General features: G+C 49.9%; 2 protein-coding genes across 4 annotated transcripts; one reads left to right on the plus strand and one right to left on the minus strand.

Moving 5' to 3' along the window:
- Window positions 1–2,956: 2,956 nt before the first annotated feature.
- Window positions 2,957–37,332, minus strand: LOC133360276 (probable methyltransferase-like protein 25). 2 transcript variants are annotated; one of them, XM_061578912.1, is made up of 12 exons: window positions 36,626–37,332; window positions 18,536–18,652; window positions 16,617–16,732; window positions 15,048–15,347; window positions 13,554–13,707; window positions 12,987–13,084; window positions 11,417–11,446; window positions 8,794–8,867; window positions 6,792–6,885; window positions 6,245–6,319; window positions 5,269–5,340; window positions 2,957–3,085 (listed from the first exon to the last, which is right to left on the minus strand). In XM_061578912.1, exons 1-12 carry the CDS (start codon window positions 36,915–36,917, stop codon window positions 2,969–2,971), a joined length of 1,539 nt encoding a protein of 512 aa, XP_061434896.1. In that variant the 5' UTR covers window positions 36,918–37,332; the 3' UTR covers window positions 2,957–2,968. The 2 variants fall into 2 exon arrangements, with proteins under 2 accessions (XP_061434896.1, XP_061434895.1); XM_061578911.1 differs by lacking the exon at window positions 2,957–3,085 and having other exon boundaries at window positions 5,043–5,340.
- On the plus strand, window positions 36,751–97,588 carry LOC133360278 (transcription factor Spi-B-like). Of its 2 annotated transcripts, XM_061578914.1 has the most exons (9): window positions 89,898–89,927; window positions 89,973–90,052; window positions 91,761–91,847; window positions 92,160–92,196; window positions 92,813–92,834; window positions 93,754–93,823; window positions 94,503–94,585; window positions 95,377–95,665; window positions 96,041–97,588. In XM_061578914.1, exons 3-9 carry the CDS (start codon window positions 91,793–91,795, stop codon window positions 96,337–96,339), a joined length of 855 nt encoding a protein of 284 aa, XP_061434898.1. In that variant the 5' UTR covers window positions 89,898–89,927; window positions 89,973–90,052; window positions 91,761–91,792; the 3' UTR covers window positions 96,340–97,588. The 2 variants fall into 2 exon arrangements, with proteins under 2 accessions (XP_061434897.1, XP_061434898.1); XM_061578913.1 differs by lacking the exons at window positions 89,898–89,927; window positions 89,973–90,052 and adding an exon at window positions 36,751–36,904.
- The last annotated feature ends 46,591 nt before the right edge of the window (window positions 97,589–144,179 follow it).

A 144,179-nucleotide genomic window follows, 5' to 3' on the forward strand; every position in this document is an offset into this window, starting at 1 on the left:
CGGGTAAAGCCGCGTTGAGCTGTGTAGCTCGTTATCGGAAGCGACCTGGTCACACATGATAGCTCAGCGAAGTGGCTTATCACGTGGACATTAAGAGCGGCAGCCAAACACTCTAAACGTGTGGTGATGTTTATTCAAAATGTGGAGGAAAATACCGGAGGACCCGGGGAAAAATCCACACGACCCTGGGGAGAGAGAGACGCAGACTCCAAATACACAGCAGCAGCAGGCATCAGGGTCGGGATCGACCCCCACGACCTCCTGTATACCAGGCGAGGTAGTCAACATCTCCTAGCCATCGTGATGATGATAAAGAGAGACGCAAACTCCAAATACTCAGCAGGTGTCAGGGTCGGGATCCAACCCACGACCTCCTGTATACCAGGCGAGGTAGTTAACATCTCCTAGCCACCGTGATGATGATAAAGAAAGACGCAAACCCCAAATACACAGCAGGCATCAGGGTCGGGATTCAACCCACGACCTCCTGTATACCAGGCGAGGTAGTTAACATCTCCTAGCCACCGTGATGATGATAAAGACGCAAACCCCAAATATACAGCAGGCGTCAGGGTCGGGATCGACCCCACGACCTCCTGTATACCAGGCGAGGTAGTTAACATCTCCTAGTCACCGTTGCGGCCATACTTCACCACGCGGTGGGATTACCACACTTTACCCCACCACACGGATCACTGCTGGGTGGGTGGACAGTTGTAGGGGTGGTGGGCGGGATGGGGTGGCGGACACAGATGCACTCTGAGATTTCCAGCACAAAAGGAAAACAAAGTAGGTTAAAAATAGATTAATATTATATTTATTCTTTAAGCAGTAGTTTAAAATTACAAAAAAAGAATTCTACACAGAACTGTAACGTAGACACGGAGATAACTTCATAACTATTGTTCTCAGTGTCGGGTGAGTGGGTAGGTGAGTAGGTGGGTGGGTGAGTAGGTGGGTGAGTAGGTGGGTGAGTGAGTGGGTGGGTGAGTGGATGGGGAAACAGGTGAGTGGGTAGGTGAGTGGGTGGGTATTAGGTGGGTGGGTAGGCGAGCAATTAGGTGGGTGGTTGGGTAGGTGAGTGAGTGGGTGAGTGAGTGGGTGGGTGAGTGTGTGGATGAGCGAGTAGGTGAGTGACTGGGTGGGTGGGAGAGTGGGTGAGTAGTTGGGTGGGTATGTGAGTGAGTAGGTGGGCCAGTGAGTAGATGAGTGACTAGATGGGTGAGCGAGTAGGTGAGTGAATTGGATGGGTGAGTGGGTAGGTGAGTGGGTGGGTGAGTGGATGAGTGGGTGAGTGGATGGGTGGGTGAGCAAGGAGGTGAGTGAATGGGTGGGTGGGAGAGTGGGTGAGTAGTTGGGTGGGTATGTGAGTGAGTAGGTGGGCCAGTGAGTAGATGAGTGACTAGATGGGTGAGCGAGTAGGTGAGTGAATTGGATGGGTGAGTGGGTGGGTGAGTGGATGGGTGGGTGAGCAAGGAGGTGAGTGAATGGGTGGGTGGGAAAGTGGGTGAGTAGTTGGGTGGGTATATGAGTGAGTAGGTGGGTGAGTAGATGAGTGGCTAGATGGGTGAGCGAGTAAGTGAGTGAATTGGATGGGTGAGTGGGTGGGTGGGTGAGTAGATGGGTGGGTGAGCAAGTAGGTGAGTGAATGGGTGGGTGAGTGGGTGAGTAGTTGGGTGAGTAGTTGGGTGGGTATGTGAGTGAGTAGGTGGGTGAGTAGGTGGGTGAGTAGATGAGTGGCTAGATGGGTGAGCGAGTAGGTGAGTGACTTGGAGGGGGGGGTGGGTGGGTGGGTGAGTGAGTGAGTAGGCGAGTGAATGGGTGAGTGGGTGAGTGAGCTGGTAGGCGAGTGAATGGGTGGGTGAGTGGGTGGGTGGGTGGGTGGGTGAGTGAGTGGGTGGGTGAGTGAGTGAGTGGGTGAGTGAGTGAGCAAGTAGGCGAGTGAGTAGGTGGGTGAGTGAGTGGGTGGGTGGGTGAGTGAGTGAGCTGGTAGGCGAGTGAATGGGTGGGTGAATGGGTGAGTGAACGGGTGAGTGGGTGAGTGAGCTGGTAGGCGAGTGAACGAGTGATTTTGAAAGCTGTCCTTGTGCCCCACAGGGCCATCTGCCAGCGTCGGGGGTGGGGGGGGGGTCCCCCTCGATCGTCACAGTGAGTGGCAGCAGTGAGACGCTTCGTGGAGGTGCCCGTGATAGTGAAGATGGTGATGACGGTGGTGACCATGGTGGTAGTGATGATGGTGGTAGTGATGATGGTGGTAGTGATGATGGTGGTAGTGATGATGGTGGTAGTGATGATGGTGGTAGTGATGATGGTGGTAGTGATGATGGTGGTAGTGATGATGGTGGTAGTGATGATGGTGTTGGTGATGATGGTGATGACAGTGTTGACCATGGTGGTAGTGATGATGGTGGTAGTGATGATGGTGGTAGTGATGATGGTGGTAGTGATGATGGTGGTAGTGATGATGGTGGTAGTGATGATGGTGGTAGTGATGATGGTGGTAGTGATGATGGTGGTAGTGATGATGGTGGTAGTGATGATGGTGGTAGTGATGATGGTGGTAGTGATGATGGTGGTAGTGATGATGGTGGTAGTGATGATGGTGGTAGTGATGATGGTGGTAGTGATGATGGTGGTAGTGATGATGGTGGTAGTGATGATGGTGGTAGTGATGATGGTGGTAGTGATGATGGTGGTAGTGATGATGATGTTGGTGATGATGGTGATGATGGTGGTGACCATGGTGGTAGTGATGATGGTGGTGATGGTGGTGGTGGTGGTGATGATGGTGGTGATGATGGTGGTGATGATGTTGGTGATGATGGTGGTGGTGATGATGTTGGTAATGATGATGTGATGTTGGTGATGATGGTGATGACAGTGTTGACCATGGTGGTAGTGATGATGGTGGTAGTGATGATGGTGGTGACGAGGGCGATGATGGCAGGGTGGTGATGATGATGTTGTCTCAGGGCGACGAGGAGGCGAGGATGTCGGGTTGGGCCGTCTTGCTTGCGACGAGAGCGAAGCACCGGGGGGACACCAAGGGGTGGAACAGCCGCACGATGCCCACGTGGGCAACCCCCTGTTCAACGTTGAGGATCGACGTCACGGGCGGGCACGACCGCTCCCCTTATCTACCACACACTACACTATACACTACACTATACACTACACTATACACTACACTATACACTACACTATACACTACTATACACTACACTATACACTACACTATATACTACACTACTAAACACTACACTATACACTACACTATACACTACACAATACACTGCACTATACACTACACTATACACTACACTATACACTACACTATACACTACACTATACACTACACTATACACTACACTATACACTACACTATACACTACACACTACACTACACACTACACTATACACTACACTATACACTACACACTACACTATACTATACACTACACCACACACTACACTACACTATACACTACACACTACACTACACACTACACTATACACTACATTATACACTACACTATACACTACACTATATACTACACTATACACTACACTACACACTACTATACACTACACTATACACTACACTATACACTACACTACACACTACACTATACACTACACTATACACTACACTATACACTACACTACACTATACACTACACACCAGTGGTTCTTAACCTGGGGTGCACGCTGCATCCCCTGGAGATGCGAGATGCCCTTCTAGGGGGGGGGGGGTTGCGAGACGTGGCCAGGTTTTTTTTAGAAGCTAAATCACCGAAACACAAATTAAGCCTCGGGGCATGTGAAGTCACAACTTACTTCGTCTCATCAACCCCCTGGTCTGTTTATAAACATTCTACAAAAACACATTGTACGACTGAGACTGAGGTTACGGTGAAGATTAAGAACCACTGCTCTCCACGATAGACTCTTGGTTGTCGGCATGCGCGGATCATCCGACTTGTGGATTCACCGGGCGCGCTGAGATTTTGACACGAAACTCTCTGCTACCTTTCGGTAAAAGTCACGGAGGTATAAAATAAGAATAAATCACGACGTTTCTATTGCAACACCGGCGGCGATGATCGCTTGTGTTGCAATGGAAACGTTGTGATTTATTTTAATTTTCCGACTTGCAGATTAACCGGGCGCGCTGAGATTTTGACACTTTACCGACAGAACCAGACAGTATGGATTCCTGCAGTCACGAAAGCTTCAAATCGAGATTTTGACACGAGCTAACAACCCGGGGATTTTCCCTTCAGCCAAAAATTAATCATCTAATAACAGTGATGCATTGCTGTTCTTCGAAATGTTCACGACAGGTCACATGCTGAAACCGAACAACGAATATGTGTGCTCCGGTTACATCCAAAATCCGCGCGATCGCCCCTACAGTACAGCCATTGCAATATCTCTACAAACATTGGGGCGGGGTTTTGATTGATCTCTGGCTCTGCTGGTAAAGTGTTTGTATTGTTGCCACTGAGCACGCCCATCATCATCTGTTGGTCGAAGATCGTTCAGTATTCGTTCTGAATCGACTACATTTTCTTAACACGTGGGAGGCTTTCGCGACCAATATCATCCATAAGAGGTTCTTTGGGTTAGATCGCGTAAATAAATAAATGTGTCGTAAAACCACCACCACCCGACACAGCCAACTAGTAAGGGTTGTCATGTAAACAGAACGTGGCCAATTCGTCACTAGTACAGCACTAGTATGTAGTGTAGTGTATAGTGTAGCGTGTAGTGTAGTGTATAGTGTAGCGTATAGTGTAGTGTATAGTGTACTGTATAGTAGTGCATAGTGTAGTGTATAGTGTAGTGTATAGTGTAGTGTATAGTAGTGTATAGTGTAGTGTATAGTGTAGTGTATAGTAGTGTATAGTGTAGTGTATAGTGTAGTGTATAGTGTAGTGTATAGTAGTGTAGTGTATAGTGTAGTGTATAGTAGTGCATAGTGGAGTGCATAGTGGAGTGTATAGTGTAGTGTATAGTGTAGTGTATAGTAGTGTGTAGTGTATAGTCTAGTGTATAGTGTAGTGTGTAGTACTGTATAGTGTAGTGTATAGTGTATTATACTAGTACAGCACACAGGTGTGTTGGAGAACCAAGCCACAACATTTACAATCTGAGTACGACGTTTCGCCAGTAATTACAACCAGCTTCATCAGGCGACGGCCAGATTTGTGGAGAAGTCTTACTGTTTCGTTCCTTACAAATTAACAAAGAGTTGAATGTGTTTACCTGTTCTTGTAGATAGCACAAGCGATCCGTTAAAATGAGAGCTTCCACACAGGGAGCGAGGGCGGCTTTCATCTGGATGCACGGAGACAGAAACACGCACACAGAGACACGGACACGCACACAGAGACATGGACACGCACACAGAGACACGCGCACAGAGACACGTGCACAGAGACACGCACACACAGAGACACACACACACAGAGACACACACACAGAAACACACACACAGAGACACGGACACGCACACAGAGACATGGACACGCACACAGAGACACGCGCACAGAGACACGTGCACAGAGACACGCACACACAGAGACACACACACACAGAGACACACACACAGAAACACACACACAGAGACACGGACACAGAGACACGGACACAGAGACACGCACACAGAGACACGCACACAGAGACACACACACAGAGACACACACACACAGAGACACACACACACAGAGACACACACACACAGAGACACGGACACGCACACAGAGACATGGACACGCACACAGAGACACGCGCACAGAGACACGTGCACAGAGACACGCGCACAGAGACACGGACACGCAGACAGAGACACGCGCACAGAGACACGCGCACAGAGACACCACACAGAGACACCACACAGAGACACGGACACACGCACACAAAGACACGGACACGCACACAGAGACACGGACACAGAGACACGGACACAGAGACACGCACACAGAGACACGCACACAGAGACACGCACACAGACACACACACACAGAGACACGGACACGCACACAGAGACACGCACACAGAGACACGGACACGCACACAGAGACACGAACACGCAAGACAGAGACACGCACACAGAGACACGGACACGCACACAGAGACACGCAGACAGAGACACGGACACGCACACAGAGACCAGAGGCTTGAGCTGATTTCGAGAGAGAGATCAGAATACAGAATGTCACTTGTAAAATAAGTAGTTTACCTGATTGAAAGCTTCAAGTTCGACCTTTCTGTCGATGTAACGGTCATGGTAGCTCTGGATTTCAGAATCTGTGAGCTGTATAGGAACACACACGAGCAAAGAATCACGGAGCATCTATGGTGGCGTGAAACTACAGACATAGATCAGGACTGCATCGATAGATGGCTTCAGCCCAGTCACAAATCTCTGCACACCAAAATCATATTCAATTCAATTCTGCACTTAACCCTTTCCTGTTCCGATGACGTACATGGAGACACGGGCACAGAGACACGCACACAGATATACCGACACGTACACAGACACGCACACACAGACACGCACACACAGACACGCACACACAGACACACACACACAGACACGTGGAAACCCTCCGTTCTCTAACGGAGGGTTTGCAATTGCTCTGCGAGATTTATTTGTCTTTAAACACACGGAGGCGTTAACCTACGGTGGGGTTAACCTCCAGAAAACTGCAGCGGCGTTAATCTTTGCAGGATGCCACACGGTTAACAGGTACGCGGGGGGACAACGCATCGGAGAGTTTCACCTTGGCGTGATCAAGCCCCATCTTTTCCAGGACTCTTCGGCAGTAATCGACAAAGCTCCGGCTCTTCGAGAACACCTTTCCCACGTGCTCGTCGCTGAGAAACAACAACAACAACAAAACACCGAACAACGGTGCTCAGATCATGGCGAGTAATGAGATGTGGAGTATTTCCTGGCAAACACAGTAGCACTTCGGAGATCGAACGCACCAGAACTCGAACAAATCGGTGTTCGAACGATATTTTCGAACATTTTTTGCTCCGGAAACCGAACGAAATTCGGAGGTTGAACGGGCAATCGCGACTTGAAAGAACCTGTACGGCTGAGACGCGTATGGCCCAGCAGCGTGCATGACGCTTGCCCAGACAAAGGTTTTACCGTGTGAGAGGCAGAAACAAACCTCTTTAGATAAGTTTTTAGTCAGAGAGAGCTCAAGTGACTCACAGTTACTGGCAGAAAAGAGGCACAAAAGAGAAAGAACCCCAGAAGGGCAGTTACCCGACGTTATTGTGGAAAGGGATCCCCTTCCAAACAACGACACCACCACCTCCTCCTCCTCACCACCTTCCACTGAAGCCATCAACTCTCCTTACTACAGGTAAAGTGAAGTTCAATGTTCATTCATTTCATTTATTCCATATATTTATTCATTCATTCCATTTATTTATTGTGTTTCTTGTTTTTTTGTATGATTTTATGCATGTGATTACTGTAATATTCGTGTAAAATGCTTCATACTGAGAGATTTCTTGTGTCTGGAACCAATTAATGTCATTTACATTAATTCTTATGGGGGAAATTAATTTGGTGTTCAAACAAATCGGTGTTCGAATGGCCTTCTGGAACGAATTAAGTTCGACCTCCGGGGTACCACTGTGTGGTATCGCTGTGCCATTGCCAGCCCTACGTGATATTAAAACTATAAACTATTTTTTATGTTACCAGGTGAGGCCCACTGCGCTAGAAAGCTCTTTTTCAGAAGTGACCTGCCCATCACAAATTATAGCTCAACGAAGTGGCTCATCATCAAGTGGAAATGTGCAGCAGCCAAATACTCGAAATGCATGATTCTAAATGTGGAGGGAAAAACCAGAGGACCCAGAAAAAAATCTACACGACCACAGGGAGAGAGACACGCAAACTCCAAATATACAACAGGCATCAGGGTCGACCTCCTGTGTACCAGGCGAGGTAGTTAACATCCGTGGTATTGCCGTGGTATTGCCAGCCTGTCCTACGTGATACTGTTATTGCTAACCCTACGTGATACCGCTGTGGTATTGCCAGCCCTACGTGATAGAGGAAGTCCACCGGGTAGACGGAGCGACGAAATCGTAGGATCTGAGAGGTGGTGGTGCCTAGGGGGAGGCCTTCATCCAGCAGTGGGTAGATCAAGGCGGGTGATGATTGTGTTCACAGTGTGTGAATGTGTAAGTGGTAGTGTAGCGGTTAGCGCGCTGCGCTACGAACCCGGCGACCCGAGTTCGATTCCCGCTCACGGCCAATAACACCGGTGATAAATATCTGAACTGGTCTTGGGCCTGCCCTAGGTCGACTCAGCCTAAAACGAGTACCTGGCACGGTGTGGGGTAAACATCGCCACACTGGGGAAACAAAGGTGGCCGGCCGTGGTGCTGCCGTGTTAAGGCTATAAGGGGGATCTTTGTTTTTGGGCTGGTTAACCACCCCCCTGTGCTCCGTGCCTATCATAGGTTCTCGCTACACTAACAGCACTTGCCCCAACAGCCTGTTAAGGCTATACGGGGGGAGGGGGGATCTTTGTCCCTTTGGCTTTGTGTTAAGCTCTTTAGGTAAATATCCACCAATCTGAGAGACAGAGGGAGACACCTGGCGGGCGATTTCTTCACGTGCAGAGTTTCCTGATCCCACCCAGGGAGGGACAAGACAGCCAGCGTCAGGGGCTCGAACCCGCACGCCCTGCAGCTGCGCAGGAGAAGGAGACAGCCGTGCACAACCATTGAGCCGCATCTCACGCTCAATACCTGGAGCCGGAGTCGTAATGGTCTCGGATGAGTACTTGCAGCACGGCCCAGAAAAACAGCGAATCTGTAGGGAGCTTAATACAGACAAAGACAAAGATCCCCCGTATAGCCTAAACAGATTGTTGGAGCAAGTGTTGTTCGAGAGTAGCACCTATGAAGGCTGGCACGGCGCACGAGGGGGTGGGTGGCCAGCACCACGCCCGGCCGCCTTTGTCTCCCCAGTGGCGATGTTTGCACACCGCACCAGGTACTCATTTGAGGCCGAGTCGATCTCGGACCGGTTCAGATAATCGTCACCGATGTTGTTGGCCGTGAGCGAGGATGGAACTCAGGTCGCCGGGGTTCGTAGCGCAGCGTAGCGCGAACCGCTACACTGCCGCTCTCCACTGTCCACACCACAGTCACACAAACGCACTGACACATACACACAAACGCACTGACACACACACACAAACGCACTGACACACACAACGCACTGACACACACACACACAACGCACTGACACACACACACAAACGCACTGACACACACACACACACACAAACGCACTGACACACACACAACGGTGACACGCAGTACAATGCCAGGCTTGATCTATCCACTGCTGGACAGACTCCCCAAGCGGCAAGGGGCAGCAGCAACGAGCGGCGATCCGGCGTAAAAACAAACACCCCAAAGCTCTGCAGTGCTCTACGCATTCAGATGCTTTCAGACAATCAGTCATTAGTATGCAACCTGGATTTGAAGCTTTCGTGACTGCAGGGATCCATACTCTTTGGTTCTTTCGGTAAAGTCACGTAAGTATAAAATAAAATAAATCACGACGTTTCGGGCGCAAACGCAAGCAATCATCATCAGATGGGACAACCACAGCAAGAAATAATTGCTGAAGTTCGCCAACCTGATTTAATTTATTTTATTTGATACCTATGTGACTTTACCGAAAGAACCAGAGTACGCATTAGTATGCATGCATGTTGAACTTCTCTCGCACCGTACGTAGCCAACCGTGTTAATTGGGTGGATGGAGGCGAGACGAGTGGCGTCATTTAAGGAGGTAGAATGGAACCGGCGAGCTTTGGATTTCCAGCCCCAGTTGTGCTTTTTGCGACCGATATCGTCCACGGTAAAGGTTTATTTTTTTTCTCTCTCGTTGGGTTCGAGATCGCTGTAAATTCTGAAAGCAGCTGTCGTTAAACCCGCCACCGCCACTTGACGCGGCCGGTTCGTCGCAGTTTTGGCAACGACAACAACAACGAGAACAACAACAAAATCACCCGATGAAGCCGGTTGCAATCAGCGGTGGAACGTCACGGTGATCAAGTTGTGAAAGTCATCGTTGGTTCACACTCCCGGCCCGTTCTCCCATCATAGTGCGGCGTTTTCAGAACTCCAATTGTATCCAGTATAAAACACGATGACGAGTGTGTGTATTGTGTTATAACGCGGATGGGACGCGGATATCACGCGGATTGAAGCAAGCGGAACTAGGATCGTGTGGTTTTATGTTAATAAACACACAACAACAAATGTTTTTATAATCTTGATTTGAAGCTTTCGTGACTGCAGGAATCCATACTCTTTGGTTCTTTCGGTAAAGTCACGTTCGAAACGTCGTGATCTATTATTATATTATTTTTCTACCAACGTGTTTGTATAATGTTAATAAACACACGGGGGGGGGGGGGTTGATGAAACGAAGTAAGTTGTATCTTAACGTTTCCCATCGCTTAATTTGTGTTTTCAATGATTTACTGTTGTAGTGTATAGTGCAGTGTATAGTAGTGTAGTGTATAGTGTAGCATCATCATCATTATCACGCAAGGCATTGTGGGATGCTGCTGGATGATGCTTCTAGACGCTACTACACCACGCACCTCGGCCTTTGTTCAGGCCCTGCGTTACGCATCCCACGCCATCATCACGGACTCTGCTTTACCCTACATTATATATTATTTGTTATAACGTGCTTTTTCCATCATGTGGTGTTCTTCAGGAAGGCAACTACTACGACCCCGGCCGCGTTACAGGAGGACACGACCGTATTTATAAAGAAGGTGTTTTTGTTTGGGTTAGAGATCGCGTGAATATAAACGTTGCGTCGTCAAACTCACTGCCACCCGACACGGCCGAGCAGAGTGAGGGTTTGCCACGTCAACAGAACGTGCCAGCTGGCGACGACTTTGCCGCACGCTGGCTTGTGTGTCGGGAGAGTAACCCCACAATACCGTTTGATTGCATGCAAATTCAGCTTATCAGATGTTGACTAACCGTTTCACTTCGATCGCGATTTGCGTTGTGTAAACACCGCGTGCGTTACGATGTGACAACGGTACTGCGATCTAACCACAAACAAAAAACCTTTACGATGAACCAATCGCGCTGTCGACCGTTACACCGCCACCACCACCGCCACCAGCACCACCACCGCCTCCACCACCACCAACACCACCAACACCGCCTCCACCACCACCGCCTCCACCACCACCACCACCGCCACCGCCACCACCGCCATCGCCACCACCACCACCGCCACCACCACCACCGCCACTACCACCGCCCACTGTGGGCGGCAGCTTCCCACTCGCGTGACCCACGTTGAGAGAGGCGCTCGCACACTCACCCCTTTGCCATGCCTCGCTCGTTCCCGAGACTGCGGGAGACACGGGGGGGAGAACGTTCACTTAGATGGGCGTGGGAGCAACATTCACTCGTGTGTAGGTACGTGTGTATGTGTAGTGACACATCTCAGTCAGTCGACCCGTGGCACCTGGGTCTGCCCCGTGACCTCCTGCCGGCGGGCTTTCGCCACACTTCACGTGGCCTCAGGGTGCACACGGCCTGGCACAAGCGTCGTGGTGACGTCACCGCTACTTAGTGGCGAATGGCGGTTGTTGTTGTAGTGACACAGCGCCGACTGCTGTCCAGCAGCGGCAACTGCGGTGGGCAGTCAGCGCACTCACGCCGCCGAGCGCGTACACGGCTGTGAGTGCCGGCAGGGCGGAGGAACTGGGGCAAGGGTCACGGAAGACCTCATCGGGAGGCCCCTGGAACTCGCTCGTGGGTTCGAGAAGGGAGGCGTGGCCAGGGCGGAGCCAGGGCGGAGCCAGGCCACGCCGAGTAGAATAAAAGCAGCGGAGAGCTCTGGGCTGCCGGTTCTGGGAGTGGACTCGTCTCGTCGTCGCTGTCGTCTTCGCCGCCTTCGTCGCTGACGCCTTCGCCCAATAATTACGTGGCCGGACTGTCGTTGGCTGTCTCGGTCGACGCCGTCGGTGCAACGCGGTCAGGGTCGTGTCTGGGCCGGGCTGTATGGCAACGTGGCTGAGAAGGGAGGCCGGAGTTGGTGTAACGGAAATAGAGAGAAGGTGCCTCCTGCAACTACCTCGTGTCCTCGTGTGTGCGCTACACACACACACAGCGACGAGGAGCACACTACACATGTATCAGAAGTGACCTGGCCATATGCAGGAGGTCATGGGTTAGATCCCGAGCCCGACGCCTGCTGTATATTTGGAGTCTGCGCGTGTCTCTCTCTCCGTGATCGCGTGGATTTTTCTCCGGGTCCTCCGCTTTTTCCCTCCACATTTAGAATCGACGTGCATTTAGAGTATTTGGCTACTGCTATAAATGTCCACATCATGATTATCCACTTCGTTGAGCTATCATTTGTGGCCAGATCACCTGGTCAAATAGATATTTTTTACGCATATGTGTAGTGGGGAGCGGTAGAACCTCGCTACGAACTCGGCAACCCTGGTTCGATTCCCGCTCACCTATCCCCACCAAGCTGTGTGGCTCTTTCTCAGAAGTGACCTGGCCACAAATGATAGCTCAACGAAGTGGCTTACCATCATCATCACGTGGCAATGTATAGCAGCCAGACACTCTAAACGTGTGACATTGATTCTAAATGTGGGGGGAAAAAACTGGAGAACCCGGAGAAAAATCCACGCGATCACGAAGAGTGAGAGAGAGACACACAAACTCCAAATACACAGCAGGCGTCAGGGTCGGGATCGAACCCACGACCTCCTGTATACCAGGCGAGGTAGATAACATCTCCTAGCCACCGTGATGCCCATGCTCAGTTTGAGCCCTGGGACTGGATGTCTCTGTGAAGGGGTTCATAATGGCCATGCCGCTCAGAGGCAGCGAGAGAGAGACAAAGAGAGAGAAGTCGGTGCTGCCCTTACCAAACATGCCGTCATGCGGGCATTCCTTCCCAGCATGCACTGCATTGAGGACAGCTTCTGGCTCATAGGAAATCCTGGCAAGGAGGACAGATTCTCACCTGCAGAAATGACAAAAAATAATGAAGCGTCACTTTCAACCGTGCTTCACCACGCTGACAGAATACGTGAATCTACAGATTACCGGTAACATAACACACAGAGCAAAACAATAAAAATGAAGATCCCTCGTGTAACTGTCAACAGATTGTTTGGTCTATGTGCATGTATGTACATGTGTCCCTGCGCTGTATGTGTGTCCTTGTGCCCTTTGTGTGTGCGTGTACGGGTGTGTGTGTGCATATGGGCATGTGTGCGTAAGTACGTGGGTCCCCTCGCTGGGTGTGTGTACGTAAGCACGTGTGTGTGTACATAAGCACGTGTGTGTGCATATGTGTACGTGTCCCCCTTGCTCTGTGTGTGTGCGTACGCACGCGTGTGTGCGTGCCTATGTACGTGTTTGTGCGTACGTATGTGTGTGCGCATGCCGACATATGCGTATGCGTGCGTGCCTACGCGGTGCGTGCGTACCCGCGTCTCCTTGCTCTGTGAGGCGGTGGTAGCAGCAGCTGACGAGGCAGAGGGCGCGGGCATGCGGAGAGGAGCAGAAGAGACGAACCGCGGTGGAGGAGAGGTCGCCACACGCGTGCAGGCCGGCCAGCAGCACGCCCTCACTCACGCACACCTACAAGAACAACGGCGAAGGTCCCCCATGTAGCCTTCACAGACTGTTGGGGGCTAGTGCTGTTAGCAAGCACCGATGAAGGCTGGCACGGCACACGAGGAGGTGGGTGGCCAGCACCACACCTGGCGGTCTTTGTCTCGCCCAGTGGCGATGTTTACTGCACACCGCAACAGGTACTAATTTTGAGGCTGAGTCGACCTGGGGGAGGTCCAGGACCGGTTCCGATAATCGTCACTGGTGTTGGTGGCCATGAGCGGGAATCGAACTCGGGTCGCCAAGTTTGTAGCGCAGACCACTACACTAACGCTCCAACAACAACCGCCATTCGCCACTAAGTGGCGGTGACGTCACCACGACGCTTGTGCCAGGCTATGTGCACCTTGAGGCCACGTGAAGTGTCTAACGCCCGCTGGCAGGAGGTCTCGGGGCAGACCTAGGTGCCACGGGTCGACTGACTGAGATGACCAAGATGACTGGCTGATGCACCACCTGTGCCCCCTACTGTGCCAACTTGCTGTGCTTTAGCCACCCGGCGCTCCACTCGTTGTTGTGAGCGTCGCTCCTCCGCCCTCTGCTGTTGTTGGAGGGCGACTGCCTCCAACTGCCCAGTAGCGTCCTTCACGAGCCTCCTCCACAAAGGCCGATCTTGACACCGCTGGTACCGGTCATCGGCAAGTCCACTCAGCTCCACGTCCTCCTGTACCACATCACTCCATCTCTTCTCTAGCCCGTGCCGCGCCCATTTAGCCCCCTCGATCCGGCCGAACAAAAGCTGTTTAGGCATGCGGTGGCTGGACATGCGGGCTACATGACCCAGCCAACGCAGCCTTGCCTGCCGGAGGAGCTCCCCACACCTAAATGCTCTAAACGCGCGATGCTGATTCTAAATGCGGAGGGGAAAAACCGGAGGACGCGGAGAAAAAATCACGTGACCACAGGGAGAAAGAGAGAGACACCGCAAACTTCAAATATACAACAGGTGTCAGGGTCGGGATTGAACCCACGCCGTCCTCCGTACCATCCTCACAGCGGCTGTTGGCTCGGCCATCCTACAAAGACAGACTCCGCATCGCGCGCTTTCAGATGCGCTTCTGCGGCCATCTTGAACGCTCTTTCTTCCGATACTAGGAAGCCACCGGGAGCTATTCTGCAGTTGTAAATCATCATCGAGTTTCTTTAGAACTGCTTTTTGCGCTTAGTTTATTGTCCTTCCCCCGCACCTCCGATGAGCAGGGTCGGCTCCGTATGGCGGTGCGAAAGAAGTTCAAGGTACATCCACACGCCCAGGCGTGGTAGTTAACAACTCGCCACTGTGGCACCCCACGCTCTCGTCGGCTCACCCCGGAGTCGGCCAGCACCACCTGGAGGTCGGTGCCGGGGGTCACGTGAGCGTTCACCGTCGCGTGACCTCCCGCCTCGCCAGGGCGTGCACTCTGCGGGACGGCCGACGTCTCGCCCGGCCTCCCCGCCGCCCGGCCTCCGCCCCCTCCCCTTCCGCGCCGTCTGTCCAGCAGCCTCCCCTCCCGCCGCTCGGCTCCCCGCGTCACCGTGGGACTCGAGTCCAGGCCGGCGACGCGGAACGAGTAGCGCCAGGCCAGCTCCGAGCCCAGGTACGACTTGCCCGAGCCCAGTTCCACCACCTGGGGACACGGGCGAGGACGTGCGCACGTGCGCACGCGCAGAACGGGGCGCGGGTTAAAACCACAGGCCGCCGGGGGCCACACTGGCGTCTCCCGAGTTGCCCGCGGCTCTTTAATAAAACTACTCAAACTTAGTTATTTTATCAGGTAAAGGCAGGGGTTGGCTTTATTCAGCTCTTTTTTCCCAGAAACAAACATGGCCACAATTTAGATCTGAAGTTTTCGTGACTGCAATGATCCATACTCTTTGGTTCTTTCGGTAAAGTCACGTAGGTAGAAAATTAAATAAATTCACGACGTTTCTGGCGCAACACAAGTACCCGTCAGCAGGTGGAAACAACCCCAGCAATAAACAAATTGCTGAAATGGGCAAAAGGAGGCTGCTTGTGACACGCGGCTATATACACGTAAGGGGGGGGGGGGAGCCAGGGAGGAGAGATAGAGAGGGTGGGGGTGTGGGGTAGGGGGAGTGGCGAAGTGCAAGCTGCAACACAATGCCGGGTCTGGGAAGTGAGCAGGACTGGAGGGTAGGAGGCTGAAGAAACTGGCGATGCGGATTGTTACATCGAGGAAACGAAACGGCATGTGTCGGACCGTATTCGCGAGCACAAGGCAGATCTGAAACACGGCAGGACTAATACCTCCGCCGTGGCTGACCACTGTTAATGTAATAAAGGTCGTTGAAGGGACTTCTGGAATCCGGTCTTTATTCGTCTTTCATTACAACACTCCTTCACGCTGCTGACAGACAGCGTGAGAGGGATAGAGAGACACGCGCAGCCACGTGGCAGCCTGGACCACGTGGCAGCCTGGACCACGTGGCAGCCTGGACCACGTGGCAGCCTGGACCATGTGGCAGCCTGGACCACGTGGCAGCCTGGACCCCCACTCGCGCGTGGCCTCACCCTCCGTTCGTTCCAGTTCTGACCACGTGTTGTTCGTCTCCACCCCTATTTAATACCCGGGTCACGTGGTTCCTTTCCACCAATCCTGGTTAGCCTCTATGGAATCTTCCAGACTCCACCGTAGGCTCCCGGGACCACGCCCCTGACTCGTCTCCCCATTGGCTGTGGCCAAAGCCAGCAGAACCAATCCTCTGCTTACAGATGTCCCATTCCCATGACGTCATTGCCACGCCCCTAGGCTTCCCCCCATTGGCTATGGACCAGGACCAGCAGAGCCAATCATCATGACGAGTTGTGATCCGTCAACGACCCGGATATATCCTCACATTAAATCAACAAAGAAATTGTGTCCCGTAGCTCTCACCTGGTGGAGTCCGCAGCTCTGGGCGAGGCTCGCCACGGCCCCCGCCATCGTCTGCACCTCGTGGCATTTCTTGGGACTCATGATGCAGTTCCTGAGGTCCAGTGCGGGAGCCAAATCTGCAGCAGACGCAAAGACATAAAGATCGACCTCCCCCCACCACCACACTCCGCCAACCGTAGAGCCTTAACAGACTGTCAGGGAAAGTGCTGTTAGTAGCGAGTAGCAGCAGCGCCGTCTGTGGAGGTGGGCACGTTCAGCGTGGTTATAATGCGGCTGCTATAGATTGTTAACCTGAACACCGTCACATCTTATTACACCCGTCTTGGCTCTCCCTGCAGTGGCTTTCAGTCTCACATAGAATCCAGTTTGAATTCCTCTTTCACACGCTTTTATTTAACTCACTCCATCTGTTGTCGTATCCTCAAAAATCTTCTAACTCAATTTTTACCCACTTCCCAATGTGCTATCGACTGCAAACTTGGTATAGGTATGTCATACTGATGACAATACTATATTCTATCATTGAAAATTGAAAATATATATTTTAAAACAATCTTTTTTACGGCTCTAACTGTCCACGTTTACGGCTCTAATTGTCGACGCCCAACTCACGTTGCCTGTAAATCACCACGTGGTCCCTTACGTCACGGCAAGCAACGGGGAGCCACACCGAGGGACAGAGGATGTGGAAGGGGGGGAGGGGCGATGGGGGAAGGGGGCAGGGGGAGGGGCAGCTCGGACAGTACATTTCATTAAAGCGTGTTTAAAAAAAAAAGTATTTTTAAATATTTTATTATTAACTCAACAAAGCGGTGGACCATCTTGATGCCCCAGCCTACATCATTGACAAGCCGCACCCATACGTCCCCCTCAAGGCCCATAAGATGTGGGGGCTGCAGATCTTCTCTCTGCATCCCCAGGTCGAGGCGTCTTCGCTTTGTGAGTGACCGATGATGTTTCTCCGCGTAGCCCCCAGGCTATGGAACGCTCTTCCACGAGACATCAGAGGGATCCTAGATTTGAAGTTTTCGTGACTGCAAGGATTCATACTCTTTAGTTTTTTCGGTAAAGTCACGTAGATAAAATGTTTTAATAAATTAAAAGACGTTTCGGGCGCAACACACACTTGTGTTACCGAAAAAGACCAAAAAACCAAAGAGTATCAGAGGGATCGCTCTGAAAATCATTTTTTTTGTATGCATCCTAAAACGTATTTATACACGCTTACGCTTGTTAAACAGTGAGTTCATTTAGTAAATGGATTCTTAAGATGCATTTATAATAAAATTATTTTTATGCTGAGTGTCTGCTGCTGCTGCTGTGTCCTGTACAGCGCTCTGAGATCCTTGATGAAAAGCCGCGATATACGTGGAATCACAGGGACTCCTCTACTTACAAACATTCGACTCATGAACTTTCAGAGATACGAACAATCCTGTCCGTATGTCCAGTTGCCTGTTCGGACCGACAGTCGTAAGTTCAACCGCCGCGCAATAGATGGCGTTGGTGGCATCTACATCTGCAGAACGTGAATAACCGGTGGCATCTACATCTACAGGAAATTATATAACTTTTAAAGCCATTCCCCCGTGTTTAGTCCACATGCCGTACGTGCTTGGAATCGTCAGGAGTAAAGTTGTACTTACGCACAAATCGACTTACGAACAGAACAGACCTCTGGAACCAAACTCGTTCATAAGTAGATGAGCCCCTGTATTGCTATTACGGGTGTGCTGAACGAGTAATGAATTGGCATGTTTTGTTTAGGTGACAAACCTTATCAAATGGCCGTGGCGGGTTTAACGACACATTGCATATTTATGCGATCTAACCCGAAAAGCCTCTATTATGGATAATTTTGGTCGCGAACGCTTACGTGTTAAATCTTTGTGTCTGTGAGTGTAAACGCAATCGTCCACCTTGAATGCTGGGCTTGAGTGAAGTGCACAGCCCGAGGCCATCCAGCGTGTGCCTCTCCACCTCCCTCACAAACACACCCACCTCCGTCAGCCTCCCCCCGCTCGTGAACGTGGCACCTGTGAGCACACACGCAACACGTACGTCGTCACCAGCCATGGTCATTCCACTGCTGGATGAAGGCGACCCCAAGCCCTCTCCACCACCACCACCGCCATCATCAGCCATGGTTAATCAAACGCTGGATGAAGGCCTTCTCAAGCCTTCTCCACCATCATCATCATCAGCCTTAGTCAATTCACTGCTGAAGGCGACCCCAAGCCTTCTCCACCACAACCACCACCACCATCAGCCATGGTCAATCCACTGCTGGATGAAGGCCTCCTCCCTGCGATGTAACGATCCACGCCAGACCGCCCACCCGCTCCGCACCTGTTGCGTCACAGTGCATCGTAGGTTCGATCCCAACCCTTGATGCCTGCCGCTGTATATTTGTAGTTTGCGTGTCTCTCTCCCACACTCCCCGTGGTCGCGTGGGTTTTTATTATCCGGCTGTTTCCCCTCCACATTTACAAAGGCGCATTGAAATTATTTAGAATATTTTGCTGTGGTAAATTTTGACGTGATAATCCACTTTGTTAAGCTATCAATTGTGGCCAGGTCGCTTCTGAAAAATAATACCTCAGTGGGCTTTACCTGGTAAGATAAATAATTGTTTAGTTTCATTTGTGTAATTTAAGTGTTTTGCACTCCAATTGTGTTTGTGTCGTGTTTATTTCTGTAACGTTTGTACCCCGTGCCTCTGCTGGACATCTGTGAAAAAGAGCTTTACATCTAATCGGATTCCTCCGGTATAAATATATACTCCAATTCTGATCTAGATGCATTTTGTAGATCCTAATGATGTTTCAGATTAAACGTCACTCACAAGGGCGGAATTTAAATCATCCTTCGTCTCGTTTCATGCCCCCTCCCACTCGCTCCACTCTCAATCTCTCCTCACCGTCCCCCTCTCCTCGTGCACAATCCACCGTTTCCGCACCTTTTCCCATCTTGCCCTGGAACAGACTTCCCCTCCGCATGAAGCAAGAAGCACATCCTTCCTTGTCGAGTTGCCGCGCCTGCCCTCGAGACCCACACAGCCTATTCTCCCTGGCCCATCCTTCCCTCCATCCCTAGGTACCCCCGTACTTCCCGTACCCACTAAACCTCCCTCTCCCCATACCCCCTGTTGTATACTAACCCTTCTTCCAAAATTGAGATTAATAATATTTGATGATATTTTTATATATTATCTTTTTACTTGTTTTTTTAATGAAGGAAACACACCAAAGCGCAGCAAACTGCAAAACACCAGGTGTTGTTAAGTAATGAACTGGAGGAGGGCTAGGATGGCAGAATTTGCAACCTTGCTTCAAGGAAAGATAAGGCCTGATGAACGGGTACATGTCACCCGTGCAGGCGGCAGAGACAGTGGGAGTGTCAGCCAGACATAGTTAAGGCAAAAAGCCCAACCATCCTGCATGGTTTTAAAGTAACGTCAAAACTCGAAATTCAACAACAGAGTAGGCTAAATTATCGATCCTCGCGCTCGCTCAAATTGGAGACCAGGCTGCGAGCTACATCAATGAACCATTGCCCATTTGCTAATCCAATACTGAATGTTAATATTACTGAAGTCAAAACGAATTCTATGACCTCAGCACATGGGCAAATAATAGGGCAGTGTCGACTCAAAGGCAATGGAAGAAAACAGAGGCGCCTTTGTCTAAATCACAACCACAGAAAGCCAGGAATCATCACTGATTGTGTGTTTAGGGATTCCGAGCTAGTTAGAACACGTGCACACAGGGGGGAGGTAGAAGTACGCCTTGTCCTCCTGCAGCTGAGGGAACAAAGATAAACCCAAAAAGGCCAAGGAATAAGTGGGTCAGCTCAAGGCTGTGTGCACAGGGGAGGGAACTGATTTAAACAACCCTGCACGTCTGAACGTGAGGGGGCCTTGGACCTGAAATTAAGAATAACACTCCCAGAGCAGAAGGTTGGATGGCCACAGTGAGACGAGAATAAGAGTGTTGTATATCTCTCAAGGAGGCAGACCCAGCTGAACAACAAGGCTGCGGGGGTCACCAGAAGTTCGCGTTCGCCTAGTTAAGACAAAAAGCTCAATTATTCTGTATTGCTATTAAAGTAACGTTAAAGTCGGAATTTAACAACAGGGTAGGCTAAAGTTTGATATTCACACCCACTCCAATTAAACCAGGTCACAAGTTACGCCTACTGAACCATCACCATCATTAAGTCAATACGAAATGTTATTTCCATACTTTAATACTTTCTATACAACTCGACCCGAAGCATATGCATGAAAAGACAAAAGTAAAACTTATGAAAAGCCAGGATAACGGGATGAATCACCACCAGGTCGAATATAAATACATAATAAAAAACGATGTTAAACCCAGGGTCGGAGAGAAAGGGAGATCCCGGCCGTCTTTGTATTCCCGCAGCGCGGGATAGGAGTGTGTATACGCTCGGGGAAACACCTCCACTTGAGTCAAGCACCACGATGGGAAACGACAGACCTTAGGTTACATACAGAATCATAACTGTGAAATAGTAAGGGACAAATGTTAACTTTAAACTTTTTAACCATTTCTTTGTGCGCCGGGTCGGAGAGAGTGTTGCCCCTCCCTCCAGGTTGTGCAACACGAACAAAGACGCCTATGAGACGATTTGTAACGTCTGTGTTTTGGGTTCATGAAGAAGGCCAGACAAGAGATAATATTGCACCCAGACAGAGAGACGACCTCGAGGCAATTTGTAACATCTGATTGTTTGCTCGTGGGTTTATGGAGGGAGTGTGACAACGGAATATACCGTGGGTGATGCACACAAGGACATACGGACGTACGGACACACACATGGACACACCTGCCTACGGACAAATCCTGACACAGCAAAAATCGAAAGAAGCCCCGCCTTGTGGGCGGGATCCAGGGGGATTTTTCGGCATAAAGGAAAGGATCCTGAGCATTGGAAACTAGTGCGACCAGCGGGTCGACTCAGGAGCGAGTGCGACCAGCGGGTCGACTCAGGAGCGAGCTCGACCGGGAGGGTCGGCTCAGGAGCGAGCTGCGACCAGCGGGTCGGCTCGACTCATCTTCAGCTCGTCTGGGACTCAGCCGAGTTCGATCGGCTTACCAAAGCCGGCTCTCGGGGCTCGACTCAAGCGGCTCCCCATCTCCTCTGCAGGCGGGCAAGACCCGCTTGACAGCTCAACCCGGCCTGCGTGGGTCAACCTCTGCCGAGTCGGAGGTCTCTGCTGCCGCCGGAGTGGTGAGGGTCGCGGTTTGGCGACGAGGCTCCGTGCACACCCTGGTCGACGACCCAACACTGCACGCTGCGAGCGAGTTGTGGGCGCCACCTACCGACCGGGTTCCGAACTGCGACAGCGTATCAACGGGCATCCGAACCAGTTCACCACGGTGACAGGGGAGCGACTGATACGTATGACGCGCACCGCCCCCTCACCACACGACCACCAGGCGTCTGTTTGACATAAAGAATCGACTCCGAACACTGACTATTCAAGACAACTCTTACCACTCAAACACACTCGAACCCATAAGCCATCCGTGGCTGGGAAGGCATCACAACGAGACCGAGTGATGGCCATCCGTCGTTTATAAGAGTATTCGTAATTTTTATCTTTAATATTTAGTGGGCTGTACTCTTAATCGCATAAATTCCCAACAGATCCATCAATACGAACTGATTCTTGGCACCTCCTTCCGCCGAGCCACGCTCACGTGGGGAGTGGTGGCCCACCGGATCCTTATCAGGTGATCTGGTCCCCAATTAGTAAACTTGGTATAAGATAACGATCTTCGGAAAAGGAGCACCGTCGCAGGCCCTTACTCCGAGCCGTTCTGTTGTCAGATAACCTGCCGATGTATCTGTTGAGATTGGTGCCTTTAAGAATAATAACTGTTTTTGATTGTGTTTTTTTATCGCCGTATAATCTTTCAAGTATCTTTCAGTCATAATCGCCGCACGTACTCGCATCCTCTACAAAATATTCAACTGTCCCGTGACCCAAGGTGCTAACAACGTGATAAGGGTTGCGTATGATCAATAAGGAGTGCGGTACTGCGTGAACAATATTGAGTATAATCATTCATTAACGTTAAGGTTTTCTTAGCATAGTATTTGCATATTTTAACGACTCTCTCTCTCACTAACAACCATCGCGTTATGCGGGATCCATGTGCCGTTGTCAAAGTGAAATCAGACAATCGTTGATGATACTGTATTGATGCCGTGTTGACGTTCCGGGATTGAGGGTTCGCATACTATATCATAGTTAAGGTTGAATTAGTAATAAATTGATCAATACAGAAGTGGTTGTGTGATTCTTTCCTGAAATCTATGCATAAGATCTGCTTCTGCGTTGAGATCTGAACTTGGTGACCTTAATAAACACACTAATACATACTCAGTAAATGTTAAAGCAATAACGGGGTGAACCGGGGACCTAAAATATAACCACGAATATACACTCTGGGAATGTTAAAGCGAGAATGAGACGAACCTAGACAACGATGCCGAGTTAATCTAAGTTAATCTTGCATACTTACACCACACCTGCATAACTGCATACGATTAATTGCCTTATTCCGATCGATAACCCACCCTCGTCACCGAGGCGGGGTCTGGTTATCATAACGACTTGCATTATCATAATTACACCCACTCGCATAATTAATACGATTACCTCTCGAATTGGCATAATTAAAATGTGCATAATTACATAAATTAACATATTTCCGGATAATTACACATTTGGCCAAATTTCATTTAATTATTATTATTTTCACTGAATATTCATAACCCACATATACAACATAATAATTTCACCCACGCATGCATACAACATAACAAATTTAGTATAACCAACATATACAACATAATGGGTGGCGTCGTCCGGGATCTCTCGCAGACAGTTTATGCATGAATTCAGGAACGAATCACTGTTGTGTTAATCAAAGTGTTGTGAACTAACGTTGCCTTGTGATTGTAAACGGGGGTATACAAACAAAACGCGCTCTGAAGGGAAATACCAGAGTAGCAGAGTATAACAAAGACAGCTGGGCTGAGATTATTTGCTCGAGTTGAACTGACGCATCCTGTGATACAATTGTTTATATGTGCTCTGAAGGGGAATTCTAGAGTAACTCACGACGCACATGAGATGTTAGAATTAAGATACACTCTTAAGTCTATTAACCACACTACATAATAGAGATGGCACAGGATCCACAACATTCTGAGTTTGACACACCAACGCATAACACTGATACAGAGTGGACCTCTGAGGAGGAGATGGAATCTATGGAAAAACAATATCGGGAATTTGTGTTAAAACGTACTGGACGGACTGCTAGCCAGCAGACGGAGCAGAGAGATATATGGGAGGGGAGCCATACAGAAGATGTTAAGGCCCATAGAAGGAAACTACTTAAGGACGTGATGAAATGTGGCAAAGCCAAACGTGACGTAAAAATTGCAGAAATAGCGAGGGTAGACTCGTATCTCCTCGCACAGACAGACAGAGAAAGATTATGGAATGAGGAAAATTTGAAAGGGAGAGACAAGAGAAACTGTCCGTAATGGTGCAGGTAGAGCGTCTGCACGCCCTCGTGAGAGAGAAAGAATCCGCACTAAATGCACCAGTGAAACACCCAGACGTTGATACACAGAACACATACGGGAGTAACAATTTACCACACTCCGAGCCACGTGGACGTAGCCCAGGGCCAGATCTCACAATGAGTATGGCTACTATGCAAAGCAATTTTGATAAAGTAACACCCTCGCAAATCGAGGAGAGAGAAGAGGAAATAATAATACAAACGGGAAAACATGAGGCCGACCACCCCAACGTTAGAGAGAGACAAATAATTAACCCTAAGTCATCAGGATACACTGTAATGATAGAGCGGAAAAGGGCGGAGCTGGTGCAAGACGGGAAACATGACATAAACAGCACACCAGGCAGACGCACGCTACGCAAGTATGGGCGACATGATGCAGATGACAAAGACAGCTCACCAGAGAAACGCACCTCGCACAAACACGACCAACACGACACGGGTAACAGGAGCTCACCAGAGAGACGCACATCACACAAGCATGAGCCATGGGATAAGCAGAAATCACCGAGCCAAGTTGACCCACGTAACAGGTGCAAAAGGCACTACAAAAGTTATGTTAAGCAGAGCCACCGTGATGGTGACGGCTCATCTGACACTGACTCCTCTGACGATGACCAACACGACATGGGTAACAGAGAGAGCTCACCAGAGGGACGCATGACATGTAAAAATCACCCACGCAAAACCACCCGCACCACAGATGACAGAGACAGGAATCCCGATAACCATGAAGCACGAGACAAACATAAATACAACACCTCACCTAGCAGGCACCACACACGTAGTAGGCAGCATGAAGGTCAAGGACAAAAACACTCACCACATAGACACCGCTCAAGGAGATCACGCACACCAACCCACAAGCACGAATCACAAGACCCACATAAGGAAAACAAGAGACACAAGCAACGGGACAGATACGAATCCTCGGACAGAGGGAGATCACGACACAGACACGGGACACATGACAACAGTGATAGTGGAGACAAGGGTAGCTCAAGGGAGCACTCCTCAGGAACCGACACCACTGATGACGAACAACACACTTTTAACAGTAAGACACTAAAACTAATGGACAAAGCACTCGTGAGAATTCCCTATTTCGATCCACATAACAAGAACAGGGATATACACACTCACATAGCTACAGTAGAACAGGAGGCTAAGATCCGGGGTCTGGGTAAATCAGCAGAAAAGGCATGTTTATTATCAAGGAGCCTACATGAACCCGCCAGACCATGGGTAGCCTCCCTGCCAAATAGGGTGAAGAGTGACTTTAAACAATTGAGCCGAGCAGTAGTTAAGAGATTTGGGGAATACTCCACACTATCCGAAGGATTGAACGCGGCAAAGTTGATGACCCAGCGTGTAGACGAAGACCCACGAGATTATCTCCTACGCCTTAAGAAAGCATATTACGCAGGGGACGTGGACAATGCCCAGGGAGATAAGACAGTCTTAAAAGTGATGTTCTTCCAATCATTGAGACCTGAAATAGTGAGAATAGTAGGAATGATGTTGGACCCCGAGACTGCCTCCCTACGCCAGATTGAAAGCAAGGCCCACACGGCCTGGGTGAACGGACGGAAAACCACTGGCATAGCCAAAACCCACATCGTCACCAGAGATAAAGAATGCCTCGATCTGGAGGGAAGCGAATCTCCAAGGAATAATATTAGCGTCACACGGGGTGGACATGAATTCCCCCAGGAGAGGGCGCCTAACCCAATAGAATCAACACCCGTCCACAACACGCTGAATAACGTTCCACGTGGGGGGAGGAACGAGGCCAGAGGAACCTGGCACCCACAGCCGCCACCACCATGGAATGCAGAAGAGGGCGGAGGCTGGAATTATGGAGGAGGAAGAGCGAGTGACGGGCCATACCTACCCCGCGGAGGCCGACGCCCACCAAACCAGTCACCATATCGTCCCCCACTGCCGCCTCCACTAGCGATAGAGCATAGACCACCGTTAGCTAACAGGAATCGATATGCTCACCACATTAGGATGGAAAAAGAGTTCCTAGGGAGTATGAAGACTCCCATGCAAGTAGCGAAGGGAAGAATACCAACTGTACCCACACAGGAGGAGGACACACCCAGCGCAAAGGTAGCCCAAGTGAACGTAGGGAAGACAAGAAGCCTCAAAGCAATCACCGAAGTGGTACCAGAGGGAAAAGGGTACCATCTGGGGGAATTGATTCCCGTAGGACCAGTCGGACGAGTCCACGTGGAAGTAATACTGCAAGACACCCTGACCAGCCAGGGCCTTTGTGATACTGGAGCAGAAATATCCATGATATCCAGAGAATTATTTGACGAACTCCAGACTGCCCTCCAGAGGAAGAATGAAACACTACAAATGATGCCAAGTAAACTTACCTACTCAGGATGTGAAGGGACCCACATGCGACCATTGGGCAAAGTTATGACGAAGTTGACGTTCAACAAAATCAACATGAACCATCCCCTATATGTCGTACGGAACCCCGGAAAAGAGCTGATCATTGGGATAGAACTACTGAATCGCCTGAAACCCATTATGAACCTTGAATCCCGACAAATTTGGGCACAGTCAATGCCGGAGCAACAAAGTGACTCAGAAGATGAAGACGTTATGAGAGACTCCACGGGAATCCAAGTGATAACACAAGAGCTCGACGACCTATCAACGACAATCAGGAACGAAGACGAGCTCCCAGCAGGAATTCGAATCACTCAGCTAATGACTAACAGACTGAGAGAAGACCGAAAGGAAGCCGACTTAGAGTCAGTATCACCAAATGACCGTCCCCTCATGGAGTATATACCGCCCCCTGGAGGCCAAACCGACGAACTGCAAACTGATGAAGGAGAACACAAGGGCAAGAGCGTATTACCCTCGGATGAAGCCAAGGCAACTCAACCGATAGTAACGCAAAAGGAACTTTCAACCGAGCCGCCCGAAACCACGAAGGCCTTGGACCCAGACCCAGGACAAGGAGTCTCCATAATAGAAGAACAAATCGAACAACAAATTGAAGCAGCAGACGCCCTCGAGAACGACACTCAACGAAATGAGCTTCGTCAACTGCTCCACAAATACCACTTCCTGTTCTCAGAAGACCCCTATGATTGCGGCAAAACCGGCCTACACGTGGTATCTATTCCCACACTGGAAGGAGCGCCAGCGGTATATGTGAAACAATACAAGATTCCACTGGCTGCCTACGAATCAATCCAAGAAACCTTGGAGAACCTACTCAAGAAGAATATAATTCGAGAATGCAACTCAACCTACAACTCACCGATTTGGCCTGTATTGAAACCCACAGGCAAGTGGCGACTCACCATCGACTATAGGCAACTCAACAAAACGGTTCCCCTATCTCGATGGCCAATGGCAGAAATCGACCAGAATCTCAACCAAATAAAAGGCGCAAAAATTCTCACCACCATGGATCTATCAAATGGCTTCTGGACCATGCCCGTGAAAGAAGCGGATCAATACAAGTTGGCATTTACATTCAATGGAATACAGTATACTTGGAACCGATGTCCATTTGGATACTCAAATTCACCTGCGGACTTTAACATATTCCTACACAAGGCAATGGACGACGCAAAAGAGCGAGGTACCATCGTCTATGTCGACGATATACTGGTCAAGGACTCCTCATGGGAAGAACACCTCGAGAGCCTCCAGCATACCCTCGAGCAGTTAAAGGAAGCAGGCGCAAAGATTTCAATACAAAAAGGACAGTGGGCACGCAAAAGGGTGGACTACCTCGGGCTCCAGGTCGGCACTGAGGGAATGTTACCCCAAACCAAAAGACTTGAAGCCCTCCTCGCACTCAAATCGCCCACCACAGTCACGACCCTTCGGAGCTTCTTAGGGATTTGCAACTACCTTCGACAGTTCGTGGACGACTACGCAGGAATCGTTCGACCCTTAGTCAAACTACTGCAAAAAGACGAACCATGGGAGTGGGGACAGGAACAGGAAGCCGCAGAAAAAGAATTAAAACGACAGATCACAGAGGCATCCTGCCTAGCATACCCAGAGAAAGGGAAAGAATACTACCTGGAGACCGCATACTCAGATCATAGTATCAGCTCGGTACTGTACCAGAGACAGGAAGCAGAGAAACGAGTTATTGCCTATGCCAGCAAAGCCCTCCGGGGAGTGGAGATGAAGTTCTCCGAGTGTGAGAAGGCGATATTTGGAAACATCTGGGCCATACAACATTTTCGGAACTTGTTGAACGGAGAGAGGATCATCCTGGAAACGAATCATGAATCCTTGGCATACCTCAACAGTAAGAAGATTCGAGAGGGCCGCGTAACCAGCAGCCGAATAGCCAGCTGGGCACTGACACTCCAAGGCCTACCAATCACAGTGAAATACGCAAAAAACAAGAAAAGTCCAATGGCCCAAGGTCTTGCCGATTTACATGATTGTACCTTTGACAGCATAGAAGCAGAGGACGAAAAGATACCTCCGGAGGACAACAGGTACCTGCCCTTCAGGAAGGAGACATGTGCCGACCTACCAGTGGTATACATCGATGGATGCTCCAAGATGAAGGAGAACAAGCTTCACGCGGGGTCAGGAGTCATTTGGGAAACTGGCCCACTCACAGGGATTCAAGAGGGATTTCAGCTGGGACCAAAGTCAAACCAGTATGCAGAGTTGGTCGGGGTACACATCGCTGTCCAAATGGCATCCGATAACCAAATACGGACCATGGTGGTGTGCACTGATTCCAACTACGTACAGCACAGCTTCCTGCACCACCTACCCATATGGAAAAAAAACGAGATGAAGAACCATAGGAATAAACCAATTCACCATCGAGAACTATTCGAGGCCATAGATAAGATGGTTCAGAACAAGGATATGAAGATATTTTGGAAGAAAGTCAAAGGGCACTCCAAGATACCTGGTCAAGAGAAAACTGGGAACGACCAAGCAGATGCCATAGCAAAAGTGGGAAGCCTGGAAGGCACCCCGTGGAAGCTAGAAGACCAAACCGACAGAGACGGGCAACAAGAGGACGAAACACTAAAGACATTCCGAGGCCACAAGTTTGAGATAAGCAGCACTCTGTCCAACTTGTTGAACAGTAAAGAATTCCATATGGTGAAATTATCCCTCAGCGAATCAGAGATTAACATAACAGATCTTACTTGGGCGACCGAAGAGGCTGGATATCAGCGAAATCAACAGATGGGGATGGGAATCACAGGGGCAACAGGGATGATCATACTAGTCCTGGCTATTCTAACCTTAACATACCATGTGGCCAAAATGAATGTCGAACTTAAAAGACTAATCGCAGGCACAAGCCACCTACCATTCAAGCCCAGGAACAGGGATAGAGCCAAGGCCTGATGATGCCACCCAAGAATAACCGTAGAAACTATCTTTTTAACGATATCTCCTATAACACGTAGTCAATAGAATAATTTTTCCCTCCCTTATCGTTTTACCTTCCTTTAGAATTTTTTTTTTCTTTTTCTTTTTTCCTCTCTCTTGTCACATATAACCATGTTAAGTTGTGACACGTACGCGCGCGTTGTAAGGAATAGCAGCAAAACTTGAGGACAATCGATGGTTCATGATGGAAGAAGGGTATACATATTTTTTTTAAAAATAACCCGTGGCCATTTGACCACTGGTCATTTTTAAAAGGGCGGAATGTTGTATACTAACCCTTCTTCCAAAATTGAGATTAATAATATTTGATGATATTTTTATATATTATCTTTTTACTTGTTTTTTTTAATGAAGGAAACACACCAAAGCGCAGCAAACTGCAAAACACCAGGTGTTGTTAAGTAATGAACTGGAGGAGGGCTAGGATGGCAGAATTTGCAACCTTGCTTCAAGGAAAGATAAGGCCTGATGAACGGGTACATGTCACCCGTGCAGGCGGCAGAGACAGTGGGAGTGTCAGCCAGACATAGTTAAGGCAAAAAGCCCAACCATCCTGCATGGTTTTAAAGTAACGTCAAAACTCGAAATTCAACAACAGAGTAGGCTAAATTATCGATCCTCGCGCTCGCTCAAATTGGAGACCAGGCTGCGAGCTACATCAATGAACCATTGCCCATTTGCTAATCCAATACTGAATGTTAATATTACTGAAGTCAAAACGAATTCTATGACCTCAGCACATGGGCAAATAATAGGGCAGTGTCGACTCAAAGGCAATGGAAGAAAACAGAGGCGCCTTTGTCTAAATCACAACCACAGAAAGCCAGGAATCATCACTGATTGTGTGTTTAGGGATTCCGAGCTAGTTAGAACACGTGCACACAGGGGGGAGGTAGAAGTACGCCTTGTCCTCCTGCAGCTGAGGGAACAAAGATAAACCCAAAAAGGCCAAGGAATAAGTGGGTCAGCTCAAGGCTGTGTGCACAGGGGAGGGAACTGATTTAAACAACCCTGCACGTCTGAACGTGAGGGGGCCTTGGACCTGAAATTAAGAATAACACTCCCAGAGCAGAAGGTTGGATGGCCACAGTGAGACGAGAATAAGAGTGTTGTATATCTCTCAAGGAGGCAGACCCAGCTGAACAACAAGGCTGCGGGGGTCACCAGAAGTTCGCGTTCGCCTAGTTAAGACAAAAAGCTCAATTATTCTGTATTGCTATTAAAGTAACGTTAAAGTCGGAATTTAACAACAGGGTAGGCTAAAGTTTGATATTCACACCCACTCCAATTAAACCAGGTCACAAGTTACGCCTACTGAACCATCACCATCATTAAGTCAATACGAAATGTTATTTCCATACTTTAATACTTTCTATACAACTCGACCCGAAGCATATGCATGAAAAGACAAAAGTAAAACTTATGAAAAGCCAGGATAACGGGATGAATCACCACCAGGTCGAATATAAATACATAATAAAAAACGATGTTAAACCCAGGGTCGGAGAGAAAGGGAGATCCCGGCCGTCTTTGTATTCCCGCAGCGCGGGATAGGAGTGTGTATACGCTCGGGGAAACACCTCCACTTGAGTCAAGCACCACGATGGGAAACGACAGACCTTAGGTTACATACAGAATCATAACTGTGAAATAGTAAGGGACAAATGTTAACTTAAAACTTTTTAACCATTTATTTGTGCGCCGGGTCGGAGAGAGTGTTGCCCCTCCCTCCAGGTTGTGCAACACGAACAAAGACGCCTATGAGACGATTTGTAACGTCTGTGTTTTGGGTTCATGAAGAAGGCCAGACAAGAGATAATATTGCACCCAGACAGAGAGACGACCTCGAGGCAATTTGTAACATCTGATTGTTTGCTCGTGGGTTTATGGAGGGAGTGTGACAACGGAATATACCGTGGGTGATGCACACAAGGACATACGGACGTACGGACACACACATGGACACACCTGCCTACGGACAAATCCTGACACAGCAAAAATCGAAAGAAGCCCCGCCTTGTGGGCGGGATCCAGGGGGATTTTTCGGCATAAAGGAAAGGATCCTGAGCATTGGAAACTAGTGCGACCAGCGGGTCGACTCAGGAGCGAGTGCGACCAGCGGGTCGACTCAGGAGCGAGCTCGACCGGGAGGGTCGGCTCAGGAGCGAGCTGCGACCAGCGGGTCGGCTCGACTCATCTTCAGCTCGTCTGGGACTCAGCCGAGTTCGATCGGCTTACCAAAGCCGGCTCTCGGGGCTCGACTCAAGCGGCTCCCCATCTCCTCTGCAGGCGGGCAAGACCCGCTTGACAGCTCAACCCGGCCTGCGTGGGTCAACCTCTGCCGAGTCGGAGGTCTCTGCTGCCGCCGGAGTGGTGAGGGTCGCGGTTTGGCGACGAGGCTCCGTGCACACCCTGGTCGACGACCCAACACTGCACGCTGCGAGCGAGTTGTGGGCGCCACCTACCGACCGGGTTCCGAACTGCGACAGCGTATCAACGGGCATCCGAACCAGTTCACCACGGTGACAGGGGAGCGACTGATACGTATGACGCGCACCGCCCCCTCACCACACGACCACCAGGCGTCTGTTTGACATAAAGAATCGACTCCGAACACTGACTATTCAAGACAACTCTTACCACTCAAACACACTCGAACCCATAAGCCATCCGTGGCTGGGAAGGCATCACAACGAGACCGAGTGATGGCCATCCGTCGTTTATAAGAGTATTCGTAATTTTTATCTTTAATATTTAGTGGGCTGTACTCTTAATCGCATAAATTCCCAACAGATCCATCAATACGAACTGATTCTTGGCACCTCCTTCCGCCGAGCCACGCTCACGTGGGGAGTGGTGGCCCACCGGATCCTTATCAGGTGATCTGGTCCCCAATTAGTAAACTTGGTATAAGATAACGATCTTCGGAAAAGGAGCACCGTCGCAGGCCCTTACTCCGAGCCGTTCTGTTGTCAGATAACCTGCCGATGTATCTGTTGAGATTGGTGCCTTTAAGAATAATAACTGTTTTTGATTGTGTTTTTTTATCGCCGTATAATCTTTCAAGTATCTTTCAGTCATAATCGCCGCACGTACTCGCATCCTCTACAAAATATTCAACTGTCCCGTGACCCAAGGTGCTAACAACGTGATAAGGGTTGCGTATGATCAATAAGGAGTGCGGTACTGCGTGAACAATATTGAGTATAATCATTCATTAACGTTAAGGTTTTCTTAGCATAGTATTTGCATATTTTAACGACTCTCTCTCTCACTAACAACCATCGCGTTATGCGGGATCCATGTGCCGTTGTCAAAGTGAAATCAGACAATCGTTGATGATACTGTATTGATGCCGTGTTGACGTTCCGGGATTGAGGGTTCGCATACTATATCATAGTTAAGGTTGAATTAGTAATAAATTGATCAATACAGAAGTGGTTGTGTGATTCTTTCCTGAAATCTATGCATAAGATCTGCTTCTGCGTTGAGATCTGAACTTGGTGACCTTAATAAACACACTAATACATACTCAGTAAATGTTAAAGCAATAACGGGGTGAACCGGGGACCTAAAATATAACCACGAATATACACTCTGGGAATGTTAAAGCGAGAATGAGACGAACCTAGACAACGATGCCGAGTTAATCTAAGTTAATCTTGCATACTTACACCACACCTGCATAACTGCATACGATTAATTGCCTTATTCCGATCGATAACCCACCCTCGTCACCGAGGCGGGGTCTGGTTATCATAACGACTTGCATTATCATAATTACACCCACTCGCATAATTAATACGATTACCTCTCGAATTGGCATAATTAAAATGTGCATAATTACATAAATTAACATATTTCCGGATAATTACACATTTGGCCAAATTTCATTTAATTATTATTATTTTCACTGAATATTCATAACCCACATATACAACATAATAATTTCACCCACACACGCATACAACATAACAAATTTAGTATAACCAACATATACAACACCCCCCCATCCCTATTCACCGTATCATTTTTAGCTCCCCTAATTGTACCACTCGTGTAAAGCGCCTTGGCTTAAAAGAGCTGTATAAATACATGTTCGCAAGTAAGTTATTACGTAATAATAAAATATTTAACTTGTCGTGGCTGCCGCTGTTGGATAGGTCACGTGATGGGGTCGCGCGTAATTCAATAGCGACCAGCAAATGGAGTTGACATACAAAAGGGAATATATAAAAGGGAAATTTGTGAATGTGTGTGTCTGTTCGAAATGTTTAGCGTACTTCCCAACATGCAACAAACTTTAAATTTGGCATGTGGGTAGCTTTCAGACTGTACACAATGCAAAAAGTATAAAAATAGACTTTTGTATTTTGGGGGGGGTGGGGGGTGCAATAATGGATATATTTTGCACGGCAAGTGAGCGGTGACGTCACATCTGTGATGTCACCCGCATGCGGCAGCGTCACGCGGTGAGCCTGCTGACGTCACGCGGTGTGCCTGCTGACGTCACACACCCCCCCACCCTCCACGTAGGACGTGTATTAATCCAAGACAAGAATCCAAGTCTCGGGCGAAGCCGGGTAGTAAAGCTCGTCTTCAATTAAACTCAACCCATATGCGTGAAATTTAAACGGGTCATTAAATCCATTTGCATGTTTAAAACCCACTGAGAAATTAAGAATGTTTTTAATTTATGAAGTGACCGATGCTTGGATCTTGCCAAGCAATCGGTGGCCTGGGTCACGTGACGTACTATTTACCGTACAGTAGATGTAGTTCACTTATTCGATTGCACTCAACACGCAAGCGTGAAGTCGAAATGAAACATCAAATCAATCTGTCATTAAAAAAAAATTAACAAATAAAAACATTTCCGGACCGGTAGTTGGATTGGAAACCCGTGGGTGGTGAGTGGCCGGGTCACGTGACGCAACAGCGCACACGTGACTGCCGTAGAGTGAATGGAGTACTGGTAGGAACCTTCTGGTTACACCAGCCCACAGGGGATTATTGTGTCCATCCGTCGTGCAGGGAGGGGCTGGGTGGGGAGGGAGGGGCTGGGTGAGGAGGGGAGGGGCTGGGTGGGGAGGGTGGGGCTGGGTGGTGGGTGGGAGGGGTGGGGCTGGGTGGGGAGGGGCTGGTCACCCCGTGGTGCCCTTATAAAACTCAACGTTTAACCTACTCACGCCGGCTTGTGCCCGCCCTCACAGTCGGGCATATTTGCGGAATACACCACGCCGCCGTTGACCCTGCAGGCCATTGACCGAGCAACCCAACGTTCCTACCAGCTCCCTCTGCAGGATTGTGTTTAACATCTAAAATTAAAACGCAAACCACACGCGGGAAATTAAAACGAAACCTCAAATAATCAGTTGTTTTGTGTTTATTATAAAGGGCCGTCCATAAATGACGTCACGCGATTTTGGCCGATTTTGTACCCCCCCCTCCCCCCCTCGTCACACGGCGTCACAAAAAGTGAGACCCCCCCCCCACAAATGACGTCACAAAGCTCTGCCCCCCCCCAAACCATTTTTCCATTTTGAAAATAAAACATGCTTCAAATAAAATTTCGATTTAAAGACTTTACCGAAAGAACCAAGAGGATGCTTCAAATTACTTTAAACTAAAACTGTTGCCATTGTAGTGCGTATTTAATGTGGCGCTGCACTCTGATGTTGTAGGAGAAAACATTTATTAAAAAGGAGGCGTTGGAAAGTTGAAATTTAGCATGAAACTCAATTGAAAATATTCAACGTCTAAAACTGCAGATGTTCAGAATATTATATTGAAATTCTCTTATAATTAGAAAATATTAAAAGTAATTATAACTCTTCTTGGTTCTTTCGGTAAAGTCACGTAGAAGGGAAGTAATAAAATAATAAAAATAAAACATAATAAAACAATTCTCACAATTCTCAGTGAGAATTGTTTTATTATGTTTTATTTTTATTATTTTATTACTTCCCTTCTACGTGACTTTACCGAAAGAACCAAGAAGATGAATCCCTGCAGTCACGAAAGCTTTAAATCGAAAAGTAATTATAACTATTAAGAAAATACTTGAAACTTTGTAGTAGAACGAAGCAAAATGGAGAGTGCAATTACGACAATCACATTCATTTAGAGAATGAAAAGCCCTGGTAGAATCATAATGTTAAATAACAATCATTGAACAATTCACAACATTTATGCTTCTCTATTCTCCCATGGAGAAGCAAAATGCTCCTTCAAAGCATAAATAAAAGGTGACCTTAGTAAATTTAAATTACCAAATAGTTAATAATGAAAATTAGTGTTGTTTGAACAATTATACCTAATTAATATTTATTTAAAGTTGCGCTTTTTGATGTGACGTCACATTTCTCAAACCCCCCCTCCCCCCCTCGTCACACATCGTCACAAATGTCTGACCCCCCCCCCCCCGGTGCGTGACGTCATTTAGGGACGGCCCCAAAACAACCCCCAGGACAAATAATAAATAAATAACTTTACTGACGTGACGCACCAGCGCACATTTAAATACCGTACCATAAGTGTGGATAACACGTTCAATTAAACTCAACCCATATGAGTGAACTTTGAATCAAAAATGAAACATTTATCTGCATTGTTTTTTTTTAAACGCACTGATAAATTAATACATTTAAAAAAATAATATTTTGTTTTTATTAAACAATAATATTTAATAATAATATTTAGTTTTTATTCACGAACCGGTGGTTGGATTTGAACGCGTAGTGGTGTGTGGCCGCGTCACGTGACATGACAGGTCACATTTAAATGCCGCACAGCAAATGTAGTTAACGCCTCCACTTAAACCCAAACCCACACGCGTGAAATTTCAACGACGAAACAAACGTCTGCAGTTTTTGTTGTTCTTGTTGTTGTGCTCAACCTTTACCGATCAATTAATACTTTTTTTTTAAAATAAATAAAAATATTAAAACTCACCGGCGGCGGTTGGATTTGAACCTGCGGCTGCGTGGTCGGCGTCGCCCGGCCGCGATTGGCGGGTGAGCGCGTCACGTGACGTGACGTCACCCAGCAGGGCCCCGAGAACTCGAGCGGGAGACGTGTCCCCCCCGTGCGCCCCGGGCCCCCCGGGCCCCTCGTCCCCCCCTGTCACCACGCGGCTCCACGTCGCGTCGGCGTAGAAGCGCGCCGAACTCTCCCCCAGCACGAACATGGAGGCGCGGACGAAGCGCCACGCGGCCTCCGCCTTCTCCGCCAGTAAGTCGGGCATGGCTCGGTGTGTGTGGTGGGTGTCTGTGGCGCAGTGCGACTCGGGACTCGAATTAATTCTCGTACTAACTGGTGCTGTGTGTCGCAGTTAGACTCGGAGTCGAATGAATGCTCTTACTAGCTGGTGCTGTGTGTCGCAGTTAGACTCGGAGTCGACTGAGTGCCTGGTGTCTCGTGTGTGTGTGTAAACATTAGCAGTGGGGAGAGACAAAGACGGCCGGGCGTGGTGTTAGCCACCCGCAATGTCGGCACTTCGCGTGTGCTGCTACTCGCTACCGCTAACACTTTGCCCCTCCCTATTCTGGGTGGGGATGGGAGAATCTTTGTGTTTGACGTCGCGAGTTTAAAATAATAAAATGTTTAAATTTTACCTCAGAGCCACCGACTCGCAATGGCGGGTCGGAGGGGGGGGGGCGTTGACGTGGAATCGATTCTTGCGATTGTTTACCGCTTATCGATTCGCGGCAATCGATTCCTCCCATCGGGTTTTTTGCGGTGGAGTCGGTAAATGGTAAAGTTGCGACGTCGATTCGATTCCTCTTTGGGTTGACCGCGACGGTGGAATCGACGCCGATTAAGGGGGAATCGATACAACTTTATTTCTTAGCGGCATTTAACTAATCTTGATTTGAAGCTTAATTGGAGACTGCAGCAATCCAGACTCTTTGGTTCTTTCGGTGAAGCCACGTAGACAGACGATAGATCGCAACACAAGCAGCCGTCATCAGGTGATGACACCACTGGGGCTCCGCAAGCCTCTCTCCTCAGCGTGCCTGGCAAGGCGATTAATTCTAGATTTGAAGCTTTCGTGACTGCAAGGATTCATATTCTTAGGTTTTTTCGGTAAAGTCACGGAGGTAAAACATTAAAATTAATAAAATAAAAATCACAACGTTTCGGAGGCAACACAAGCTTCCGTCTTCAGGTGGAACCGTCACAGCCTCCGAAACGTCGTGATTTTTATTTTATTTTACTTTTATTAATTTTAATGTTTTACCTACGTGACTTTACCGAAAAAAAAACCTCAGAATATGGCAAAGCGATGTTGAATAATCATTGCCAGGACCTTTCCCGGCAGACAAAGATCCCCCGTGTAGCCTTAACAGGCTGTAGGGGCAAGTGCTGTTAGCGAGCAGCACCTATGAAGGCCGGCACGGCACACGAGGGGTGGGTGGCAAGCACCATGCCCGGCCGCCTTTGTCTCCCCAAGTGGCGATGTTTACTGCACACCGCACCAGGTAGTCATTTGAGGCTGAATCGACTGGGATAACCCTGCAGCAGCAGCAACATCGCTCCCTACTGACAAAAATTGGTAGGCACATCCTTTTATTACAGTGCAATGGTACCCCGGAGATCGAACTCAATTCGTTCCAGAAGGCCATTCGAACACCGATTTGTTCGAACACCGAATTAATTTTCCCCATAAGAATTAATGTAAATGACAGTATTTGGTTCCAGACACAAGAAATCTCTCATTATAAAGCATTTTTACACGAAGTTTACAGTCATTACATGCATAAAATCATACAAAAAAACAAGAAACACAATAAATGTAATAAATGAATAAATATATGGAATAAATGAAATAAATGAACATTGAACTTCACTTTACCTGTAGTAAGGAGAGTTGATGGCTTGAGTGGAAGGTGGTGAGGTGGAGGAGGAGGTGGTAAAACCTTTGTCTGGGCAAGCGTCATGCACGCTGGCCATACGCGTCTCAGCCGTACAGGTTCTTTCAAGTGGCGATTTCCCGTTCGACCTCCGAATTTCGTTCGGTTTCCGGGGCAAAAAATGTTCGGAAATATCGTTCGAACACCGACTTGTTCGAGTTCTGGTGCGTTCGATCTCCGAGGTTCTACTGTGTTTGTTATTTCAGCAGGTAAATTTGTCCTTAACCCACCGCCACCCGACACAGCCAGTTTAAACCTGAAAGTTGTTTTTTATTTTAACAAGTGAGGCACCACTGAGCTGTATAGCTCGTTTTTAGAAGCGGCCTGACTCTCACAAATGATAGCGCAATGAAGTGGCTTACCTTCATGTGGAAATTTATAGCAGCCAAATATTACAAAACGTTGATTCTAAATGTGGAGAGAGAAAAAAATCCACGTGACCACGGGGAGAGAAACACGCAAACTTCAAATATGCAGCAGGCGTCAGGGTCGGGATCGAACTCACGACCTCCTGCGTACCAGGCGAGAGAGTTAACATCTCCCCACCGCGGCGCCCCGTGCATTACCAAAGCATTTTTGTTTGCAGGTTTAACCACAAGTATGTGCAGTTAAAGAAGACTTTAAAGCCTTGTAATAGCCACATTACCCTCCGACTGCAATATACAGGAACCTAAAAAACTTCTACAGGACCTCCTCTACTTACGAACAGGTGATGTTCCAGAGGTCTATTCATCAGTTGATTTGTTTGTAAGTCCAACTTTACTCCTTTCGATTCTAAACGTGTTGTACGGCGCGTACACTAAACACGGGGAATGGCCTCCAAAGTTGTGCAATCTCCTGTAGGTGTAGATGCTACTGGGTCATGTTCTTCAGATGTAGATGCCACTGGTTCTTCATGTTCTGCAGATGTAGATGCCACTGGTTCTTCATGTTCTGCAGATGTAGATGCCACTGGTTCTTCATGTTCTGCAGATGTCGATGCCACTGATTCTTCATGTTCTGCAGATGTAGATGCCACTGATTCATCATGTTTTGCAGATGTAGATGCCACTGGTTCTTCATGTTCTGCAGATGTAGATGCCACTGGTTCTTCATGTTTTACAGATGTAGATGCCACTGGTTCTTCATGTTCTGCAGATGTAGATGCCACTGGTTCTTCATGTTCTGCAGATGTAGATGCCACTGGTTCTTCACGTTCTGCAGCTGTAGATGCCACTGGTTCTTCATGTTCTGCAGATGTAGATGCCACTTGTTCTTCATGTTCTGCAGATGTAGATGCCACTGGTTCTTCATGTTTTACAGATGTAGATGCCACTGGTTCTTCATGTTCTGCAGATGTAGATGCCACTGGTTCTTCATGTTTTGCAGATGTAGATGCCACTTGTTCTTCATGTTATGCAGATGTAGATGCCAATATGTTTTACATGTTCTGCAGATGTAGATGCCACTGGTTCTTCATGTTCTGCAGATGTAGATTCCATCGATTCTTCATGTTCTGCAGATGCAGATGCCACTGATTCTTCATGTTCTGCAGATGTAGATGCCACTGGTTCTTCGTGTTTTGCAGATGTAGATGCCACTGGTTCTTCATGTTTTGCAGATGTAGATGCCACTTGTTCTTCATGTTCTGCAGATGTAAATGCCACCGATTCTTCATGTTCTGCAGATGTAGATGCCACTGATTCTTCATGTCCTGCAGATGTAAATGCCGCTGATTCTTCATGTTCTGTAGATGTAGAAGCCACTGGTTCTCCATGTTTCTGTAGATGTAGATACCACTGGTTCTTCACGTTCTGCAGATGTAGATGGCACTGCCACCATCTATTGCGCGTCCGTTGAACTAACGACTCTCGGTCCGGACAGGCAACTGGACATATGGACAGGTTTTTTCGTATCTTCGAAAATTCGGGGAGGGGGTGGATTTCCAAAAACGTCAGATAATCACGAAACAAGAATGATTTAAAATTGATTATTTTTACACATTCGTGCATACCATTATGTTTTTAGGTGTTGTGTGTACAGTTTTTTCGTGTTTTAAATGTGTTTACTATTGAAATTGGTTTAAATAAACATACAAATAATAAAAAAATTAATATCCTGTAAAAAGTGACTTAGTTTATTTAGTAAATTATTTTAAAAATGTGTTTTATAATATGTTCATGCCGAGCGTCTCCTACTATCCTGTACAGCGCTTTGAGATCCTTGATGAAAAGCGCTATGAGTGTAATTATTAGTACCGTACTTACCACTCTAATCTCGAAGACTGCATCATGGGGTGATGTACGTAGCACCACCCATGATGTGTTTGACGATCGCCGGACTGGGTCACAGCCTTCGGAGCGGTTTTGCCGGTTTCGCCGGATCGGCCCGGGACCACCGGATAATGTTGGAAGCATCCGGATAATTGCGCGCCCGGATAATCAATGATTGTGTATATAGATATTTTTCAGAAACGATCTGTGTATCACAAATGATAGCCCCAATTAAATGGCTTATTGGAAATGTATAGCAGCAGCCAAGCACCTTCAACGCGTGGTGATGTTGATTTTAAATGTAGAGGGGGATAAAACCGGAGGACCTGGAAAAAAATCTACGTGACCACGGGGACAGAGAGAGATGCAAACTCCAATATGCAGCAGGCATCGGGGTTGGGATTGAACCGACGACCTCCTGTACACCAGGTGGGGTAGTTAACATATCCTAGCCCACCCTGATGATGATGATGAGAGAGTGATACGCAAACACCAGGCATACAGCAGCAGGCATCGCCAGTGTTGGGATCGAACTCACGATCTCCTGTACATCAGGCGGGGTAGTTAACACTGTGATGATGTCAAACCCCCAATGAATTTTAAATGTGTGGCGGCCCCTTCACATACGGATTATGTCTTATCGGCGACAGTGCCCCACTCCCTTGCCCCATTGGAAAATGAGTGAAGAACCACTGGAATGTTCTGAACAAACAATAACACCGTTTAGCAGGCAGCAGGTGGCGTTATAGCCACGTAAAATCTCTTGGACGCAGCCACGGAAAGTGGCCTTTGTAACCACGGACGCAGCAAAAAATCGAAGTTTTCACGATACGAATATTATCGCCATTTCACTTTTCCCAGTAACTTTGTAATAGCATTTCACGTTATCTATGCGACTTATGTAATTCATTTATCGTGAAAAAATGGAAATCTTATATTCAGTGACTCGCTGACCTATTTTCTCTCTTTTCCACCGCTACCGTGTTTGTATTTTGGGGTATTTTGCTTTTATCACTTTCTGAACCCGTGCCACATTTAAAATGTGAGTGTATTTGGCGTTTCGCCGGTGATCACAACCACCACAAGCAGCAGCTTCATCAGGCGATTTGCCGTAATCACCAGCGGCACGTCGCAGTACTCATTGTAAATCAGAATCAGAATATTTGTTCATACTGGAGGAGAAATCCGATGAGCTATGAAGCTCATTTTTACCACAGATGTCCAGTAATGGGGCCACAGGGTAAGAACGTTCCAACAACAAACGGTACACAAACACGATAGTAGTGAAAAGTACGAGATAGGTAAACTAATTTGGATTTACTCTCCAACACAATCGGTGTGCTGTTGAAGTAATAGACCATTGGCAAGTTTTGTTCGCGTGACAAACCTCACCAATTGGCCTGCTTCGGGTGGTGGCGGGTTTAACAACACGACGTTTATATTCACGCGACCTCTAACTCCAATAACCTTCATTACGAACAATACGTGTCTCGAAAGCCTACGTGTTACATTGATAGGTGGGTAAAGAGAGACAGCCAGACCTAGGGTTTGAATCTCAGGTTCTCAGTGGTGCTGACTAAGGGGGAGCCTGACACGGCCATGATCAACATCCCCAGAGAGAGGGGCAGATACACCCAGGGCTAGAACCCAGGCATATTAAAACTAAACTACAGTGGTACCCCAAAGATCGAACTTAATTCGTTCCAGAAGGCCATTCGAACACCAATTTGTTCGAGCACCGAATGAATTTTCCCCATAAGAATTAATGTAAATGACATTAATTGGTTCCAGACGCAAGAAATTTCTCATTATAAGTATTTTTACACGAAGTTTACAGTAATTACATGCATAAAATTATACAAAAAACAAACACAATAAATGGAATAAACGAAAAATATATGGAATAAATTAAATAAATGAACATTGAACTTCACTTTACCTGTAGTAAGGAGAGTTGATGGCTTGAGTGGAAGGTGGTGAGGTGGAGGAGGAGGTGGTAAACCTTTGTCTGGGCAAGCATCATGCACGCTGGCCATACGCGTCTCAGCCGTACAGGTTCTTTCAAGTCGCGATTGGCCGTTCGACCTCCGAATTTCGTTCGGTTTCCGGGGAAAAAAATGTTCGGAAATATCGTTCGAACACCGATTTGCTTGAGTTCTGGTGCGTTCGATCTCCGAGGTTTTACTGTATTAAACTCGTTTCATGTCACCAGGTTAGGCCCCACTGAGCCTATGTAGCTCTTTTTCTGAAGCCACCCTGGATATCACAAATGATAGCTGAGCAAAGTCGCTTATCACGTGGAAAATAATAGCAGCAGCCAATACTCTATAAACACGTGACATTGATTCTCAATGTGGAGGATGAAAAACTGGAGGAGCCGAAGAAAAATCCACCTGACCACAGGGAGAGAAAGACGCAAACTCCAAATATGCAGCAGGCGTCAGGGTTGGGATCGAACTCACGACCTCCTGCGTACCAGGCGAGAGAATTAACATCTCTCCATCACGGTGCCCCATGCATTACCAAAGCATATTTCTGTTTGCATGTTTGACCTCGAGTATGTGTGGTTAAAGTTCAATGGAAGTAGCTTATCATTATGTGGAGATTTATAGCAGCCAAATAATCTAAACAATGCACGTTCTTAGAGAATGGACCCGCGGAAGCGGATATCCCAGAAATATTTCTGACTGAAATTCCATTGCAGGACCTTGGCGCAGCGCGCTTTCCGCACTCCACCCTCTCCCTGCACTCCGAGAGGTCGGTTCGTATGGTGGCGACCAAACCGATACTTTAATTCTCAATGGTTGGAATTTATCCAAATTATGTAAAAAAATACCATTGAACTGAAGTAATTACAAGTGTGGAGGGGAAAAACTGGAGGTCCTTGGAGCAAAATCTACGCGACCACTGGGAGAGAGAGAGAGATACTCAAACTCCAAATATACAGCAGGCGTCAGGGTCGGGATGGCACCCATGACCTCCTTTATACCAGGCGAGATGGTTAACATCTCATCACTATCAGACGTTCCATCACAGGTTGCCAAAACCCATAATTAAAACCCAGCATCTCAGCAGCAGGTAACTCAATGGCTGACACAGGCATTATGAACCTCTCCAGAGAGGCACAGGAAGACACTCAGCTCGGATGTACTTAAAAAATGTGACAATTGGTTAAAGTATTGATGCTCATTATTCATACAGTAAAACTTCCCTTAAAGACCACCCATGTTAACGACTAATCGCCTCCATAGAGCCCAATGTGTTCGGGATCACACCCACGACCTCCTGAACGCCAGTCGAGGGAGTTAACATCTCCTAGCCACCGTGGCGCTCCTGAAGTGGATTGGTGACACTGACACGGCCTTTATGAACTCACTGGGAGACGTTTAGCCTGCGGCGGTGGGGCTAAGAGCCTGCACTTTAAGACATTGATGTTTTATTGCCCCTCCGACGGAGTGTTATACGCGTAGGAGTAGTTAAGGGGATTTCGTGACGACTATTATCCACGAGGGTTTGTTCGGGGGTGCCTGTGGCACCCCCTCACAACCATTTACGGCCTTCGGCCAGGAAGATCATGAAAAAAATGGCACACGAACGACGCATTGACACAAGCACCCGATGCTCCGTTTTGAAGTTTTAAAATGAAACATCTTTGAATTGTGTTATGTTTTGAATTAGATAATTTTATTTCTTCATTAAAAGCTTATATCATTTTACATCTGGAAGACTAGATTGAAAAGGACATTTCGTGTGAATTTTCTCTCGTCGTTAAGTAGATGGCCTTGCTGGGGGTTCGGTTCGATGCGGACTTTCACCTGTTTGGGATTGCGGGATCGAGATCAGGTGACACAGCTGCTGGCCGTGCTAGAAGACCGCCGTCTACAGATCGATTCCAACGTAATCGAACGTCTGTCCCTGCGCCTCCATCGTTCATGCAGGGGGCGCTGCAAACCTTCATGACGGAAAGTGCAGCGTTCATCGAGGTTTTTTTGTTGAGATGATATAACGTCGATATATATAACTGTGTCGTTAAACCGCCCACCATCACCCGATACAGCCAATCAGTGAGGGTTAGTCGTGTGAACCAAACACTTGGCCAGTTAGGCGAAAGCCGACGTGTTAAACCAATTAGTTACTAGTTCAGCACTAACCGGTTGTGTGGTCGGAGAGTAGACCCACTGCAAATTTACAATTATAGCGTAGTGTATAGTAGTGTATAGTGTAGTGTATAGTAGTGTACTAGCTTTACTACCCGGCTTCGCCCAGGAACTTGGATTCACCACGCCCGGCCGCCTTTGTCTCCCCAGTGACGATGTTCACACACCACACCAGTTACTCGTTTGAGGCTGAGTCGACCTAGGGGAGGCCCAGGTCCGGTTCAAATAATCGTCACCGGTGGTGGCCGTGAGTGGGAATCGAACTCGGGTCGCCGGGTTCGTAGCGTGGCGCGCTAACCACGACACTACAATGCGTTACGCTTCCGTTGTAGGATTTGTGTGAGGCACGCCGATCCGCTGTAGGGTTTTAGTGAGGCGCGCCGATCCGTTGTAGGGTTTGTGTGAGGCGTGCCGATCTGTTGTAGGGTTTTAGTGAGGCGCGCCGATCCGTTGTAGTGTATAGTAGTGTAGTGTATAGTAGTGTATAGTGTAGTATATAGTGTAGTATACTAGTACAGTGCTAACCGGTTGTGTGGTTGTAGAGGAGACCCACTACAACATTTACAATTATAGTGTAGTGTATAGTGTATTGTATAGTAGTGTATAGTGTAGTATACTAGTATAGTGCTAACGAGTTGTGTGGTTGGAGAGTAAACTCACAACTGCATTTACAATTTGAGTATCCGTGACGTTTCGCCGGTCATTACAGCAGCAAACAACAACGAACCTCATCTGGCGACAGCCCAGAATTGTGCAGAAATCCTCCTGTTTCAGATTTGTGGATTTCTCCACAACTCTGTCGCAGCATCATCAGTCGCCCGATGATGCTGCTGGTTGTCGTCCTAAACGCGCCCGTCGTGACACTCGCACGAACCCGGCTCTGGCAGAGCCCCCAAGAACCAGGTTAGCGGAGAGAGAGAGAGGGATATTTGGTGGTGCTGTTTCTGCAGCTGCTGTGTTGGTATGTGTGTGTTGAACTTATATTCTTGGTTCATTCGGTAAAGTCACGTAAAAGGGAAATAATAAAATAAAAAAATATATAAAATAATAATATTCTCACGACGTTTCGACTGCAACACAAGCAATCATCATCAGGTGTGAAATCCACAGCAAATTTTTTTTTTTATTGCTGTGGATTTCACACCTGATGATTGCTTGTGTTGCAGTCGAAACGTCGTGAGAATTGTATTCTTTTATATTTTTATTATTTTATTATTTCCCTTCTACGTGACTTTACCGAATGAACCAAGAATATGAATCCCTGCAGTCACGAAATCTTTAAATCAAAATGTGTTGAACTTATTTGCACCATACGTAGCCAACCGTTCTAAAGCATGGAGCTGCGGGGGAAGGACAACAAGCTAAACAATGTGTGTACGTACTTCGAAGTTCTTTTGCACTGTACGTAGCCAACCTTATCGGAGGTGCGTGGGGGGGGAGGGAGGACAAAAAACTATCACAACAACAAGCTAAACAACTTGTGTATGTACTTTAAACTTCTTGCGCACCGTACGTCGCCATTCGTGCTCGTCAGAGGTGCGGGGGGTGGACAACAAACCAAACGGATATAAAACGGGCAAAACATTTGTCAATTGCCCTTCGTAAAGGCGTCCTTTGAAGAAGGGCAACTGCCTTAAATGTCACCTATTGTGATATTTTTTTTCCTTTTAAAGGCCGCAACACTTGACCCTGTCATTATGAACCCCACTGAGAATAAGCGCGAGATGGCCCAGACAGACCTTGGGCAAAAACCCACACATCTGAAAAGACACGGGGCCATTGTGACCCACGCCTCCCACCACCCGGAAAGACCCAGGCACAGGGCATCAACACAGGATCTCAGTTCATGATGCAGGGACTCCTCTACTTACGAACGTTCGACTTATGAACTTTCAGAGATATGACCAAACCTAACCGTATGTCCAGTTGCCTGTTCGGACCGATAGTCGTAAGTTCAACTTACGCACATTAGATGGCGGTGGTGGCATCTACATCTGCAGAACGTGAAGAACCACTGGCATCTACATCTGCAGAACATGAACTAGTGGCATCTACATCTGCAGAACATGAAGAACCAGTGGCATCTACATCTGCAGAACATGAATTAATGGCATCTACATCTGCAGAACATGAAAAATCAGTGGCATCTACATCTGCAGGACATGAAGCATCAGTGGCATCTACATCTGCAGAACATGAAGAACCAGTGGCATCTACATCTGCAGAACATGAAGAACCACTGGCATCTACATCTGCAGAACATGAACTAGTGGCATCTACATCTGCAGAACATGAAGAACCAGTGGCATCTACATCTGCAGAACATGAATTAATGGCATCTACATCTGCAGAACATGAAGAACCAGTGGCATCTACATCTGCAGAACATGAAGAACTACTGGCATCTACATCTGCAGAACATGAACTAGTGGCATCTACATCTGCAGAACATGAAGCAACAGTGGCATCTACATCTGCAGAACGTGAATTAGTGGCATCTACATCTGCAGAACATGAATTAATGGCATCTACATCTGCTGGACATGAACAATCAGTGGCATCTACATCTGCAGAACCTGAAGAACCAGTGCAATCTACATCTACAAAACGTAAAGAATCGGTGGCATCTACATGTGCAGAACATGAACCAGTGGCATCTACATCTGCGGAACATGAACCAGTGGCATCTCCATCTGCAGGATATTATACAACTTTTAAAGCCATTCCCCGTGTTTAGTTCATGCGCCGTGCAACACGTTAGGAATCGACGGGAGTAAAGTTGGACTTACGAACACATCTACTTATGAACAGACCTCTGTAAGTAACTTGTTCGTAAGTAGAGGAGTTCCTGTAGAGGTTTTTTTGGGTTAGATCGCGTAAATATAAATGTGTCATGAACCCGCCACCACCCGACACAGCGAATCCGTAAGGGATTGTCACGTGAGCCAAGCGTGCCAGTTAGTTACTAGTGCAGCACTAACCGGTTGTGTGGTTTGAGAATAAACCCACTACAACATTTACCTTTTATTACTAGTTCAGCACTAACCAGTCGAGTGGTTAGAGAGTAAACCCACTACAACATTTACCACTCGTTACTAGTCCAGCACTAACCAGTTGTGTGGTTAGAGAGTAAACCCACTACAACATTTCCCATTCATTACTAGTTCAACACTAACCAGTCGAGTGGTTAGAGAGTAAACCCACTACAACATTTACCATTCGTTACTAGTTCAGCACTAACCAGTCGAGTGGTTAGAGAGTAAACCTACTACAACATTTACCACTCGTTACTAGTTCAGCACTAACCAGTTGTGTGGTTAGAGAGTAAACCCACTACAACATTTCCCATTCGTTACTAGTCCAGCACTAACCAGTTGTGTGGTTTGAGAGTAAACCCACTACAACATTTACCATTCGTTACAAGTTGAGCACTAACTGATCGTGTGGTTTGAGAGTAAACCCACTGCAACATTTATCATTTTTTACTAGTTCAGCGCTAACCAGTTGTGTGGTTGGAGAGTAAACCCACTGCGACATTTACACATTCGAGTAGCTGCCACGTTTCGCTGGTTATTACTACAACAGCAACAACCGTGCGAAACAACAAAAAGAAGACGAAGACTGACTGCGTATCCGTTAAAACCTTGCCGTCCCCAAATGAGCGCATGTGCGGGGCATTTGACCGAGTTACCTGGTGCTGCCGGCACATACAGCCTCAAATTGCGCAACACTGCGTGCGTGCGTCCGTGCTTGCGTGGGTGGGTGGGTGTCCATAACGGTGACCACACCATTACCGTTTTATTTTTGCGTCAATAAACATTAACGGTGAATGGGTCAACGGCTGAGTTGCCACTCGGCTGGCGGTGGCCGTGAGCGGGAATTGAACTCGGGGTCTCTGCAGCGCTTCGAGGCGCAGTGCGGCGGCGCTGACCGGTGCGCCACCGCTCCCCCATCTCTATCCCTACCCAACACGTACGCTCGCGCAAGACGCCCAAACCGGGCCAGGAGTGTTTTTTTAAAAATTATACGTGGATCGTGAATTCAATCAGATGCCATAAAACAAAGTGTAAGTCCCACCAACTAAAACTAAGACATCTGGAACTCCGCATTACGTTTCTTGGGAAAATTGTTTGAGATTTGGGGTGGCTCTAAGAGAGATTCCTAATGGGCCCTGTCCAGTGACGGGACTTGGGTCGAGGTTAAACATTGTTGAGACGTGGGGGTGTGACTCAGAGAGAGATTCCTAATGGGCCCTGGTCAGTGACGGGACTTGGGTAAAGGCTAAACATTGTTGAGACGTGGTGGTGCGGCTCAGAGAGAGATTCCTAATGGGCCCTGGTCAGTGACGGGACTTGGGTAAAGGCTAAACATTGTTGAGACGTGGGGGTGCGGCTCAGAGAGAGATTCCTAATGGGCCCTGGTCAGTGACGGGACTTGGGTAAAGGCTAAACATTGTTGAGACGTGGTGGTGCGGCTCAGAGAGAGATTCCTAATGGGCCCTGGTCAGTGACGGGACTTGGGTAAAGGCTAAACATTGTTGAGACGTGGGGGTGCGGCTCAGAGAGAGATTCCTAATGGGCCCTGGTCAGTGACGGGACTTGGGTCGAGGTTAAACATTGTTGAGACGTGGTGGTGTGACTCGGAGAGAGATTCCTAATGGGCCCTGGTCAGTGACGGGACTTGGGTAAAGGCTAAACATCGTTGAGACGTGGTGGTGTGGCTCAGAGAGAGATTCCTAATGGGCCCTGGTCAGTGACGGGACTTGGGTAAAGGCTAAACATCGTTGAGACGTGGGGGTGCGACTCAGAGAGAGATTCCTAATGGGCCCTGATCAGTGACGGGACTTGATGGTGAAGACTAAAATCGGCCCCAGGCGTTCGTGTAAACGCACAGCCGGGCCCAAAAACTTGGCCACGGGATCTAATTTGGTGGCTTCCCCATTTGGGGCTGGGTCAAGAAAAAAACACAAATGGGATCGCAGGTGACGAAGAATCTACCGATAGCGTAAATAAGCAATGAAGCGTTGTACACATTGGAGGTACAGTCGATCATTGGATTATCCGGGTTCCAAAATTATCCGGCGGTCCCGGAACCGATTCGGTGAAACCGCTCCAAAGGCGGTCACCTAATCTGGCAATCGGCACCACCGTGTTTGCATGTGACGAAACAAAGTGGCTACGCTCAAGTTCAGTGTTTAATATTATATACACTACATTATACACTGCATGCAACTTAAACAATGAAAATACTGCACGTACGTACATCACCCACATGATGCAGAGTCTTCGAGATTGGACTGGTAAGTACGGAACGGTGAATACGGCAACTTTTTAAAAGTAGGATATTTATTCTTGTCTACTTGTACGTTTATACCAATTTCACAGAGTAAAATTTAAATCACTACATAAACATACATGCAGCACCTTAAAACGTAATGTTATACAAGAATGTGCAAAAATAAGGTATAGTAAATAATGATTTAGTGATTATCTGGCGTTTTTGAAAATCCAGCGCCCCCCCTCCGCCTGAAGGCGCTGGATAATCATCGATTATAATCGATGATTATCGGTTATCAATCGATAATATTGGATAATATCCTGAAATTACATTTCAATTAACTTTTCCCCCCCCCACTCTGATCCCATTTGCAATTCCCCCACACACCGGGCGTTTACCCTGCGGACTGCTGCCCCTACGGGCAGTCCAGAGCCTGGCCATGTGAGAGATTACCCAAACGCTGGGTTCGAGCCCTGGATCTGGGTGTCTGGAGAGGGTTGTGATGGCGTAGTGGTTAGCGCCGCTGCGCTACGAACCCGGCGACCTCGAGTTCAATTCCAACGCCCAGTAATGGTTAACTGAACCGGTCGTGAGCCTCCCCTAGCTCGACTCAGCCTCAAATGAGTACCTGGTGCAGTGTGTTAACATCGCCACTCGGGAGACAAAGGCGGTCAGGCGTGGTGTTTGGCCACCCAGCCCTTGTGTGCTGTGCCGGCCTTCATAGGCGCTACTGGCTAACAGCACTTGCCCTAACAGTCTGTTAAAGGCGATACGGCGGATCGTTGTCTTTGCATGTCTCTCTCTTATGGGGGAGCGGTGGTGTAGCGGTTAGCGCGCGCTGCGCTACGAATCTAGCAATCCGAGTTCAATTCCTGCTCAGGGCCAACACCCAGTGACGGATATCTGTACTGGTCATGGGCCTACTCAAATGAGTACCTGGTGTGGTGGCCGGATGGATGCTGGCCACCCGCCCCCTCGTGTGCCGTGCCATCCTTCATAGGCTTATAGACCCGCGTGTATGTATCCATTTTGATTTGAAGCTTTCGTGACTGCAGGAATCCATACTCTGGTTCTTTCGGTAAAGTCACGTAGGTATAAAATAAAATAAACCACGACGTTTCGGGCGCAACACAAGCGTCCATCATCAGGTGGGAAAGCTTGTTTTGCTGTGGTTGTCCCACCTGATGATGGACGCTTGTGCTGCGCCCGAAGCGTCGTGATTTATTTTAGTTTATACCTACGTGACTTTACCGAAAGAACCAAAGAGTTTGTATCCATTAAGTAGCACCATGGTGGCCAGATGTTAATTCTCGCTTAAAATACAGCAGATCGGGGGTTTGATCATAACCTTGAATGCCGACATAAATTTGGAGTTTGCACGTTCTCCCCGTGGGCGTGTGGATTTTTCTCCGGGTCCTCCGTTTCTTCCCTCCACATTTTAGAATAAGTAATATTTAAAAAACATTTTTTTACACGCGCTTTTATGAATTGTACTAGTAATGGAAGAACTCTACGACTCTAGGAAGTGGCCCCAAAGCTTGCCATAACGTAAGGGGCCGTGGTGATTGACAGCCAACGTCAGTTGACCTTGGACAATTAGACCCAAGCAGAAACATAACATATAAACATTTTTAAAAAGATATCTATTTTAATTTTTTATGATAGAATATAGTATTGTCATCAGTATGACATAAGTATACCAAGTTTGCAGTCGATACCACATTGGGAGGTGGGTTACAATTGAGTTACAAGATTTGAGGATACAACAACTACAACAACAGACAGTGAGTTAAATGAAAGTATGTAATTAACACGCGTTAGGGTAAGTTGGCTGCTACTATAAATATCCACGTGATAAACCACTTAGTTGAGCGATAATTTCTGACCAGGATACTCCTGAAAAAGAGCTACATCGCTCAGTGGGCCTTACCTGGTAAAGTCATAGTTTTTAGTTTTAACCAGGAGATTAAATAAACCCATAGACCTGCACAGAAACCTATAGACACACATAGAGACCCATAGACTTACACAGAAACCTATAGACGTACATAGAGACCCATAAACTGACAGATAGACCCATTGACTTACACAGGGACACATAGACTAACACAGAGACCCAGTAGACTTATACAGAAACCTATATACCTACATAGAGACCCATAGACTTACACAGAAACAAATATATGCACATAGAGACCCATAGACTTATACATAGACCCATAATAGACTTACACAGAGCCCCATATACTTACACAGCGATACCCAATAGACTTACACACAGAGTACCTATAGATTTACGTAGACATCCATAGTCGTGCGCAGAGACCAATCGCCTTGCATAGAGACCCCCATATATACACCTATAGCAGTTGTCTTTTTAACCTTTATTGCAGCCTTGTGGCACCCCATTGGTTAATAATATAAATGCCCAACTTCATCTGTGATGAATATGATGAACGCTGCACTTCCCGTCGTCTTCCTGCGGGGGGCGCTGCAAACCTACGCGCCCCGTGCACGAACGACGGAGGCGCAGGGACAGACGTTCGATTACGTTGGAATCGATCTGCAGACGGCGGTCTTCTCGCAAGGCCAGATCTATGCAGGGTTGCGATTTCCGCACCAATTTCCGCAAACATGCTGTTTTCGACCGCATTTTGCGGTAGTTTCTGTGACCCTCTTCCGCACAAATTTCCGCAATTTGCGGTGATTCCTGTGAAGACTTCCGCAAATCGTGACTTCGATTCCCGCCTTTCTCGGTGCCGTACTCGCGCGGTTGGCGCACATATCTTGCGTATGCCCATTTGGCTCTGCTGACTTCTGGAAAAAACGATATGTATATATGAACTATGAATTCCTGCATTCAGACAGCGTTGTTGGTGCGCACGAACTGTGAAAAAATCAATGAGAGCCGCGAGCTCTTGTGCGTCGAAGTACTTGTCGATGCCGTCGATGAAGCACACTTGCCACAAGTACACGACGCCACCGTTGACATGTTTGTCGCCGATAGGAATCCCTACGGTTGCATCTTTCCGGATCGACGCAACCCCCGGCGCTGTGCTCAGGCCCTTTTGCCCAGCCCCATGATGTCTCCTAGCGTCTGCCATTCGGAGCCCTCGCAGTACTCGTAGCGACAAAGGAAAAACAAAAAACTGTAGCATTTTCTTTATTCATATTCTGTCGATATGCAAAACTATTCATCGTCGCTCAGATTGCAGCGCGTTGGGAAATCCACTGGTAATTTTGGCCAAGCGCTCAGATACCCACGCTGTTTTCGATACGCTCAGATACACACGCGTTTCCGCTCAGGTAATATCCTCGTCCAGCGTACGCTCATTTGCCTCTGTCGTAGCTACTTTATACCTCCTGCGAATATATACACTTTACTGCTAACGATTAAAACTTTGGCGCACAGGTCGGTCGGCTGTGAGAGGGCTTTCTCTCTGCAAAACAACATCAAGCCCGAGGAGTGGTTGCTCCTCTCGTGCAAGCAGTTGAACGCGCTTATAGTTTGCGCCCGCGACAAGCCAAAACTCAGCATCTTTCACGCCGAAGACGACATGAAGCGCTGGAAGAATGCGAAGAAGTGAAAGTACATGTGCTCGTAATCACGGCTCCGCATTTGAATAAAGTATGTGGTTTTTGTGCGGAAATGCGGAAATCATATATTCATTCCAATCAGTAACTCAAAGCCCTACGTGATGCTGGGCCTTGCATGTATCCTTTCCAATAGAACGCATTAACGTGTTGTTAAAAGCGCGCGGTCATAGGAGTAGTCTTTCCACCGTTTGCGATTGACTTTAGCAAAAATGCGGGAAAATTTGAACCCTCCTTCCGCATTTTCCATGCGGAAATCGCAACCCTGGATCTATGTCGCCTTATCTCGATCCCGCAATCCCAAACAGGTGAAAGTCCGCATCGAACCGAACCCCCAGCAAGGACAACGAGAGAAATGTCGTTTTCAATTCAGTCTTCCCGATGTAAAATTATATTTATATATAAATAACGTTCTATATCTGTCTGTGATGAATATGATGAACGCTCGAGAGAGAGAGAGAACGAGGCGGTTCGGTGTTGATTCTCAGAATCCACTTGGCCCCCATAGCAGACGCTATCACAATCAACAAGTCGCAGGGACAGACGTTCCATTACGTTGGTAAGCGCACAACTTTATCTTTCTTTCTGTGATGAATGCTAGGTTGTTAATAAACTCACAGGGTTTGATGAGAAAAAGTAGTTTTACTTAATGTTCCCCATGCTTAATTGGTGTTTCGATGATTTACCTTCTAAAAAAAAATCTAGCCATGTCTCGCACCCCCAGAAAGGGCATCTCACACCCCCGTTACATACAGACTACACTATACACAATACTACACACGACACTACACACGACACTATACACTACACTACTATACACTACACTATACACTACACTATACACTACACACAACACTACTATACACTACACTACTATACACTAAACTACACAACACTATACACTGCACTACTATACACTACACTATACACTACACTACTATACACTACACTACTATACACTATACTACTATACACTGCACTACTATACACTACACTATACACGACACAACACTATACACTGCACTACTATACATTATACACTATATAACACCCCTCGGGTTAAGAGGGAGACTTTTGAGTGGCGATTAATCCGGGGTCCGACACCGCGTCTGGCCACCAGGGGGAGGGGAAGTGTTGTTGTCACTGGGGGTTGGAAAGACAAGGCCAGCCGGTCACGTGTTCGCTCTGTGAGCACGTGGCCGCAGCCGCCAGAGAGTGGAGGGGAACTCCCACCGAGCATCGCGTGGCCACTTCCAAGTGCGGCGGTTTGAGTTCCGCGTGGGAAGCCCCTTCGGGATTTTTTTAATCTCCCAAACTCGTGGTTTATTTCCACCTTGCTTCTGAAAGCCACTGGTTCTCAGCCGGGAAGGGGGGAGCGGTAGAGGGGGAACATGTGGCAATGTCCCAGGGGGTAGAGTGAGGTGATTTATACATGTGTGGAATTAGATCGTGTGTGAGAGTCAGTATACACGTACTACACTATACACTGCACTATACACACTGCACTGTATACACTACGTTTAAAAATACACCGCACACTACACTGCACGCTACACTGCACATTATGTTATACACTACACTATACATTACACTATACACTACACTATACACTACACACGACACTACGCTACTATACACTACACTATATAATACACTACACTATACACTACACTGTAAAAAACTATACACAACACTATACACTACACTACTATACACTACACTATACACTACACACGACACTACGCTACTATACACTATACACTATATAATACACTACTATACACTACACTATAAATGACACTATACAATTCACTACACTACACAATACACTACACTATATACGACACTACACAACACTGCAATACACTATACACTGCACTACTATACACGAAACTACTATACACTACACTATACACTAGACTATATACTACTATACATTACACTATACACTACACTATATACTACACTATACACTACACTATGCATCACACTATAAATTACACTATACAATTCACTACACTACACTATACACTACACTATACACTAGACTATATACTACTATACATTACACTATACACTACACTATATACTACACTATACACTACACTATGCATCACACTATACACTACACTATACACTACACTATACACTACACTATATACTACTATACACTATACATTACACTATACACTACACTATACACGACACTATACCTTAAACTATACACTACACTATACACGACTATACACGACTATACACTACACTATACACGACTATACACTATACTATACACTACACTATACACTACACCACTATACACTACACTATATACTACTATACACTACACTATACACTACACCAGTGGTTCTCAACCGGGGGTACGCGGACCCCTGGGGGGTGCACGTGGCCATGTCCCAAGGTGAGGCGATAAACGTTTCTATGAAAGACCTTTCTAAAACTCGCCGATCGAGTAGCCGGCGGGCGCGGACAACCTGCGTGGCACAGGCGCAGAACGTCCGTCGGAATTTCGCCCTCGAACCGCTTGCGGTTACCTGGCTGAGTTTAGATCTACGTCGCAAAATGGGACGATTGCTTTTGAATGTCGATGTTCATTCATTCGTGCGTTTACTTCTCAGAACCGTGTCGGGGTCAGGCCAAATTTGCTGAATTTGGCAGGAGCCAACGAAAAGTTGAGAATAATCACCAAATTAAGCCACCAAAGAAGACAAAGATCCCCCGTGTAGCCTTAACAGACTGTTGGGGCAAGTGCTGTTAGCGAGCAGCACCTATAAAGGCCGGCACTGTGGCACACGAGGGGGTGGGTGGCCAGCACCACGCCCGCCCGCCTTTGTCTCCTCAATGGCGATGTTTACTACACACCGCACCAGGTACTCTTTTTAGGCTGAGTCGACCTAGGGGGAAGGCACAGGACCGGTTCAGGTAAAATCATCACTGGTGGTGTGACCATGACCACCCACCACCACCACCATCATCATTAGTCGTGATCTCCTCACTGCTAGATCAGAGGCCTGTCCCAAGCCACGCGGTTGGACTCGGTGATGACGGGGAGATACCTTTGGCCATACTTCACCACCGTGGGGGCAGCGCGGTGAGGTTGGTGACGTCAAGGAGCCTAGAGGCGGCGGGAGCGCACAACAACAACAACAATAACCGCCGGTCACCACTGAGCAAACGTAACGTCACAGCGGCGCCTGTGCCAGGCTAGGTGCACTCAGAGGCCACGTGTGAAGTGTGGAAGGCTTGCTGGCTGGCAGGAGGTCATGGGAACAGACCCAGGCAGGTGCCATGGGTTGACTGCTGTGCCAGGCTAGGTGCACGAGGAGGAGGAGGTCACGGGACAGTCCCAGCAGGTGCCATGGGTTGAATGCTATGCCAGGCTAGGTGCATGATGAGGAGGTCACGGGACAGACCCAGCAGGTGCCATGGGTTAACTGCTGTGCCAGGCTAGGTGCATGAGGAGGAGGAGGTCACGGGACAGACCCAGGCAGGTGCCATGGCTTGACTGCTGTGCCAGGCTAGGTGCAGGTGGAGGAGGAGGTCACGGATCAGACCCAGCAGGTGCCATGGGTGGACTGCTCTGCCAGGCTAGGTGCACGAGGAGTAGGAGGTCACGGGACAGACCCAGCAGGGGCCATGGGTTGACCGACTCTAGATGATGACTGGCAGATGCACCCTGCTACCTGTGCTCCCGACTGTGCCAACTTTGCTGCGTTTTAGCCGCCCAGCGCTCCGCTCGTTGTTGTGAGCAGCGTCACTCCTTTGCCCCTTGTTGTTGCTGAAGGGTCGACTGCCTCCAACTGCCCAGTAGCAGCGTCCTTCAAAGAGCCTCCTCCATGGAGGCCGATCTTGACAGCTCCACATCCTACTCCCACTGCGGGCATCTTCCGGACATTCATGATGGCGGTGTTGGAGCGGAACCGTAGCTCGCGAGAATGGGAACCTGGGTTCGAGTCTCTCACTCTCGGAACTTGGGGGGGGGGGGGGGGGGGGGGGCGGAGGGGGTTCATAATGACCACGTCATAACGGCTGAGCCCACAATGCAGAAGTTTTATGGTTGTGATTCCAGTTTGTTTGCCACCGGTGACTAAGCCGGATTGTGTGCATGTCATGAGTTTCATGCCTCAGCCTGGTGACAGATGACTGTACCAAAGAAAACCACCCAAACCATGATATTGTAAGCTTATAATCCCTGCCACCACGTAATATAATACACCGTACTCTCCATTATCCACGTCTGCGATTTATCCGATTTGTGGATTATCCGTGCATGCTGAGATTTTGACAAATTAATACTTCGTGGATTTTCCCTTCAACCCAAGTGAATAATCTAAAAACAGTGTTGCGTTGTTAGTCTTGGAAATGTTCATGACAAGTCACGTGCAAAAACCGAACAAATATGTGTGCTTCAGTTAATCCGAAATCCACGTGATCGCCATCGACAGTACAGTGGTTGCAATATTTTTACAACAGTGGGGCGGAGTTTGATGTCTGATTGGCTGTGGATCTGCTGCTTTTATCCACTCAGTGGGGCCGGAGTCTTCTGCTCGGCAGCAGCCAGGAAAGTCTAATCATTATCAGTGAGCACAAGCACCACCATCATCATGAATCGATCAATCGGTCGACAATCATGTCGTATTTGTTCTGAATCGAAAGAGCAACAATCACAATGGTCGGCTGTGCTTCAATTGGAGCGATCCCTCCGATCGTTTATTTTCTGTGAGTTTTCATTCATGAAACTTTACGATGGCAGATAAGCGTAAGTCGTCGCGTTGTCGTAACTTTGAAGCAGTAACTGTATATTCTGCGCAGCTCTTTAAGAGAGTGTGCTTGTATGGACTTTTGTAATGAAACAAGATCAACACATTCTTTACGACACATTTGTCTTGTTTGTTAACAAACTATATTTACTTAACTTAAACACAATTTTATACCGATATTGGTAGTTTGTGGCACAGAGATTTGTGTATTATCCGCGGTCATCCTTCCCCATCATTCGCGCGGAGAATCGAAAGCTCTACCGTGCTGCACAAAACTAGAAAGCGGGCTGGCGTGTGTTGGAGTCGCTGAGATCCTGGGTTTGAAATTCCGGGTTTCAGTCGCCCCCCCCCCCCTCGTGATTGTGCCGGCTGCTCAAGTGAGAGCCAGTTGAAGGTCCCTGCCCGGATCGCGGTGACTTACACGGGGACCCATAGACTCACACAGAGACACAGAGACTCGCATAGAGACCTTTCGATTCATACAGAGTCCCAAAAACTCACGCAGAGACCCACATACTCGCAGAGAGACCCGTAGAATTGCAGAGACCCACAGACTCACACAGAGACCCACAGACTCGCACAGAGAACCATAGACTCACACAGACTGAGCTGTGATTAAACTGGGTTCTCAAGTGCAGCAAGTTGATGGTCTCAGCCCAGTCACCGATGACTGCGCACAAAAAAGCCCGCGGCTTTTATTTCACGTGATTTGGATGAATTCCAGCCGATAAGAATTAAAAGTATCAGTTTGGCCGCCAACATACAAACCAACCTCTCGGAGTGCAGGGAGTAGGGGGGGGGTGCGGAAAGTGCGCTTCCACGTTCCTTGAAGAGAATTTCTCAGTCAGCAATAGTTCTGGGCAATCCGCTTCCAGGGGGGGGGGGGGAGCGGGGGGGAGGTTATCCTCTAAGAACATGCGTAATATACATACATTTTGCAGCTACACATTTCCATGTGATGATGGTGATGATGATGGTGATGAAGATGATGGTGATGAAGATGATGGTGATGAAGATGACCCGCCACTTCGTTGAGCTGCCACTTGTAACAGCCGGGGTCGCTTCTGAAAAAGAAGCGAAATAGCTCAGTGAGGCCTTATCTGGACATTTATTGCAGCAGCCAAATACTCTAAACACGTGACGTTGATCCTAAACGTGTGGGGGGGGGGGGGGGTGCGGGAAATACCGGAGGGCCCAGAGGAAAATCCACACGACCACGGGGAGAGAGACACGCAAACTCCAAATCTACAGCAGCAGCAGCAGGCGTCAGGGGTGGGGATCGAACCCACCACCTCTATTTGGAGTTTGCGTGTCTCTCTGTTACATCATCAGCACGGTGGCTATGGATGTTAACTACCTCACCTGGTATTGTTGTATATGTCGGATTATGAAATTTCGATTAAAAATTGTTTTAAATAAAATTGGAAAAATGCGTAATTCGCGGAAATTATGCCAATGTATGTAATTATATGCATAAATTATGATAATCACGGAGATACTCGTATTAATTTTTGCGGTTGCTTGCAATTATGTTAATGTGTGCAGTTATGATAATTAGGCTTAGCTTCGTTATCCAGAGTTGTATCAATTAGGATTAAACGATTATCTTTGATTAAACATTTATTGATTATCTTAGTGTGTTTATATTATGTTAGGTCTCCAAATTCATATCTCAACGCAGGATACAGTTCTTATAAATACGACAGTTTTGCATGGACTTGGAAAGAAACATTCAACCACTTTGTGTTAAGACATTTTAATTCTAAACAAACATATGACACTCTAATATGCAAAGGCGAAAGCATACGTCCATTGATTCATTGGCGAGATTATGCAATAAACGAAAATGAATGACTTAAACACTTCTTATTCATGTAAATCTACGGCAGCAACTGCTTTGCACGATCAGTTGATAGAACGCACCACCTTGAAATGGCAACCCTTTTTGAAACACAAAGATAACTTTTTGAAAGTCTTATTCGTGTGCGTTGTCCCCTTGTAAAATTAATTATTTTTTTTTAGAGCCGGGAGTTGTGTCGTTAGCTTGAGGGGGGGTGGGGGAGGGAATACAACCATCGGCCAGAGAGGCACGACGCTCCTTGAAGAAACTTGGTTGCTTGGCGCTTGGTGGCGCCCAGGGCTTGGTGCTGCTCGTGCACTCTCTCTTTCTCCGCTGCTAGATTGAGCGGCGTCGGCACGACGCTCGCCGTCGTGGTGCGTGATGATTCCGTCGTCGGATAGCACGCAGCTCCGCCACCGCTGGACGTCTTCTCTGTTCTCAGCGGGTGTTGGTCGGTATGTGTGTGTATTAAACACACGGCGCATTCGATGGCGCTCTCCTCTTCCTCATTTTCTCCGTGCTCTCTCCTTGATCGCTGCCAGCTTCACACGGACACCCGCCTTTACTTCAGGGCTTCGCTGGTTCAGGTTTTCTCACGAGAATGATAGCTGGAATTTCGCAAGCTTCACTCGCACTTAACCACACCTCGCCACTTCGTTCTGCGAGAAGCGACACCGGCCATCGGTATCGGTGTTTGCTCCCTCACGACGCTCCGCCAGCCGGAGCACGGCTGAAACCCAGCCTCGACCCAGGCTAAACTCAGACTTCTGCGACTCTAACGACTCCTCCTCGTTCCATCTCTCCTCGAGGCACGACCCGCCCCAACTCCCTTGCGAGCCCCGTCGCAACGCTGCGTCGCAAGCCGAGAGCAAGACTAAGCGCGACTCGAACCAGACTGCACACAGACTTCTGTGCGTTTGTGTTTAAAACCCCCCTCCCCTCTGCGCATCTCTTGCGAGAGAAACAACAACAGAAAAACAGGCGTTCCAGCTATGCCAGGCACAGACCCCCCCCCCCCTCGCGACCCTTTCTAACCCCCTAAGTATTTATGGTGCCATCTGTTTGTGCCGGACCGTTGGAAGACAAAGGTGGCGGGGAGGTCCTGACGTTTGCTGTTTTTGGTGGCATTCCACGTTTCCCAGATGCCTGTCGTGGAATGTGACGAGTAGTGGGTTGTTTTCATTATTTAATTAAAAAATATATATAAAAAAATGTTGGCCTAATTATTCTTAATATTAATTTTTGGAAAAAGGGGCATAGATACAACAGTATGCAGGAGGTCGTGGGTTCGATCCCAACCCCTTGACGCCTGCTGCTGTATATTTGGAGTTTGTGTGTTTCTCCCTCTCATCATCATCACGGTGGCTCGGAAATGTTGACTACCTCGCCTGGTATGCAGGAGGTCGTGGGTTCGATCCCAACCCCTAACGCCTGCTGCTGTATATTTGGAGTTTGTGCGTGTCTCCTCGTGGTCGCGTGGATTTTTCTCCGGGTCCTCCGTTTTCTTTCTCTCTCTACATGTATAAACGTGCGCTCAGAGTTATTTGGCTGCTGCTGTGCATTTGGTTGAGCTACATGGCTCAGTGGGGGCCTCACCCGGTAAAAAAAAAATCGTTTCAGATGTCTGAGCACAATCCCTTAGCCCCGTCCAGGTTTCGGTCTTCCAAACTCCGCAACCACGGTCACAGTTTGTATGTAATCAAAAGTCAAATTAACTCTCCCTGCCGAGACTGAAGATGCGATTACATTACATCACGGCTGGGCAGGAGGGGAGGGAGTTTTCTTTACTCTGCGTTGTCCGAGTCCTACTTGGCGCTTCGTGATAATGCCTGCGGCCATGTGCGTGTGTTTGAGTCACGTGAGAGCGTGAGAGTGTGTTGGCACGTGAGTGTGTGTGTGTGTTTGAGTCACGTGAGAGTGTGTTGGCACGTGAGTGTGGTGTAGCAGGAAGCACGCTGCTGCGCTACGAATCCGGCGACATGAGTTCGATTCCTGCTCGGGACCAATAAGAGTAGTTCTCTGTGGTTCTCTGTGTGGTGAGTCCATGGGTCTCTATGTGAGTCCATGGGTCTCTGTGTGATGAGTTTATGGGTCTCTATGTGAGTCTATGGGTCTCTATATAAGTCTATGGGTCTCTGTGTGATGAGTCTATGGGTCTCTATGTTAGTCCATGGGTCTCTGTGTGAGTTTATGCGTCTCTGTGCGAGTCCATGCGTCTTTATGCGAGTCAGTGGATCTCTATGCGAGTTTATAGGTTTCTATGTGAGTCTATGGGTCTCTACATAAGTCTATGGGTCTCTATGTGAGTATATGGGTCTCTATGCGAGTACGTGGATCTCTATGTGAGTCTATGGGTCTCTGCGTGTGTCTATGAGACCCCAGTGTAAACAGGAGGTGATATATTCTGCTCAGGAAATCACAGTAATGCACAAATATTATTAATTAACTCCACAATAAATGTTTGTACTCACATCTGGAGAGACGGAGCAAGAGGCTTTGTTTATATTTGCATTTAAACCAGCAAGCTTACCGGGAACTAAACGATTGAACTATTTATTTTTACCAACGGTAAAGGCCCCACTGAGCTATGTAGTAGCGCTATTTCAGAAGGGACCAGCCCATTACAAATGATAGCTCACACGAAGTGGGCTCATCATCACGTGGACATTTATAGCAGCAGACAAACTCTAAATGCGTGATGTCGATTCTAGATGTGGAGGGGGGGGGGGGGAAACCGGAAGCGGGAGAAAAGTCCATGAGGCCACAGGGAGAGAGAGACACAAACTCAAAATATACAGCACCAGGCATCTTAAGGGTCGGCATCGAACCCAACGACCTCCTGTATACCAGGCGAAGTAGTTAACATCTCCTAGCCACCATGATGATGGTGATGAAACAGAGAGACACGCAAACTCCATATATACAGCAGGCATCGTCAGGGTCGGGATCGAACCCACGACCTCCTGCATACCAGGCGAGGTAGTTAACATTTCCTAGCTACCATGATGATGGTGATGAAACAGAGAGACACGCAAACTCCATATATACAGCAAGCATCGTCAGGGATCGAACCCACGGCCTCCTGCATACCAGGCGAGGTAGTTAACATTTCCTAGCTACCATGATGATGGTGATGAAACAGAGAGACACGCAAACTCCAAATATACAGCAAGCATCGTCAGGGTCGGGATCGAACCCACGACCTCCTGCATACCAGGCGAGGTAGTTAACATTTCCTAGCTACCATGATGATGGTGATGAAACAGAGAGACACGCAAACTCCATATATACAGCAAGCATCGTCAGGGATCGAACCCACGGCCTCCTGTATACCAGGCGAGGTAGTTAACATTTCCTAGGCTATGCGTGACGCCTGCTTGGTGAGTTTGCGCGGGAGGCTTTTTTTGGCATTGAACGTGAGCCCCCACCCACCCCCACCGTATTAGACGAGTCACTCTTGCCAACAACATTCAACAAAGCCAGCGACGTGTCAGCAGGCCTCTGACTCTGCTGATGAGACACAGCGCGGTCGAAACGGGTCCATCGGTTTCGCTCCCCCGGCTCGCTCAAACAATGGAAAATGATGCCTGCCAAGGCTGATGGGAATACATTTTTTTTAAATCATAGTTCCTGACTAATCAAATTGCTATACCTGGCAGTCTAATTGCACCCGACCTGTAATTCATTAACCAGAGGCAAACACGAGTTATATTGGGTTTCCCGTAACTACCCCCCCCCCCATCCGCCAACTGCTTCACCTGGCGATTGCAAGCGCCCCTTTTACTGCACCGTATAAAGAGATTTGAGTGCCCCGTGCATCATGGTCCTATTAGAACCTTCAAAAGGGTGCGTGGGTTGTTGTGGGTTTTGCGCAAGATGTTGACTACCTCGCCTGGTATGGAGGAGGTCGTGGGTTCAATCTCGACCCTGATGCCTGCTGCTGTATATTTGGAGTTTGCGTGTCTCTCCCCGTGGTCGCGTGGATTTTTCTCCGGGTCCTCTGGTTTTTGCGCTCCACATTTAGAATCAACGTCACACTTTTAGGGTATGTGGCTGCGGCTGGTGTTTTGTGGCGGTGGATAATTTACTGTTTTACGAACTAACTTTTATTTTTAATTTGCCAGGTGTAAGGTTCCACTACTGAGCTATGCAGCTCTTTTTCAGAGGCGACCTCGCCACCACGAATGATAGCCTCAATGGAAGGGGCTTATCATTGTGTGGATATTGTGAACATGATATTGATTCTAAATTTGGAGGAGAAAAACCAGAGGACCCGGAGAAATATCCACGCGTCCACGGGGAGAGAGACACGCAAATTACAAATACACAGCAGCAGGCATCGTCAGTCGCAATCGAACCCACGACCTCCTGCATACCAGGCGAGGTAGTCAACATCTCCTAGCCACCGTGATGATGATGATGAAATAGAGATGTGCAACCTCCAAATATAGAGCAGCAGGCATCGTCAGAGTCGGGATCGAACCCACGACCTCCTGTATACTAGGCGGCGAGGTAGTCAACATCTCCGAGCCACCGCGTGATGCGGCGCTGCCAACTGGGCTGTGAGGCAAACCCACAACAACTCACCCACATCCTTTTGAAGGTTCTAATTGTATCATGACCCACGGGGCACTCCTATCGCTCTATACGGTGCAGTAAAAGGGGCGCTTGCAATCGCCAGGTGAAGCAGTTGACAAACGGGGGGGGGGGGGGGGGGGGTTTACGTGAAATCCAATATCAATATCTCATCACCCGCCTCTGGTTAATGAATTACAGGTCGGGTCCAAGTAGACTTAAGGTCTACCAATCTTGATTGGAAGCTTTCGTGACTGCAGGAATCCGTACTCTTTGGTTCTTTCGGTAAAATCACGTAGGTAGAAAAATAAAATAAAAAAATAGCAAATATATCACGACGTTTCGATCGCAACACAAAGCGGTCGTCCTCAGGCGGAAAAAATAATCGAGCAGTGGAGCTGCTGAGCCAGCGAGAGAGTTGTAACTACAAGGAGGTTATTCATGTGGCGATGGGCAAGCAAGCGGGGTCTGAGCTGGAAAGGAATTCCATCCCCGGACGCAAGCACCGTCAGTTGTGTTAATGGGGGAGATTAGGGAGAGAGAGATTAGCATGAAATCAGAGTATCGTCCCCGCAATTGCGCACAACAGCAGTGCTAATGGGAGATTAGCGCTGTGTTGATGGGAGAGATTGGGCGGGGAGATTAGGGGGATTAGCAGGTTAATGTCACGTCTCTGTGTGACACAAGCTGCGCGCTGCCAACTGCGCTGTGAGGCAAGCGTGTCCACGCAAGTCGGTAGTGTACGGATTCCTGCAGTCACGAAAGCTTCCAATCAAGATAGGTAGACCTTAGTCTAATTGGACCCGACCTGTAAACCATTAACCAGAGGCGTGTGATGAGATATTGACATTGGATTTCTCGTAATCCCCCCCCCCCCCCGTTTGTCAACTGGCGAGTGCAAGCGCCCCTTTTACTGCAGCCTATAAAGCGATAGGAGTGCCCCGTGGGTCATGATCCTATTAGAACCTTCAAAAGGGTTGTGGTGGGTTTCGCGCAAGATGTTGACTACCTCGACTGGTATGCAGGAGGCCGTGGGTTCAATCCCGACCCTGATTCCTGCTGCTGCTGCTGCTCTATATTTCGAGTTTGCACGTTCTCCCTGTTGTCGCGGGGATTTTTCTCCGGTTTTTCCTCCAGTTTTTCCCTCGGCATTTCGAATCGATGTGCGTTTTGAAGTATTTTTAGCTGCTGCTATAAATGAGCACGTAATGATGACGACGACGACATTAAGGCACTTCGTTGAGCTATCGATTTTGGTAGCCAGGGTCACTTCTGAGCTACATAGCTCAGTAGGGGCCCTTTCCTTAAATGGTTCATCATATTTGAAGCTTTCGTGACTGCAGGAATCCATACTTTTTGGTTCTTTCGGTAAAGTCACGTAGGTAGAAAAATAAAATAAGACAAATCACCTTTAAAACAGTCTGCATCAGCAACAGGCCATGCTTTCCCACCTGATGACGGACACTTGTGTTGCGCCCGAAACGTCGTGATTTGTTTTATTTTATTTTATTTCTACCTCCGTGACTTTACCGAAAGAACCAAAGAGTATGTGGTTCATGATAGTTAAGTCACATACAGCATACGGACATTAGGCTGTCGGGGCAAGTGATGTTGTAGCGGGCAGCGCCTGCCATGAGGAGGGGGTGGGTGGTCAGCGCCACGTCCGGCCGCCTTTGTCTCCCCAGTGCTGATATTTCACCGGATATTCATTTAATGCTGAGCTGACCTCGCGGATGTCCCAGGAACCGGTCAAACAGAAAGTCTTAGACGTCGTTATCGGTCGCGAACGGGAATCGAACTCGGGTCTCGCCGGGGTTTGTAGCGCGGCAGCGCGCTAATCACTGCGCCGCCACTCCCCCCGCATATCCACAAAGGTTAAAGACCCCCCCCCCCCCCGTGTAGCCTTAACAGAATGCAGGAGCAAGTGGTGTTGTTACACACATCCACTCAGACTCCACATGTCATCTGCGTGCCTCTGTTACTACAAGGGGCACACCTTCAACGCCAACAAAGACAAAGATCCCCCGTGTAGCCTTAACAGACTGTTGGGGCAAGTGCTGTTAGCGAGCAGCACCTATGAAGGCCAGAACGGCACACGAGACGGGTGGGTGGCCAGCACCACGCCCGGCCGCCTTTGTCTCCCTAGTGGCGACGTTTTTACGCACCACACCAGGTACACATTTGAGGCTGAGTCGACCTAGGGGAGGCCCAGGACCGGTTCAGATCATCGTCACCGATGTTGGCCGTGAGCGGGAATCGAACCCGGCTCGCAAGCTTCGTAGCGCAGCGCGCTACCCACTACACTCCCGCTCCCCACACACCCCATGCATAACATTGTGATGTGCACGGATGCACAATGTAGCCTGCTGTGTTGCATCATTGCCATTTAGATGTCATTAAACCCGTAAAGACACACACAGACAAACATCCCCCATATAGCTTTTAACAGATTGTTGGGGCAAGCGCTGTTCATGAGCACCTAATGAAGGCCGGCACGGTGTACGAGGGGGTGGCGATGTTTACTACACACACCGCACTAGGTAATAATTTGAGGCTGAGTCGACCTAGTGGAGGGCCCAGGCCCGGTTCAGATATTCATCGCTGGTGGTGGCCGTGAGCGGGAATAGCCGGATTTGTAGCGCAGCGTGCCAACCACTGCGCCACCGCTCACACACACACAGACACACGCGCACACACGTGCGCACACACACACGTGCGCACACACACACACACATGCGCACACACACACGTGCACACACACACACTCGTGCACACACACACACTTGCACACACACGTGCACACACACACGTGCACACACACACGTGCACACACACACGTGCACACACACACGTGCACACACACACGTGCACACACACACGTGCACACACACACGTGCACACACACACGTGCACACACACACGTGCACACACACACGTGCACACACACACACACATGAGTGGAATGTGCGTGTGTGTGTGGTCATCTCCGTGCTATCCGCTGGTGGGCTGCGTCACTTTTGAGCAAGGCTGCCTCACGTCATTTTTCGACAAAGGTAGTCGAGAGGGGCAGGGGGGAGGGCGGCGGTGGGGGCTGTGAAGGGATCGGGGGGGGGGTGGTGACTGGAGGTCTTCAATAAAATTTGACTGGGGGGGTTGGAGGGGTGTGAACGGTGGCTACGGAACGCGACCCGACCTTATTTGGAGTGTGCGTGTCTCTCTCTCTCTCCCCACGTGGTCCTGTGGATTTTCCTTCCTGCTATCTGGGTGATAAGACCCGACTCGTGTAGAACGATATAAAATAAACTATGTGGTGCAGCTTGCTGCTGCTGCTGCTGTATTGGCAGTGGTGAACAAACAACAGTCAACAGCAACAAATCAACACGCGCCGTGTCAATAACAAAGGCGCGCCCTGGTGGCTAGGAGATGTGAACTCCCTCGCCTGGTGTGCAGGAAGTCGTGGGTTCGATCCCGACCCTGACGCCTGCTGCTGCTGTATATTTGTAGTATGCGGTGTCTCTCTCCACGTGGTCGCGTGGATTTTTCACCGGGTCTCCCGTTGTGTTTTTTTTCCCCCTCCACACTTAGAATCGACATCACGCGTTGATAGATTTGGCTGCTGCTATACAGTTCCACGTGATGATGATGATGATGTAGTACGAGTTAGACTGATGGCTTTAATCTAAGTTGTCTTGTGGTTGTTGTTGTTGTTTGACTTGCATCCCACTGGGATGTTTGCACACAGCGTTGGTGTACGGTGCTTTTTTCTGGAAGACTTTGCAGTTTTTTCCTGGATTGTTCTGTTTGCACATAGTCACAAAGCCACTTTAAGATGTTTTCTTGTTCATGTTTTTGTTTATTGTTTGTTGCGGTTGCACCCGATTCAAGAGCCGAATGGCTCACAGGGCTACACCTAATAAGCTGTAACTGAAATGATAAGCCGCCGTTTCATCGAGCAGCGATCATTTGTGATAACCGGGGTCGCTTCTGAAAAAGAGCGACATGGCTCAGTGGGGCCTTTACCTGGCAACAATAATAAATGGTTCAAAATAGTTCAGTCACATACTACAACACACGGACAACAGACTGTTGGGGCAAGTGGCGTTCGTCGTGAGCAGTGATTGCCGTGAAAGCCGCCACTGCGTGGCACACGAGGAGGAGGTGCTGACATTTAGCGCACACACACACACCCACCCTCACCAGGTATTCATTTAATGCCAAGCTGACCTCACGGATGGTCCAGGACCCGGTCGAAAACAATCTTAGTGGGGCTTTCTTACCTGGTCAAATAAATATAGTAGGAGTTAGTTAACAAGTGTGTTGGTGTGTGTGGGGGGGGGGGCGGTAGTGTAGCGGTTAGCGCGCTGCGCTACGAACCTGGCGAGCCGAGTTCAATCCCGCTCACGGCCAACACCAGTGACGATTTTCCGCACCCGTCCTGGGCCTCCCTTAGGTAGACTCAGCCTCAAATGAGTACCTGGTGCGGTGTATAAAAACATCGCCACTAGAGAGACAAAGGCGGCCGGGCGTGGTGCTGGCCACCCACCCCCTCGTGTACCGTGCCGGCCTTCATTAGTGCTACTCGCTAACAGCCCTTGCCCCAACAGTCTGTTAAGGCTATATGGGGGATCTTTGTCTTTGGCCTTTAAAGATGGGGAGGGGAATGAATAATTCATTTGTTGACGTTTCGAGCAATGACCCTTCTTCATGTGTCCCGGCCGCCTTTGTCTCACATCACGAGAAAGGTGGGGGGGGGCGGCGGAAATTATCCTTCTGCATAGCGCCGCACTTCACGTGCTATGGAGAAGGCTCATTGCCTGAAACGTTGCCCTTTGAGACCACACAGGCACAGAGAGACAGTGCGTCATTGACAAACGTGTTCAGTTTTGTTGTTAAAGATACACGAATAAATGTTGACAAGCCGTTGGCAATGTTTACATTCAAGAGACGAACTTGCTGAAGTGAAGAGTGCTAAAGGAAGGGATTGGAAATAAAATAATTCTACGTTTTAAAAATAACAACAATGATGTACAGCGCCCCTTTGTAAATCCACAAAGGGCTGATTGGCCCTTTGTGTGCTATGAAGACGGCTCATTGCCTGAAACGTTGCCCTTTGAGTCCACACACACACACAGAGACTGTGTTATTGACAAACAGCTTTCCGGAATAAAGTACCCCGATGGACGTTGACAAGCCGCTGTGAATGTTTCCGTCGCAGGGGACGAGCTTGCGTAACTGCAGAAGGGTGCAAAAGGAAGGGAATGAAACAAAAAATAATTTTACGTTTTAAAAATAACAACAATGATGTATCGAGCGCCAAGTTTGGCGAGCGAAAGGGGTGAGGAGGCAGAAAACCGGTCCGCACTCCGCCACCGATGCCATCCGTGGCTGCGAGTCGAGCTCGGGACCCCGCCAGGCGGTTTGCGTGGAGCCGCGAGTGAGCCGACCGCGGCGCCACCGCTCCGCCCATAAATGGACACGTTGGTTTTTTTACTTTTTAAAATAAATATTTGTTATTATTTAATTGCCAGACCTGTTCTACATCTCAACCCACGTGTTGGGCTACGTAGTCGTCTTTCTTGCTAAACGGCGAGGAACGCGCCCAATATTAGTATCCACCACGGATGTTAGTTTTGGGCGATATTTTGGCGCAATAAATTTCGACGCGATGGCGATGATGGTGATGATGATGATGAGCCCACTTGGTTGAGGCGATCATTCGTGATGTCCGGGCCACTTCTGACGGAAGAGCCACTACGTAGCTCAGTCGTGTGGGGCCTTGCACCTGGTAAAAAAAAAATGTTAAACAAAATAGTTTTTTATTTTACGAAGATAAATACAAAGTTTTAATAGAGTTGTGTTTTAAAGTTTGATCGCGTAAATATGAATGTGTCGTTAGACGCGCTGCCGCCACCACCACCACCCATCAAGGGTCTGTCACGTTTAAGACCGAAACGGTGGGAGGAGGAGTGAGGATTTATCCAGAACTCTGTGGCGGTCGCCTGACGATGCTGCTACTGCTGGTTGCAGTTGTTGTAATTACCGGCGAAACGTCACGGCTACTCGAATTATAAACGTTGTCGTGGGTTTACTCTCAAACATATTACCGGTTAGTGCTGTACTAGTACACTACACTATACACTACACTATACACTACGTTATACACTACTATACACTACACTATACACTACACTATACACTACTATACACTACACTATACACTACACTATACACTACACTATAAACTACGCTATACACTACACTATAAACTACGCTATACACTACACTATACACTACACTATACACTACGCTATAAACTACGCTATACACTACGCTATACACTACTATACACTACGCTATAAACTACGCTATACACTACACTATAAACTGCACTATAATTGTAAACGTTGTCGTGGGTTATCCATGAAAGAGACACGGAGTGATTTAAGTCCTCCAGCAGTGGATTGGTTGTGGATGATGATGACGATGAAGAATGAAAGAGACACGGAGTAGTTTAAATCCTTCATCCACCGTAGCAAGACGTGCACGTGACCGTGCATTCACCACCGCGGCGATTAGTAACCACTTTCGTTCACAAGTGAATGAAAAGTCGCGCTCACCGCTGAGCTCACCGCCACGCGAGTGAACAACTCGGCGAATGAATCAATTGGAATGAATGCGGCCCGGCAGAGGCGACGTGTGAATGAAAAGGTGTCTCGATGCATGAATGAAAAGATGCGTGAATGAAAATGCGTTGATTTTGAACGCCAGAATGGCCCCCAATGAATGCACGCGGTTGGGAATGAAATGCCGCGCGGGAAAACGAGCCCAATAGGACGAATCGATGAGACGTGGCGTAACCCCCCCCCCCCAAAAAACGCACCAATCGTTCGGCGTGCTCACGTACGAAAGAATGAATTCGTGAGTGACCGAACGCACGAGTTGGTCGTCACATGAGTGAACGAGTCGGCAAGGTTGAATGCAGCCGAAGCAGTGCGATCGATGAGCTCGCGTTAACGCGCGAAGAATGAAACACGTGGGCATATGCACGGATGACCGAATGACCGAACGAACGGTGAGTGAATTCCTGAATGAGTGAATCGCCACGCGGGTGTTGAACGAATCACGGAATGAATGAAGAGTCCCGATTTGAGTGTTGCTCACACACACACACACACCCCCCAAGCAGTTGCAGCAGCAGCAGCAACAACAACTCCCCCTCTTTCGGGAAACTGCGTCGTGTGTGTACACCCCCCCCCCGCCTCCTTCCTCCCCCTACCCATCCACCTTCAAGGCACAGGTTCGACTTCGGACCCGGGAGGTCGACGACAATCGTCACATCGGGGAAAGCTTCCCCCGCTGACCAGCCACCCCCCGCCATGATACCGCCCTCCCCCTCCCTCCCTCCCTGACCCCCCACAACCTCCTCCCCCCCCCAAGGATCCTTTGTTCATCATCAGCCGCTGCTGCTGCTCATAAGTGACGCGTTTACAACAAACAACGCATGCCACGCAATCCTCCCACGCGCGCGTGTCTGTGTGTGTGTCTGTCTGTGTGTGTCTACATGATACATGCAGAGTCAGTGCATGTCACAAGGGTGATGGTGTGTCTACATGATACATGCATAGTCAGTGCCTGTCACAAGGGTGGTGTGTGTGTGTGTCTACGTGATACATGCAGAGTCAGTGCATGTCACAAGGGTGATGGTGTGTCTACATGATACATGCATAGTCAGTGCCTGTCACAAGGGTGGTGTGTGTGTGTGTCTACGTGATACATGCAGAGTCAGGGCCTGTTACAAGGGTGGTGTGTGTGTGTCTACATGATACATGCAGAGTCAGGGCCTGTTACAAGGGTGGTGTGTGTGTCTACATGATACATGCAGAGTCAGGGCCTGTTACAAGGGTGGTGTGTGTGTGTCTACGTGATACATGCAGAGTCAGGGCATGTTACAAGGGTGGTGTGTGTGTGTCTACATGATACATGCAGAGTCAGGGCCTGTTACAAGGGTGGTGTGTGTTTCTACGTGATACATGCAGAGTCAGTGCCTGTCACAAGGGTGGTGTGTGTGCCTACATGATACATGCATAGTCAGTGCCTGTCACAAGGGTGGTGTGTGTCTACATGATACATGCAGAGTCAGTGCCTGTCAAAAGGGCGGTGTGTGTGTGTCTACGTGATACATGCTGATTTAGGACATGTTACAAGGATGGTGGTGTGTGTGTCTACGTGATACATGCATAGTCAGGGCCTGTTACAAGGGTGGTATGTGTGTGTCTACATGATACATGCATAGTCAGTGCATGTTACAAGGATGGTGGTGTGTGTGTGTCTACATGATACATGCATAGTCAGGGCCTGTTACAAGGGTGGTATGTGTGTGTCTACATGATACATGCATAGTCAGGGCATGTTACAAGGGTGGTGTGTGTGTGTCTACATGATACATGCATAGTCAGGGCATGTTACAAGGGTGTGTGTGTGTGTCTACGTGATACATGCAGAGTCAGGGCATGTCACAAGGGTGTGTGTGTCTACATGATACATGCATAGTCAGTGCATGTTACAAGGGTAGTGTGTGTGTGTGTGTGTCTACGTGATACATGCATAGTCAGGGCATGTTACAAAGGTGGTGGTGTGTCTACATGATAAATGCATAGTCAGGGCATGTTACATGGGTGGTGTGTGTGTGTGTGTGTCTACATTATAAATGCATAGTCAGTGCCTGTCACAAAGGTGGTGGTGTGTGTGTGTCTACGTGATACATGCAGAGTCAGTGCCTGTCACAAGGGTGGTGTGTGTGCCTACATGATACATGCATAGTCAGTGCCTGTCACAAGGGTGGTGTGTGTCTACATGATACATGCAGAGTCAGTGCCTGTCAAAAGGGCGGTGTGTGTGTGTCTACGTGATACATGCAGAGTCAGTGCCTGTTACAAGTGTGGTGGTGTGTGTGTGTCTACGTGATACATGCAGAGTCAGGACATGTTACAAGGATGGTGGTGTGTGTGTCTACGTGATACATGCAGAGTCAGAACATGATACAAGGATGGTGTGTGTGTGTCTACGTGATACATGCAGAGTCAGTGCCTGTCACAAGGGTGGTGTGTGTGTGTGTCTACGTGATACTTGCATAGTCAGGACATGTTACAAGGGTGGTGTGTGTGTGTCTACGTGATACATGCAGAGTCAGTGCATGTTACAAGGATGGTGGTGTGTGTGTGTCTACATGATACATGCATAGTCAGTGCATGTTACAAGGGTGGTGTGTGTGTCTACATGATACATGCATAGTCAGTGCCTGTTACAAGGGTGATGTGTGTGTGTGTCTACGTGATACATGCATAGTCAGTGCCTGTCACAAGGGTGGTGTGTGTGTCTACATGATAAATGCATAGTCAGTGCCTGTCACAAGGGTGGTGTGTGTGTGTGTCTACGTGATACATGCAGAGTCAGTGCCTGTCACAAGGGTGGTGTGTGTGTGTCTACGTGATACATGCAGAGTCAGGACATGTTACAAGGGTGGTGTGTGTGTGTCTACGTGATACATGCAGAGTCAGTGCATGTTACAAGGGTTGTGTGTGTGTGTCTACGTGATACATGCAGAGTCAGGACATGTTACAAGGGTGGTGTGTGTGTGTCTACGTGATACATGCAGAGTCAGTGCATGTTACAAGGGTGGTGTGTGTGTGTCTACGTAATACATGCAGAGTCAGTGCATGTTAGAAGGGTGGTGTGTGTGTGTGTCTACATGATACATGCAGAGTCAGTTCATGTCAAAAGGGTGGTGTGTGTGTCTACATGATACATGCAAAGTCAGGGCACGTTACAAGGGTGGTGGTGTGTCTACGTGATACATGCAGAGTCGGTGTCTGTTACAAGGGTGGTGTGTGTGTGTATCTACGTGATACATGCACAGTCAGTGCCTGTCACAAGGGTGGTGTGTGTGTGTGTGTCTACGTGATACATGCACAGTCAGTGCCTGTCACAAGGGTGGTGTTTGTGTGTCTACGTGATACATGCAGAGTCAGGACATGTTACAAGAATGGTGGTGTGTGTGTCTACGTGATACATGCATAGTCAGTGCCTGTCACAAGGGTGGTGTGTGTGTGTGTCTACGTGATACATGCAGAGTCAGTGCATGTTACAAGGGTGGTGTGTGTGTTTACGTAATACATGCAGAGTCAGTGCATGTCAGAAGGGTGGTGTGTGTGTGTGTCTACATGATACATGCAGAGTCAGTTCATGTCAAAAGGGTGGTGGTGTATGTGTCTACATGATACATGCAGAGTCAGGGCATGTTACAAAGGTGGTGTGTGTGTGTCTACGTGATACATGCAGAGTCAGGGCACGTCACAAGGGCGGTGTGTGTGTCTACATGATACATGCAAAGTCAGGGCACGTTACAAGGGTGGTGGTGTGTCTACGTGATACATGCAGAGTCAGTGCCTGTTACAAGGGTGGTGTGTGTGTGTGTCTATGTGATACATGCACAGTCAGTGCCTGTCACAAGAGTGGTGTGTGTGTGTGTCTACGTGATACATGCACAGTCATGACTATATATAACATAGTCAATGTGACGTACAGACGAGGCAGATCACATCACGCCACGGTGGCTAGGAGATGTTAACTACCTCGCCTGGTGTGCAGGAGGTCGTGGGTTCGATCCCGACCCTATTGCCTGCTGCTGTATATTTGGAGTTTGCGTGTCTCTCTCTCCCGCCGTGATCGCGTTGATTTCTTTTTCTTTGGGTTCTCCGGATTTTCCCTCCACAACATCACCCGTTTAAGAGTTATTTGGCTGCTGCTACTAATTTCCACACGACGACGGTAATCCCAGCCAATTCGTGTGAGCTGTCGTGTATGACGATTGCCAGGGTCGCGTCTGAAATAGAGCTACATTGCTCAGCAGGGCCTTACCCGGTTAAACATAAAAATAACACATTGTCCTGCTGCGGAGGGAGCTGCTGGTAGGAACGTTGGGTTGCTCGGTCAATGGCCAGCAGGGTCAATGGCGGCGTGGTGTATTCCGCAAATATGCCCGACTGTGAGGGCGGGCACAAGCCGGCGTGAGTAGGTTAAACGTTGAGTTTTATCAGGGCACCACGGAGTGAGCAGCCCCTCCCCACCCAGCCCCACCCCTCCCACCCCTCACCCAGCCCTACCCTGCCCACCCAGCTTCTCCCCACCCTCCCCTCCCCACCCAGCCCCACCCCTCCCATTTTTGGATGCACGACGGACGGACACAATAATCCCCTGTGGGCTGGTGTAACCAGGAGGTTACTACCAGTATTATCCATCAAGTGTGTTGTGTTGTTGAGTAGGCGTGGTTTGTTATCATAATCACAATAGCCCATCGATTTTGACCCACGTGCTCTTCGTCAAGCGCAACTTACTTCAGGGTCCACTGGCGTGTTCGCAAGCCCCTTTCATTTACAACAACGGGTGCGTGTGTGGGTTTGGGAGCATCCATGAAGACAAAATGATGCCGCTGCCTGTAAATATGCCCAATATTCACCCACAGCCCGAGTTTGCGAGCGCCTATCAAACCGTGCATGCTCCCCACCCTCGCATCTTTAAGTTGGAAAGCCCTCCGACGTGGAGTTGCGTAAGTGCATTCTGCGAGCGCCTATTAAGCCCATGTGTGTACACTATATATAAAGACAAAGATCCCTTGTATAGCCTTAACAGACTGTTGGGGCAAGTGCTGTTGGCGAGCACCTATGAAGGCCGACACGGCACACGAGGGGGTGGGTGGCCAACTCCACGCCAGGCCGCCTTTGTCTCCCTAGAGGCGATGTTTACTGCACACCGCACCAGGTACTCATTTTAGACAGAGTCGACCTAAGCGAGGGTTCGTAACGCAGCACGCGCTCACCGCTGCACCACCGCTCCCTGCGTCTGTCTGACAGGCGGACAGATGGGTACACCGTCAGACGGACACGAGACAGATAGACAGTCAGACGGACACACGAGACAGACGGATGGACGACACACAGACCAGCGGACACACGAGACCGACGAAAGGACGACACACAGACCAGCGGACACACACACACGAGAGACAAGCATTTCGTGACTGCAGGGATTCATCTTCTTGGTTCTTTCGGTAAAGTCACGTAGAAGGGAAGTAATAAAATAATAAAAATAAAACATAATAAAATAATTCTCACCACGTTTCGGCCACAACGCAAGCAGCCGTCCTCAGGTGAAACCAGGTCTGTCGAGGCGACAGCGTCTGAATGAAACAGCACACGAGCTTGGAGCATATATTTAAGCTGGGTTGGAAGGGGGGGAAAGGGCGCCTTGATGAAAGAATTTGCATATCAAGAGGAATTTAGCATATTTATGGGAAATGCAGGTATGTGATTACTACTACTTATGCCCGTGCATTATGCAGGATTAGCAACATCCAAGGGAGGGGATATGGGAAATGCAGGTATGTGATTACTACTACTTATGCCCGTGCATTATGCAGGATTAGCAACATCCAAGGGAGGGGATATGGGAAATGCAGGTATGTGATTAGTACTACTTATGCCCGTGCATTATGCAGGATTAGCAGCATCAAAGGGAGGGGATAGGGGTAAGAACCAAGAAGGAGAGACAAGCAGGCAGACGGAGAGACCGACAGACGGTCAGAGACGCGAGGCAGCCAGACGTAGCACAGTCGGTGGCGATGAGCGAGCACTCTCCTCTTCCACACCTCGTCGGGATCTCTGGCAACAAACGAAGCTGGTTGTTGATGGAATTTCCGGCGAAATGTTACGGTACACAACCGGTTAGTGCTGAACTAGTACACTACACTATACACTACACTACTATACACTATACTATACACTACACTATACACTACTATACACTACATTATACACTACTATACACTACACTATACACTACTATACACTACACTATACACTACACTATACTACTATACACTACACTATACACTACACTATACACTACTATTCACTACACTATACACTACTATACACTACACTATACTGCACATTACCATACACTACTATACACTACACTATACACTACTATACACTATACAATACTATACACTACACTATACACTACACTATACACTACTATACACTACACTATACACTACACTACACACTACACACTACACTATACACTACACTATACACTACACTATACACTACTACACACTACACTATACACTACACTATACACTACACACTACACTATACACTATACTATACACTACACTATACACTACACTATACACTACTATATACTACACTATACACTACACTATACACTACACTATATACTACTATACACTACACTATACACTATACAATACTATACACTACTATACACTACACACTACTACACACTACACTATACACTACACTATAATAAACTACACTACAATTGTAAATTCTGCAGTGGGTTTTACTCTCCCAACTCACACAGCCGGTGAGTGCCGAACTCGTGAACGAATTGGTCACGTGTTGTTTCGCGTGTCGGGTGGCGGTGGGTTTCACGACAACAGCCCCAGAAACAAGGCCCCATTGTGATGGACTTTCATCTTTATTCATCTTTATTAGAGTTGGAAACCACCGGGGGGAGGTAGGAGGCGGGACATCCAATTAAAAAAAACCCAGCACGCCGATCTGCTTTGGTCGGAAGGGACTTTCCTGGGAAAAGCCGGAGGGAGAGAGACACGGCAAGACTCGACAGCTGCTGCTGCTGTTGGTGGTGGTGGTGGGCAAGCAGCTGGCTGGCTCCCTGATGGATTGAGGGGACTTCCCCCATGCTGCACTGCCTCTTGCGACACAGTGAATGACTAACACCACACACACAGACACCACACTCACCACACACACACACCACACACACACCGCACTCCACACACCACACACACAGACACCACACACACAGACACCACACACACACCACACACCACACTCCACACACCACACACACACCACACACATCACACACACACCACACACACACTACACACACACACCACACACACACCACACACACACCACACACACACCACACACAGACATCACACACCACACACAGACACCACACACCATACACACCACAAACACACAACACACACACCACACACTCACACACACACCACACACAGACACCACACACACCACACACAGACACCACACACCACACACACCACACACACCACACACACCACACTCCCCACACACACACACACCACACTCCCACACACACACACCACACATCACACACACAACACATACCACACACACACCACACACACACCCCACACACACCACACCCACTCACACCCACTCACACCACACACACACCACACACACCACACCACACACACACCACACACACACACTCACACACACCACACACACCACACGCACACTCACACACACACCACACACACACACCCCACACACACCACACACATACCACACTCACTCACACACACCACACATTACACACACCACACACAACCACTCACACACCACACACACCACACACACACCACACACACACCCCACACACACCACACCCACTCACACCCACTCACACACACCACACACCACACACACACACACCACACACACCACACACACACACACCACACACACCACACACCCCACACACACCACACACATCACACACACACCACACACACACCACACACACACCTCACACACACCACACACCTCACACACACCACACACAGACACCACACACACCACACACACACACACCACACACACACCACCACACACCACACACACACCACACACACACCACACACACACACACCACACACACAGACACCACACACACCACACACCCCACACACACCACACACATCACACACACACACCACACACACACACACCAAACACACCACACACACACCACATCCACTCACACCACACACACACCACACACACCACACACACACCACACACACTCACACACACCACACACACCACACGCACACTCACACACCACACACACACCCCACACACACCACACACACACCACACACACCCCACACACATCACACACACACCACACACACACCACACCCACTCACACACACACCACACACACCGCACACACACCACACACACCTAACACACCTAACACCCACACACACCACACACACACACCACACACACACCAAACACAACACACACACACACCCCACACACACCACACCCACTCACACCACACACACACCACATACACCACACACACCACACACACACACACACACACACACACCACCACACACACCACACGCACACTCACACACACACCACACACACACACCCCACACACACCACACACACACCACACACACCACACCCACTCACACACACACCACACACACCACACACACACCACACACACCACACACACCACACACACCTAACACACACCACACACACCACACACACCTAACACACACCTAACACACACACCACACACACCACACACCCCACACACCACATACACCTCACACACACATCACACACACACACCACACACACACACCACACACACACACCACACACACACACCACACACACCACACACACCACACACACCACACACACACCACACACACACACCACACAAACACCACACACATCACACACACCACACACCTCACACACACCACACACACAGACACCACACACACCACACACACGCCACACACACACACCACACACACACCACACACACACCACACACACACCACACACACACACCACACACACACACCACACACACACACACCACACACCCCACACACCACACGCATCACACACACACACCACACACACCACACACACCACATCCACTCACACCACACACACCCCACACACACCACACACACACCACACACACTCACACACACCACACACACCACACGCACACTCACACACACACACCCCACACACACCCCACACACACCACACACACCCCACACACACCCCACACACACCACACACACACCACACCCACTCACACACACACCACACACACCACACACACACCACACACACCTAACACACCTAACACCCACACACACCACACACACACACCACACACACACCAAACACAACACACACACACCCCACACACACCACACCCACTCACACCACACACACACCACATACACCACACACACCACACACACACCACACACACTCACACACACCACACACACCACACGCACACTCACACACACACCACACACACACACCCCACACACACCACACACACACCACACACACCACACACACCACACCCACTCACACACACACCACACACACCACACACACCTAACACACACCTAACACACACCTAACACACACCTAACACACACCTAACACACCCCACACACCACATACACCTCACACACACATCACACACCACACACACACACCACACATCACACACACACACCACACACACCACACACACCACACACACCACACACACTCACACCACACACACACACCACACACATCACACACACACCACACACACCACTCACACACCACACACACACACCACACACACACCACACACACTCACACACCACACGCACACTCACACACACACCACACACACACACCCCACACACACCACACACACCACACACACCACACACACACCACACAAACCACACACACCTAACACAGACACCACACACGCCACATACACCACACACACCACACACACAATACAACACAAAAAAGTAGGGGGCCCCATTTCAACCAATGGGGAATCTCACTCCATCTCACCCCATCCCACTCCATCTCACCCCATCTCACTCCATCTCACCCATCTCACTCCATCTCACCCCATCTCACCCCATCTCACTCCATCTCACTCCATCTCACCCCATCTCACTCCATCTCACCCCATCTCACCCCATCTCACTCCATCTCACTCCATCTCACCCATCTCACTCCATCTCACTCCATCTCACCCCATCTCACCCCATCCCACTCCATCTCACTCCATCTCACTCCATCTCACCCCATCTCACTCCATCTCACCCCATCTCACTCCATCCCACTCCATCTCACTCCATCTCACCCCATCTCACTCCATCTCACCCCATCTCACCCCATCCCACTCCATCTCACTCCATCTCACTCCATCTCACTCCATTTCACCCCATCTCACTCCATCTCACCCCATCTCACTCCATCTCACTCCATCTCACTCCATCTCACCCCATCTCACTCCATCTCACCCCATCTCACTCCATCTCACCCCATCTCACTCCATCTCACCCCATCTCACTCCATCTCACCCCATCCCACTCCATCTCACCCCATCTCACTCCATCTCACCCCATCTCACCCCATCCCACTCCATCTCACTCCATCCCACTCCATCTCACTCCATCTCACCCCATCCCACTCCATCTCACCCCATCTCACTCCATCTCACCCCATCTCACTCCATCTCACCCCATCTCACTCCATCTCACCCCATCCCACTCCATCTCACCCCATCTCACTCCATCTCACCCCATCTCACCCCATCCCACTCCATCTCACTCCATCTCACTCCATCTCACTCCATTTCACCCCATCTCACTCCATCTCACCCCATCTCACTCCATCCCACTCCATCTCACTCCATCTCACCCCATCCCACTCCATCTCACTCCATTTCACTCCATCTCACTCCATCTCACTCCATCTCACCCCATCGCCCTTCCCACAGCACACCGCTATGGACGATGGGGCCCGGCTGGGAGCTGCTCTACTTTGTAAATCGTCGTCTAGACCGGTGGTGCTTCTCTGACACCTTCACTGCAGCCGTGTTTCCGCTCGATCGTTGCAAGAAAAAAGTTATACAGGTAGTCCTCTATCTTCTTGGTTCTCTCGGTAAAGTCACGTAGAAGGGAAATAATAAAATAATAAAAATAAAACATAATAACAAACAAATTCTCACGACGTTTCGGCCACAACACAAGCAGCCGTCCTCAGGTTAAAAAACAAAGGCGCTGTCTTTCCGACAGCTCTGTTTCTTCACCTGAGGACGGCTGCTTGTGTTGTGGCCGAAACGTCGTGAGAATTTTTATTTTATTATGTTTTATTTTCATTTCATTATTATTTCCCTTCTACGTGACTTTACCGAATGAACCAAGAAGATGAATCCCTGCAGTCACGAAAGCTTTAAATCGAAAGGTAGTCCTCTACTTACGATAGAGATGCGTTACGACGACCCCATCGTAAGTCAAAAATATCGTAAGTCGAAGATGGCCTCGCCTACCCAGGAGTCTTGAAGAATGGTGATAATTTAGCAAAACAGAGCAATTTACAGTACCGTACTGTATAAACCATATACTGTATTTATTAATGGCAATACTGTATTGCACGGTACAATGTAAAGAAAAAACAAGGTACATTCTTAGCCTGCCGCTGAGTTTTCCTGCCGCGCGAAATTTTTAATATTTTACCATTTTGTCGTATCGCTATCGCCATCGTAAGATCGAAATATCGTAAGTCGGACCATCGTAACTCGGGGACACTCTGTATTGTTGATAAACACACAACAGCGGTGTGATGAAGCCACGTTGAAACTTCACGTGCCCAGGGGCTTAGTTTGTGTCCCAATGATTTACCTTCGATACAAAAATAATTATCGTCTCGATCAGTAATGATCTTCACCTTTGCTGCAAGTCTTGTTCCCCCTCCCCCCCCCCCTTACAAAATTGTTGTTCTCATGTTAAGAAACACACGACAGGGGTGTGATGAAATGACGTGATTTTAAACTTCACGCGCCCCGGGGCTTAATTTGCGTCTCGATTTACCTTGTACACAAAAATATAAATGTGGCCACGTCCAGAAAGGGAATCTCCAACCTAAGGGGGCACAGCGTGCACCCCAGGTGAAGAAGAACCACTGGTGTAGTGTATAGTGTAGTGTATAGTAGTGTATAGTGTAGTGTATAGTAGTGTATAGTGTAGTGTATAGTGTAGTGTGTAGTGTAGTGTAGTATATAGTGCAGTGTATAGTAGTGTAGTGTGTAGTGTATAGTGTAGTGTATTGTGTAGTGTATAGTAGTGTATAGTCTAGTGTATAGTAGTGTATAGTGTAGTGTATAGTGTAGTTTATAGTAGTGTATAGTGTAATGTAGTGTAGTGTATAGTGTAGTGTACAGTGTAGTGTATAGTATAGAGTATAGTGTATAGTATAGTGTAGTGTATAGTGTAGTGTATAGTGTAGTGTATAGTGTAGTGTATAGTAGTGTATAGTGTAGTGTATAGTAGTGTATAGTGTAGTGTAGTGAGTAGTAGTATAGTGTAGTCTATAGTGTAGTGTATAGTGTAGTGTGTAGTGTAGGTTAAACAGAACCACTGACCTAGATTCACAGTATGTATTGAAGACTGCAGAGGAATACGATGAGCTATGAAGCTCACAGATGTCCAGGAAGGGGGCCACGGGCTAAGAACATTACAACAACAAACACGATCAGAGTGTAAAGTGCAAGGCAGGTACACACATCACCCCAAACTCATACTAATACAACTTAAACTATTCCCAATCCTACCAGGCAAAGCCCCGAGCCCGACTGTTTGGGGGGCAGGTGCTATTCACCAGCCTACCTGTGAAGGCCGCACCTGGTACTCAGTTGAGGCCGAGTCAACCCAAAGGAGGTTTATCTATACAGGTAGTCCTCTACTTACGATGGAGATGCGTTACGACGACCCCATCGTAAGTCGAAAATATCGTAAGTCGAAGATGGCCTCGCCTACCCAGGAGTCTTGAAGAATGGTGATAATTTAGCAAAACAGAGCAATTTACAGTACCGTACTGTATAAGCTATATACTGTATTTATTAATGACAATACTGTATTGCACGGTACAATGTAAAGTAATAAAAGACAACGCAAATTCTTAGCCTACCTATATGAACTGCAATTTAATAGAAAGTTTGTTCAGGAAACAATCCTGTCTGCATCACACGAGGCAGGAGATGCGTACATCCCGGCAGCGTCCCAACGTGTACAGCATCGTGCCTCGTACGCTGCTGCGTTTGCCTGCCGCGCGAAATTTAAAATATTTGACAATTTTGTCGTATCGCCATCGTAAGCTCGAAATATCGTAACTCGGACCCATCGTAAGTCGGGGACTACCTGTATTTGTGTGTCACTTGCTGCCACTGTTGTTGGGTGTGCGGGGGAGTCGAACGCAGGTCACCAGGTGAAACCGCTTTATCAGGACGGGAAGATCAAGTGGGAAATGTGTGGCTCCGTAGCATTGCACGCTAACCACAGCGCCACCACTCAACATAGCACAAGAACACAAATGCAAAAGACAAAGGTCCCCCGTGTAGCCTGTAACAGACTGTTGGGGCAAGTGCTGTTAAGCGAGTAGCAGCAGCTATGAAGGCCGGCACGGTGGCACACGAGGTGGTGGGTGGGTGGCCAGCACCACGCCCGGCCGCCTTTGTCTCCCCAGTGGCGCCTACCGCACCGGGTGCAGTGCTCATTTGAGGCTGAGTCGACCTAGGGGAAGGCCCTGACCCGTTCAAGATAATCCACTCTACTTGGGCTTGCCGTGCCACCACCACCATCGTCACCACCACCACCGTCACCATCACCATCACCACCACCACCGTCACCACCACCACCACCGTCACCACCACCATCACCGCCACCACCACCGTCACCACCGTCACCACCACCATCACCACCACCGCCACCATCACCACCACCGTCACCGCCACCACCGTCACCACCGTCACCACCACCGCCACCGTCACCACCACCACCACCATCACCGTCATCATCGGGCTCTTCCGACGCGCCAGGCGGCTTCTTGCCGCCACGCTGCCCCAGCACCGGAATCCACCTCATTTGCTGTCAGTCCCCTAGTGTAGTCCACTCTACACTTCGTGGTGTCGCCGTCGTCATATCCGAGTCTTCTTCCCCCGCTCTCTCTCGCTCTCTCTGCGTAATCCCACGCTTGTGAAGATTTCGTCGTGAACTTTGTATTTTGTGTTGCACGTTGATGCGCCGTGAACTCCGGCGGGCCCGGGTTCAATTCCTGCTCACGGTCAACACCGGTGACGATTTATTTGAACCGGTCCTGGGCCTCCTCTCCTAGGTCGACTCAGCCTCAAATGAGTAACCTGGGTGCGGTGAGTAAACCTTGCCACTCAGGGAGACAAAGGCGGCCAGGCGTGGTGCTGGCCACCCACCCCCTCGTGTACCGTTCTGGCCTTCATAGGTGCTCGCTAACAGCACTTGCCCCTACAGTCTGTTCAGGCTATACGGGCATCTTTATGTCTTTATATATGGTGTGTGAGTAAAAACACATTCCCGCGGAGGGAGCTGGTAGGAACGTTGGGTTGCCCGGTCAATGGCCTGCAGGGTCAACGGCGGCGTGGTGTATTCCGCAAATATGGCCGACTGCGGGCGGGCACAAGCCGGCGTGAGTAGGTGAAACGTTGAGTTTTATAAGGGCACCACGGGGTGACCAGCCCCTCCCCACCCAGCCCCACCCCTCCCACCCCCCACCCAGCCCCACCCTCCCCAACCAGCCCCTCCCCTCCCCACCCAGCCCCTCCCCACCCTCCCATTTTTGGATGCACGACGGACGGACACAATAATCCCCTGTGGGCTGGTGTAACCAGGAGGTTCCTACCAGTAAAACATCTCCACTAAGGAGACAAAGGTGGCCGGGCGTGGTTCCTGGCCTACCACCCCTCGTGTGCCACAGTGCCAACTTTCATAGGCGCTCTCTACTAACAGCACTTGCCCCTAAAAGTTTGTTGAGGCTATACGGGCGAGATCTTTGAGTGCGATTCGTGGAGAGTGTGTGTGTGTGTAGGGGAGCTGTGGTTAGTGTGTGTGTGTGGGGGAGCTGTGGTTAGTGTGTCAGTGTGTGTCAGTGTGTGTGTGTCACATTGTGTGTGTCAGTGTGTGTCAGTGTGTGTGTGTCAGTGTGTGTGTGTCAGTGTGTGTCAGTGTGTGTGTGTCACATTGTGTGTGTCAGTGTGTGTGTGTCAGTGTGTGTCACAGTGTGTGTGTGGGGGAGTTGTGGTTAGCTCGCGGCGGTACGAACCCGGCTGTGACCCGAGTTAGATCCCCGCTCACGGCCACCAACAGCGGTGATGATTATCTGAACCGGTCCTGGGCCTCTCCTAGGTCGACTCAACCTTAATTCACATACAAAGTACATGCCATGTGCATGTGTGCAATACAAATACACAGTACACGACGTGTATACATGTATGCATGTATAATCCCACACACACTACACATGCACGCATGTGTAACCCCACACACACACTACACACATGCATGTGTAACCCCACACACACTACACACACATGCATGTGTAACCCCACACACACACTACACACACACGCATGTGTAACCCCACACACACTACACACACATGCATGTGTAACCCCACACACACTACACACACATGCATGTGTAACCCCACACACACCACACACCCATGCATGTGTAACCCCACACACACTACACACACATGCATGTGTAACCCCACACACACTACACACACATGCATGTGTAACCCCACACACACCACACACCCATGCATGTGTAACCCCACACACTACACATGCATGTGTAACCCCACACACACCACACACACTACACACATGCATGTGTAACCCCACACACACTACACACACATGCATGTGTAACCCCACACACACTACACACATGCATGTGTAACCCCACACACTACACATGCATGCATGTGTAACCCCCACACACTGCACACCCATGCATGTGTAACCACACACACTACACATGCATGTGTAACCCCACACACACCACACACACATGCATGTGTAACCCCACACACACCACACACACATGCATGTGTAACCCCACACACACTATACACCCATGCATGTGTAACCCCACACACTACACACATGCATGTGTAACCCCACACACACTACACACACATGCATGTGTAACCCCACACACACCACACACACATGCATGTGTAACCCCACACACACCACACACACATGCATGTGTAACCCCACACACACTACACACCCATGCATGTGTAACCCCACACACTACACACATGCATGTGTAACCCCACACACACTACACACACATGCATGTGTAACCACACACACACTACACACATGCATGCATGTGTAACCCTCACACACTACACACATACATGTGTAACCCCACACACACTACACACACACTACACACACACTACACATGCATACATGTGTAACCACACACACACTACACATACATGCATGTGTAACCCCCACACACTACCAACACACTACACACACACTACACACACACTACACACACATGCATGTGTAACCCCACACACACTACACACACATGCATGTGTAACCCCACACACACCACACACACATGCATGTGTAACCCCACACACACCACACACACATGCATGTGTAACCCCACACACACTACACACCCATGCATGTGTAACCCCACACACTACACACATGCATGTGTAACCCCACACACACTACACACACATGCATGTGTAACCACACACACACTACACACATGCATGCATGTGTAACCCCACACACACTATACACCCATGCATGTGTAACACCACACACTACACACATGCATGTGTAACCCCACACACACTACACACACATGCATGTGTAACCCCACACACACCACACACACATGCATGTGTAACCCCACACACACCACACACACATGCATGTGTAACCCCACACACACTACACACCCATGCATGTGTAACCCCACACACTACACACATGCATGTGTAACCCCACACACACTACACACACATGCATGTGTAACCACACACACACTACACACATGCATGCATGTGTAACCCTCACACACTACACACATACATGTGTAACCCCACACACACTACACACACACTACACACACACTACACATGCATACATGTGTAACCACACACACACTACACATACATGCATGTGTAACCCCCACACACTACCAACACACTACACACACACTACACACACACTACACACACATGCATGTGTAACCCCACACACACTACACACACATGCATGTGTAACCCCACACACACCACACACACATGCATGTGTAACCCCACACACACCACACACACATGCATGTGTAACCCCACACACACTACACACCCATGCATGTGTAACCCCACACACTACACACATGCATGTGTAACCCCACACACACTACACACACATGCATGTGTAACCACACACACACTACACACATGCATGCATGTGTAACCCTCACACACTACACACATACATGTGTAACCCCACACACACTACACACACACTACACACACACTACACATGCATACATGTGTAACCACACACACACTACACATACATGCATGTGTAACCCCCACACACTACCAACACACTACACACACACACTACACACACATGCATGTGTAACCCCACTGACAATCCGGTTGTAAGCCACCTCTGGGCGTAGGGGATGGGGGGGCGGGGGTGCTGCCCCCCCCCCCCCTGTGACGTCACGGGGGGTTCTGGGAAGCCACGCGGCTCTCGCTCTCTGAGCGGCAGCGGCTCGGCAGTGACGTCACGACGTCCCCGCCCCCCCCGTGACGTCATTTACTAGAGATGGGCCGTGGTGAAATCTTTCCCCCACCCCCCTCTCTCTTCCTGCGTTATGCTCTTATAAATACACCGCCCTGCCCTTCCCCACACACAGACATCACACTGCCCCACTTCCTCCTCCACGCAAACCTCGGCCCCCCACTCAACCTCCTCTCTCGCGCTCGCTCGCTCGCACGCCATCGCTTGCCACCCATCATCGCGACGTCGCTTGCCACCCAAGCTGCCATCCTCACTGCCATCATCACGACGTCGCTTGCCACCCGACAAGAGAGTCGGGAGGAGAGTTGGTCCGACTGCCCGCTTGACTGCTATTGGGTGAGTGAGTGTGCATGTGCACGTCTGTCCGTCTTGACGTGCACATAGCCTGGCACGAGCGCCGTGGTGACGTCACCGCTACTTAGTGTGTATGCATGCATTGTGTGCCGGCCTTGCTCCAACATTCTGTTGCAGGCTATGCGGGGGGTCTTTGTCTTTGTATAGAGACACACATGGCAATTGCTCATGTTGACTTTGATCTGGTGCTGCTCGCAAACAGCACTTGCCCTACATGCCTGTTAAATGCTACCCGGGGGAGCTTTGTCTTTGTACGAGGGGGTGGATCTTTGCTTTAGCGCCGCTGCTGCGCTACGAACCTGGCGGCGACCCGAGTTCGATTCCCGCTCACGGCCAGAACCAGTGACGATAATTTGAACCGGTCCTGGGCCCCCCGCAGGTTGACTCAGCCTCAAATGAATACCTTGTGCGGTGTGTAAACGTCGCCACTGGGGAGACAAAGGCGGTCGGGCGTGCTATTGGCCACCCACCCCCCTCGTGTGCCATTCCGGCCTTCGTAGGTGCTCTTCGCTAACAACACTTTCCCAAACAGTCTCTTAAGGCTATACGGGGGATCTTTGTCTTTGCATTCCAATAAATTGCTGTGTGCATGCACGCACGTGTTTGCGCTACCCGAGATCACATGTGAGTTAGTAAGTGAGTTAGTCTGTGTGTGAGTGAGTTAGCATACGTGTGTGGTGAGTGAGAGTCTGTGGGAGTGTGACACTTCACGTGGCCTCAGAGTGCACATAGCCTGGCACAAACGCCGTGGTGACACCACCGCCACTTAGTGGCGAACGGCGGTTGTTGTTGTTGTTGTTGCCCCTGTGAGTGAGTGAGTGCGTGTGAGTTAGTCTGCGTCAGTGTGAGTGTGTGTGTGAGTGATGGTGATATCAAGCAAGCTATTCTAGCGATGGTGAAGCTGTCATCACCTGTGGCCAGGTCGCATCCGAACAAGAGCCCTGGTGGTAGCTCAGTGGGCTCTGCGTGGTAAATCACACGTTATCATCGCGGTCACAGAATCGCACGCGTTTGTCGTTTATTTTTTGTGTGGAATGTCAACTCCCTCGCCTGGTATGCAAGGAGGTCGTCGTGGGTTCGATCCCGACCCTGACGACGCCTGCTGCTGTATATTTAGAGTTTGAGTGTCGCTCTCCCCCCGTGGTGGCCGCGTGGATTGATATCCGGGTCCTTCGGTGTTTCCCCCTCCACATGTTTGAAGTCAACATCACCACGCGTTTTAGAGTTATTTTGGCTGCTGCTATAACATTTCCACATGGTGATGACGATAAGCCCACTGCATTGGGGCTCTCATGTGTGATCATAGCCAGGGCCGCTTCTGAACAAGACCTGCATGTCAGCTCAGTGGGGCCTTAACCTGGTTACCCATCGCCACATCTATAGCCTCTTGTTGTAGCTGCTCTCTCGCTCGTACAGCAGGTCCACTGCTGGGTTCTATTGGTTCTGCCTGAGGACGACTGCTTGTGTTGCGATGGAAACGTCGTGATTCATTTTATTTTCTACCTACGTGGTGACTTTACGTAGGTAGAAAGAGTGTGGATTCCTGCAGTCACGAAAGCTTCAAATCAAGATGAAACATGGTTTAAGTTTAAAGTGAGCGTAACGATGCACGCGCAGTGGTATAACGCACGCTCGTGCCTGTGTCTCCTCCTCCTCCCCCTCCTGTGCGGTCGGCTTGTGCATCTTGCAGAGCTTGGTCTGAGAGCCTTTCTCATCCGGAAGATGCTGGCAATGCACACCACGCAGCCCATGTATGCCGAGCTGCGGGACGCATTAGGTAAGCACCGAGCCATGCACACATCCATACAAACGTAGACAAAAGATCAGTTTCAAAGACAATGCATATTTTACGAGAGCATGTTTGTTTGCATGCTCACCACAAGTACGTGTGGTCAATGCGGACTTGATTCCTTTGCCAAAGTAATTTTTTTGTTTATTTTATTTGATACGGAGAATCTTCCGTACGTTGTGCGTTGGACAGAGACACCGCAATATTGATGTACGCTGGCCTTAAGCAGTGCGTTTTGAAACTCGTTTTGATTGCTTGTGTGATCTAATCAAAGAAACCTGCTTTTGTTCTGTCTTGCAGCGTCAAGCTATGATGATGAAGCATCATTAGCATACAGGTGACTACTCTCTCACACACACGCGCACACATATATAATGCGTCTATACAAAGACAAAGATGCCCTTTTAGTCTTAAGAGACTTTTGAGGCAAGTGTTGTTAGTGATGACCTGTGAAGGTCGGCACGGCACACGAGGGGGTTGGTGGCCAGCACCACGCCCGGCCGCCTTTGTCTGCCTAGCGGCGATGTTTACGCACCGCACCAGGTACTTATTTGAGGCTGAGTCGACCTAGGAGGGGGAGGCACAGGACCGGTTCAGATAATCGTCACTGGTGTTTACCATGAGCGGGCATCGAACCCCGGTCATAGCCGGGTTCGTAGCGCAGCTAGCTAACCGCTACACCACCGCTCCCCAACAAAGACAAAGATCCGCCGTATAGCCTTAACAGACTGTAGGGACAAGTGCTGTTAGCGAACACACACGCGCGCACAGACGCACACACACGCACGATTGACAAATCAAGATTGACATCATCTTTGCTTTTCGCAAGCGATGTCTGCGCATTTTATTAACAGTTGTACAGTGCGCGCACGCGTGCATGTATGTGTGTGTTTTGAGCGTGGACGAATTAACCCCTCCCTCTGCGTTTCTCTGTGTTTCCTCCATTTATTCAGCTCGGATACGGACAACAGCCTGGTAAGGAGACGTTTAATTACTTCATATTCACGACAGGAGCGGGTTAATGAACTTGTAGGCTGGGAATAGAAGGGGGCAGGAAGGTGTTGTGGCTATGACGAGGAGGAGGAGGTAGTGATGGGTGGGACGTGTGGTGAGCAGGGTGGAGGAGGGGGTAGTGATGGGTGGGACGTGTGGTGGGCACGGTGGAGGAGGCCAGATCACCGAGATAGGCAGTGGAGTGGGGCCCAGGGTAAGACTTTGACACCCGCCCTGGATTCGAGGTTTTTTCAGCTGTGCTCAGGGTTGTCTCGGGACATGGCCATGTTGAGCCGCCCCCTGGCCATGCAAACAATTGCCGAAGATGGTAGCTCTCCTTCCCGCGGTCACAAATCTCCTTGGTAAACAAGCCCACGGGTCGGCACCCCTGGCGATGCCCTGCTTTGATTGAGAGTCTAAGACACGCGGGGGTGCTTAGCGGAGAAAGATGTCTTAACCCTGTCGGACTGCCCTGCCCGAAACTGAGAATGTCCTTAGCCTTTGTAAAAAGGCAGCGGAGGTTAAATGAAAGTCACGAGTCCAAAAGGCATTTTTGAAGCAGTGGGACATCTTTAAAATTTCCTGGGTCTCAAGACTCACGATCTGGAAAACTCCGGTCAGCTGGATCCAAGTCCCAATCCAGACTCTGATCCAGAAAACCCGGCCTCCCCGAGTCTCACGACTCCTGTAACCCCCCGGTCTCTTGGCTCCGAGTGTCGTTCAAGACTCTCGATTCTGAAACCTCCTCCGCCGATGTCAGTTTGTCATAAATGAACAAAATAAAACATCGTTTGACTCCCCCGCGCACGTGAGCGAACGTGCACCAACGTTGTACACCGCGCGACGTGTGAACACTCCTTCACGTGTGCACGTGTCTCTCCGTCTCTCTCCGTCTGTGTAGAAGTACGACGACCCTTTGGACATCATTGATCAGTACATCATACACGAGCTGCAGAAGTGCGGGAACCCAGGTACAGTCTCGTAGCTGTCAACCCCCGATCAGTGCCCTACCTTATTACAGCAGACCAACTCAGACCTTAGTGGTCACCCCGTGCCCCTTATACATCTCATCCCATACAGAACCCGTGTCTCATCCCATACAGAACCCTCGTCTCATCCCATACAGACCCTCATCTCATCCCATACAGAACCCTCGTCTCATCCCATACAGAACCCTCTTCTCATCCCATACAGACCCTGCATCTCATCCCATACAGAACCCGCGTTTCATCCCATACATAACCATGGGATCCAAAGCAGATTCAAAACCTATCTACAAGTACAACACCCTGAACCGAATGCCTCTCTCTCTCTCTCACTCTCTCTTGGTCTTTAACCTTATCTCTCTCGCTCTCAGACACTCACTCACTCTCACTCACTCACTAACTCATTCTCTCTCTCACTCACTCACTAACTCACTCACTAACTCACTAGCTCTCACACTCACTCACTCACTCACTCTCTGACTCACTAACTCACTCTCTCTCACACTCACTCACTCACTCACTCTCTCACTCACTAACTCACTCGCTCTCACTAACTCACTCTCTCTCGCTATCTCTGTCTCAAACTCACTCTCTCACTCGCTCACTCTCTCTCACTCTCTCTCACTCGCTCTAACGAACTAACCCGCTCTCTTTCTCCCCGCAGATAAAAACTTCATCAGTGGGAGCGACGTGACGCTGTCTGGGTACGAAGGCTCCGAGTCCTCCTACCAGTCCCTGCTCGATGAGGTGAATTTTGATTCCGTCTCTCGGCCAGCCTCCAATGTGCGACGCTGATTAGTTTCCCCCGCAACGCCTGTTCACATGTCCGTCCGTACCGCCCCCTGTCCTCCAGTCTGTCCTTCTGGCCCCCCTGTCCGTCCATCCGCCCCCCTGTCCGTCCATCAGTCCGTCTGTCCGTCTGTCCGTCCGCCCCCCTGTCCGTCCATCAGTCCGTCCGCCCCCCTGTCCTCCAGTCTGTCCGTGCGTGCGGTGGGCACCGAGTAAAACCGTGCGGTGACGTTCGCTAAAACAACGTCACGTGACCCGACGCGCCAAAAGTCCTCCCCAACCCTCGCGGTTTTTCTCTCCCACCGCTCCCCATGGAAACCGTCGGTGCTTTGTTGCGGGGCTTGCGTGTAATAAGACAGGGTCCCGATACGGCACGCTGTCTTATTAAGCTGTAGGTGACTACACACGCGCGTGTGTGTGCGTGCGTAGCGGTTAGCGCGCTACGCACCTGGCGACCCGAGTTCAATTCCCGCTCACGGCCAACACCAGTGACGATTATCTGTACCGGTCCTGGGGGCCTCCCGTAGGTCGACTTGGCCTACTCAAATGAGTACCTGGTGCGGTGTGTAGTAAACATTGTCACAAGGGAGACAAAGGCGGCCGGGCGTGGTGCTGGCCACCCTCCCCGCCCCTACAGCCTACGCGGGCTACGCGGGGATCTTTGCGCCGGTGCGGTGCGTGGGGAACGGGGCAGCATGTCAGTCTGCACGGCCTACAAGGGGAAGCTTTGTCTCCGCGTGCCTGTGCAGCCCCACACGGCGCCCTCCGTGCCGTCCCCGACGCTGAGCTCGGCGGACGACGCCGACTACGACAGCGACGTCCCGACGCTGCAGATCTCCGACACGGAGAGCGAGGACGAGGAGGACGAGGAGGAGGAGGACGGGTGCAGGAGGAGGTGCCGACAGATTGATCTGCCGCCCTTCGGCAGCGTCGCTGGCGGCAATGGCCAGCAGCAGCAGCAGCAGCAGGGCCGCCACCGCCACCAGCAGCAGCAGCAGCAGCTACCGCATGGCGTGACCGTGAAGAGGGAGAAAGGAGGTGAGAAAGCAGCAAGCGGAATGTCGTCGTTGTGACGTCCCCTCCCCCCCTACTGGACGTCTGTTAAAAAGAGCTTTATAGCTCATCAGATTCCCCCTGTAGTATGAACACAATATTCTGATTCGGTATGTTACGTTGCCCAATCGTGCTAATCGGAGGTTGGACAACAACAACAAGCAGTGTCATCATCGCCACTGGAGAGACAAAGGCGGCCGGGCGTGGTGCTGGCCACCCACCCCCTCGTGTGCCACAGTGCCGGCCCTCATAGATGCTGCTACTCACTAACAGCACTTGCCCCAGCAGTCTGTTGGGGCTACATGGGGGGGGGACCTTTGTCTCTTGTGCGTCGTGTGACCCATTTCTCTTTCCCTGCAGTGGGGAAGCGAGGCAAGACGAGGCTGTACCAGTTCCTCATGGAGATCCTCCAGGACCAGAGGATGTGCCACTGCATCTGGTGGGTGGACGAGCGGCAGGGCATCTTCCAGTTCTCGTCGCAGCACAAGGAGGAGCTGGCGAAGAAGTGGGGCCAGCGGAAGGGCAACCGCAAGGCGATGACCTACCAGAAGCTGGCGCGGGCGCTGCGCAACTACGAGGCGACGGGCGAGATCCGCAAGATCAAGAAGAAGCTGACGTACCAGTTCGGCGCCAAGATGATGGGCGCCTTCAGGCGATGATGAGGAGGCCGACTCCTCCGCCATCGCCACTTGTCCACCGCCGTCGCGCTGGAGGGGAGGGGGAGGAGGAGAGGGCTTGTCTCTCTCGTCCGTTACTCTCTCTCTCTGCGCGTGTGTGCGTGTGGTTTTTTGACGGAAAGCGTCGTGCCGCCGCGCTTCCGGAGGCCGCCTGTGTGGGCCGTGCCCCTCTGATGATGATAATGATGATAACAATTATTATTTAACTTTAATAATTTCTTATAATTTTTTATAATTATAACAATTATCATTAATTAATTTTTGTTCCTCCTCAAGCCCGCTGGCTGCCAGATTACCGCGCAGCGCGCCCCGAGAGGGGGGGTGGGGGTCCCTCTCGTAACCAAGACGACTAAAATCTGTCTCGCTTTGCCGAGCAGGGCCACCGTACCCACCCACCCCCCAGGGGTGGTGGTGGGGTGGGAGTGAGTGGGGAAGAGGAGGGGGGTAGTCGGAGCCGCCACGCGAGGACTCTCCCGCAAAGGAGCGAGCAGCTCCCGAGAAGGCGCACGGAGCGGAACGACGGACGTCGCGCCTCGCCCCGACCATAACACACGCCCCGGGCAATGCACCGACTCGGCGTAGTTTGGCAAATGTCACTGTGGTCCAGTTCACGTCGTGGTGACGATCACGTCGCTGGTCGTGGTGACAGTCGTGGGGTCTGTGCTTGTACGTGGTGGCATCGTGTAATCGTCCTCGCGTTTTGTCGTCGCAATGAATGTAACGCGACGTCGGCTGGCGCTGCCGACTGCTGCTGCTGCTGCTCAAATAGTGGCATCGTTCTGATTGGTCGAATCCCCCCGTCGAGACTTACGCCTGTTGGTCAGCGACAATGTTGCACGCGTAGTTTGAGGCGTCAGGAGTGGGGATCGAACCCACGACCCCTGCATACCAGGCGAGGCAGTTAACATCTCTTAGCCACCGTGAGGAGTAGTAATGAATGTAATTTTACTCTCTTATAAGAGGCAGAGAGAGGAGAACGTTTGAGGCAGGGGTTGGATTTTGGGTTTTTCTTTTACTTGCTGCTTCTCCCGCTGCTGCTCGTTGGGAAGAGATGCGTTGTTGGCGCAGGCTTCACGTCGCCGTGACGTCGCCGTCATCATTGTCACATCGCCAATGTCGTTATGACATTGCCAGTGTCATTGTGATATCGGTAGCGTCCCCCGTAACTTGAACTTTTAAAGATGTCTTTAAAAAAACGTCGTACAGGCAATGTCTGTTAACAAAAAAACAACGAAAACACATTGAGCAGATCAATATTTTATCGGATTCGGTTTAAATGAATCGGGGAATCTCCGCCGATCACATCTTATTTTAAACCCTTAAAAGAGCCAACCTGCAGCTGGGAAAGGTGGGGGTTGAGAAGGATTACGTTACGGTGTTAGAAGCCTCGCGGAGCATTCAAGCAAAGCGCCACTAGACATACACGCACACAAATCTAAATGCGTATTCATGTTTTGCAACATAACTTTGCATCGCAGGGGTGCACGCAAAAACGAGCCCCGAGTACGAATATAACCGTGTGACGTTGCAGTGCGGTGTGCAACACGTGAGACGGCCAATTTACATTGGTGCTCCTGATGACGGTGGGGGGGGGGGGGGGTGGTTGTATATAAGGAAGAAATGGGGGGGGGGGGGGACTGCTGTGCGATCGCGTGTCCTGTAAATACACAGCGCCTCCCACGTAGTGTCTTGTAAATACTCCAGCGGTTGTCGATCTTGCCAGCGTTTAGAAGTCTGTACATAGAAATACAAGGGGGGGGGGGGGTGGTGGTTGTGTGTCTGTGTGTGAGTGTGGGTGCCCGTAACCGACCGTGGTCGCATACGGGACCATCGGCGCGTGTTCCGGAGTGCGTGGATGTTTGTATCGGACTATAGGACTATAGGCAAAGAGGTGTGGGGAGGGGGAATGTGAAATAATTGAACTGTTTACAGCGTTGGAGATCGCGATATTGAGTGCTGTGCCCAATCTCCTGGGAGGGAGTGCGTCGGGATGCACGCGAGATATATTTTTTAATGGTTGCGTTGTCGTGGATAGTCGCGATTGTCGAAGGCTTTGCAATAAAAGCACCGTTTATTTCTATAATTGCGCCTGCTCCGGACCCATTTTGTCCATCTCTGTTGCCGTCGAAGTTGAAACAAAATTCTGTTTTTTGCCAAGGTCACCGACGCCATTGTGACGTCACCGACGCCATTGTGACGTCACCGACGCCATTATGACGTCGCTGTGAAGGCATAATCGCGACGTCCATCGATGTCGTAACGCCATTGGCGCCGCCGCAACTTTCACTTTTAAAGAAGCCAAGCGTGCAGGCGATGTCTCTTAACGAAACCAAAACAAAGCGAGTCTCGTGTGAGTGTTCGATTTAAAGTAGAGAAAGGAATCCCCCAAAATAAGTTTCATTTTAAGCCATTTAGCGCGTGCAATTGTGTTGATATCTCGGGATTTAATCCTTCCGGGAGAACTGGGGGTGGGGGGGTGATGAGGATTTTAGCCTCTTCCAAACAACGTATTTATTTACAAGAATAATAATATTCATGTATTGATTTAGAAGAAGAATAATATTCACGTATTTATTTACAAGAATAATAATAGTAACGTATTCATTTGATCAAGGAGAGCCACGTTTTGAGTTGATAACCCCAATTAGCACGCTTGGCTATATATGGTGCGAAAGAAGTTCAACATACACACATATAGAGACTCACGTAGTCACTCAGCCACTCACCCACACACTCACCCACACACTCACCCACACACTCACCCACCCTGCAATTAACACGGTTGGCTACGTACGGTGCGAAAGAAGTTCAACACGTAAACAATGATGAGTTGTGTTTATTATTGACGTGGGGAGGAGAAGGAGAAAACCAGATACACCCGGAGAAACCCCCACGCCTTGTGCGAGGGGACAACGCTCTATCCCCCATACAGATGGAACAGATGGGGATTAGTCGACACACTTTGCCTTCTAGCAGAGTCAGGGATATGGCTCCTCGGCTCCCACGGGGAGGGAGATTCGCACCTCCGATTGGCACGGTTGCTAGGAGATGTTGACTACCTCGCCTGGTGTACAGGAGGTCGTGGGTTCGATCCCGACCCTGACACCTGCTGTGTATTTGGAGTTTGCGTCTCTCATCATCATCACGGTGGCTGGGAGATGTTAACTACCTCGCCTGGTATTCAGGAGGTCGTGGGTTCGATCCCGACCCTGACACCTGTGTATTTGGAGTTTGCGTCTCTCATCATCATCACGGTGGCCAGGAGATGTTGACTACCTCGCCTGGTGTACAGGAGGTCGTGGGTTCGATCCCGACCCTGACACCTGCTGTGTATTTGGAGTTTGCGTCTCTCATCATCATCACGGTGGCCAGGAGATGTTGACTACCTCGCCTGGTGTACAGGAGGTCGTGGGTTCGATCCCGACCCTGACACCTGTATATTTGGAGTTTGCGTGTGTGTCTCTCTCATCATCATCACGGTGGCTAGGAGATGTTAATTACCTCGCCTGGTATTCAGGAGATCGTGGGTTCGATCCCAACCCTGACGCCTGCTGCTGTGTATTTGCAGTTTGCGTCTCTTATCATCGTCACGGTGACTAGGAGATGTTAACTCCCTCGCCTCGTATTCAGGAGGTCGTGGGTTCAATCCCGACCCTGACACCTGCTGCATATTTGGAGTTTGCGTCTCTCTCTCTGTCTCTCTCCCCGTGGTCGCGTGGATTTTTTTCTCGGTGTCCCCCAGTTTTTTCCCCCTCCTACCTTTAGAAACGCGCGTTCGGAGTGTTTGTCTACTGCTGGACAATTCCACTCGACACAATTTTCGTTGAGCTGCTACCATTCGTGATAGCCTGGGGTGGCTTCTGAAATAGAGCTACGGAGCTCACAAATTTTAGCAGGTCAACGAAGTCGTCTTACCACCATCATGGTCACATGGACATTTTACTGCAGCAGCAGCGGCGGCAGCCGAGTCCTCTCTAAACGCGTGGTGACGCTCATTCGAAATGTGGAGGCAAAATAAGTAATATTAGAAAACTTTTTTAAAAACACGCTTTTATTAAATGTACCGTACGAGTAATGAAAGACTGCACGACTCCGGAAAGTGGCCCCGAAGCTTGCCATAACGTAAGGGGCCGTGCTGATTTACAACCAACGTCAGTTTACCGTGGACAATTAGACCCAAGCCGAAACATAATATATAGAAAATATTTTTTAGTAATTTTTTTTATGATAGAATATAGTATTGTCATCAGTATGACATAGTCGATACCACATTGGGAAGTGGGTTAAAATCGAGTTACAAGATTTAAGGATACGACAACAACAACAGAGTGAGTTAAGAGAAATCGTGTAAAAACCTGAGGATCCGGAGAAAAATCCACGCGACCACGGGGGGGGGGGGGGGGGGGGAGACGTAACCTCCAAATATAACCAGGTGTCAGCGTCGGGATTGAACCGACGACCTCCTGCATACCAGCAGTGCGGCGAGTGGTACAGAAGCTATGCAAGTCATAGTTTGTTTCCATAATTATTTGACAAAAGCAACCGCGGCCTTTTCAACCATCACACGTCAGGTCACAACAACACAGTCACCCACTCATCTATTAACTCACCCACTCACCCACGCACCTACCAACCCAACCACTCATCCACCCACTCACACACTCACCCATCCACATACCCACTCACCCACCCACTGACTTACACACTTACCCACCTACCCACGCACCCACCTACCCACGCACCCACCAACCCAACCACTAATCCACCCACTCACTCACCCATTCACATACCCACTCACCCACCCACTCACCCACCTACCCACGTACCCGCTCACCCACTCACCCACCCACCCACGTACCCAATCACTCAGCCACCCACTCACCCACTTACTCACCCACGCACGTACTCAATCGCTCACCCACCCACTAACTCACCCACCCACTCACCGACTCGCCCACCTCCCCCAGCTCATATAAGAATAGCCTGGCTTCAATTCAAGAAAGGTGTGACGTAACTCGGTATCTAATCTCGTTTATTTACAGAGCACTTTCACTCAAATCGCACGATGACATGTCGTTCGGAACGGTGACAGAAGGTGATGATGTCGATGGGCAAGGGAGCGTCGCTACGAGGTTGCGAGCGGCAGCAGCAGCAGCGATCGACGCGGTGCCTCGAGGGGTCACGGGGAGGGGTGGAGGGGCGAAGGGAAGGGGGAGAGGAAGGGAGTGGAGAGGTGGTGAGGCTTAGAGGAACGGAGGGAGGTTAAGGATGTGGGACTGCTTCATGTACAGGGGCAGTGCTGAGTCTATGGTGCAGTGTTGAGTCTATGGGCAGTGTTGAGTCTATGGACAGTGTTGAGTCTATGGGCAGTGCTGAGTCTATGGGCAGTGCTGAGTCTATGGGCAGTGCTGAGTCTATGGGCAGTGCTGAGTCTATGGGCAGTGTTGAGTCTATGGGCAGTGTTGAGTCTATGGGCAGTGTTGAGTCTATGGGCAGTGCTGAGTCTATGGGCATTGTTGAGTCTATGGTGCAGTGTTGAGTCTATGGGCAGTGTTGAGTCTATGGTGCAGTGTTGAGTCTATGGGCAGTGCTGAGTCTATGGTGCAGTGTTGAGTCTATGGGCAGTGTTGAGTCTATGGTGCAGTGCTGAGTCTATGGGCAGTGCTGAGTCTATGGTGCAGTGTTGAGTCTATGGGCAGTGTTGGGTCTATGGTGCAGTGTTGAGTCTATGGGCAGTGCTGAGTCTATGGGCAGTGCTGAGTCTATGGTGCAGTGTTGAGTCTATGGGCAGTGTTGGGTCTATGGTGCAGTGTTGAGTCTATGGGCAGTGCTGAGTCTATGGGCAGTGCTGAGTCTATGGTGCAGTGTTGGGTCTATGGTGCAGTGTTGAGTCTATGGGCAGTGTTGAGTCTATGGGCAGTGCTGAGTCTATGGTGCAGTGTTGAGTCTATGGGCAGTGCTGAGTCTATGGTGCAGTGTTGAGTCTATGGGCAGTGTTGAGTCTATGGGCAGTGCTGAGTCTATGGGCAGTGCTGAGTCTATGGTGTAGTGTTGGGTCTATGGTGCAGTGTTGAGTCTATGGGCAGTGTTGAGTCTATGGGCAGTGCTGAGTCTATGGGCAGTGCTGAGTCTATGGGTAGTGTGGAGTCTATGGTGCAGTGTTGAGTCTATGGGCAGTGCTGAGTCTATGGGCAGTGCTAAGTCTATGGGCAGTGTTGAGTCTGTGGGCAGTGCTGAGTCTATGGGCAGTGTTGAGTTTATGACTTTTTAATAAATCTTTTCTCCTACAAAATCAGAGTGCAGCGCCACATTAAATACGCACTACAATGACAATAGTTTAAAGCGATTTGAAGCATGTTTTATTTTTGAGGGGGGCAGAGCTTTGTGACGTCATATTTGAGGGGGGGGTCTGAGTTTTTATGACGCCGTGTGACGATGGGGGGGGGGGGGGTAAATAATCGTCCAAAATCGCGTGACGTCATTTATGGACGGCCCCAAAGGGTAAAAAGCTCTTCTTATTTTTTACACTTTTGGTATCCCATAGATATAACTGCTCGACCCGAGCTCTCAGTGATCTGATCCGTGGGGCATTGCCTCTGTACCGTTCGTCCCTTTGGCGCTGTTCTCTGCTCTGGCACTGGTGGTGAGACTGGGCCCTCACGAAGGCCGCTGCCTCTGCTGTAGGCGAATCCGTTTCAGAAACAATGCGTGACATTATTGGAACCTCCTTTGCCAGTAACAAAATATGATAATTGTTGTTGTTACCCTTGTAATGCGAGCGTAAATGGGGTTGTTGCTGGGCTCTGGCCCAATCACACGGCCCAGTATGGGGGGCCGTTCACCTCGGCTCCAATGGTAAGCGAGGTGAATGGAGGTGGAGCCAGCAGGGCAGTATGGGAAGGCCGGATCTGACGATCCGGAAGGGGAGGAGTCAGGGTCACGTGGGAGAGACGATATAGAGGGGAGCCCGGAAGAGATCGGGGCCAGTTGATGGAGTGAAGAGGCGGGACCACGTTGGGTGGCCGCCGCCCCATCAGCCACGTGGCTGACGGGGCTTCGGCACACCGTCGGCCAGCGGTGTGCGGAGCGGGGAGGAGCGGAGCGACTGACGGGAGAGCGCGTGCGGGGCGCGCGCGAGAAGGAGCTGACGGAGAAGCGTGCGTGGCACGCGAGAGGAGACGCTGGTCCCTTGTCAGGACCAGCGGGGTGTGAGGACGAGTGGAGGAGCTAACGGAGGAGCGTGCGTGGCACGCGAGAGTGAGCGTGCGCGGGGGACGCGCGAGACGACGCTGGTCCGTGGAGGAGACCAGTGTGGTGCGGAGAAGAACCAGAATGAAAGACAAGCGGAGACCAGCAGTGCCTGACGGAGTCATTTATTACACCCTTTTATCTGGAAAAAAAGGAGGTTCCAATGGTGTAAATGCTTAACCCCGAGCTCTCATACTCTGATGGTGCGTTGTCTTTGAGTTGTGCGCCTTTTGGCGTCATCTGGTCCAACACCATGTGAGACGAGGTTCTAAGGAAAGCTGTCTCGGGTGTGGACCAATCAATTTCAAGGACAGTGCATACATTATCAGAGTTGCGTGTTTTTTGTTTGCGTTCCGACCGCAGGTATTGTGATCAATGCAAACATGACTCCTTGTAACAAAGGTGTCAGTTTTGTTGCCAGATAAAAGGGTAAAAAAGCCAATTATCTCAACACGTGGCATTGTTACTATCAGAGCTGGTTCAGCAGTTCCAACTGCTGCATTCGATTGTTTCCGCCTGAGGACGACCGCTTGTGTTGCGCCCGAAACGTCGTAATTCATTTTATTTTTCTACCATACATGGGGACTTTACCGAAAGAGCCGAAGAGTATGGATTTCTGCAGTCACCAAAGCTTCAAATCAAGACAGAACATGCTTGTTTGCACGTTCTTCCACAAAGATGCGTGTGTGTGCTTAATACAGGCCTGATTATTTTCAAAAGGTACCAGCTATCTCGATCTTAAGTTTTCGTGACTGCAATGATCCATACTCTTTAGTTCTTTCGGTAAAGTCACGTAGGTATAAAATAAAATAGATGAAAAATAAAATAACTTCTAAATTAAAAAAATTAAACATAAAGAAACAAATAAAAATAAACGTCGTGATTTGACTTATTTTTAGTTACATTTTTTTATAAATTTTATTTATTTCTTTTATTTTATACATACGTGACTTTACTGAAAGAACTAAACAGTAAAGGTTCAAGCTATTTGTGTGTTTTTAAACATCTTGACACAACTCCTGTTTTATTTGCCGGACGAGGGCAAACGCCAACTCGTGTTTTTATTCATCGTAATTTTGATGCTGGCAAAAGAAAGTGTCCCAAGTTCAACATCGTAACATGCGTACCATTGCCCTTATACTGCTCACAAGTTTGCGGTTTTCGTTCTCTGTCTTGACACCGGTTGGTGAGACGAGAACACGAAACAAGTAAACCCGTAAAAACAAAGTTTTTCACTATACATCCTTTATATGCGTGGCGGCTAGAGTCCTCTCGTCCTCTGGCTTGAGATGGCTGCCACCTATGGGTCAGATGATTGTCTGCCAGTATTAAACAATTAGTAATTAAATATTTAATTTGTTTTCCCTAAACAGTGTAACATTTTGGAATTTTTTTTCACGAACATTAATTGTCTCGCACAACGAGTCTGTGTGCAAAATGTCAGCTCGATTGGATCACGGGAAGTGGGTTAAAAAACGACCGAAAGATTTGCACGGTCGTAAGCAAGCAAGCACGCAAGCGAACTTAATATAAAGGATTTAAAAAGCATGCCGCTGGTGGAGGCCAAATGCGTTTCAAATGCAATGCGGAACACTGTGACTGTCAGAGCGCGTTTGTGTTCATCTTTGACCACGAGTAGGCCTCGGCAAGGTAAGGTCATTTAACCTTTTTACTGGGTAAAAGGGTTAAGGTGTCGACATGCCAAGGGGTAAGGTAAAGGGTAGGGTAAAGGTAGCACGAAGTCTTACCCGGTAAATATCTTGTTTACCTACTGCCCTGTTTACCTACTGCCCTGTTTACCTACTACCTTGTTTACCTACTGCCTTGTTTACCGCTCGCTAAAAGCTCCGTGGCGCAGTCTGTGGCATCCTTTTAAAATTGGAATCATCCAGAGTATTCGAGATGAATAAAGCCCTCTACCTCGCATCTACCTGTTACAAACCTTGTTCTTGTGTAGTAGTACCCCAGTAACTACCCTGTGATCAGGTCAATTGTATGGGGTCAGGGTAAAAGGTAGGGTAAAGGTAGGCTCGTTGTTTTTACCTTTTACCTTGCCGAGGCCTAGCCACGAGTCCTGGGTGTGGTTAGTGCAGACTTGATGAAGCCTTGCGAAATCATAGAATCGATTTGGTGTGTTTGACATCTTAGCGCAACGCCTGTTTGATTTTCCCAGACAAGGGTGAACATCTCCTGTTATCTTCTCATCATAATAATTGTTGTGGCTGATGTCAATGTGAGAAGATGCAGCACGGCACTTAGAACTGGTTGGGTCAGTCGTTAACGCGAATCTTTATTTAGACCGAAGGGTGGCATTCGAATAATGTAACAACAACAATAGAGGCAATGCGAAGCAAGTTACTGATATAAATAAATCAGATTTTTTAATAACAAAAAATGAGTCTGATACATCAAGGTTGGCGCTCGAGGCAGTAAAACAAGAAAATAGTCCCGAACCCGACCAGCAAGCGAACAGCAGCCTCCCTCTCTCGATACAATGACACGTGAGCATTGAAACGATCCATAACTACAGCTGCAACGGGGTTAAGCGTCGAAGTGACAAATCACATTTTTTTTGCAAATGTGTCTGCCTGCTGCTGCTGCTGCTGGTGCTGCTACTCTACTCATCCGGACTCGTCAGGAATATCTACGGCGACTTGAAACTGGGCGGTGTGTGAGTGAATGAGTGTGCGACGCTCACAACAACGAGCGGAGTGCCGGGTGGCTAAAGCACAGCAAATTGGCACAGTAGGGGGGCACAGGTGGGGCATCAGCCAGTAATCTCGGTCATCTCGGTTAGTCGACCCGTGGCACCACCTAGGTCTGCCCCGTGACCTCCTGGTGCACCTAGCCTGGCACAGGTGGTGCATCGGCCACTCATCTCAGTCAGTCGACCCGTGGCACCTGCTGGGTCTGCCCCGTGACCTCCTGCCAGCGGCGTTCGACACTTCACGTGACAGCCTAAACGTGCACCTAGCCTGGCACAAGCGTCGTGGTGACGTCACCGCCACTTAGTGGCGAATGGCGGTTGTTGTTGTTGTAGGTGTGTGCTTGTTGGGCTTCCAAGCAGCGCCCCGAGTCTGCGGCCGTGAGAACGTTGAAATTGAACAACAAAATATATTTATATAATTGATGTGGGACTAATCCAACCGGTAATATGGTTCGGTGTTTGTTCAACCAGGCGGGTTTTATTGATTAGACTCTCTCCTCACACGAGGTAGGCACCTACAATGAAGTTGACGCCGACACGCGCACACGCACGCGCAGCACCAGGTCTAGCCATTTCGGGCTGAGTCGACCTAGGCGACGGCCAGAACCGGTTCAGATAGTTTAAAAAAAAGAATGAACATCTTGTGACTGCTGCTGCTGCTGATAGCTCGCCGACAGCACTTGCCCCTCAACAGCACGTGAAGCTGGGGGATCTTTGCCTTTGTGATGCACAAACCATTGACAACCCACAACAACAATCGATGCCACGTGATGGTTGTGGTCACGTGACCACGGGGCTTTTGAGGTCACGTGAGGTGTGCCGGCCAGGTCACGTGAGGTTCACACCCCAGGCGCGGTGCAGGGTCACTATACACTACACTATACACTACACTATACACTACACTATACACTACAATACACACTACACTATACACTACACACTACACTATACACTACACTATACACTACACTATAATACACACTGCACTATACACTACACTATACACTACACTATACACTACACTATACACTACAATACACACTACACTATACACTACACTATACACTACACTATATACTACAATACACACTACACTATACACTACACACTACACTATACACTACACTATACACTACACTATAATACACACTGCACTATACACTACACTATACACTACACTATACACTACAATACACACTACACTATACACTACACTACACTATACACTACACTATACACTACACTATACACTACTACACACTACACTATACACCACACTACACTATACACTACACTATACACTACTACACACTACACTATACACCACACTACACTATACACTACTACACACTACACTATATACCACACTACACTATACACTACTACACACTACACTATACACTACACTATGCACTACACACTACACTACACTATACACTACATTATACACTACACTATACACTACACTATACACTACACTATACACTACACACACATTACACTATACACTACACACACACTACACTACACACTATACACTACACTACACAAACATTACATGCTACACTATACACTACACACACCACACACTACACACTCCACACATACTACACTAGACACACCACACACACTACACACAACAACAACAGCCATTCGCCACTAAGTAGCGGTGACGTCACCACGACGCCTGTGCCAGGCTAGGTGCACGTTAAGGCCACGTGAAGTGTCGAACGCCCGCTGGCAGGAGGCCACGGGACAGACCCAGCTGGTGCCATGGGTTGATTGAGATGACAGGCCGATGCACCACATGTGCCCTCTCCTGTGCCACACACACCACACACAAATACACAGACACACACACACAAAGACACACTACCACAAAGACACAAGCACACACACCACACTCACACAAAGACACACTCACACAGAGACACACACACACAAAGACACACACAAGACAAAGTCACACACGCAGACACACACGCAGACATACACACAAATACACACACAGAGACACACACACAAATACACACTTACACAAAGACACACTCACACAAAGACAAGCACACACACCACACTCACACAGAGACACACTCACACACACCACACACAAGACAAAGTCACACACACGCAGACACACACACGCAGACACACACACAAAGACACACACAGAGACACACACACAAATACACACTTACACAAAGACAAGCACACACAACACACACACACAGAGACACACTCACTCACACCACACACAAGACAAAGTCACACACACACGCAGACACACACACATGCAAAAAACCAACACGCCAAGTCACACAAAAGACAGACACACACACAAAGACAGACCACCAGTAACAGCCTCAGCAGACTATTGGGACAAGCGCTGTTAGCGAGTAGCAGCAGCACCTGTGAAGGCCGGGACGGTGGCACACGAATGGTGGCCAGCAACACGCCCGGCCGCCTTTGTCTCCCCGTGATGTTCACTGAGCTCCCCACCACAAGATCCCCATTTGAGAAAGGCTGAGTCGACCTAGGGGCGAGCCGCCAAGGTGACACAGAATGTGAAGCAAAACAATTTCCCTTGTCGGGGATTCCCCTAAGACCCCCTCCCCCCCACTGCGCCCCCGCCACCCACTCACCCCTCCCCCCTCGTCACCCCCCCCCCCTCGTCACCCCCCCCCTCGTCACCCCCCACCCCCCACTCGTGACCCCCACCCCCACACCCTCCGCCGCTCGCGCCTGCTACTCAGAAATGACATCACAAGGAGGCTGTCCAATCACCGGCGTCGCTCCGTGCAATTTCCCAGAAGCCTCCTCCCACTCGGGGGGCGGGTGGTGTGGGAGGGGGTCGTGGTGGGGGGTAGGGAGGTGGGGGGGAGGGGGTCGTGGTGGGGGGTAGGGAGGTGGGGGTAGTGGGGGGGAGGTGGGGGGTAGTGGGGGGGGATAGAGAGGTGGGGGATAGGGAGGTGGGGGAAGGTGTAGTGGGGGTAGTGTGGGAGGGGGGGATAGGCAGGTGTGAGGATCGGTTGGTGAGGGGATAGTGGGGGGAACAGGGAGGTGGGGGGAGAAGGGGGAGGGGGGATTGTGAGGGGGGAGGTGGGGGGTAGGGGAGGTGGGGGGTAGGGGAGGTGGGGGGTAGGGGAGGTGGGGGGGGTAGGGGAGGTGGGGGGGAGATCGAGGGATAGGCGTTTGCTTTGGGCAGCAGAGGGGAATGGCTAAATGCTAAATATGGGCATATTGGTGAACAATGTTCGGCCCGGATGGTGCGCGAAGTCGTGGAAAGGGGAGATTGGACGCGCGGGGTGCAGGTTGTGTCAAGGTCACGGGGGGGGGGGGGGGGGGGGACGTCGAGATGAAGATGGGTCGTGGTTGGAGCCCAGGTCAGGTTCGGTCCGTATCGTCAATTAGCCCTAGCAGCAGCAGCAGCAGCGTTAAAGTCATCAAGATCATCATCATCAGCAGCAACAGCAGCGTTAAACTCATCAAGATCATCATCATCAGCAGCAACAGCAGCGTTAAACTCATCAAGATCATCATCATCAGCAGCAGCAGCGTTAAACTCATCAAGATCATCAGCAGCAGCAGCAGCAGCGTTAAACTCATCAAGATCATCATCAGCAGCAGCAGCGTTAAACTCATCAAGATCATCATCATCAGCAGCAGCAGCGTTAAACTCATCAAGATCATCATCAGCAGCAGCAGCGTTAAACTCATCAAGATCATCAGCAGCAGCAGCAGCGTTAAACTCATCAAGATCATCAGCAGCAGCAGCAGCGTTAAACTCATCAAGATCATCATCATCAGCAGCAGCAGCGTTAAACTCAACAAGATCATCATCAGCAGCAGCAGCGTTAAACTCATCAAGATCATCAGCAGCAACAGCAGCGTTAAACTCATCAAGATCATCATCATCATCAGCAGCAGCAGCAGCGTTAAACTCATCAAGATCATCATCAGCAGCAGCAGCGTTAAACTCATCAAGATCATCATCAGCAGCAGCAGCGTTAAACTCACCAATATCATCAACAGCAGCAGCAGCGTTAAACTCATCAAGATCATCAGCAGCAGCAGCAGCGTTAAACTCATCAAGATCATCAGCAGCAGCAGCAGCGTTAAACTCATCAAGATCATCATCATCAGCAGCAGCAGCGTTAAACTCATCAAGATCATCAGCAGCAGCAGCAGCAGCGTTAAACTCATCAAGATCATCAGCAGCAGCAGCAGCAGCGTTAAACTCATCAAGATCATCAGCAGCAACAGCAGCGTTAAACTCATCAAGATCATCATCATCAGCAGCAGCAGCGTTAAACTCAACAAGATCATCATCAGCAGCAGCAGCAGCGTTAAACTCATCAAGATCATCATCAGCAGCAGCAGCGTTAAACTCATCAAGATCATCATCAGCAGCAGCAGCGTTAAACTCATCAATATCATCAACAGCAGCAGCAGCGTTAAACTCATCAAGATCATCATCAGCAGCAGCAGCGTTAAACTCATCAAGCACATCATCATCAGCAGCAGCGTTAAACTCATCAAGATCATCATCAGTAGCAGCAGCGTTAAACTCATCAAGATCATCATCATCAGCAGCAGCGTTAAACTCATCAAGCACATCATCATCAGCAGCAGCGTTAAACTCATCAAGATCATCATCAGCAGCAGCAGCGTTAAACTCATCAAGATCATCATCATCAGCAGCAGCGTTAAACTCATCAAGATCATCATCAGCAGCAGCAGCGTTAAACTCATCAAGATCATCATCATCATCAGCAGCAGCGTTAAACTCATCAAGATCATCATCAGCAGTAGATGCAGACGCATCACCATCGGTGCCTTCGGTTGCAACAGCAGCAGCAGTATAATCATCAGCAGAAGCAGTATCATTATTCGCATCAGTATCATCAGCAGCAGCAGCGTCAGTATCTAAATTTAACGTAAACTATTGTGTTATTTTCAGAAGCGACCTGGACACAAGTGATAGCTTAAAAAAGTGTCCTTATCACGTGGAAATCTCTAGCAGCAACCACACACTCTAAACGCGTGATGTTGATTCTACATGTGGAGGTGAAAAACATGCAACATCCAAACATACAGCAGCAGCAGGCATCGTCAGGGTCGGGATCGAACGCACGACCTCCTGTAGACCAGGCGAGGTAGTTAACATCTCCTAGCCACCGTGATGGTGATGATAGAGACGCAAACTCTAAACATACAGTAGGCATCAGGGTCGGGATCGAACCCACGACCTCCTGTAGACCAGGCGAGGTCGTTAACATCTCCTAGCCACCGTTTGTTGTTGGACATCTTTGAGTAAAGATCTTTCTAGCTGATCGGATTCCTCCTCAAGTATTCAAATAAAAAGTCTGAAATACACTCATTCCGGACCACCCAACTTGGTAGGTTGAGAGTTAGGCGAGTTGAATCAGCCCATCATCATCATCCGTCTGGGGTGGATAAAACAAGTACCACTTTGTGGACAGTGGTTGTCCTTTGGGCAGACGCCCCCCCCCACCCGCCCGCCATATTAACGTGGAATTTCCAGTGACTGGCTCTGCAGAGCTGTGAACAGAAGATGAGCATCAATTCCTCAAGGCTCATTTCAGCTTTGACTTTCATTATTGTGCCATTATATTCTACATAACTTTATTTTCTTAATTGAAAGCACGTGTGTGTGGTATTACACTGTGCGTGTGGCCTTGAAATGATCAAGAAAAAGTACACAACAGGCGACGTTTCAGGCAAAGGGCCTTTTCCAAAAGCACATAGGGAGGTCGACAGATTAGGTAGTAGACTCAGAATCACAAGACGTGTTCATGCTGGAGGAATACGATGAGCTATGAAGCTCTTTTTCTCCAAATGTCCATGCTCTACTCTCCTACCTCTGTGTGTGTGTCCTTGTGTGTAGCTGCACTACGAACCCGCCCACCCGAGTTCGATTCCCACCCACGGGCCACCAACACCAGTGAGGATTAACTGAACCGGTCCTGGGCCTCGTCCCCTAGGTCGACTCAGCCTCAAATGTGAACCTGGGTGCGATGTGTGGTAAACATCGCCACGAGAAAGACAAAGGCGGTCGGGCGTGGTGTTTGGCCACCCACCCCTTCGTGTGCTGTGCCGGCCTCATAGATGCTGTTACAGTCTGTTACAGGCTATGCGGGGGATCTTTGTCGTGGTGTTTGCGAGTGTAGTTGTGTGCGTGTGTGGTTTACGCGATTGCTTCTGGTTTGTGGCTTTGCGTGTTCGTGTGCACATGAGCGTGGGACCTGCGTGGAGTGAGTGGGTGAGTGTGTTGTTGTGACCTCCAGTGTGGTCAGGGTGTGGGTGATTGAGTGGGATAATGGATGAGTGGGTGGGTGGGTGAATGAGTGGGTGAATGAGTGGGTGGGTGAGTGGGTGGATGAGTGAGTGGAAGAGTGGATCAGTGGGTGGGTGGGTGAATGAGTGGGCGATTGAATGGGTGGATGAGTGAGTGGGTGAGTGTGTTGTTGTAACTCCAGCGTGGTCAGTGTGTGGGTGATTGAGTGGATAATGGATCAGTGGGTGAGTGAATGAGTGGGTGATTGAATGGGTGGATTAGTGAGTGAGAGAGTGGATTAGTGGGTGGGTGGGTGAGTTGGTGAATGGGCGAGTGGGTGATTGAGTGGGTGGGTGAGTGAGTGGATGGGTGAGTGAGTGGGTGAGTGAATGGGTGAATGAGTGGGTGAGTGAGTGGGTGAATGAGTGGGTGATTGAGTGGGTGAATGAGTGGGTGATTGAGTGGATATGTGAGTGAGTGGGAGAGTGGATCAGTGTGTGGGAAGGTGAGTGAGTGGGTGATTGAGTGGGTGGGTGAGTGAGTGAACGAGTGGGTGAGCGTGTTATTCCAACCCGCGGTGTGGCGAGTGAAAACAAGGCGTCTGTACGTGCATCTGTCTGATCTGTGTCCTATCTGTGCGGGCGCGTGTGTGCGCCTGTGTGTGCGTGTGTGAGTGCAAATGTGTGCGCGTCTGCGCGTGTACGTGTGAGCGTGTGTTTGGAATTTTAACCGGACCGACAGCTCCTCCACTTTTTGCTTTATTGACACGGTCAAAGCCTTTGAGACAATCACAACCCGGTGACTGGAGGTTAGTCTTCATACAGAGACCCATAGACTCGCATAGACACCCACAGACTCACACAGAAACCTATAGACTCACACAGAGACCCATAGACTCACACAGAGACACCCATAGACTCACACAGAGACACATAGACTCACACAGAGACACCCATAGACTCACACAGAGACCCATAGACTCACATAAAGACCTATAGATTTCACACAGAGACCCATAGACTCCAACCAGAGCGCCACAGACTGGAGTTTAGTCTTCACACAGAGACCCATAGACTCGCATAGACACCCACAGACTCACACAGAAACCTATAGACTCACACAGAGACCCATAGACTCATACAGACACCCATAGACTCACACAGAAACCTATAGACTCACACAGAGAACCATAGACTCACATAAAGACCTATAGATTTCACACAGAGACCCATAGACGCACACAGAGACCCATAGACTGGCCGTTAATCTTCGTACTTTCGGGGTCCATGACTTTCTGATCATACAGAACCCCTCCTCCCCCATCCCACCAACACCAACACCAAATGTGGTGAAGTATGGTCAAACAACCCCCATACCTGGCATTTTAGCCTACGAACCCCGGCGACCCGAGTTCAATTCCCGATCACGGCCACCAACACCGGTGGTGATTATCTGAACCGGTCCTGGGCCTCCTCCCCTAGGTCGACTCAGCCTGAAATGAGTACCTGGTGCGGTGTGCAGTAAACATCGCAACTAAGAAGACAACGGCAGTCGGGCTTAGTGTTGGCCACCCACCCCTCGTGTTCTGTTCGGGTCTTCATAGGTGCTGCTCGCTAACAGCACTTGCCCCTACAGTCTGTTAAGGCTACACGGGGGATCTTTGTCTTTGTGTGCGTGCGAGAACATCGGCGACGAGGGATACAAAAGCAGCGCGGCTGTGGCTGCTGGCAACACGACGCCCGCCGCAACGCATCTTCATTTTCATCAACTGGAAGAGGAATCTGAAGAGCTATGGAGCTTTTCTTCATGGGCGTCCAGCGGGGTGGGAGACATGGGTGGGGTGAGAAACAACATCAACAACATCATCAACAACAACAACAATAACAACATCAACAACGACAGAATCAACAACATCATCAACAACAACAACAACATCAACAACATCATCAACAACAACAACAGCAATAACAACATCAACAACGACAGAATCAACAACATCAACAGCTTCACCAACATCAACAGGATCAACATCAACATCAGCACCAACAACATCAACAACAGCATCCGCTGTATCAACATCAACAGTCAACAACATCAACACCATCAACAACATCAACAAAATCAACAACATCAATAACAACAGCATCAGCAGCATCAACATCAACAGTCAACAACATCAACACCATCAACAACATCAACAAAATCAACATCCACAACAACAGCATCAGCAACATCAGCAGCATCAACAGCACCAATAACTTGAACATCAACATCAGCACCAACATCAACAGCATAAACAACATCAACAGCGTCAAAACAGCAGCATCAACACCATCAACAACATCAACAACACCAACAACATCAACATAATCTACAACATCAACAACAACATCAACAACATCAACAACATAACCAGCATCAATAATTGCAACAAAGGGTACAACAGTGCGAAGTTGAGCAAGTTTACTCATGAACAAATCATTATAGACAGAGCATGGAGACACCACAAGTTAGCACGGTTCGCTACGTACGGTGCGAAAGAAGTTCAACGTACACACACATGCAGAGAGCCACAGACACCCAGACCCATAGAGACCCACAGAGAAGCACAGGTTATCACGTTTGGCTACGTACGGTGCGAAAACACATTCCTGCGGAGGGAGCTGGTAGGAACGTTGGGTTGCTCGGTCAATGGCCAGGGTCAACGGCGGCGTGGTGTATTCCGCAAACATGCCCGACTGTGAGGGCGGACACAAGCCGGCGTGAGTAGGTTAAACGTTGAGTTTTATGAGGGCACCACGGGGTGACCAGCCCCTCTCTCCCAACCCAGCCCCACCCGTCCCACCCGTCCCACCCCCCACCCAGCCCCACCCTCCCCACCCAGCCCCACCCTCCCCACCCAGCCCCTCCCCACCCTCCCCTCCTCACCCAGCCCCACCCCTCCCACCCCCCACCCAGCCCCACCCTCCCTACCCAGCCCCTCTCCACCTCCCCCACCCAGCACCCTCCCCACCCTCCCACCCCCCACCCAGCCCCACCCTCCCCACCCAGCCCCTCTCCACCTCCCCCACCCAGCCCCTCCCCACCCTCCCCACCCAGCCCCTCCCCACCCTCCCCTCCCCACCCAGCCCCTCCCCACCCTCTCCTCCCCACCCAGCCCCTCCCTCCCCACCCAGCCCTCCCTGGACGACGGGCACAATAATCACCTGTGGGCTGGTGTAACCAGGAGGTTCCTACCAGTATAATTCAACGTACACGCACACACAATCGCAACGCCTCTACAACAAAGCACTTTTTGTTGTTTGCAAAATCGTAGAGGCTGCGTGGTGACCCGACCCGGTCACTGATGATGCCACGCAAACGCCGCTTGCGTCTGAAGGTTGATGCTTGAGACGAGTCGTGGCAGGTCCTGCAGTTTGCCCGTTTCAGAACAAACCCGGTTGCTATTTGCCAAGCAGTTCTAGAGCGGTGATCATCTTCACCGTTACCGTAGTCTTGTTGCAATAGTTACAAAACAAATTGCTGGTACCATTTCCATTTAAAGCTTTCGTGACTGCAGGGATTCATATTCTTGGTTCTTTCGATAAAGTCACGTGGAAGGGAAATAATAAAATAATAATAATTTAACAATAAAATTCTCACGGCGTTTCGATTGCAACAGCAAGAACATTTTCTTGCTGTCGTTTTCACACCTGATGATGATTGCGATCGAAACGTCGTGAGAATTGTATTGTTTTATTTTAATTATTTTATTATTTCCCTTCTACGTGACTTTACCGAATGAACCAAGAATATGTTGTTACGATGTTAATACACGCACAGGGGTTTGATTCGAAGTATCAGGACCTTTCTTTGCCAGTATAAAAAAATAAAAGCAGGTTTACCCTTTCTGCCATTAAAACAGTTACGTGAAGATGCTCAAACACCAGACAGAAACCTTTTCAAGTAATCAAGTAGCATAATAATTGATTTTTACCCTTTTATCTGGCAACAAAACTGACACCTTTTTTTTACAAGGAGTCATGTTTGCATTGGCCACAATACCTGAGGTCGGAATGCAATCAATTTCAAGGACAGCGCATACATGATCAGAGTTGTGTGTGTTTTGTTTGCATTCCGACCGCAGGTATTGTGGTCAATGCAAACATGACTCCTTGTAAAAAAGATGTCAGTTTTGTTGCCAGATTAAAGAGTAAAAAAACAATTATCATATTTTGCTACTGACAAAGGGGGTTCCAATGGTGAATCAAGTAACAGACGCATTACACTGGTCAACACACTTTTCTGGCATAAGGTATTCCAACGGTTTTAAGGTAATTTTGGGGTGCTGATTCCAAATCTAGCATCAGTTTGATGTTGCGCCTTTGATCCTGCAAAGTGAAGCTGCCACAGATGTAGCAGAAGATATCTGGGTCATTACTGCATTTCCTTCTTTCGGATGTTGGAGCCATTGTTAGATCACGCCCTGCAGAAGAAAAATATTAAATAAATGTGGATATCTACATAAAATGATATTATAAACACACTATCTTAAAAATACAGCACCATATTTTAACACTAAAGCAGTCACTGACTCGCAACAACTTGCAATCATAAGTGACAGAGTTAATTTCGGGTAAAATCAATGAAAATGGGGTATGCCGATAGCATAAAAATGAGATGTGATGGAGCAAATCTGAGATCAGATTTTGAATTAGCACCCTGAAATTAGCCTAAAACAGCTGCAAAGTCCAGGCCAGAAAAAAATGTTTGTTTTTGTTGACCAGTGTTATCTTTGTCTCGAAGACGATGCGCACATTTGTAATGAGTTCAATTGAGTCGCAGACGTTGTTTTTTGCAGGAAACACTTTTATTGTAACATCAACCCGTTCACACAAAGGGGAAACTGCCCCTTCACCAGATACAGCCCAGGGTGGTGACCACCCAGCTAACTACCCTATACTGAGGAGTAACATCTACGAAGGGTCTGACCCGCTCATTCAGGTCCTCGACTACGTGTTGATGTCTTGCAGGACGTGGAGCTGCAGCTTGTAGACGTGGAGCTTCCAGCTTGTAGACGTGGAGCTTCCAGCTTGTAGACGTGGAGCTGCAGCTTGTAGACGTGGAGCTGCAGCTTGTAGACGTGGAGCTTCCAGCTTGTAGACGTGGAGCTTCAGCTTGTAGACGTGGAGCTTCCAGCTTGTAGACGTGGAGCTTCCAGCTTGTAGACGTGGAGCTTCCAGCTTGTAGACGTGGAGCTGCAGCTTGTAGACGTGGAGCTTCAGCTTGTAGACGTGGAGCTTCAGCTTGTAGACGTGGAGCTTCCAGCTTGTAGACGTAGAGCTTGCAGCTTGTAGACGTAGAGATTCAGCTTGTAGACGTGGAGCTTCCAGCTTGTAGACGTGGAGCTTCAACTTGTAGACGTAGAGCTTCCAGCTTGTAGACGTGGAGCTTCCAGCTTGTAGACGTGGAGCTTCCAGCTTGTAGACGTGGAGCTTCCAGCTTGTAGACGTGGAGCTTCCAGCTTGTAGACGTGGAGCTTCCAGCTTGTAGACGTGGAGCTTCCAGCTTGTAGACGTGGAGCTTCCAGCTTGTAGACGTGGAGCTTCCAGCTTGTAGACGTGGAGCTTCAGCTTGTAGACGTGGAGCTTCAGCTTGTAGACGTGGAGCTTCAACTTGTAAACGTGGAGCTGCAGCTTGTAGACGTGGAGCTTCAGCTGGTGGACGTGGAGCTTCCAGCTTGTAGACGTGGAGCTTCAGCTTGTAGACGTGGAGCTTCAGCTTGTAGACGTAGAGCTTCCAGCTTGTAGACGTGGAGCTTCCAGCTTGTAGACGTGGAGCTTCAGCTTGTAGACGTGGAGCTTCAGCTTGTAGGACGTGGAGCTTCAGCTTGTAGACGTGGAGCTTCAGCTTGTAGGACGTGGAGCTTCAGCTTGTAGACGTGGAGCTTCAGCTTGTAGACGTGGAGCTTCCAGCTTGTAGACGTGGAGCTTCAGCTTGTAGACGTGGAGCTTCAGCTTGTAGGACGTGGAGCTTCAGCTTGCAGACGTGGAGCTTCCAGCTTGTAGAATGCAGCGACCCCGTCCCTCTCAGGCACCCGCCTTTTATCCTCCTGGTCTGGGCTGCTCCGCCCTCGGCCCCGCCCACCTTCTGGAGCCTTCCAGCTCCCTCCCGATTCCTCTCGAGAGCTCTCCCCGTACACGTGATCACCCCTAGCCCCCCCCCCCCCCACCTGGGGGCCTCTCTGTGGACACTCCAGATCACGTTTGTGTCTACGTCTCAAAAACACTGCGTACGTTACCAGATCACGCTTTTGTCTACGTCTCAAAGACAATGGGTTTATTACCAGAGCATGATTGTTTGCATGTTCACCACAGAGTATCGTGAGGTTGATGCGAACTTGATTAGTTGCAAAAGGTCTCTATTTGATGTTTGAACATCTTAACAACTGTACTCTTTGGTTCTTTCGGTAAAGTGACGTAGGTAGAAAAAGAATAGATCACGACGTTTCGATCGCAACACAAGCAATCGTCACCAGGTGGGACATCCACAGCAAGAAAAAACTGCTGTGGTTGTCGAACCTGATGACGGCTGCTTGTGTTGCGATCGAAACGTCGTGATCTATTATTTGTATAACTACGCGACTTTACCGAAAGAACCAAAGAGTATGGATTCCCGCAGTCACGAAAGCTTCAAATCAATCTTAACAACTGTTTTATTGCCATGAAGGGTTAAACATATTCTAGATATTCTTATACTTTGAAACGAAAACGAAGTAAGGTAGAATATAACGTGACCCCTGGCTTAATTTGTGTTTTTTTTATTATTTACCTTCCATAAAATCAAAAAGATAAATATGGCCATTTCTCGCTACCCCCCAGAAAGGACATCTCGTCGTATATAGTGTAGTGTACAGTGTAGTGTATATTAGTGTATTGTACAGTGTAGTGTATAGTAGTGTAGTGTACAGTGTAGTGTATAGTAGTGTATAGTGTAGTGTATATTAGTGTAGTGTATAGTGTAGTGTATATTAGTGTAGTGTATAGTGTAGTGTAGTGTATAGTAGTGTAGTGTATAGTGTAGTGTATTATGTAGTGTATAGTGTAGTGTATAGTGTAGTGTATAGTGTAGTGTATAATGTAGTGTATAGTAGTGTATAGTGTAGTGTATAGTAGTGTATAGTGTAGTGTATAATGTAGTGTATAGTAGTGTATAGTGTAGTGTATAGTAGTGTATAGTGTAGTGTATAGTGTAGTGCAGGGGTCGGCAACCAAAATAACAAGAAGAGCCATTTCTTTCCAATTCGGTACAAAATTCAGTATTTCAAGAGCCGCAATGCATCTGAGTACATACGTACTCATCGTCAAGAAGCAGCCCGTAAAGAGCCGCATGTGGCTCCGGAGCCATAGGTTGCCGACCCCTGGTGTAGTGTATAGTGTAGTGTATAGTGTAGTGTATAGTGTAGTGTATAGTGTAGTGTATAGTGTAGTGTAGTGTATAGTGTAGTGTATAGTGTAGTGTATATTAGTGTAGTGTATAGTGCAGTGTATAGTGTAGTGTAGTGTATAGTGTAGTGTATAGTAGTGTATAGTGTAGTGTATAGTGTAGTGTATAGTGTAGTGTATAGTGTAGTGTATAGTGTAGTGTATAGTGTAGTGTATAGTGTAGTGCAGTGGATCTTAACCTGGGGTGCACGCTGCACCACTGCTCTAGAAGCATCATCCAGCAGCATCCCACAATGCCTTGCGTGATGATGATGCACTACACTATACACTACACTATACACTACACTATACACTACACTATACACTACACCCCAGGTGAAGACGAGCCACTGGCTTCGTGTATGTTGGCTCCTGCTGTAAATGTCGACGGGATGGTGATGGTGGTGATGGTGATGGTGGTGATGATGGTGATGGTGGTGATGGTGGTGATGGTGATGGTGGTGATGGTGATGGTGGTGATGATGGTGGTGATGGTGGTGATGATGGTGGTGATGGTGGTGATGGTGGTGATGGTGATGGTGGTGATGGTGGTGATGATGGTGGTGATGATGGTGGTGATGGTGGTGATGGTGATGGTGGTGATGGTGGTGATGATGGTGGTGATGGTGGTGATGGTGGTGATGGTGGTGATGGTGATGATGGTGGTGGTGATGGTGATGATGGTGGTGATGGTGATGATGGTGGTGATGGTGATGATGGTGGTGATGATGATGGTGGTGATGGTGGTGATGGTGATGATGATGGTGGTGATGGTGGTGATGGTGGTGATGGTGATGAGCCCCCTTCGTTGGGGAGCCATCAACTGTGATGGCGATAGTCGCTTCTGAACAAGAGGCACACAGCCCAGTGGGGCATCACACAGCCCAGTGGGGCATCACACAGCCCAGTGGGGCATCACACAGCCCAGTGGGGCATCACACAGCCCAGTGGGGCATCACACAGCCCAGTGGGGCATCACACAGCCCAGTGGGGCATCACACAGCCCAGTGGGGCATCACACAGCCCAGTGGGGCATCACACAGCTGGTAAAATAAAACGTTGAGTTGAGCATTTGGATGCTACACATTGCGACACGTCCATAACCGAGGGGGGGGGGGGGGGGGTCAGACATTTGTGACGATGTGTGACGAGGGGGGGGGGGGAGAAATGTGACGTCACGTAAAAATGCGCAACTTCAAATAAATATAGACAACACGTTCTACTTAATTGAAGACGTTATAATGAATGTTTTCTCCTACAACATCAGAGTGCAGCGCCACATTAAATACGCACTACAATGACAATAGTTTAAAGCGATTTGAAGCATGTTTGATTTTAGGGGGGGGGCAGAGCTTTGTGACGTCATATTTGAGGGGTGGTGTCTGATTTTCTGTGACGCTGTGTGACGAGGGGGGGGGGGTCAAAAATCGTCCAACATCGCGTGACGTCATTTATGGACGGCCCCTAAGCTTCTTCGTCGAGGAGCCGTCATGTGTGACATAGCCACACAGCTCAGTGGGGCCTTACACCTGGTAAAATATAAACAATAGTCACTAGTTGTTGTTAGTTTAAGTATCACCCCGCCGACCCCCGGCTCCCTGTGTGGAGATCAATGGGATGCGTTCGACGCCGCCTCGAGTGGCGATGTTCCTCATGGTGTTCCAGCGCCGCCTGCTGGTGCAGAGCTGCCAAACTGAGAATGCGATCGTCATCACCACCCTCTGGGACAATTCGCGTGGCAAATGATTGGGGCTCAACCACCCACCCAACCACCAACCCACCCACCCAACCACCCACCCACCCACCCACCCACCACCCACCCAACCAACCACCCACCCACCCACCCACCCACCCAACCACCCACCCACCCAACCACCCACCCACCCACCCAACCACCCACCCACCCACCCACCCAACCACCCACCCAACCACCCACCCACCCACCCAACCACCCACCCAACCAACCACCCACCCACCCACCCAACCACCCACCCACCCACCCAACCACCCACCCACCCACCCAACCACCCACCCAACCACCCAACCACCCACCCACCCAACCACCCACCCACCCAACCACCCACCCACCCAACCACCCACCCACCTACCCACCCAACCACCCACCCAACCACCCACCCACCCAACCAACCACCCACCCACCCAACCAATCACCCACCCACCCACCCAATCACCCACCCACCCAATCACCCAATCACCCACCCATCCAATCACCCACCCACCCAATCACCCAACCACCCACCCACTCAACCATCCACCCACCCAACCACCAAATCACCCACCCACCCAACCACCCACCCAATCACCCACCCAATCACCCACCCACCCAACCACCAAATCACCCACCCAACCACCCACCCACCCAATCACCCAACCAACCACCCACCCACCCAATCACCCAACCAACCACCCACCCACCCAATCACCCAATCACCCACCCACCCAATCACCCAATCACCCACCCACCCACCCAATCACCCACCCACCCACCCAATCACCCAACCAACCACCCAGCCACCGAACCGACGGCTCTCTGTGTGAAGTCTATGAATCTCGATGCGAGTCCTATGAATCTCTGTGTGAAGTCTATGGTTCTCTGTGTGGAGTCTATGGGTCTCTGTGTGAAGTTTATGGGTCTCTGTGTGAAGTCTATGGTTCTCTGTGTGTGTGTGAAAAGGTTCCCTTGGATTGACAACGCTCACACCCCACCCCATCGGCACCACCCCCTGAACCGGGGATGTGAACCCTGGGGCTGAGCCACCCCTCCCAGCCTCCCAGCCTCCCAGCCTCCCAGCCTCCCAGCCTCCCAGCCTCCCAGCCTCCCAGCCTCCCAGCCTCCCAGCCTCCCAGCCTCCCAGCCTCCCAGCCTCCCAGCCTCCCAGCCTCCCAGCCTCCCAGCCTCCCAGCCTCCCAGCCTCCCAGCCTCCCAGCCTCCCAGCCTCCCAGCCTCCCAGCCTCCCAGCCCCGCCGCGGTGCGGGAGTGTCACCAGGCGAGGCGCTCGCAGAGCCCGCGGCGTCACAGGAGGTGGCGCCGCAGCCTCCACGAACGTCGCTCGCAGTGGCCCCGTCGGCAATGAAGATGGAACTTCTTTCGCACCGTATGTAGCCAACCGCGCCCAATCTGTAGTGCATAGTAGTTTAGTGTATAGTGTAGTGTATAGTAGTGTAGTGTGTAGTGTATAGTAGTGTAGTGTATAGTAGTGTAGTGTATAGTAGTGTAGTGTATAGTAGTGTAGTGTATAGTGTAGTGTATAGTGCAGTGTATAGTAGTGTAGTGTATAGTAGTGTAGTGTATAGTGTAGTGTATAATGTAGTGTATAGTAGTGTATAGTGTAGTGTATAGTAGTGTATAGTGTAGTGTATAATGTAGTGTATAGTAGTGTATAGTGTAGTGTATAGTAGTGTATAGTGTAGTGTATAGTAGTGTATAGTGTAGTGTATAGTGTAGTGCAGGGGTCGGCAACCAAAATAACAAGAAGAGCCATTTCTTTCCAATTCGGTACAAAATTCAGTATTTCAAGAGCCGCAATGCATCTGAGTACATACGTACTCATCGTCAAGAAGCAGCCCGTAAAGAGCCGCATGTGGCTCCGGAGCCATAGGTTGCCGACCCCTGGTGTAGTGTATAGTGTAGTGTATAGTGTAGTGTGTAGTGTAGTGTATAGTGTAGTGTATAGTGTAGTGTAGTGTATAGTGTAGTGTATAGTGTAGTGTATATTAGTGTAGTGTATAGTGCAGTGTATAGGTAGTGTAGTGTATAGTGTAGTGTATAGTAGTGTATAGTGTAGTGTATAGTGTAGTGTATAGTGTAGTGTATAGTGTAGTGTATAGTGTAGTGTATAGTGTAGTGCAGTGGATCTTAACCTGGGGTGCACGCTGCACCACTGCTCTAGAAGCATCATCCAGCAGCATCCCACAATGCCTTGCGTGATGATGATGCACTACACTATACACTACACTATACACTACACTATACACTACACTATACACTACACCCCAGGTGAAGACGAGCCACTGGCTTCGTGTATGTTGGCTCCTGCTGTAAATGTCGACGGGATGGTGATGGTGGTGATGGTGATGGTGGTGATGATGGTGATGGTGGTGATGGTGGTGATGGTGATGGTGGTGATGGTGATGGTGGTGATGATGGTGGTGATGGTGGTGATGATGGTGGTGATGGTGGTGATGGTGGTGATGGTGATGGTGGTGATGGTGGTGATGATGGTGGTGATGATGGTGGTGATGGTGGTGATGGTGATGGTGGTGATGGTGGTGATGATGGTGGTGATGGTGGTGATGGTGGTGATGGTGGTGATGGTGATGATGGTGGTGGTGATGGTGATGATGGTGGTGATGGTGATGATGGTGGTGATGGTGATGATGGTGGTGATGATGATGGTGGTGATGGTGGTGATGGTGATGATGATGGTGGTGATGGTGGTGATGGTGGTGATGGTGATGAGCCCCCTTCGTTGGGGAGCCATCAACTGTGATGGCGATAGTCGCTTCTGAACAAGAGGCACACAGCCCAGTGGGGCATCACACAGCCCAGTGGGGCATCACACAGCCCAGTGGGGCATCACACAGCCCAGTGGGGCATCACACAGCCCAGTGGGGCATCACACAGCCCAGTGGGGCATCACACAGCCCAGTGGGGCATCACACAGCCCAGTGGGGCATCACACAGCCCAGTGGGGCATCACACAGCCCAGTGGGGCATCACACAGCCCAGTGGGGCATCACACAGCTGGTAAAATAAAACGTTGAGTTGAGCATTTGGATGCTACACATTGCGACACGTCCATAACCGAGGGGGGGGGGGGGGGGGGTGACATTTGTGACGATGTGTGACGAGGGGGGGGGGGGAGAAATGTGACGTCACGTAAAAATGCGCAACTTCAAATAAATATAGACAACACGTTCTACTTAATTGAAGACGTTATAATGAATGTTTTCTCCTACAACATCAGAGTGCAGCGCCACATTAAATACGCACTACAATGACAATAGTTTAAAGCGATTTGAAGCATGTTTGATTTTAGGGGGGGGGCAGAGCTTTGTGACGTCATATTTGAGGGGTGGTGTCTGATTTTCTGTGACGCTGTGTGACGAGGGGGGGGGGGGTCAAAAATCGTCCAACATCGCGTGACGTCATTTATGGACGGCCCCTAAGCTTCTTCGTCGAGGAGCCGTCATGTGTGACATAGCCACACAGCTCAGTGGGGCCTTACACCTGGTAAAATATAAACAATAGTCACTAGTTGTTGTTAGTTTAAGTATCACCCCGCCGACCCCCGGCTCCCTGTGTGGAGATCAATGGGATGCGTTCGACGCCGCCTCGAGTGGCGATGTTCCTCATTGTGTTCCAGCGCCGCCTGCTGGTGCAGAGCTGCCAAACTGAGAATGCGATCGTCATCACCACCCTCTGGGACAATTCGCGTGGCAAATGATTGGGGCTCAACCACCCACCCAACCACCAACCCACCCACCCAACCACCCACCCACCCACCACCCACCCAACCAACCACCCACCCACCCACCCACCCACCCAACCACCCACCCACCCAACCACCCACCCAACCACCCACCCACCCACCCACCCAACCACCCACCCACCCACCCACCCACCCAACCACCCACCCAACCACCCACCCAACCACCCACCCAACCACCCAACCACCCACCCACCCAACCACCCAACCACCCACCCACCTAACCACCCACCCACCCAACCACCCACCCACCTACCCACCCAACCACCCACCCAACCACCCACCCACCAACCACCCACCCACCCAACCAATCACCCACCCACCCACCCAATCACCCACCCACCCAATCACCCAATCACCCACCCATCCAATCACCCACCCACCCAATCACCCAACCACCCACCCACTCAACCATCCACCCACCCAACCACCAAATCACCCACCCACCCAACCACCCACCCAATCACCCACCCAATCACCCACCCACCCAACCACCAAATCACCCACCCAACCACCCACCCACCCAATCACCCAACCAACCACCCACCCACCCAATCACCCAACCAACCACCCACCCACCCAATCACCCAATCACCCACCCACCCAATCACCCAATCACCCACCCACCCACCCAATCACCCACCCACCCACCCAATCACCCAACCAACCACCCAGCCACCGAACCGACGGCTCTCTGTGTGAAGTCTATGAATCTCGATGCGAGTCCTATGAATCTCTGTGTGAAGTCTATGGTTCTCTGTGTGGAGTCTATGGGTCTCTGTGTGAAGTTTATGGGTCTCTGTGTGAAGTCTATGGTTCTCTGTGTGTGTGTGAAAAGGTTCCCTTGGATTGACAACGCTCACACCCCACCCCATCGGCACCACCCCCTGAACCGGGGATGTGAACCCTGGGGCTGAGCCACCCCTCCCAGCCTCCCAGCCTCCCAGCCTCCCAGCCTCCCAGCCTCCCAGCCTCCCAGCCTCCCAGCCTCCCAGCCTCCCAGCCTCCCAGCCTCCCAGCCTCCCAGCCTCCCAGCCTCCCAGCCTCCCAGCCTCCCAGCCTCCCAGCCTCCCAGCCTCCCAGCCTCCCAGCCCCGCCGCGGTGCGGGAGTGTCACCAGGCGAGGCGCTCGCAGAGCCCGCGGCGTCACAGGAGGTGGCGCCGCAGCCTCCACGAACGTCGCTCGCAGTGGCCCCGTCGGCAATGAAGATGGAACTTCTTTCGCACCGTATGTAGCCAACCGCGCCCAATCTGTAGTGCATAGTAGTTTAGTGTATAGTGTAGTGTATAGTAGTGTAGTGTGTAGTGTATAGTAGTGTAGTGTATAGTAGTGTAGTGTATAGTAGTGTAGTGTATAGTAGTGTAGTGTATAGTGTAGTGTATAGTGCAGTGTATAGTAGTGTAGTGTATAGTAGTGTAGTGTATAGTAGTGTAGTGTATAGTGTAGTGTATAGTGCAGTGTATAGTAGTGTAGTGTATAGTAGTGTAGTGTATAGTGTAGTGTATAATGTAGTGTATAGTAGTGTATAGTGTAGTGTATAGTAGTGTATAGTGTAGTGTATAATGTAGTGTATAGTAGTGTATAGTGTAGTGTATAGTAGTGTATAGTGTAGTGTATAGTAGTGTATAGTGTAGTGTATAGTGTAGTGCAGGGGTCGGCAACCAAAATAACAAGAAGAGCCATTTCTTTCCAATTCGGTACAAAATTCAGTATTTCAAGAGCCGCAATGCATCTGAGTACATACGTACTCATCGTCAAGAAGCAGCCCGTAAAGAGCCGCATGTGGCTCCGGAGCCATAGGTTGCCGACCCCTGGTGTAGTGTATAGTGTAGTGTGTAGTGTAGTGTATAGTGTAGTGTATAGTGTAGTGTAGTGTATAGTGTAGTGTATAGTGTAGTGTATATTAGTGTAGTGTATAGTGCAGTGTATAGTGTAGTGTAGTGTATAGTGTAGTGTATAGTGTAGTGTATAGTAGTGTATAGTGTAGTGTATAGTGTAGTGTATAGTGTAGTGTATAGTGTAGTGCAGTGGATCTTAACCTGGGGTGCACGCTGCACCACTGCTCTAGAAGCATCATCCAGCAGCATCCCACAATGCCTTGCGTGATGATGATGCACTACACTATACACTACACTATACACTACACTATACACTACACTATACACTACACCCCAGGTGAAGACGAGCCACTGGCTTCGTGTATGTTGGCTCCTGCTGTAAATGTCGACGGGATGGTGATGGTGGTGATGGTGATGGTGGTGATGATGGTGATGGTGGTGATGGTGGTGATGGTGATGGTGGTGATGGTGATGGTGGTGATGATGGTGGTGATGGTGGTGATGGTGGTGATGGTGGTGATGGTGGTGATGGTGGTGATGGTGATGGTGGTGATGGTGGTGATGGTGATGGTGGTGATGGTGGTGATGATGGTGGTGATGGTGGTGATGGTGATGGTGGTGATGGTGGTGATGATGGTGGTGATGGTGGTGATGGTGGTGATGGTGGTGATGGTGATGATGGTGGTGGTGATGGTGATGATGGTGGTGATGGTGATGATGGTGGTGATGGTGATGATGGTGGTGATGATGATGGTGGTGATGGTGGTGATGGTGATGATGATGGTGGTGATGATGGTGGTGATGGTGGTGATGGTGGTGATGGTGATGAGCACCCTTCGTTGGGGAGCCATCAACTGTGATGGCGATAGTCGCTTCTGAACAAGAGGCACACAGCCCAGTGGGGCATCACACAGCCCAGTGGGGCATCACACAGCCCAGTGGGGCATCACACAGCCCAGTGGGGCATCACACAGCCCAGTGGGGCATCACACAGCCCAGTGGGGCATCACACAGCCCAGTGGGGCATCACACAGCCCAGTGGGGCATCACACAGCCCAGTGGGGCATCACACAGCCCAGTGGGGCATCACACAGCCCAGTGGGGCATCACACAGCTGGTAAAATAAAACGTTGAGTTGAGCATTTGGATGCTACACATTGCGACACGTCCATAACCGAGGGGGGGGGGGGGGTCAGACATTTGTGACGATGTGTGACGAGGGGGGGGGGGGGGAGAAATGTGACGTCACGTAAAAATGCGCAACTTCAAATCAATGTAGACAACACGTTCTACTTAATTGAAGACGTTATAATGAATGTTTTCTCCTACAACATCAGAGTGCAGCGCCACATTAAATACGCACTACAATGACAATAGTTTAAAGCGATTTGAAGCATGTTTGATTTTAGGGGGGGGGGGCAGAGCTTTGTGACGTCATATTTGAGGGGTGGTGTCTGATTTTCTGTGACGCCGTGTGACGAGGGGGGGGGGGTCAAAAATCGTCCAACATCGCGTGACGTCATTTATGGACGGCCCCTAAGCTTCTTCGTCGAGGAGCCGTCATGTGTGACATAGCCACACAGCTCAGTGGGGCCTTACACCTGGTAAAATATAAACAATAGTCACTAGTTGTTGTTAGTTTAAGTATCACCCTGCCGACCCCCGGCTCCCTGTGTGGAGATCAATGGGATGCGTTCGACGCCGCCTCGAGTGGCGATGTTCCTCATGGTGTTCCAGCGCCGCCTGCTGGTGCAGAGCTGCCAAACTGAGAATGCGATCGTCATCACCACCCTCTGGGACAATTCGCGTGGCAAATGATTGGGGCTCAACCACCCACCCAACCACCAACCCACCCACCCAACCACCCACCCACCCAACCACCCACCCACCCAACCACCCACCCACCCACCCAACCACCCAACCACTCACCTACCAACCCAACCAACCACCCAACCAACCACCCACCCACCCACCCAACCAACCACCCACCCAACCAACCAAACACCCACCCAACCAACCAACCACCCACCCAACCAACCAACCACCCACCCACCCAACCACCCACCCACCCACCCACCCACCCACCCAATCACCCAACCAACCACCCACCCACCCAATCACCCAACCAACCACCCACCCACCCAATTACCCAATCACCCACCCACCCAATCACCCAATCACCCACCCACCCACCCAATCACCCAACCAACCACCCAGCCACCGAACCGACGGCTCTCTGTGTGAAGTCTATGAATCTCGATGCGAGTCCTATGAATCTCTGTGTGAAGTCTATGGTTCTCTGTGTGGAGTCTATGGGTCTCTGTGTGAAGTCTATGGGTCTCTGTGTGAAGTCTATGGTTCTGTGTGTGTGTGTGAAAAGGTTCCCTTGGATTGACAACGCTCACACCCCACCCCATCGGCACCACCCCCTGAACCGGGGATGTGAACCCTGGGGCTGAGCCACCCCTCCCAGCCTCCCAGCCTCCCAGCCTCCCAGCCTCCCAGCCTCCCAGCCTCCCAGCCTCCCAGCCTCCCAGCCCCGCCGCGGTGCGGGAGTGTCACCAGGCGAGGCGCTCGCAGAGCCCGCGGCGTCACAGGAGGTGGCGCCGCAGCCTCCACGAACGTCGCTCGCAGTGGCCCCGTCGGCAATGAAGATGGAACTTCTTTCGCACCGTATGTAGCCAACCGCGCCCAATCTGTAGTGCATAGTAGTTTAGTGTATAGTGTAGTGTATAGTAGTGTAGTGTGTAGTGTATAGTAGTGTAGTGTATAGTAGTGTAGTGTATAGTAGTGTAGTGTATAGTAGTGTAGTGTATAGTAGTGTAGTGTATAGTAGTGTAGTGTATAGTGTAGTGTATAGTGCAGTGTATAGTAGTGTAGTGTATAGTAGTGTAGTGTATTGTGTAGTGTATAATGTAGTGTATAGTAGTGTATAGTGTAGTGTATAGTAGTGTATAGTGTAGTGTATAATGTAGTGTATAGTAGTGTATAGTGTAGTGTATAGTAGTGTATAGTGTAGTGTATAGTGTATTGCAGGGGTCGGCAACCAAAATAACAAGAAGAGCCATTTCTTTCCAATTCGGTACAAAATTCAGTATTTCAAGAGCCGCAATGCATCTGAGTACATACGTACTCATCGTCAAGAAGCAGCCCGTAAAGAGCCGCATGTGGCTCCGGAGCCATAGGTTGCCGACCCCTGGTGTAGTGTATAGTGTAGTGTATAGTGTAGTGTATAGTGTAGTGTATAGTGTAGTGTATAGTGTAGTGTATAGTGTAGTGTAGTGTATAGTGTAGTGTATATTAGTGTAGTGTATATTAGTGTAGTGTATAGTGCAGTGTATAGTGTAGTGTATAGTGTAGTGTATAGTAGTGTATAGTGTAGTGTATAGTGTAGTGTATAGTGTAGTGCAGTGGATCTTAACCTGGGGTGCACGCTGCACCACTGCTCTAGAAGCATCATCCAGCAGCATCCCACAATGCCTTGCGTGATGATGATGCACTACACTATACACTACACTATACACTACACTATACACTACACTATACACTACACCCCAGGTGAAGACGAGCCACTGGCTTCGTGTATGTTGGCTCCTGCTGTAAATGTCGACGGGATGGTGATGGTGGTGATGGTGATGGTGGTGATGATGGTGATGGTGGTGATGGTGGTGATGGTGATGGTGGTGATGGTGATGGTGGTGATGATGGTGGTGATGGTGGTGATGGTGATGGTGGTGATGGTGGTGATGGTGATGGTGGTGATGGTGGTGATGATGGTGGTGATGATGGTGGTGATGGTGGTGATGGTGATGGTGGTGATGGTGGTGATGATGGTGGTGATGGTGGTGATGGTGGTGATGGTGGTGATGGTGATGATGGTGGTGGTGATGGTGATGATGGTGGTGATGGTGATGATGGTGGTGATGGTGATGATGGTGGTGATGATGATGGTGGTGATGGTGGTGATGGTGATGATGATGGTGGTGATGGTGGTGATGGTGGTGATGGTGATGAGCCCCCTTCGTTGGGGAGCCATCAACTGTGATGGCGATAGTCGCTTCTGAACAAGAGGCACACAGCCCAGTGGGGCATCACACAGCCCAGTGGGGCATCACACAGCCCAGTGGGGCATCACACAGCCCAGTGGGGCATCACACAGCCCAGTGGGGCATCACACAGCCCAGTGGGGCATCACACAGCCCAGTGGGGCATCACACAGCCCAGTGGGGCATCACACAGCCCAGTGGGGCATCACACAGCCCAGTGGGGCATCACACAGCCCAGTGGGGCATCACACAGCCCAGTGGGGCATCACACAGCTGGTAAAATAAAACGTTGAGTTGAGCATTTGGATGCTACACATTGCGACAGGTCCATAACCGAGGGGGGGGGGGGGGGTCAGACATTTGTGACGATGTGTGACGAGGGGGGGGGGGGGAGAAATGTGACGTCACGTAAAAATGCGCAACTTCAAATCAATGTAGACAACACGTTCTACTTAATTGAAGACGTTATAATGAATGTTTTCTCCTACAACATCAGAGTGCAGCGCCACATTAAATACGCACTACAATGACAATAGTTTAAAGCGATTTGAAGCATGTTTGATTTTAGGGGGGGGGGCAGAGCTTTGTGACGTCATATTTGAGGGGTGGTGTCTGATTTTCTGTGACGCCGTGTGACGAGGGGGGGGGGGTCAAAAATCGTCCAACATCGCGTGACGTCATTTATGGACGGCCCCTAAGCTTCTTCGTCGAGGAGCCGTCATGTGTGACATAGCCACACAGCTCAGTGGGGCCTTACACCTGGTAAAATATAAACAATAGTCACTAGTTGTTGTTAGTTTAAGTATCACCCCGCCGACCCCCGGCTCCCTGTGTGGAGATCAATGGGATGCGTTCGACGCCGCCTCGAGTGGCGATGTTCCTCATGGTGTTCCAGCGCCGCCTGCTGGTGCAGAGCTGCCAAACTGAGAATGCGATCGTCATCACCACCCTCTGGGACAATTCGCGTGGCAAATGATTGGGGCTCAACCACCCACCCAACCACCAACCCACCCACCCAACCACCCACCCACCCACCCACCCAACCACCCACCCAACCACCCAACCACCCACCTACCAACCCAACCAACCACCCACCCAACCACCCACCCACCCACCCACCCAACCAACCACCCACCCAACCAACCAACCACCCACCCAACCAACCAACCACCCACCCAACCAACCAACCACACACCCACCCAACCACCCACCCACCCAACCAACCACCCACCCACCCACCCAACCAACCACCCACCCACCCACCCAACCAACCACCCACCCACCCAACCAACCACCCACCCACCCACCCAACCAACCACCCACCCACCCAACCAACCACCCACCCACCCAACCAACCACCCACCCACCCAATCACCCACCCACCCACCCACCCAATCACCCACCCACCCACCCAATCACCCACCCACCCACCCAATCACCCACCCACCCACCCAATCACCCACCCACCCAATCACCCAATCACCCACCATCCAATCACCCACCCACCCAATCACCCAACCACCCACCCACTCAACCATCCACCCACCCAACCACCAAATCACCCACCCACCCAACCACCCACCCAATCACCCACCCAATCACCCACCCACCCAACCACCAAATCACCCACCCAACCACCCACCCACCCAATCACCCAACCAACCACCCACCCACCCAATCACCCAACCAACCACCCACCCACCCAATTACCCAATCACCCACCCACCCAATCACCCAATCACCCACCCACCCACCCAATCACCCACCCACCCACCCAATCACCCAACCAACCACCCAGCCACCGAACCGACGGCTCTCTGTGTGAAGTCTATGAATCTCGATGCGAGTCCTATGAATCTCTGTGTGAAGTCTATGGTTCTCTGTGTGGAGTCTATGGGTCTCTGTGTGAAGTTTATGGGTCTCTGTGTGAAGTCTATGGTTCTGTGTGTGTGTGTGAAAAGGTTCCCTTGGATTGACAACGCTCACACCCCACCCCATCGGCACCACCCCCTGAACCGGGGATGTGAACCCTGGGGCTGAGCCACCCCTCCCAGCCTCCCAGCCTCCCAGCCTCCCAGCCTCCCAACCTCCCAGCCTCCCAGCCTCCCAGCCCCCCAGCCCCGCCGCGGTGCGGGAGTGTCACCAGGCGAGGCGCTCGCAGAGCCCGCGGCGTCACAGGAGGTGGCGCCGCAGCCTCCACGAACGTCGCTCGCAGTGGCCCCGTCGGCAATGAAGATGGAACTTCTTTCGCACCGTATGTAGCCAACCGCGCCCAATCTGTAGTGCATAGTAGTTTAGTGTATAGTGTAGTGTATAGTAGTGTAGTGTGTAGTGTATAGTAGTGTAGTGTATAGTAGTGTAGTGTATAGTAGTGTAGTGTATAGTAGTGTAGTGTATAGTGTAGTGTATAGTGCAGTGTATAGTAGTGTAGTGTATAGTAGTGTAGTGTATAGTGTAGTGTATAATGTAGTGTATAGTAGTGTATAGTGTAGTGTATAGTAGTGTATAGTGTAGTGTATAATGTAGTGTATAGTAGTGTATAGTGTAGTGTATAGTAGTGTATAGTGTAGTGTATAGTGTAGTGCAGGGGTCGGCAACCAAAATAACAAGAAGAGCCATTTCTTTCCAATTCGGTACAAAATTCAGTATTTCAAGAGCCGCAATGCATCTGAGTACATACGTACTCATCGTCAAGAAGCAGCCCGTAAAGAGCCGCATGTGGCTCCGGAGCCATAGGTTGCCGACCCCTGGTGTAGTGTATAGTGTAGTGTATAGTGTAGTGTATAGTGTAGTGTATAGTGTAGTGTATAGTGTAGTGTAGTGTATAGTGTAGTGTAGTGTATAGTGTAGTGTATAGTGTAGTGTATATTAGTGTAGTGTATAGTGCAGTGTATAGTGTAGTGTAGTGTATAGTGTAGTGTATAGTAGTGTATAGTGTAGTGTATAGTGTAGTGTATAGTGTAGTGCAGTGGATCTTAACCTGGGGTGCACGCTGCACCACTGCTCTAGAAGCATCATCCAGCAGCATCCCACAATGCCTTGCGTGATGATGATGCACTACACTATACACTACACTATACACTACACTATACACTACACTATACACTACACCCCAGGTGAAGACGAGCCACTGGCTTCGTGTATGTTGGCTCCTGCTGTAAATGTCGACGGGATGGTGATGGTGGTGATGGTGATGGTGGTGATGATGGTGATGGTGGTGATGGTGGTGATGGTGATGGTGGTGATGGTGATGGTGGTGATGATGGTGGTGATGGTGGTGATGGTGATGGTGGTGATGGTGGTGATGGTGATGGTGGTGATGGTGGTGATGATGGTGGTGATGATGGTGGTGATGGTGGTGATGGTGATGGTGGTGATGGTGGTGATGATGGTGGTGATGGTGGTGATGGTGGTGATGGTGGTGATGGTGATGATGGTGGTGGTGATGGTGATGATGGTGGTGATGGTGATGATGGTGGTGATGGTGATGATGGTGGTGATGATGATGGTGGTGATGGTGGTGATGGTGATGATGATGGTGGTGATGGTGGTGATGGTGGTGATGGTGATGAGCCCCCTTCGTTGGGGAGCCATCAACTGTGATGGCGATAGTCGCTTCTGAACAAGAGGCACACAGCCCAGTGGGGCATCACACAGCCCAGTGGGGCATCACACAGCCCAGTGGGGCATCACACAGCCCAGTGGGGCATCACACAGCCCAGTGGGGCATCACACAGCCCAGTGGGGCATCACACAGCCCAGTGGGGCATCACACAGCCCAGTGGGGCATCACACAGCCCAGTGGGGCATCACACAGCCCAGTGGGGCATCACACAGCCCAGTGGGGCATCACACAGCTGGTAAAATAAAACGTTGAGTTGAGCATTTGGATGCTAAACATTGCGACACGTCCATAACCGAGGGGGGGGGGGGGGGTCAGACATTTGTGACGATGTGTGACGAGGGGGGGGGGGGAGAAATGTGACGTCACGTAAAAATGCGCAACTTCAAATCAATGTAGACAACACGTTCTACTTAATTGAAGACGTTATAATGAATGTTTTCTCCTACAACATCAGAGTGCAGCGCCACATTAAATACGCACTACAATGACAATAGTTTAAAGCGATTTGAAGCATGTTTGATTTTAGGGGGGGGGGGGCAGAGCTTTGTGACGTCATATTTGAGGGGTGGTGTCTGATTTTCTGTGACGCCGTGTGACGAGGGGGGGGGGGGTCAAAAATCGTCCAACATCGCGTGACGTCATTTATGGACGGCCCCTAAGCTTCTTCGTCGAGGAGCCGTCATGTTTGACATAGCCACACAGCTCAGTGGGGCCTTACACCTGGTAAAATATAAACAATAGTCACTAGTTGTTGTTAGTTTAAGTATCACCCCGCCGACCCCCGGCTCCCTGTGTGGAGATCAATGGGATGCGTTCGACGCCGCCTCGAGTGGCGATGTTCCTCATGGTGTTCCAGCGCCGCCTGCTGGTGCAGAGCTGCCAAACTGAGAATGCGATCGTCATCACCACCCTCTGGGACAATTCGCGTGGCAAATGATTGGGGCTCAACCACCCACCCAACCACCAACCCACCCACCCAACCACCCACCCAACCACCCACCCACCCACCCACCCAACCAACCACCCACCCAACCAACCAACCACCCACCCAACCAACCAACCAACCACCCACCCACCCAACCAACCAACCACCCACCTACCAACCCAACCACCCACCCACCCAACCACCCACCCACCCACCCAACCAACCACCCACCCAACCAACCAACCACCCACCCACCCAACCAACCAACCAACCACCCACCCAACCAACCAACCAACCACCCACCCACCCAACCACCCACCCACCCACCCAACCAACCACCCACCCACCCACCCAACCAACCACCCACCCACCCACCCAACCACCCACCCACCCACCCAACCAACCACCCACCCACCCACCCAACCACCCACCCACCCAACCAACCACCCACCCACCCAACCACCCACCCACCCACCCAACCACCCACCCACCCACCCAATCACCCACCCACCCACCCACCACCAATCACCCACCCACCCACCCAATCACCCACCCACCCACCCAATCACCCACCCACCCAATCACCCAATCACCCACCCATCCAATCACCCATCCACCCAATCACCCAACCACCCACCCACTCAACCATCCACCCACCCAACCACCAAATCACCCACCCACCCAACCACCCACCCAATCACCCACCCAATCACCCACCCACCCAACCACCAAATCACCCACCCAACCACCCAATCACCCAACCAACCACCCACCCACCCAATCACCCAACCAACCACCCACCCACCCAATTACCCAATCACCCAATCACCCACCCAATCACCCAATCACCCACCCACCCACCCAATCACCCACCCACCCACCCAATCACCCAACCAACCACCCAGCCCCCGAACCGACGGCTCTCTGTGTGAAGTCTATGAATCTCGATGCGAGTCCTATGAATCTCTGTGTGAAGTCTATGGTTCTCTGTGTGGAGTCTATGGGTCTCTGTGTGAAGTTTATGGGTCTCTGTGTGAAGTCTATGGTTCTGTGTGTGTGTGTGAAAAGGTTCCCTTGGATTGACAACGCTCACACCCCACCCCATCGGCACCACCCCCTGAACCGGGGATGTGAACCCTGGGGCTGAGCCACCCCTCCCAGCCTCCCAGCCTCCCAGCCTCCCAGCCTCCCAGCCTCCCAGCCTCCCAGCCTCCCAGCCTCCCAGCCTCCCAGCCTCCCAGCCTCCCAGCCTCCCAGCCTCCCAGCCTCCCAGCCTCCCAGCCTCCCAGCCTCCCAGCCTCCCAGCCTCCCAGCCTCCCAGCCTCCCAGCCTCCCAGCCTCCCAGCCTCCCAGCTTCCCAGCTTCCCAGCCCCGCCGCGGTGCGGGAGTGTCACCAGGCGAGGCGCTCGCAGAGCCCGCGGCGTCACAGGAGGTGGCGCCGCAGCCTCCACGAACGTCGCTCGCAGTGGCCCCGTCGGCAATGAAGATGGAACTTCTTTCGCACCGTATGTAGCCAACCGCGCCCAATCTGTAGTGCATAGTAGTTTAGTGTATAGTGTAGTGTATAGTAGTGTAGTGTGTAGTGTATAGTCGTGTAGTGTATAGTAGTGTAGTGTATAGTAGTGTAGTGTATAGTAGTGTAGTGTATAGTGTAGTGTATAGTAGTGTAGTGTATAGTAGTGTAGTGTATAGTGTAGTGTATAATGTAGTGTATAGTAGTGTATAGTGTAGTGTATAGTAGTGTATAGTGTAGTGTATAATGTAGTGTATAGTAGTGTATAGTGTAGTGTATAGTAGTGTATAGTGTAGTGTATAGTAGTGTATAGTGTAGTGTATAGTGTAGTGCAGGGGTCGGCAACCAAAATAACAAGAAGAGCCATTTCTTTCCAATTCGGTACAAAATTCAGTATTTCAAGAGCCGCAATGCATCTGAGTACATACGTACTCATCGTCAAGAAGCAGCCCGTAAAGAGCCGCATGTGGCTCCGGAGCCATAGGTTGCCGACCCCTGGTGTAGTGTATAGTGTAGTGTATAGTGTAGTGTATAGTGTAGTGTATAGTGTAGTGTATAGTGTAGTGTAGTGTATAGTGTAGTGTATAGTGTAGTGTATATTAGTGTAGTGTATAGTGCAGTGTATAGTGTAGTGTAGTGTATAGTGTAGTGTATAGTAGTGTATAGTGTAGTGTATAGTGTAGTGTATAGTGTAGTGTATAGTGTAGTGTATAGTGTAGTGCAGTGGATCTTAACCTGGGGTGCACGCTGCACCACTGCTCTAGAAGCATCATCCAGCAGCATCCCACAATGCCTTGCGTGATGATGATGCACTACACTATACACTACACTATACACTACACTATACACTACACTATACACTACACCCCAGGTGAAGACGAGCCACTGGCTTCGTGTATGTTGGCTCCTGCTGTAAATGTCGACGGGATGGTGATGGTGGTGATGGTGATGGTGGTGATGATGGTGATGGTGGTGATGGTGGTGATGGTGATGGTGGTGATGGTGATGGTGGTGATGATGGTGGTGATGGTGGTGATGGTGATGGTGGTGATGGTGGTGATGGTGATGGTGGTGATGGTGGTGATGATGGTGGTGATGATGGTGGTGATGGTGGTGATGGTGATGGTGGTGATGGTGGTGATGATGGTGGTGATGGTGGTGATGGTGGTGATGGTGGTGATGGTGATGATGGTGGTGGTGATGGTGATGATGGTGGTGATGGTGATGATGGTGGTGATGGTGATGATGGTGGTGATGATGATGGTGGTGATGGTGGTGATGGTGATGATGATGGTGGTGATGGTGGTGATGGTGGTGATGGTGATGAGCCCCCTTCGTTGGGGAGCCATCAACTGTGATGGCGATAGTCGCTTCTGAACAAGAGGCACACAGCCCAGTGGGGCATCACACAGCCCAGTGGGGCATCACACAGCCCAGTGGGGCATCACACAGCCCAGTGGGGCATCACACAGCCCAGTGGGGCATCACACAGCCCAGTGGGGCATCACACAGCCCAGTGGGGCATCACACAGCCCAGTGGGGCATCACACAGCCCAGTGGGGCATCACACAGCCCAGTGGGGCATCACACAGCCCAGTGGGGCATCACACAGCTGGTAAAATAAACGTTGAGTTGAGCATTTGGATGCTACACATTGCGACAGGTCCATAACCGAGGGGGGGGGGGGGGGGTCAGACATTTGTGACGATGTGTGACGAGGGGGGGGGGGGGGAGAAATGTGACGTCACGTAAAAATGCGCAACTTCAAATCAATGTAGACAACACGTTCTACTTAATTGAAGACGTTATAATGAATGTTTTCTCCTACAACATCAGAGTGCAGCGCCACATTAAATACGCACTACAATGACAATAGTTTAAAGCGATTTGAAGCATGTTTGATTTTAGGGGGGGGGGCAGAGCTTTGTGACGTCATATTTGAGGGGTGGTGTCTGATTTTCTGTGACGCCGTGTGACGAGGGGGGGGGGGGTCAAAAATCGTCCAACATCGCGTGACGTCATTTATGGACGGCCCCTAAGCTTCTTCGTCGAGGAGCCGTCATGTGTGACATAGCCACACAGCTCAGTGGGGCCTTACACCTGGTAAAATATAAACAATAGTCACTAGTTGTTGTTAGTTTAAGTATCACCCCGCCGACCCCCGGCTCCCTGTGTGGAGATCAATGGGATGCGTTCGACGCCGCCTCGAGTGGCGATGTTCCTCATGGTGTTCCAGCGCCGCCTGCTGGTGCAGAGCTGCCAAACTGAGAATGCGATCGTCATCACCACCCTCTGGGACAATTCGCGTGGCAAATGATTGGGGCTCAACCACCCACCCAACCACCAACCCACCCACCCAACCACCCACCCACCCACCCAACCACCCACCCACCCACCCACCCACCCAACCACCCAACCACCCACCTACCAACCCAACCAACCACCCACCCAACCACCCACCCACCCACCCACCCACCCACCCACCCACCCAACCAACCACCCACCCACCCAACCAACCAACCAACCACCCACCCAACCAACCACCACCCACCCAACCAACCAACCAACCACCCACCCACCCACCCAACCACCCACCCACCCACCCAACCAACCACCCACCCACCCACCCACCCAACCAACCACCCACCCACCCACCCAACCAACCACCCACCCACCCACTCAACCAACCACCCACCCACCCACCCAACCAACCACCCACCCACCCACCCAATCACCCACCCACCCACCCAATCACCCACCCACCCACCCAATCACCCAATCACCCACCCATCCAATCACCCACCCACCCAATCACCCAACCACCCACCCACTCAACCATCCACCCACCCAACCACCAAATCACCCACCCACCCAACCACCCACCCAATCACCCACCCAATCACCCACCCAATCACCCACCCACCTAACCACCAAATCACCCACCCAACCACCCACCCACCCAATCACCCAACCAACCACCCACCCACCCAATCACCCAACCAACCACCCACCCACCCAATTACCCAATCACCCACCCACCCAATCACCCAATCACCCACCCACCCACCCAATCACCCACCCACCCACCCAATCACCCAACCAACCACCCAGCCACCGAACCGACTGCTCTCTGTGTGAAGTCTATGAATCTCGATGCGAGTCCTATGAATCTCTGTGTGAAGTCTATGGTTCTCTGTGTGGAGTCTATGGGTCTCTGTGTGAAGTTGATGGGTCTCTGTGTGAAGTCTATGGTTCTGTGTGTGTGTGTGAAAAGGTTCCCTTGGATTGACAACGCTCACACCCCACCCCATCGGCACCACCCCCTGAACCGGGGATGTGAACCCTGGGGCTGAGCCACCCCTCCCAGCCTCCCAGCCTCCCAGCCTCCCAGCCTCCCAGCCTCCCAGCCTCCCAGCCTCCCAGCCTCCCAGCCTCCCAGCCTCCCAGCCTCCCAGCCTCCCAGCCTCCCAGCCTCCCAGCCTCCCAGCCTCCCAGCCTCCCAGCCTCCCAGCCTCCCAGCCTCCCAGCCTCCCAGCCTCCCAGCCTCCCAGCCCCGCCGCGGTGCGGGAGTGTCACCAGGCGAGGCGCTCGCAGAGCCCGCGGCGTCACAGGAGGTGGCGCCGCAGCCTCCACGAACGTCGCTCGCAGTGGCCCCGTCGGCAATGAAGATGGAACTTCTTTCGCACCGCATGTAGCCAACCGCGCCCAATCTGTAGTGCATAGTAGTTTAGTGTATAGTGTAGTGTATAGTAGTGTAGTGTGTAGTGTATAGTAGTGTAGTGTATAGTAGTGTAGTGTATAGTGTAGTGTATAGTGCAGTGTATAGTAGTGTAGTGTATAGTGTAGTGTATAGTAGTGTAGTGTATAGTAGTGTAGTGTATAGTAGTGTATAGTGTAGTGTATAGTAGTGTAGTGTATAGTAGTGTATAGTCTAGTGTAGTATATAACGTAGTGTATAGTGTAGTATATAGTGTAGTGTATAGTGTAGTGTGTAGTGTATAGTGTATAGTAGTGTAGTGTGTAGTGTATAGTAGTGTAGTGTATAGTAGTGTAGTGTATAGGCTAGTGTAGTATATAGCGTAGTGTATAGTGTAGTATATAGTGTAGTGTATAGTAGTGTAGTGTGTAGTAGTGTATAGTCGTGTATAGTCGTGTATAGTAGTGTAATGTATAGTAGTGTAGTGTGTAGTAGTGTAGTGTGTAGTAGTGTATAGTAGTGTATGTATGTGGAACTTCTTTCGCACCGTACGTAGTCAACTGTGCTAATCGGAGGTGAGCCACCATGTCCATCACAAATGATAACAGCTCAACCATCATCTTCATCACGTGGGAATTTATAGCAGCATCAGCAGCAGCGGTGACTGCAACTACGAACCCGGGGCGACCCGAATACGATGCCCGCTCCCGGGCCGACCAACACCGGTGACGATCATCTGAACTGAGGGCCTCCCCTAGATCGACTCAGCCTCAAAACGACAGCCCACCCTTTATCGGCACCGCTCGCTCACAAACGATAAACACTTCTTCATTTGACCAGGTCAGGCCTCCGCTGAGCTGTGTAGCTCTTTTTCAGAAGCGACCCCTGACCATCACAGCTGATAGTTGCTAAGCGAAGTGTGCTTCTCGTAATCATCATCATCACGCGGAAATATATCACTGAAAAATACTCTTGAACGCGTGGTGTGATGTTGATTCTAAATGTGGAGGGGAAAAACCAGAGAACCCGGGGAAAATCCACGTGACCACGGGGACAAAAAGAGAGAGACTGAGATGCCAAATATACAGCAGCAGGCGTCAGGGTCGGTATCGAACCCACAAACTCATGTATATGTAATAAAGGACTCGACCACGATGTCTGGCCTGGTGTCCTTTATTCGGTTCTTCTCTCTTAACCCGCACGGCTGTCCTTCTATAAGACTCTATACTGACACTGATACTGCTCTCCTGCAGTTTCTCCCCTCGTCGTTCTCTCAGCCTCTCTCTCCTCTCGTCGCTCTCGTAGCCTCTCCCTCACACACAGCCTCGCCGGCTGTGTTCCCCGCAGCTCCTCGTCCGCCTTCTCTCCAGCCGCCCCACCGCTGTCTTCTCTCGCAGCTCCGCTGGCTGCTCCCTTAGCTGGCCACCGCTGGCCGCCGCTGCCACCCCTTGGCTTTGCCCACGTGGCCTTACTCTGGTCCAGTCCCACTCGTTCTCCCTTCCTCTTCCGGTCTCCTCCCTTAAGAACCTTAACCTTTCCTCCCACGTCACCTAACTCCACCTCTCCGTGACGTCACATCCGGGAGGTCGCCCGCGCCCGCATTACACCACCCTCCCCCGTGGAGAAAAACCCAGCCGACCTCGGCTGAACAACACCAACAGTAATGCGGGCGAACCCGAGCGTAACACACCAAAGGACACCAAGCATGCAATATAACAGTAAGAACAATCAACACAACTCAACAATCAATAACGTAGCAGAAGCAGGCAATAAATACACAGTAAGAACAATACAACATAACAATCAACGAAACACAAGGGATTTAGAGCGTGTGCGGGTCGCCGGCCCGTCCCGGACGGTCGGCGGCCCATCCGCGGAACGGGAACGTGATTGAGTTTGAGGAGCGACAGGGTGAAATCCCCCTGTCGCTGTTGGAAGTCCACCAACGTCCCGTGTCCTTGAAGGATCAGTCTTGGGCTTGTCCCGCGGATGCATCTGCAGCGGGGTCGGAAGGGCTGCAGGGCTCGAAGGACCCGCAGATCTGGCAGGCACCCTCCGAGCAGAGCGCCTCGTCCCCTCCGGTGTCAAGGCCGGCCTGTTTCGGTGGATCCTTGGGCGGCTTGGCCGGTAATGAGGCCTCCTGTTGTGGCGGACCCGGGATGCGGGCCCAGCAGTCCTTCGCGTAGTGGCCCTTCCGTCCGCAGCGGAAGCAATCGGCGTCGTTGCGCCGAAGCGCAGGCCTTGCATCGCGCCGCCCGCGTATCGGCGGTGCAGCACGAGAGGCCGGTCCACCGCGGCCTGACCATGGCACCGAGGCGGCCGTCAGCTCCTGAGGGCCCCGCTCATCCGGCACGTATACCGACTTCGTAGGGTCCCAACCCAGAGCGCCACCCTCCGCGACGGGCCCCCCTGTCCACGCCGTGACCTGTTTCCATCGTCGTAGGTTGAATTGTGCATCCAGACATTTCGCCGCCGCCCGGGAGGTGAGCTTCTCATGCCCGCACACCGGCATGGGAATCCCAAGATCCCGCGACAGCTCGAGCATCTTGCCCAAGATGAGAGGCTCGAGCAGGTCAGGTGTTGTATCTGGATACGCGGCCATAGCCAAATCAAGCACTGCACCCCTGTACGCCACAGGCGACTCCTCGGGCGCTCGTTGTCGTTGAGCGAATCGCCGATGCGCGTCGTCAGGTGGCTCGTAGGCGTCGGCCATTTCTTGAAAAACTCCATATAATGTCCTCTTCTTCTCGGCCTTAATGGAGCGAAAAAAACGAACAGATTCGTCGTCCAGAAGAGTCGGCAACACTTCCAAGGCCTCAGCATCGGTCCATCTCGCAGAACGGACCGCCGCTAAAAATCTGCAGGCGAAAGCGCTCCAGTCGCCCCCAATGGCGAATTCCTTGACCGTGGTGAGATGGCGACTCCGACTTCGCTTCACTCCGCCCTCCGCCG

This window comes from Lethenteron reissneri, chromosome 68 (genome assembly GCF_015708825.2).
Source record: "Lethenteron reissneri isolate LAM-NWPU_2019-01 chromosome 68, ASM1570882v1, whole genome shotgun sequence".
NCBI lineage: Eukaryota > Metazoa > Chordata > Hyperoartia > Petromyzontiformes > Petromyzontidae > Lethenteron > Lethenteron reissneri.

Excerpts from the sequence above, each read along its gene's own strand:
- LOC133360278 (XM_061578913.1), top strand. The coding sequence starts at position 36,859 with ATGGAGGCGCGGACGAAGCGCCACGCGGCCTCCGCCTTCTCCGCCA. Across the intron at positions 92,197-92,812 it reads GAAGCATCATTAGCATACAG|CTCGGATACGGACAACAGCC; the intron begins GTGACTACTCTC and ends CCATTTATTCAG. Across the intron at positions 92,835-93,753 it reads CGGATACGGACAACAGCCTG|AAGTACGACGACCCTTTGGA; the intron begins GTAAGGAGACGT and ends CCGTCTGTGTAG.
- LOC133360276 (XM_061578911.1), bottom strand. The coding sequence starts at position 36,917 with ATGCCCGACTTACTGGCGGAGAAGGCGGAGGCCGCGTGGCGCTTCGTC. Across the intron at positions 15,348-16,616 it reads AGAGCTGCGGACTCCACCAG|GTGGTGGAACTGGGCTCGGG; the intron begins GTGAGAGCTACG and ends CCGTGTCCCCAG. Across the intron at positions 5,341-6,244 it reads AACTTGAAGCTTTCAATCAG|ATGAAAGCCGCCCTCGCTCC; the intron begins GTAAACTACTTA and ends CCGTGCATCCAG.